Below are 144,179 nucleotides of genomic sequence, written 5' to 3' on the forward strand. Positions count from 1 at the left end.
AAGTATTGGGTCTTTCATTTTTTTTTAAATTTGGGTTCACTGCTGAATATGTCAAATCTTTGCTCTCAACTCAGATCGCTCAAGTCCCTGCACTGAACACGTTTGTGGCACATACAGAACCCAGAGACACCAAAATCAATCTTTTATGAGCCTTTTGCAAAATTGTTATTTATTGAATTCAACTCTGTTAATACTTACCTTTATAAACAAACCAGAACCCACAGATTTAATAAGACCTTGAAATCAGCATTGGATCACTGGAAGTGCAACACAGTAACAATGATCGTAAATTTGAGTATTCATTCATACATACTTTAATTGCTACTTTAATGATACAATAAATCTACTGAGCTTTTCAAGATTTTTTTTTATTATTGTTATGGTTTTATATATTTATATAAAACCAAAGCACTTTAAAGAATCATGCTTTCTTGTGTAATACATAAAACTAGTTTCATACTGTGCTTCTGAAAGTCTATCGTGCTCTTTTTCAAGTTATTTTACAGATGGCACATTTAAAAAAAAAACAAAAACCAATGGAAGCATGAATTTCTAGTGACTGCAATGCAACACGGCATCCAAAACAAGATGTTTCATTACAACTAAGTTAAAGTGTGAGTGCATCATGTAATAAACAAATAGCAGTTTGGTCATTTTAATCTTAATTCTGTTTACAACAAAGTAACATTTGTGCTTCACGACCTAAAATCCCATGATATAAACATAAGTTCTCTGCTGTAAAAATCCCAACAAATTACTGTCCAAAAAGAAAAACATACCTAAAACAGGAGACCAAGTTTAAATCTACTCACTTTCCTCAAGAATCGCTATATTTAAGACTAATATGACATACATGACACAATAAGGCACAATGGGTGGTACAAATGAATGAATACAGTTGTCCATGAAACTTGTTCTCTTCCACAAATACTAAAATATGTACCGCTCAAGATAAATTTTCTCTTAAAAATGAAATACATCATTTTGTTATGAAAGTCCTATACAAAAATTTAAAATTTACACCATCTGAGCTGCCAAAAAAATAAAAAAGTGTATCAATTTTCCACAAAACTATATTTCTCACCAGCACATCCAGCCACTGGGAAAAAGATATCCCAGCACTCTGGAAAAGAAAAGCATTATTTCCCCTGTGTTTAAGACAAAAATATTGTATTCTGCATACAGTAGTGTAATATACTTAAAAAAGCCTAGAACTATTAAAATTACAATATTGATTTGGAAATTATTGGTTCACTGCCTGGATGAAATAAGGCACTTTCTTCCAGTGGGCAGCACTTTTCACATACATGGAGATGATGAATCAGGTTCTGGTTAAAAACAAAAAGGGGCTCAGTGAGGTCCCAGAAGACGACAGGAACATTTCAACAGCAGGGGAAGACACAGGAGGTAAAACCTGGAGATGAAACTCTACACAGAAGTGGTCACTCTGTCAATGGCATTATTGACCTCGTTTTTGTTTGAATCCAGTCCTTTAGCAGCATTCATATCATTCCGTAAATTCTCCACTGTCTTTTTCATGTTCTTTAATTCCCCAGGGTGTGGAGTGGCTCGCCTTAGAAGTGTTCTCTAAAAATAAACAGTGCAATAAGAGGTTTTGCCTTTGTCTTGTTGAAAAACAACATACACTTTCAAGGCTTTAGCATTCACGTACCAAATACTAGGTATCGATTTTTTTCTTTTTTTTTCCCCCCCTTTCCTTTTCAAACTACGATGCTCTATGTTGAACATTATTTTCATAGCTGCTTGTTTATGACGACAGTGAAAGAGGTTTTAAGAACTGTCTAGGAGCAAACTTTTTCCTCCCTTGACTTACTAATCTGAAAGGCACTCAAGTGAAGTACAATTGTAAGTTATGAAGTGAAGATTCTTTCATAAACATAGTTGGGATTTTATTTTTTTCCCCAAAAACCATCCAAGTGATTTCAGATCACATTTCAAACAAAAAACATTCAGCTGGTTTTGAAAGAATCCCACAAGATCTCTTTACAGTGTCAAATACGTGTTTGTGTGGAGCTCTGTATGCCTTCCAGCCCCACCACACAGTTTGGTTCTCTTGTCAATTGAGAACAAGCATCTTGAAAGAAGAGGGAGCATTTCTCTCCCATCTTTGACACAAGAACGTCTAACACCATTGTGCTGAAACCTTTACAAGGAAAAGAAAATTTATGAAAACCCCAGTTACCATCTAGATTAGAGACCAACAGAACACCAAGAATTACTGCACAAATATGTATCAGTATAATACATATACACATGCAATTACTTTTCAGTGGTACACATGTAAACTGTGCAGATTACAGCAGAACTGATGACCCATAACTGGGTGCATTGGTCACGACTGCTTTGGAAATCCAGTCTTCCTCCTCCCCAGTAGGATTCTAAACTTCTTTTTCCCCTAAAAACATTCTTGCCTCAAGTCAGGCTGTAATACTATGACTGAAAGCAGGTATCATTAACACCTGAGCCCTCATTATTGTATGCACATTCTTGGCTTGGCACAGTTTTTATGAAGCATCATTCTGAACTCCCTTATCTATCAGTCTACAAACCACGCTTGTCAGAGACATTCAATTTCTGCTTCTTTGGATTAAGCAACCACCTTACTTGAAAAGTTAAATGTTCATTTCCCTACTAACTAAGAATCTTTATAGTCACTTTTTAAAGAAAGACCATGTTTCTAGCATGCCACAATCTAGACAGTGCCCTGAAGTATCTCAAGCTGAGCTCTAGTGAGGATCACCAGCAAGTTTTTGGAGCACCAGAGAAGCACGCTGAAAATCTGACTGAAGCAGTCTTAATCTTTACAAAGAGTTTTAATTGTTAATAAAAGTCAGTAAAGCTAAAGATCACATCACATTTGGATCTTCAGGACATGCAGAGCCCAATTTAATGGAGAGGTCTTATAAGTACAGTGACAGACAGTCCCACATCCTTTGTTTAAGTGGGAAACTAACAAGCAATATTCTTGCTGTTTATGGACACTATGGTTGTTTCAATGCAAATGGTGGAGGGGAAAAAAAAAGGGGGCAGGGGGGTGGGGGGGAGAGAAATTGGAAACAGAAATTAGAGACACAAACAATGGCAAACTTAATGGAGACACATGCCAGAGTGCTGGAATCCTAAATTAGACCCTATACACTTTCAGGCAGTAAAGCTTCACAGATGCAGAGAAAGATCCTATCTTGTTTCTGGAAAGAAAACATTCTAAGCAGACACAGGAAAACAAAGCAAAACAAAGACTGTCCTGCATCATAACATAAAAGTTATATTCAATGCAGAAAAAATAAATAAAAGACATTTTAAATCAACATGAAAAGTTTCAGCAGTCAACATGAAGCTTCTGCTACAAACATGCGCAAAAAGCATGCAGTCGCAGCTGAAATATTTACAGCAAAAGAGCTCAAGATACTTTTTCACACTTTTGCGTTAGAAGTCAGTGTCTGCAGGTATCCAAAGGCTTGGGAAACATACCATTTCATTCTCCTCTTCATCTTTTTCATCTTCTAAGAAGCGAATTGCACTGACTCTATTCACTGCCCGCTCATTCCATGTTTCATCTGACATTTCATTTACCAAACTCTCCAGTGCACCACATCGTGGTAGGTTATCTGTTAGAATAGCAAAACATAACTGAAGATTCATAGCAAGCCTAAAACATCAACATGCTATATTGCTAATAACGGCAATATCCAACCAATCGCTCATTCAAGATTTACAACTGGCTATTTCTACTTTTCTGATAGAAAACAGAAGTTGCATTCATCTTCTGTTATCAAGTATACACAATAGTTTCTATAAAAATGAGAAATTTCTGTACTTGGACTGTTTCAGGTTTGTGGCAGTACCGATTATATATATAAATTTCATATACTTGCCACTATACATGCCTTTCTTCTGGATCATGGCTGTCATCTGACATTAGCCAGTTCCCTAAATGGCATTCCATAACAGAGTATCATTGCTTTTACTGACCTCATCCTTTTGGTATTGTCAGGCCAATAATCTTAAAACCAAGGCTTCTACCCTTTTAGCCATAAGATTCATCTGGAGATGAGGAAATCTAATTTCTATTACTGAGGCCTTAAGTTACATTTCTTTAACTAGCTTAATCTTCTCTAAACTTAAAGGGGTTAATTCATTTAATTATTTTAATTCTTAGTGCAATTTTTAGTCTTGAAATCCAGAAGATGACACAAAACAGAGCCATTTCTACCCTTCTACTGCTTTAACAGTTTCTATTTGCTCCAGCTGCATAGTATTGAAAGAGTGGAATTCATCTAGGTAAGATTGTGTACCTACAATACAGATACCTACACAGCTGAGCTTTTCTCCTCAGGCCCCCTTTGGACTCAGCGGAGAAGAATGCACATGATTTCTTGGATGGGATAAATTACTCTCCAGTGATTACAGCAAAAGTTTAAATATTAGCTCAGATGAATCCCCTTGAATGTTCACACACAGCCATAAAAGCTCGAGGACAAAAACCATCCAGAAACCATTACTGGAGCAGAAACTCAGCCAACAGTGAAAAAGAATTGATGGTTCCACCTGACACAGAGGCAAGTTTCAGCACAAAAGGTAACAGCAACTTATACTGCAATTCTACATTTGTCAAAGAAAATAATAAAGTTACTGTACAGCATCTTTGCTTGAAAGAAAATTACCTTGCTAAAAAGTAAAATGTGTACTGACTATTACTAGCTATACAATTATTTTTCTGGTAAAGAGACTGTAGTTGGAAAGCCACTGATCTGCACTACATATATATGTATTTAAAATGTATAATCAGTGTACACAAATATGGACACCATTAGACCCACTCGCAAGCCTCAGAATAATGATACAATTGAGTCTTCTTTCAGGTGTGTATTTTATTTGTTGTAACTAGTGTCATTGTATTTTCAATAACACTCACAGCCATGTTTTTCAAGCCTTCTGAAAACTAGTATAATTACCAAAAACAAAAAAAAAGGTTTATAAGTGAAAATTCAACCAGATCTTCGCTACTTTGCTCATCAAAGCTGATGCATGTTTTACAAACCTTTATGGAACAGACAACACAGTAAACAAAGAAGTATTCTATACGTAATGAAGAACTGCCTGTAGGCACTTACCTTGGCAACCAGGCTCAGAAGGCATTTGAGGAAGTAACACACAAGTTAAAATCTTTTCTCCTGTTTCAGGGTCTGTGTCAGTCTGAAACGTCAGCAAAGGCTGGGACTGGTTATCAGACAACCACAAAGCCTTCAGCTTTAAGGTAGTCAGCGAGAGGGGAAGATACGTCAGCCTAGTTCAAAAAAGAAAAGTACAAAAGTCAGGGCAATCTCTAGGGGATTTAATAGATGGTCATGAAGTCGACTATTAAGTGTATATCCCCGAGTTGGAATAAACAGGATTGAGATTAATGCCTCTAATAGAAGGCGTTGCAGTAGTCATCAACTCCAGCTACTCCATTCTTTTAAAAAGAATCTTCAGCTTAACTTTATACCATAATTCTCTGTAGCTGTGAGCAACAGGTAAAACAATGCTGAGCTTTTTCTACTGAGGTAAAATGCCCTGCAATGTCAGCTGCTTCTGCTCTGGAGTTATACACAATTACCAGAATAGAAATATGTACGTGTCTATGAGACAACTATATTGCATAGATGAGATGCCATTTGCTTCTCCTCTTTTTTCTTTTTTTCTATTTAACTTCCTACTAAGCAACTGAACTAATTTGCTGGTTTATGCTTCATCCCACTCCTTTTTGCATTTTGATGTCTGAAGCATATGAACTAAGATTCATGAGAAGCCGCAAGATCAAAGAGGCGTTATTTGTTACTTGCACTGTATCTTTAAAGATACTCGATATTACCTGTTACTTGACACTGACACTGGTAGTTTCAGCTGAAGCTCTAGCAAATTGCCTAGATTCTCCGTTTTAATTCAGAAATATACAAATCCAGAAGGTTTGGGTCTTTTCAAATCATATCTTTTCCTCAGGGTCAAAACAATCCAGAAAACGTACTCATGACAACACACAATTTATGCTAGTTTGGGCCAAGGGGTAAGACCACTTTGACAATTTCAACATTAACACTAACACAAAAGCCGTAACTGGTTTTTCGGTACTTCATTCTTAAGACATAATTATCTTTTGCTGGTAAAAAGAATTAAGCAAATCCAGCAAAAGAATGTGACAATACAAAAATCTCTTACCTGTTGCCAGCAACATCCAGGACATGAAGTTCAGTGGCTTGTGAAATTTCAGAGGGAATTCGAGATAATCTGTTGTCACGTACAGAAAAGACGTTAAGACTGCAGCACCCCCCAATCTATATTAGAGATGAGGAGAAAAAAAAAAAAAAAAAAAAAAAAAAAAAGAGTCTGGTTTCGTTGCAGTACGATAGTATAAACAAAGGCATGCAGTATGGGTCACTTAGTATGTCACAGCACATTCCAGTTACGATGCCTGCCAGACACATCACCCAGAGGTACAGACTGCAAACAAGTGTTAGCTTAAAATAAGCCTGACCTGAAGCGAGTCTGTTGGAGCAGTTTCTTGAACATCTGTATCTGCAAATAATGTATATCTTTACAAATAGGTACCTTTTAGAGCCTTCCATGCCAGAAAGAGATCAGTAACCACGCAGATGCCACTTTGTAGATAACCCTCAGAAAAATATTAGCTTTAACTTTCAATTTTTTCCTAGCTCTACGTTTTACATATTAATTCTTTCTTTCCTCATGGTAACTTTAGAGATGCAAGCAAGTGCAGTGGGGCTTTAGGCAAGGCAAAAGCTAAATACACCAATCAACTCCCAATGTTTACTGAGTCCGCAAAGAGTAATGAAGAGTTCACAAAAAGTTAAGACTTCATGAGTAACATCTTTGATGCCCTGTTTTATTTGAAGCATTTAATTTCAAAATGATTCCTACATGAACTGGTCAAATTAATATAATATCCTCTGTCTCTACCAATTTATCCAAATGTAAGCATCTGCATCCCCAAGCTAGTTTTTGGGTGCAAAAGTTTTACGCTTAAAATACCTACATTTTGCACCAAAGGTACATGTTTTCAGAAAAATAAACCCTCTACATTTGATTAAAAAAACCTACATTCCACCTTTTTATTCCAGATGGCAATTACTACTCCTATAAACACCAAGATCATTAGTTTTAACAACTTGAAAGCTGCTTGAAGTAACTCTTTGTTCCTAGTCACAAAGGAAACTTACCTTTGTTTGCTTATCATATGGAGCTTCAAAAAGCACTGTTGTTTGTTTGCCAGTTTCAAAAGTCACCATGAGAAGGGATAAAAAAAATATATGTTTCTGCTCTTACTCCAAGTATTAGAGGCAAATATCCCAATGCTTTTTGAAGCTTTCAAGTTAAGCAGATTTAGAACCTAACTATAGACAGCAAACCTACTGAAAGATATTGGTTCAAAAATTAAAGGACTTCTGTAGTCACACACACGTAAGAAGGTTCTTCTCTCACAATATAGCCAACATGCCACTACACCTTGGTCAGGAGTCCCCAGATCTGAGCTGAAATTATTTATGTGTTCCAGTTAACTGTCAGTTCTGTCTTTGCAAAATCCATAATTCAGTCCAAACCCAAGTTTGAGATTATTGACAAATACCGACAAAAGCTTTTCCATTAGTCAAAGTAAAAATCGTGTTGATTTAACCTACACTATTTACCAAGGAAAAAGCCATTTTTAAAAGGATGCAACTGTGAATTAGAAAGAAAAACAAACAAATGGAGCATTTATACCCCACTCACCTTCCTTTGTAACATAAATACATTTTAATGAAAGAAAGCAGCAATCACCTGCTCAAAGCTTCTGATTCACAAGCTATTTACTGCACAAAGTTACAGCACAACATTCTCTTGACGAAACAAATCTGGGATGGTTTCCCTTCAATTACTGCACTCTAAGATGCAGCTATTTCACAAGAGTATCAGCTTTCCCGGCCCTGCATTTACACTAGGAGCAGCAACTTTGTTAGCTGATTTTTTGAATCAAAGCACTTAGAAACCAGCGCTCAAGTCACGAGCAAACATTTCTTAGTACAATAATTCTGCTATTCCCTTCAAAGCATGTATATATTCTTAAATAATGTGCCTTGACACACTCACAGAATATACTGCCATATAGAAAAAAATAAAATACATATATATATATACACACACACACTAAGTGTCTAATTGGTGTATCTAACATGAGGAGCTGTGAAAAGCAAGAGATTAGTGAATGTTGATGAGCTGGCACGTGATGCCCTAACTGTACACAAAGCGTTCGCTTTTCCACAAATGAAGTTTGCATTATTCAGTCTTGGAGCATGGAGATCCAAACAGTTTAGCCAAAGAAACAAAGTAAAGCCATGCACCCCTGATGAAACCAAAACTTCTATACTTTTGACAATGGAAAAATGCAGCAGTGGAACCAGCCGGCCTGAGTCATCATGCATTTAAAGCAGTTTAATGAAAAGTAACAGTAGAATTGTGGACTGAATAATACTTACAGGGTTATCAATTTACCTGACCCATAATTTTCCAAGCGGCTAACAATTAAGAAAATACAAGAGATGTTCAATTTATTTTTCTTTACCCATACTGGACAAGAGCATGCCAACAAATGGAGACAGAACATACATTCTTCTACTGCCAAAGAGGGTTAGAACTCCTAAGTTATTTTAACTGCAGTAACTTTGCTCTATCTGTCAATAGGCAACTGTTCAAAGGTTTTGTTACATTCAGAGATGGTGAAGACCTTTTTTTAATAGGGTAGCAGGGGGAGATAACAGACAGGTATTGAATTTCTTTATGAAACTGTTTTTAGAAAATGCAGGCAGCATCAGTTGAGATATCACAGAGAAAAAAAGACAAGCTGACAGTTAAAAAAATAAAATATTTTGTCATTTCAAAAAAAGATGGCACCCACTCAGCAGTACAGAAAGACATCAGGTCCAATGCTTGAAAACCTAAACACGAAGTGGTACCACTGAGGCAAAGTGCACACACTAAATGGCATGCTGAAAGGAAAACATCATCGTGATCATCATGAAGTGATACGGTATCAGAACATCGCTGGTTTGGCTGAGGGTCATTAACTGACTAAGAGCCATGCTTTCCAAGGTTTGATCACATGCTTACAACAGACTGCCAAACCACCGCAGAGGCACCAAGTACACAGTTGAGACCACAAGCCCATTTAACAGTTAAGCACACAGTTCATTTTGAGCACAGACTTCAATTAATGGGGACAAGCATGTGCTTAGTTCTAGGCACATGAGTAACTGTTCCAAAGACTGGAGTGGAGGCTTAAAGAAGTCCTCATGTTCTTCTGTAGTGAGCTAGACATCAGGAAAAGGTCTCAAATGAGTTGTGCACGTCTAAGTCATACTCCTGAGATTTCTTTCATTCTAGCAACTTTAAATTAAGGGTTATTCACTTGTCTCATCACACCATCTCCAAAGAACAGTCAGCCTAGATAAAAAGCAAAAACAAAACCACAAAACAAAACCCACACATCAGGCAGGCAGAACACGATCAGTACTATGAAGTGCTAATTTTGAGGTCACTGATTTTACAGTACTGTAAAGTCTGAACAAAACTGTTTATTTGCATTCAGAGGATAAGCATCACTAGGACCCCTCTGGGTTCCACACAAAGCTCTAACCCTATGGAGGATTTTCTTTTTTCCCCTGCTGTTTTCTTCAATCTCAGTCTGAGCCTCATCTTCCCAGCAGCTTTCTTATTCTGGAGAAGCAGTAAGACTTGGGCATACATAGAGAGGATGTCAGCTTGGCTGCTAAAACTCCCCTCTACATTCTCATCATGACCAGCATTCACCACTTTGATCTCCTTCTTTTTTGACATCCACATACCCACTGCCAGTCCATCATAAATAGTCCTCCAGAACTCTAAGTCTTATCACCACTTCTCTGCTGATGTTTTTGATGACACCTCTTCTCTACTCCAGACAAACTGTTGGTTTAGACACCTGCATCAGTTCTACATTTTTCATCACCCGACTTTTACTGCGCTTCTCTGTTACAATAACTTGATGATTGCCATTTGATTTTTTTTACTGATGACATCTCTGCAGCTTTCTGGAGGTAAACCCAAAAAGAGTGTGCAAATTTACCCCTCCCTTACCATTTAGATCCCTCCCAAACCTGCCCACTTGCCCCCTCTCTTGAGCCCAGCTGTCAGTTACAGTCATTCATCACAAAAGACCAAATTTCACTGGTTATGATGGCACATCCTCATCTTGTTGGTGCTCTAGAGCCAAAATACAAATTGAAGGTGGAAAAATTTAGATCTTCAAGTTACACTTGAAGAGTAACATCTTCTGATCTCATCATCTGTTAACTGCTCACAAGCTATGAATCAATTCTGCTGTCCTTTACCAGTTAGCATCTTTCACATAGGTATAATAGTACAATGATTATTTTTAGCATGTGACTAGTTTAAGTCCAGTGACACATCTCTTTTACTCAACTCTCAGTACAGCTGTCAGCATCAAGAACTCTCATTAGGTTTACACGACTCTGATAAATATATTGGGAATTTAAACACCGTTCCTATTGTGTTGTAAAAACCTTTTCCAGGGTGTCATAACCAAAATTTTGTTTGGATTCAAAGTACATAAAGTCAGATTTTCCTTGGCCCCAGATAAAACAGATTAGTTCTTTAATTGCAAGTATCAAATACATTTAGATGTGGAAGAAACTGCCCAATTCACTACTATTAGCTATTATTCCGTTCTTATTAACTCCAAATCATCTAGGAAAAATCTTCAGCAAACTCACTGCAACACCCCCTGCACCATGGGTGAATAATATGGGAGGAGCACAGCAAGAGAGCTTCTTTGCCCTCTGACTCAAGACAAGTTTTCCTATATTTTTCCTTAGTGCCTTTCTTCCCTTTGAGACACCAAAACACATACTTTTACACAAATAAGGGAAGGGGCAGGACATTGGAAGTTAAAATCAGAAATAATAAAATGGCCCCAACTTGTTTAAAAAAAAAAAAAAAAGTAAAAAGAAGTTATTGCCCAAAAAACATCTGCAGTTTTACCTACTGCAGTAATAATTCTCACAATATACCTCAGAGCCAGCAAGGACACATTACCAGATCTTTGCAGGTTGTAGAGACTCATTTACAAAAGCACATGAACTGGAAAACATTCCAAGGAGGTTATTTATGCAAGTGCCAAAATCAACACACCAGTTTCAGCAGCGTTCCAGTGCCAGGGTGGGATTTCAATACCAGAGTCACCAGTCAGGTCTTTCAAGTTTAAGGGGAAAAACATTTGTAACTACGAACAGGTTTAGACATTCTCCGTTCTCGCCGAAGTTTGTTTCGCCACTCAATTCAGTGAGAGAGAGATTAAGCTGCAAGATGAGATACTGTAGATGAAATCTGTCAGTGACTCAAGTCTTGGTCAGACATTGAGCTGTTCCATGTTTTACCTTCTATACCAGCACCAGATATAGAAGAACCTTTGAACCAGGAAACTTTGAAGGAGTATTTGCATACAAGCTCCTCAATAATACCGTCAAGAAATCTTACAGCAAAAGGTAGAGACTGGTTTTACAAGTGTACATCGAAACAATCTAGCAATGTAATGGTTTGACAGGCTGACCCAAAATCCAACCTTAATAAATTGCTATCAAAAAAACCCCAAACCCAACAATCCCAAACAAACCCCAAAACCCACCAAAAAAAACCCCCACACCACCACAAAGAGGCTAGGACTCAGAGATTATCTCACCAGGTTGTATTATAGCAGCACATAATTTCTGCCATCATATCTATAAAAGCTCTCTTTGCCACAGGAAGATTCTGTGGGAAATTCTGGAGGGAAGGACAGCGACACCAGCAAGTAGATTTGATATTGGTTACATGTACTCTTTTCCCTAGTACAGTCCCATTTTTTCTGTACGCATGTTACCAGACCGCATGTCTTTGTCTCTCTCCAGCAGAAACCAGTAAAGGCCTGTCCCGCACCTATTTCTTAGAGGATGAAGACCACAAATGCACACCTGTTCTAGCACTGTGTAAGGCAACGAAAGAATGAGAGAAAGCAGGAAGGAAAAGAGGGGAAGATACCGAGCAAGAATATCTGCAGTGCATACTCTTAACTCTGCACCTGACTTTGCTTCTGTGAAGGAGGAACCAGTGCACAAGTACCAATACTAATTGATGTGCAAAGGTCTGAGACCCCAAACTTCACCATACTATCTCAGGACACATCTTAACACACAGCAGCCAGGGGTGTTGAAACTGACTGCTGTCAGAAGCTCATGCCTGGCTTTAAGTATTAATTAGTCAGTTTAAGATGAGAGCAGATGGAAAAGACAGTATACTTTCTCACTGTCGAGCAGAACCTTCCAACAGACAAAAAAAGGGCGACACATTTTTCATTTTTTCCTTAAGTGCTTTACCAATGCATTTTGTAATTTTTTTTTCCAAGTCAGTAATGATGAGAAGGAAAATGGAAATTGAACAAACTCAGAACTGGGATCTTTGCCATTATCAGCAACCCTGAAGCTGCTCCTGTGGATGCTTTATGTAACAGTAAGCAGCACTTGTTATACCTGTGTACTCTATTGGCGCAGAACATTTTTCTTTTAGAGCTATGAAATGTGACTCTTCACTGAATTCCTCTGAATTTTAACCAGAAAACTTGTACTACAGAAATGTTCATATTTAGTTTAAAGCAAAAAACTACCGGTTAAGTAAAATACTAGAAAAGAAGATGCAGCTCCAGGAACAGATGAAACACGAGCAGAGAGCAATAGACTTCTTTCTGGTTTCGAAATTAGTATTTCAGCATTGTTAGAAGGCAATCTAAAGACTTTGAGGGAAGTGTTTTATTGCACAGCCTAAGCACAAAGAATTGAAACTGAAACTTGAAACACTGAAACTGAAAAGTCTTGTTATCTAGATGGTAGGTTCTGCAATACATGCATATTAACTGTATTTTTGAGACAAACCATTGCATCAGTTGTTTATGCTTTCTATTTGTTACCACTACCAGCTTGGAATTGAAATCCACCGATCTAGAGGGTGCATGTGACCCGTCAGTTGGAGGAGGACTGACTTCCTTTAAAAATAAAAAATAAAATCATTTTAAAAATCCACAGAGCAAATCATACTTTAATGAAACATTCTGGAAATCTTACATTAAACATAATTTCAAAGTGTTTGATCTAATAAGATACATAGGTGTGGAGACCTTTACAGGAAAAAAAAAACCAAAAAACACCTATTTCAAAGAAATGGATGGCAAGGAGCTCTGTTTCCTCTGTTTCTCTGCCAAGCTCCCTGGGAACCACCGTCTCTAATCTTTATGTCCTGCACTTTCTACAACTCCACAGCTCACCTCATTCCAGGTTCCACCTTCCATTTCCTCATCACCTGCCTTCTCCAAAAACATACGCATCCCTGACTTTATCTCACCCCTTGTGCAGATGTCCCCTCCCTCTCTCTCATGTGCACTAAAGTTCTCCACACATGTTCTTGTTCTTCACTTCAGCCCTGGATATTCCCAATGCCTTCACTGACTGGGCAATGGTTTTCACCTCTAAAACCTGTTTCTTGTTCCAAGTCTCCAGTTTCTTGTTCAGCATTAATCCCTTTATTGTTCTGCACTGAGCCCTTGGCTCTGCTCTTCCCCCCAAACAGACACACTCTGCATTCACCCTGCTTTACCTGCTCCTGAAGCCGACCCTTCTCTCACCTGCTCCTGTCCCTGCTCCTTCCAAGCCACACCACTCACTCTCATGCACCATCTCCAATACCATGAACTTCAATAACTAAGAAAGGTGCTTATACACTACATAAGCTATTAATGGCCAATCTGGAAATAAAATGTATCAGTAAAACCTTATACGCTATAACAAACTCAGAGAAATTCTGCCTAAAGGCAGACTAGACACAAAATTTTATGAGCCTAAAGTACAGATAGCTTAGGACACCTGTGCAACGCATTAAGTTCTTTGTAAAGACATGGAAAGTTTTCTGCTGAAAGATCAAAATTGCCATCACATCCCAACCCAGAAACACAGTTTTCTCAAGGTCCTGACTCTTGCTAGCATTTATGCAACCCATCTGGGTAAGCCCTCTGCAATCTTCTGTTCAGAACCAGCAGCACCTCTGCAGAGGAGACATTGCCCTGCTAGAAGATCTGCAGTACTCACATCTTCTCTTCCCTCCCTCGCCTTGTCCCCCGCCGTGAAACATACAAGCCAATTGACAAAGAAGCAATTAAGGGCTATGGCAGATCCCCAGTTAGGTGACCAACCTGTGGCAGCTCAGAGCTGGGCCACTGGAATTACTGCTGCCAGTACCACAGCAGCATCCTCTGCCCCTGCTCAAACCTCCTCTTCAGACTATCGGGTCTCCCCCATCTCTGGTTCCCAGCCACTTTGCTTCCTCCTCACACCTCCTCCTCGAGCTGTCCAAGCTCCCTAAGTAAGCAGGCCTGAGCACAAGTGTGTGCTCACTAGCCAGAGCTAACAATCCTCTCAATTCCCATCCATCGGCTGCCCTGCTGCTCCTGATGTGACCGAAAGTGGTGAACAAAAGCTATGACCTCTGAGCCACATGTTAGAAACAGACAGGAAAATTAACGGGGAGAACCACTTGGACAGAAATTAGAGAAACAGTAGTGCAAACAGAACCAGCTCGCAGTCCTGTGCTCCAATCACATGATGCCACTTCCCCTGATCTCTTTCCACAATTTACTGCTGAACTGAACTTGTAATGCCTTCGTTATCTTTAGTTTCACAACAGAAATTCTAGCTTCATTTCATTCCATATACTGTTAAAATAGACAAGAAGTCCTAGTGATCATAGGTGTAAGACTTGAGGTATCAGTCATCTTGGTCATGTCTGGTCCTCATATTTAAAGGTAAAAGTAGTCCCGAGATCTCCACCTAAAAGACTGTCAAAAGTGTCTCTGAATCATTTTTTCAGAATATAAAACTTTCTCTTTGCTATTGCTCACAAGAGTAAGGTGAGGAAGACTCCGGCAGTACTTTTATCCTACACACGGAAGAGTTACATTGATGTTTAAATGCATTCACTCTACCACAATTCTCAGTCTTCAAATGGTGCTGGACCTGATACCCACACTGGGAATTACTAATTACAAGCTAATTAGATCCAAGCCTTCATGTTCTACTGCAAAGACATTCTGCACTTCCAAGCCACCAAATCACCACAGCTGCTGTTCAGATCTAACGGATGAGTTTCTGGTTGTGATCAGTTTGGGAAGAACACCCAGTGGATCAAAGCTGCCTGCTACTCCTTGCAGGCCTTCAAAGTCAGGAGTTTTCTGTTTGTATAATCACATCTATGAGAGTTAATTGCACAAAACTCACCTCTCTGGGCAAAGATGTTAATTTGTTTCTATCAGCATTCAAATTGTTCAGCTTCTTTAGTTTTCCGATGCTCTTCGGCAATGACTGTGCCAACAAAAATAAAACATGCAAACAGAATTTGTAAATTCAGAGTCAGAACAAAACTTATCTCACTTTAAAAATTAATTAATAGATCTGATCCATTTTCAAAACTGGAGTGTAGTTAACTGGCCTTGTTACTACCAGGCCTTCCGAAGGAGATTCAGGGTTTTACCTTGCAGAATATATGTCCAGGAATGTCAGTTTCTAATACAAATTCACTCATGAGTTACCTCTGCACTAAGATGATAGATGCCAACAGCTGTGTACAGAAGCACGTATGCAGAATGTCCGTATTATCTAACTTTAGGTTCCCGAAATAGCTAATTGAGAAGCAAGCTTCTAAGGTGCTATAAACTGACCTCTGGAGAGGCATCTTCCCAACAGACTCAAGCTCCTAACTCAACCAAGCACCAGCCTAACTTAAGAAATGCTCAAACCTAGATTTTTATAAACACTTCCACTCTCCAAGTGCCAGTGTCCTGTGAAGGCAATTTCAAAATAATGGAAATAAACACCCAATGGAAGGAAGCCTGAGATTTTATTTTAATTGACCATACATCATATTTAATACCTGGCTGGATTACATCAGCAGAGCAAGGAACAGTACAACAGCAGCTCTACAGCGCTGAGAGCTTCTATTCAGTTCCAGTTAAGTCTGATCCAACTAATGCACAGCAAAAACCAGCAACAACACAATGCGGCACAAACTCCACAATAAAAGCACAACAAAGTAAATGATACCTGTGTTCCAGGTGCTCCGATTCCCTTACTGATCATGAAAGATTCAAGAGTGAATGTGTAATTGCTTAAGCCTTTGGAAGGGAGCATTGTTACTACAGGCAACTTGATCTTCAGTATTCATTTAACAGGTTAGAAGTAAGTTGAATTTAAAGGAAACTCGCTACTTAACACTAGTAACGGTAAGTAACCTTATGAGCAAAGTGATTCAGCACTTAGCAGTAGGTCTCATTACCACCAGCCATTTCAGCAGTCATGACTGTGCCTACCTGCAGCTGGTTTTCTGTTAGAACTAGTTCAGTAAGGCTTTCGCAGTCTCCAATTGAATCCGTTAGTTGAATAAGTTTGTTCTGATCAGCCTTCAAAATGGAGAGCCTTCTCAATTTTCCTGGACAGAGAGAACACCACATTTGTTTAGCTTAGTATCCTCTGATACCTGCTTTAACTACAGAAAATCATTCAGCTGCAAAACTTTTAGAAATCCTCTAACACAATGACTCTTTTTTTCAGATAAAACAAGAATTCAAGCACTCCTTCACTTGGCACTTGCACTATTTTTGCAAGTTTATAACATCACTGAATTCATATTCAATATAAATATTCATATTCAATATTTAAGCATATTAAATTGTATGAAAGTTGAGGTCTGAATGGTATACCACGTAAATGTCAAGGACATGCCTACCCAAAAGTCTTTATAAACAGGAGAAAATTATCTATTTTTTCTTCAATTAAACAATGTTTATTCATAAAGGAGTGTTTAGAAGATCACCTATGCCTACTCAGCCATAGTAAGAAATGCTTACACTGAAGTGACAGCCCAAACTCAACCAGGATCAAGGTCTCTTTGTCTTAATATAAAACCCAGTCAGACAAGAAACCCAAGTTCATTTTTATGAATAGAAATTAAACTTTTTTGAAGGTCTTCTACCCAAGAAGGACAAAATACTATTTCAAAGCAGAAAGCTCACCATGTTCTTCCTTGCATAAGGAACGAAATTTTTATGATGAGGGTGGTAGATCACTGGAACAGGCTGCCCAGAAAAGTGGTAGAAGCTCCATCCCTGGAAACATTCAAGGTCAGGCTGGAAGGGGCTCTGAGCAACCTGATCTAGCTAAAGGTGCCCCTGCTCATTGAAGGGGGCAGGGACGGACACATACACACATGGCAGGGAGTTGGACTAGATGATCTTTAAAGGTCCCTTCCAACTCAAACTATTTTATGATTCTGCTCCTTTGTATCAGAATGATCTCTGGTGCAAAGCAGAGCTGAACCAGGCAAAGCTCAATTCAAGAGTCATCACTAGCTGCTGACACCTCCCTGCCCACACTGTCCAAAATAGTTCTAATGGGCTGGCACATCAAATTCACTGATGATGCTAAATCATGAAGAGGCAACTGATAAGATAGCAACCTAAACAGAAACCTGAGCTTCAGCAAGGAGAGGTGCAGAGCTCTGCACCTGGGCAGAATAACCCCATGCATACATACAGGCTGGCAAGTGACAGGCTGTACAAGAGCCCTGCTGGAAAGGACCTGGCGATGAACTAGCAATGCGCTCTCACCAGAAGTAAACACACACTGGCTGGACTACATTAGGAGAATTACAGCCAGCAGATCAATGGCATCTACTATATTCCATCTACTTCGCACCAGTGAGGCCACATATATAAAATCATGCTCAGTTTCATGTCCTGTCCTGTCTTCCCCTCTTGACGTCCCAACTCAAAAGCAATGCTGATGGGGGTCCTGCAAAAAGCTATGAAGATGACCAGGGCACATGCGAGCTGAGGCTGAGAGAGCTGGCTTTGCTGACTCCAGAAAAAAAGCACCCAATGAGGTATCTAGGAACAGCCCACAACTACTTAAAGGGCAGTTACAGAGATGACAGAGCCAAACTCTTCTCTGCAGTGGCAGGTGAGACAGAAACGGCAGCAAATCAAAGTGGGGGACCTCCCAGCTGGACATCAGAAGCTTCCTCACTGGGAGGTGGTGAGCACTGACAAAGGCTGCCCACAGGGTGCTAGAGCCACCTCCGTTAGGGGCTTTGGAGACTTGGTGAGATATGGCCACAGCTGACCTCACCCACTGGTGTTGGCAAGAGTCTTGCTTTGAGGGCTCTACAGATCCACCAATCCAACCAAGAATTCAGTGATCAGCTGAGCTCCTCCCATTAGCTTCAACAGAAATCAGTAGGTTCACTTCAACCACAATATCAGATTTTCTCCACTTCAAATAATAAGTTCCAATATTACACAAGAATAATAAGTACTGTAGTCCTACCCAATTTTCCAAACACAAGTAAGCTATTATATTCACATAAGTAGCAAATTTTATTTTTTATTTTTTTCCTTTTTAACAAAATTACCTCCAGAAAATGTTACAAAATGCACATGCAATCAAGGCCTGGCCTGAAATGGCCTGGCCATTCACAATCCTCTTCCCCAGCAAAGGATCTTCATTTAACAAGATTCTCAAGAAGCAGCAGCTCTTCTCATTCACCAGCTGGTGTTACAGACAAGCTCCCCTCTTGCAGGCTGCGTGGGCTGCAGCCTTTCAGAAAAGACAGCTCCATTTCTGATGTACAACAACTGGACTGGCTGGCTCACATCGTCAGAGAGGGTTGCTACAACTCTACCAAACACACACTAGCCAACTGCAGGACCCACAGTAGTCATCCCAAGCCCCCAAGTTTAACTTCTAGAAAAACATTAATCCTTTCTTAGGCTTATATAGCACTTGGGGGGAGGGGAAAGGTCTGTCCAGTCTTTTCCACATTCCCAGTTGAAACAACATTCACAAGTCCTGCTGCCCCTACACCTTTATTTTTTGGGGGAAAAAAAAAAATCCTGGCAAGCAGAAGGCATGCTTTTGCAACATGAAACCAGGGGAAAAAACAGCTGATGAGCAGCTGAGAAACAATGTCTCACTGACTCCTCATCACAGCTACTGCACAGGTAAAAATATTTACCTTAAAAAAGGCACCGCTAACGCTTCAGAAAACATTCCTCAATTATTAAACCTGTTGTAAGGGGTCAGACAGAGAAATGTTGTCGTTTGGATCCTCAAGGGTGAAGAGTAATGGGCTGAAGCTGGAACAGCCTTCCACTGTGTTCAGTATAGGATTAATCACATTGTCCAATTGAAGATAATTACACAACCTCACTAAAAAGTATTTCTTTTTTTGTAGTGATACTGTCAGTCAGCATTATTAAGTAACCTACAGCATGTTACAAGCTAGAATTTTACGATGTTAAAGACTTATGACAATGACGTGGTCATAGTAAGAACAGAGAGGATATATTAACTTTTTTTTTTTTTCAAGTAGGTATCAAGTGAAGGCCAAAAAAGGATTACAAGGTAGTCATTATGCAGACAATTAAAATGTGAAATTAATAGAGCTATGCATTTCATACTAAGCAAAAAGAAAAAAGCTGAGACAAGCTCATCTCTTGCACAAAAGGACTTCAAAAGACTTGAAAACAAACGACTTCCAATTTATTGTGGATTAAATGGTTCTGTGTGATAGCATTCACCTTGTACTTACCAATGCCATCAGGTAAGACCTGAAGCAAATTCTGAGAAACAAGCAAGTCTGTTAAAGAAGTCAGACCACTAATTTCTTCAGGAAGGCATTCCAATTTATTTTCAGAAACATCCAGACAAAGCAGGTTTTTCAGGTTTCCTACTTCCTGCAATACAATACAAAAAATTTAAGCCATGCCTAAACACGTAACAAAGCAATTTGAAAAATGTACCATCACAATGAAATTCCAGAAAGAGAAACAATTCTCTGTATGACTCCTAAATTGGCCATTCTTTGTATAACCTCTAAATGCAGAAAAAAAATATAAATAATTACATTTTACATATGATAAACCAACCAAGCTATTCAGTCACAGTTTCTTATTCCGGCTATTAAGACTGGCTTCAGTAGTCAGACAAGGTATGCTGAGCACACCCAGGCAAGTACCAGCCAAAACTGGAGTCTTCCTCAAGCAGAGACTGCAAAGTTGTTTTTTTCAGAACTACAGATTATCAGACTCCACATAATTAAAGCCTGCCCCTCCCAATTAACCCTAGGCAAATTAGGATTAGTTTATCCTGGCTGATACAGCAACATGCATGATATCTAGGGATTTCATATCTTCACATCTCCCAAATGCAACAAATGTAGAAATAGGAATTTGGAGTGTTGATCTAGCAAGCATATTTGAACTGCCAAGTTATACTGCCATCATCTACAATTATTAAAGATTACTTCACTTTTTACAATAGTAATCTGCCAATTATCTTAAAAGTCTGACAGAGAAATGTCTTTGATCCTAGTAGCCATCAGAGCATCCTCCCACTCCCCATGTACACAGACACCCCTACATATGCTCTACGATAGTTCTCATTTTAGTCATCCAAATAATCCTTCAGAGAACAGAATGGCTAGGGCAGAAATGTCCTTTACTTTTACAGACATGAAATTTTCATATAGTGAAAGCCTTGATCCTACCTTCCAAGATCAGTTCTTTTATTTTGGAAATGTTTGCCTCTCAAGAGGATCTTTCACTAAAAGTACACACACACTTTATCCTACAAGTTCATTTTTGGACATTAGACAAGATATACAATAACGGTCAGCTTCAATAAAAACAGCTGCTGAAGTCACACTTGACCTTTTATGAATGATTATCAGTGTTTAACTACATCTACTTAAAAAATTACTAGGCCAAGCTAACAACAATAAAGCCAACAAAGCCCACTAAACTGTAACAGATTTCCAAGTTACACTGTCAACAATGAGACCAATACAGCAAATACCAGCAAACCGCACAAGGAACAGGGGAAAACAGGTTTTGACTTGACTTTAAGGAAAAAAGAGGGAAAAGAAAGCATCCCACATGTTACCACAGTTCTTAAAGAGGAGGAATTTAGAGTGCTGTAAGCTTTAAATGGTAAGGCCCCTCATCCCATGATTGATGTCAGACGGGGGATTTGCCTGCATAAATCAAAATTTCTATTTATGGCAACAGTTCTACTATTGTACTTCTCCCAAACACTGTATTTAAATAGAAGTCAACAACTGCAAAAATTCATCCTCAAAACTGCAATTTAGATACATACAAAAGGTGAGGGTTAGCTCAGCCAACTAATGGCTCCCTGATCATTGGGCCATGACTGTAAACAGAGGATGCGTCATCCTATAAATTGAACAACGTGCCTATTAGGAAACAATTCCTTTGTCAAAATGTTTAAAAGAAAATGTCTGACAATATGTATCATGTACAAATACTTGCAGAGGAGCTTATGAAGAGAAAACCCTTACACATCCAAAACCAAAGCCAGGCAAAGTGAACTGAGAAAACTATTCAATTTTAGATCACCTCCCTTTAGGTATGAATGAAAAGGTTTTCTTTTATAAGCATCTTCAAAACGGTATCAGCAGAGCGCATCTTTACCTGAGGTATTTCGGCTAATTGGTTTCCATCCAACCAGAGGTCTTTAAGATTGAAAAGTGCACCAATTGTTTCTGGCTATAACATAAAAAGTAATAATGTTAAGTAACATAGGAGCTTCAAGTAAAAACCAAACGGCCACCCCATAATTACGGTCTGAGTAAACCAATCCTTACTCCAAGCACTGCTTAGAGGTACCACGGTTAAATGAAGTAAGGGTGACTGTAAGCATTTGGGAACTCCATCATACAAATTAATTGCTATAGCTTAACAAGCTACCATACTTTACCTGACATGCACTAACAAATTGCAGGCACATTCCTAATCTACTGCAAATCCAACATTTAATCGAGTCACCTTAAGGAAGATGACAGATATCTTTTGGTAGATCTATCTGCCACACTGTCAGACACTGCAACCCTCAACAGTTTCCCTCAGCCCTTTCCCAAAGATTCCTCCTCCCACCCTGGAAACAGCTGAGCCTGTGCTCAGCCCCTCCAGAAGCCCATGCGCTCATTGCAACCGCAAGTGCAGACGGAGTTTGTGCCCTTCCACTCCTTTTTCTTTCTGCAGAAAAAGTCTGTGCAGTGCTCTCATTTTCTAGAGATCAGCCACAATTCTTTGGCTAAAGTAATACTGTACTGAACAAGACTAAGCAGATATGCGAAGCACCGACTCACTGCCAAAATTCATCCGTATGTATAAAAAGAGTCTCCCCTCCACACATCTGTCTGTCTTCAATTTTGGTCATCCTACGATCTATCTAATCTAAATGATGCATAAAACAAGACCAACATGCACTTTCAGTGGCATGTTCTCTTACCAAGTGATAAAGTTCATTGTTTCCTAAATCAAGTTCTTCTAGTCGCTGCAGCTGGGCAAGTGATCTGTGAGATAAGTCAAAACAAAACCACATCAGACTAAACCAACAGAAACCCATGTATTTGAATGAGCTCATTTTACTGAAACTCATATTTCAAATTACAATGTATGGTAGACAGAGTTATGTTACTGGATATGGGCTATTTGCAGTAATATTTTACTGAAAAATTTTCAGTTTGTCAGTATAACTGTATACCCTTAAAATTTAGTACAGGCAATCAAATCATTACTCCTTATTTTAATCATCAGTCCTTCGGGGTGGACAATGCCACATAGATTAGTATAGTAAGTTAGATTTATTTTTAAGGGGAATTTACAGTTATGGAACCAGATAAAAATTCCCCATAGTGAGCACATGTAGCAATGTGACTCAAGAAATCCATCATTTATCTTCCCAACCTGATCTATCCATTTCTGAAGGATTTCAGGTTGGATTTGAGGATGCAGATGGAAGCCCAAAAGGACATAAAAGAAGTTCTCTGAACATGAACAGATATAGGGGGACATCCTTCTACTTCAGAAGCAGTCTGTTCTAGAGCTCTGGCTTACTTTCACCAAAGACGCTGCAACATGAAAGCCAGCGAGACCCATCAACTACATCACTGACAGTCAGAATTCTCCAGGAGCAATAAAATTGTCAACTTCATTCTGACACCACATGGCAAAACGTAGCTAGCAATTCGTATCTTCTGATCGCTGACATTTTAAAGCGCCTTGTGGCTCACAGCTACTAACAGCTGCAAACAAGATACTGGTAGATTGACAGGAAAAGAGGACCCCAAAGTGACTGGGGAAGAGATTCTAACTAAAATATGTTAAATCTTTTGCAGTAAATCTAATAGATTATCTAAACAAGCAGAATAGGAGTCACCAAAACTCTTGCAAGAAGCAGCCATGTAGTAAAGGAAGGAAACTCCTTCACTAGATAGAGGAGGCTTCTTCCAGGCAGCCAAAAAGTATCCCCAAAATGTAAGATACCAAATTAATCTTACAAAAGACCACCAATTCCTCTGGTGGAGGTACCCATCGAGGTACCTTTTTCCCCCCAAAATCACAGTGGGTGGAATCAGACTTCAGACATCAGTAGGCCTGGTTTGTCACCAAGGCTCTGATCTCCAGGTTTTGGAAGCTTTTGGTTACTTAGCCCTGAACATGAACACTTATTTAAATGCTATGAAGTTCTATAGTGGAAATCTCCAAGATCTTATTACCCTACTTTCACAGTTACGAAATTTCAGCATGAGAACAACCCAACCACCACTCCCACTGCTGATGCGCTCGTTCAATGCGTGCAGGAAGAAATGTTTGGTGCTGCGGAATTATATACAGAATATTTTTATAGAGCAAAACCAATCCTCACAGACTGCAGGCTCCTGCTACTAACCAAGTAAAACTAGAAGTAATGGATCTAATTAGGTGTTGCTAAAACAAAGCTGTATCCCATACATGTTGTCAATCAGTTTCATATGCTAGCAGATTTTAATAATACAAACATTTTACGTTAAAATAATCAAACACATGAAATGTCACTTACTCAGGTAAATATGTCAGCAAATTTTCTCTAAGTTCCAGTGAAGCCAGGTTATAAAGACTAAAAAAAAAAAAAAAAAAACCCACCATATTTTAGTTTTAATGCAGTCTTACTTTTTGTATACCACACTTTCAGAAAAGTGTGTTCACACAGTTTAAAACAAAATTGCTGTGAACTGATTTTTTTGTTGTTTTAATTCAACCAGACCATCACATAAAAGGCAGCATACAAAGACTGGAAGTTTTTGCTTGTTTCTCTGCGATACTTCAACACATTAAAGCTAGAAAGTAAACAGACAAAACAAATTTCCATAAACGTCAGTAGTTCCAAGTTACTGAACAGGGCATATTCACAGGAATTCCATTTACTTACTCACTTTCAGAATCTAGTGTGGGCTACGAATGTTACAGAGCATCAAGTAAACCCATCACTGTTCTAACAACAGCGTGCTCATTACTGTAAGTGACATTATACTTCTAAGCGGCTCACTTACTCCATATCCCAGGCTTTTACTAACATCACCATAGCAACATTCAGATTTTTCAGGGGTTTATTTATGACTAAATGGAACACAAGGAGTCAGACATTATCCCAACACTATAATCTGCTCTAATCCTCCAGTGTCCCAGGGAAAAATAAAAATCAGATACGGTGACTGCAAGTAAGTAGTTTCCTACAACAGAGCATGTTCTGTCCTGCCGTGCAGGGAAGGGGGACAGTGTGCTAGGCCTTAACTAAAATCTTAAAAGATTAAAAAAGGAATTCCACTAAATTTGAAACACATGTTAAACCTAAACCCAAAATGTTTTTCTTTGTACAGCTTTGGAAGAAAAAAACAAAAGCTCAGGTACTCAAACCGCATAAAAATGAAACACTTGTTTTCACTGCAAACAATGCCAACATACTGAATTACAGGATCATTAGTTAGCCCCAACAAAAAAGCACCTTATAACCTGAATAAAACTACAGAAAACCTTCATATTGCAACTCCAATACAGCTATCTAAGCAGGGAATGCAACATAACTGATGTAATGATTAGTAAAGAGGAAAGATCATCTTTCATGGATTGACTGTGGATGGTGACTGGAAAATACATCCTTATTTCAAGCACCTATTTCGTACGGCATTCAGAAAACAGTGAACAAAATCTCTTGGGAGCTTTGAGTATGGCCTCAGCAGTCCTCTCCAGATTTTAAAATAAGCACACTTTACCCAATGGGTTCTGTATTCCTCCAGAAGAAATACAGTTAAAACATACAGGCTGAGATGACAGGCTGAGAGTTAGGGTTGTTCAGCCTGGAGAAGAGAAGGCTCCAGAGAGACCTTAACAGTGACCTTCCAGTACCTGAAGGGGGCCCACAAGACAGCTGGGGAGGGACTTCTTACAAGGGCATGTAGTGATACGACGAGGGGTAATGGTTGGAAGCTGGGAGAGGGCAGGTTTAGACTAGATATAAGGAAAAAGTTCTTCACCTTGAGGGTGGTGAGACACTGGAACAGGCTGCCTAAGGAAGTTGTAGATGCTCCATCCCTGGAAGTGTTCAAGACCAGGTTGAATGGAGCCTTGAGCAATCTGGTCTAGTGGAAGTTGTCCGTGACACGGCAGGGGGGTTGGAACTAGATGGTCTTTGAGGTGCCTTCCAACCCAAACCATTCTATGATGCTATGATATACCATATAAGTGAAGTTATTTTAGTAGAAGCCTATTACAAATTCAATTAAAAGATAAGTGAGAATAACTCAGCTACTGCCACTCAAAATCATTTGACAGAAACAAGGTAATAAGGAAGCCATCATGCCAATCACACAAGAGAAAACTCTCATATAAAAATTTTAACACTGTAAAACACAAGTCAAGATGGGACACAGTATTCAACAATCCTCACAGAAACCGAACAAGTATAGGGGAAGAGGGAAGGAGTCATAGAGAACTGTTTCTCTCCGAGAGGAATATGGGTCTGCTCTTACTCACGTTGCCACCCACGGACTACCATTACATTTCTGTTTACAGGTTTTCTAGAAACCTATTCCAATCTTCCTTTGAATTTCGCACTTTCTCTTCAAGCTCACATTAGGTGAGGCCCATGATTCACTTTTATCACAAGAATATAAAATGGATGTGCACACCGCCAAGCTGCCTTGTAATCTTGTGTTTACAGATCACCCCGCATCTACTTATCTCCCTCCCCATCACGCTGAAGTGTCGATGAGTAAAATGGTGCAATCTCTTAATTTCTCTTCTTACATCAGACACCTCTTTGGCTGCGGTTAAGCAGAAATCTTTGTCAGCAAAACCGCGTTCAACAGCAAGAACTTGGGAACCACCATCTTAAACAGCTTCATCGTATCATTAAACTAGGGCAGGCCAGAGAATCAGCTCAGGAAACTGATCCTGCTTAAAAATAACCCAGCAAAAAGAGTAACACAGATCCCTAATCCAACATAGAATAAATCCCTTTAAACACCTGGACCAGTACAACTGCCAAGGAGGTGCAGGGGAGGCATCTGTCCTGCCCAAGCCAGCAGCGCTATGAGGGAGGACTCAGTGAGTAGCCGTGTCCTTGTGGATACCCACAACAGCTGTCTTTGCATCCAACCACCTACCACACATTTCGGAGACTGACTGTGGCCGATCACAGTCCCAGGCTAGGTTCTCTTCTTATGGGAGTCAGCTATCTATGGGATCACGCTTTCATCTCTAATGGCGCAGCTTTCTGGAGGAGAAAAGTTTTATTCTACAGCTATTCTCACTCACAGCACGCTCACAACTGTAACTACCCTGGAACAAAACAAAGACACTTCCCTCCACCCTTTTAATCTATCCTTTCTACCTCTTCCAAAGTCTTGAGTCTGAAGCCCATGTACGCAGATCCCAATAGCCAAAATGAAGCTTCCCACCAAGTAATGTAAAATAGAGACTAAGTCTATGAAGTTTATACCAGTAAAGCTGTCCCATTAGGCTGAAGCATTATGTTTAAAGTGGATCCATCTGAAAGAGGCCAAAAAATGAAAGGAAATTTTTGACTCACTACTCTTAAATTTCAACTAGTTACAGAAGCAGCTCCCAGTAAACCTATGTGCTGCAATTTAAAATGGGAAAATGTGACAGTTATCTCATAAAATAGAATCATCTAAAAGGCATGCTGATGTATTGAAGCACCAACCTCTGAGACATCACAGAGCAGAGGTATAGCTCTTTCTTAAATTTACCAACAGATCCTCCACACATTGTATGTTCACTAACATTTTTCTGGGTTTAGGGTATGTCAAGAAACAGGTTTTTTAGTCATTTGCAAGAAAAACTTTACATTTCTTGCTATTTTTCAAGTATCTTTTCTGATTTAATAACACATTCTCTCCAGAAAGTGTAATTCTTCCTCTTCTCAACTACAAATAGAGCTTTTTCGTAATATACTAAATGAAATAACGTCTTCTGTTCTCTCTGCCCTTAATGTTACGGTTGCATTGTTAGTCAAGTCTTTCTGAAGTCTCTGGAAGGAACTAAAGGAAGCCATACTTTTGACGATTTCACAGTCTCTCCCTAATTCTAATCTTCATCTAGGAGAGAAAACCAGTCATGGGGGGTTACCTGTTTCAATCTGTAAAACACAGGCAACAGCAACCTACTCTACCCAAACCGGAGACGGTTTCATCATCAGCTGTTCACCAACTGCATTTAGAAACACAAACGCACCATAGAGCATTGCAGGCTGCTCTCCAACACTGACAAACAGTCCTCGCTCCCTCAAAATAATCCAAGAGAAAATGTACAAGCAAAATGTCATCTCTATTCTAAAGCAGAAAGAAAAAAAAAAAAAAAAAACCACTAAGTACTTTTCCAAGACTACTATCATAAGAAGCTATTTCACAGAAGCTCGTAAAAAGCATTAATACTGTAATAGTTCTTACCACAAAAGCTATCGCACACACCTTGAACACTGAGCATGCGTGTGAAATTACTGAGCACAAGGCAACAGCCCAATCAGGCAGAGGATGCTGTAACCGAAATAATTACAAAGTCTTCCATCTCAGCATTCTAAATGATTTCTGTTGTAAAGATGGACGCAAGCCAAATTTAAAGGTATGACATGGCTAAAAATATAATTTTCAGTACAAACCAGATACACTTATTCAGTGCTGTAGATATCGGTATTTCATCACGTGAGCTAAAGAATGGAAAGAAGAATGTGAAAACAATAATTGAGAACAAAGCTAATAGCAACAAAGTAGTCCATAAATGCTGGGAGTGTCTTTCCTGAGCATGCCTGTCAGGATTCAGGAGAAAAACTCAAATCCAATATGGTCTACAGATCGGAAACACTGCAAATACTCTTTCATGCCAACTGCAGTAGTCTCCTCCAAAATAAAGGTAATAGAACCAGGCACTAAGATCGGAACCAAAGCATGTTCTTTTTCCAAAGCAAGTCAGTTTTTCTTTGGATTAATTACAAAGAGATTATCAGCAGCAACATGCCCTACAACACAACCATTTCAAAAGCAGATGACTCTCTGGCCAACAGCAATTCACTGCAATACGTAAAATGACATCAATTGCCGTTAAAAACAAAAACAAAGAAAAAAGAAAAGGAGGAAAAAAAAAAAAAAAGACAGACAGAGAGACATGTTCCCCAGTTACCTTGGATGAAATTACATTTTCAGTGTACCACATACATTAAACATACTCTGTCTTGTAAAGTTACAAAATACAAAACTGAGATGAGTTATCCTAGCGCTGTTACTTTATCAGGGACAGCTGCATGATTCCCTTATTCAAGGGGACAGAAACAAAGGAAGGTCCTACACAGTACGGATGGCTAAGGTGAGAACACAGTACAGAGTCTGAATTTGGCCTGATATTACATTTTTTATGCAGCAGTAGCGATGGCTACAGAACACAGTCCAAAGATGCAGCATACAGAAATAAGATATGAAGTCCACATTCTGGCTATTTCCACCAGTTCCAAAGGACTTCAGTTTGCTGGGCCAACATCTGAAGATTACTGTTATTTTGATAACACCTGCCCTTGCATCTCTACACAGCACATACCCTTTGAAACGTTCATGGTGACGCTAGACTGGGAAACAAAGGAGTTTAAACTAGACACCTCGTTTTATTTTTTGTGCACAAAAGGAACATGACAGTTTTTCTGTCTATCAAGGGTCTTCCAAGAGATGAGAAGGTAACTGTGGTACTCTGACAACAGCATACAAAACGCATGAGACTAGCCATAATTAAAATATATTACACCCTAACCCCACTGCCCAAACAAAATCAGTAACATGTATGACCCTGCCCGAGGACACACCAGCTAGGTGACTAGTCACTCATCTGATGGGATGCTATTAAGCTACTCCCATCCCACAGGGCTTCTAGCTGCAGACCGACAATTCATTGAGAACCTGACGTTCAGCAGCTTTTTTCCCCCCAAGGAAATGACAGAGTTAATCAGTCACTAGCTAGCTCTCAAAATGCCACTTACTCAGACCACAAATATTTGAAGGTACAGCATATACCTTTGGGATAGGCTCCTGTTCCAAGTCACTCTCAAAAGAAGCCTCTTTCTCTCACCCTCCCTTCACTGACTGTATTACTGACTGCAGAAAGAGTCTGAAAAGACCAGTCTCCAAGCTCCAACTCCCATGCCAATCACATCCTGGGCTGCATCAAAAGTAGCATGGCCAGCAGGTCAAGAGAGGTGATTCTGACTCTCTACTCTGCTCTGGTGAGACCCCACCAGGAGTACTGTGTCCAGCTCTGGGTTTCCCAGCACGAGTAAGGCATGGACATGCTTGAACAGGTCCAGAGGAAAATCACGAAAATGGTGAGAGGGCTGGAACACCTCTCCTATGATGAAAGGCTGAAAAGAGTTGGGGTTGTTAAGCCTGGAGAAAAGAATGCTCTGGGGAAGACCTTAGCGCGGCCTTTCAATATATAAAAGGGGCTTATAAGAAAAATGGAGACAGACTTTTTACCAGAGCCTGTAGAGACAGAACAAGGGACAATGGTTTCAAACTGAACGAGGGTAGGTTTAGGTTGGATATAAGCAAGGAATTTTTTTTACAATGAGGGTGGTGAGACACTGGAACAGGTTGCCCACATAGTTGGTAGATGCCCCATCCCTAGAAGTGTTCAAAGTCAGGTTGGATGGGGCTTTGAGCAACCGGATCTAATGAAAGATGTCTCTGCCCACAACAGTAGGGTTGGATTAGGCGATATTTGAAGGTCCCTTCCAACCCAAACCATTCTATGATTCTATGAAATTAGGTGCTTAAACTTGGGTGGTTTCAAGAGGTTCTGTAGCACACACCCCTTTCCAGAGTTAAGCACCACTTCAGCTCTTCCCTGAGTCTGTCTTATTTCACACACACACAGTTACTATACCTGCCAGCACCATATTCTTCCTTGGTGTCTGAACAACCAGCTCCATGTAGATTTTCTGTGTAATGACATTTCCAATGCAACAAAAGCAATATTAGCCCTATAGGGAAGGATCATGCTTCCTGAATTTCCCAAGGTTCTGTTAACATATAACCATGTACATGTAGTTTGTGGTCTATAAGCTCCCGGTATGCATTTTGACCTCTTTTTTAAAAGGTTCAACACTACATGCTTATTTTGCTTCCAACTACTGCTTAATGCTGGCATATAATAAGATAAAGTTATCATGAAAGAACCTTAAAATTCATATCCATTATATGGTAACCTACAAATAGTACAGAACTGCAGCTAGTTTCCTTTTCTCAAGAAGATTATTTCTCCAAAAAGTCTAGCTTAGGCTTAAAGCATGTTTTTTTTTCCAAATGTCGGCTTTAACTAGTATCCTGCATCTTTGTTTGGTTACCCTTTTGTTATGGAAACCTGTGTTACAGTGTGAATTATAAAAAAGAGCACTAATGAATTTTTGTACAATTAATCCAATAGCATTTAAAGAGAGAGACCTTACGCCCACACCATGTAATAGGGGAGAGCAATTTTTGCAAATTCTTAGCTACTGAATCCCAGAAATTCTTATATGCGTCAGAAATTAAAGGAAGTATTAATTTCCTAAATGAGGGTGCTTACCCATTTCAGCAAACTCTCTTCACACACTTGAGCTCCTACAGTTCTACTTCAGAATATAAGGGATGCTGTAAAAGTAATTCCAAAGCAAGGCAACTAGATTTTGTTTCGATTAAACTGTTATGCCTCATCAGTAAAAGACCATTCTTCCAGATGTCATCTTTGAAAGCATTCCCCCTCCTCCTTTTTGGATGCAAAGCAACTTGAAGTAACTTTCATCTAAGTTAAACACTATTTTGTCCTCTCAAGTTTAGGTGTATAATGTGGAAGGGAAAGGCACATGAGGCTTTCCTTAGCAGTCCACTTCGGGAGTTTGACAAGCAGGACAGTATTCTAGTAAGATCAATTCTAGTAAGAAAATCTGAAAGTAAGGATTATGTTCCTAACACTTGCCATTTTCTACACAGCTGGGAGAAGTGAACACAAATTATGGGAGAAAATACACCTTCCTTGGAAGACTGAATTTAAATAGGCACAACAAAAAGTAAAGTTGATAATTATGTCATCCTAGACTTAAAACAGCAAAGACTCTGAAAGCCAGAGGAAGAGCACTTGCATAGCGCTACTTGAATTGAATTGCCGATTCCAGTAACTGGCTTGTAAGAGGCTACAGATCTTCCACAAGTGAAATCAGAAGGATAAAAACATTAGTATCTTATCAGCCACTAACTAGGGGAAAGACTAACAGACAGCCAGTAGTACAAGTCACATCCAAATCTTAAAAACAGAGAAAAGTTCTACAGTTTACAGCCAAGGAGTTCCATAAATATACAGAGGTATATTCTGTAAATAGACTACAGAGGTAGTCTAAGCTGCTAATTAAGACCAGTTTTCTACATAAGCTTGGTTTTCAAGTTGCTGGGATCAGTTCTTCTCTCTCTGCCACTCACACACAGCAACAAGCATGGTTCAAAAAAAGGGACAGGAACACTGAACTCCCTACGACCTTCAAAAGGCATATAAAGAAGAAGAGAGAGATTCGTAATTACTGCTTCAGCCTGTTCACTTTTGAATGCTTTAACCGAACATTCTCCAATTTGCTTACCAAGTTTACTGATATGGGCCGGGGAGGCTAAGCCACTTCACTATTACAACAAGATCTCATTTTCAAAATATCTTCCACTCCACTCATGCAACGTCAATCTTCAACGACTTCAAAAAATGTAATTACTTTATTTCAAAAAAATATTGCTAAATATATGTTAAATATTTCTTCCTTGTGTAACATACAAAATGCCATCTCTCTCATTTAAAGGCCAGACAGCACTACATTCACTGTTACATTGTTAAACGGTGTTCCTGAAATAAGCTTTTGAGTTCCTTAACATTCCCATTTGCCATTTAACAAACAGCTGTGTTTAACACTGAATGCTCTACCTACTCAAACTCTCTAAATATTACTTGTCATGCTAAATTCAGATAAGCCAGAGTAAGAGCCTTTAATACTATTTATATCAGCCTAGCCAGACCACCTACAAACAGTCCTCCTTCTATGTATTTGCAAGATAAGCCTCTCCGTCACTTTTGTCATATCATCTAAGACCGTGTTTTAGTAAGACATTATTATGCTAAACCTTAAAACAGAATTACATTGTCTTGTTCCACACAATTATAAGAGCATTTTCCATTCTGTGGGATGCTACCAGACGTGTAATAAACACTTGAGGCATCCCAGCACACACTAAGGAAAACATAGTCAAGGACTGGCCCAGGAATCCATTATCAGAACAAGCATGCCATTCTGATCCGCTTCTGGATCATCTGCATTGAACGCATCATCCTTGCCTTTGAACACCTTTTATTCTCCAGCTACTCCTATACAGATCAACATTAAAGATTTTGAGTTCAGAAGTTAACTGAAAACTTCAAAATCTCTAGAATTAAACACACTTACATATATATAAAACCCCACCTCAATCAGTGACTTGTTTCTCTAACATGAAATCTCTGGAAATTCGTGGTTCCACAGCTCTTGAAAAGCAGCATGCCTATAACAAATCTTTCTGCAAACAATGGTCCTAAGTCCAGTAACATTTTCTCTATTCTTTTCATTATGTTCACTACCATAATGAAATGCCTATTTCAGCTTTCTACCTGCTAGCTGCAGATGTTAAGAGGGAAATTTCTCTGCTTACCTGGTAACTTCCTTTCAGTAGTGTCCACAGATCCATTCAGCCTGCTTGCAGCTTGAGGGTAAACCAGACTCATCAGTCATCGGCATCAGAAGAATATCCTTCCCATCTAAAGAAATTCACCTCTCCTCACCTCTAAAGTTTCTAAAGCTAAAATAATGCTATTCTACTTTCTTACACTATAGACCCTGCAGTCCTCTGAAAAAAAAGGGGGGTGAGGGAGGCTCTGAATGATGGGGATGATATGCATAATGATACTACTATGATCTTTTCTTGAATCCTCACGATCTGGAGATCATGTTCAAGTAGGAGACCATCTGTACATTTTAAGGGGGGGGGGGGGGGGGGGGGGCGGGGGGGAAGATTGTGTATGGCAGAGGAAAGCTTTTTCATTTGCCATGCTAGAGTTCCAAGCAGCAAACTTCCAAAACACTCTATCTGTCAGTTAGTAATAATCTCATACTTTAAACCTTAGCATCCAAAAAACCAAAAAAATAGGTAAACTTTATCTTTTCCAGGCACAGACAAGACGGCTGAAAAAATGGTAAAAGCTAAAAACTGGGTATGAGTTAGATGTTTGGTGTACTGATTGGCAACAGGCCTTAAATCATAATTTAAAGCGCAATAGCGAAGTTCTGCACTTTGCTTCAGTTGTTAAAAGAAACTTGTTGATTTTGTTGTCCCCACAGAGCCTGACAGGTAAGTGCCCTTTTCAAACACACATTTCATGCTGAAAGGACTGGGTTTTTTGGCTAGGGTTGATTCCTTGTAAAGCACCCATCTGAGAGTCCGATGCCAGATTAACCATCAGAGACGCACATAAAAGGCTTTCCAAAGAAGGTACCTAGACTTCCTTCAAGCCTAAAAACCACAAATAAATAAATAAACGTACAAAGCTGACACAATCTCTCTTTTCTTTCTAGATATTAAGCCATGAGAGCACTATATGGATCTCTAAGTTCCTAGATCTTTGCTGGCAAAAAGTCAAAATCAGAGTGAGCTGGTGGTGGTGGCCAACTAACTCTGAAGCCAATGTTACAGAATACACACATGTGGACAGAGAAGGTGCTGGGGACAGACAGACATTAGATTATCCAAACTACTGTAAGGTATGCCCTAGGAAGCCTTACAGACAAACACCCTGCTTTACTCAAATACCCTTACCTAAAAATACTCTTGATTTTTGAATTTCAGAAAAAAGTAACGCTCTGTGTTTTGGGTGTCATACATATAAGGAAGTATTGAAGAAAAATCGTGGAAGCAAGTGGAAATTCCCAATTGCTACCCACGCTGGGAGGAACAGGTTATGCTTGCTCGTTGGGCAGCTCTACAGACACACACAGTTCTGCAGAACAGACAAGGAAATTAGATTTGCTCTCATCAGACTGAGAAACACTGTAAAAGACACTCCCATTCACAGCTTAAATTGTGTAACTTGTTTCTCCAAATGGTTCAACTAGCCAACAGGACAATTCCTGCTCCAAGCTGCACCCACCTAATTATTAGCTAAAACATCTCACATGCATTAGCATTCACTCTTTTACTGCAGATAGCAACCACACCACAAGTTAAGAGGACACAAATCACAGACAAACACAAAAAATAGCACTGGTAATATTAAGACATCTAGTCTGTTATCAAGTCCTAAAGCAGTTGTGTCACACATCTTTCTAGTATGCCCTGAAACAACACATGAGCTTAAAAAAAAAAAAAAAAAAAAGAGGAATGCTTCATCTAACAAGCGAAATCTTTCAGCACATACACCAGCACTGGAGAAGCAGCTTGAAATGGAAAAGTTGATGTACACTGACCACTGGTATACACAAGCAAGAGGAAAGACAAAAGGTTCAATGAGGCCTTGCCTATGTTCTTCAAACATCCAGTTGGGACCCTTAAAAATACTCCTTTTGGCAACACAAAGGAGAAGAAAAATATTAAAGGTCGATGCAGAAGAATTCTTCATGGCACAGTAAAAAAATTACAGCAACTCTACATATCAATGCCTTGAACAAGTTCAGACAGTGGCCTGGGTCAATGAAGCTGAACATTGGCATTCATCTTTTACATCAGACCACGTGAAAAAAGACTGGACATCTCAATTCATGAGGAAGCCAGACTTTCAGTAATAGTTCACCGCAAGGCAATTCAAATTATTATCTGCCATTAGGAAGAACTTCCTAACTAACGTTCAAAGTATTTTTGTTTGGAAAAATATTTGCCATTACTTTTGTTGCTTTCCCCATTTAAGAGAGTAGGGCAAATTTGCAGTGTCACAAGATTCTAAGTAGGTAGGTTGGTAGTACATACTGATCACTGTACTAGATGAAGACAAATTTGAGACTTCACAGGCTGTATTAGGCAGTTTCCCAGACAGGACTGTAAGATTGTAAGAATTTAGGATGCATTTCCCTAAGTTTCCACATACTCTAGTGGCCAGAAGACCGGCAGCAAGCACATGGACAACGAGGATTTTCCCAAAACAAGCCCAACTGTAGTAGAATAAATCACCGGTATATACTTGTTTGCTCACTATTTGACAGATCTCATACACAGCACATAGGTCCAGCATATTCCATCAAATAACACCATGGATTATTATCCAAAGCACAGAAAAACTCCAGTAATGCATTTGCAAACATAACCGAACACCTCTAAGAGCCTTGATCTGCTCAGTCAGAAAGACACAATTAACATTACCTTCTTTCTAATTTCTGGCATTTTTTGGTTCCCAGCAAGTGCAGAGGGAAATGAAGAGAGAACAGTGAGGACAAGGAGGCAACCTTTGGAGAAGCCACAGAGCATTTCACTGCTTTTACCAAACACAAGGTGTTCAGCTGCACCATCAAATTCACTTGTAATAAATGATGAAAACGTTGCAAACTAAAAAAGGAAAGCTGCACTTGTTTGTAGCCAGACTTAAAAAAAAAAAAAAAACACAAAACAAACCAAAAAACTAGTTATTACTTATAGATCTAATGCTAAAAATTTGATGAAATTCACTCTCAGAGGTACGTCACCCATAAAGACTTCAGGTTGCAGTTCTAATTGGCTACAAACAAGACCTCCCAATAATTTCCAACTGGAAAATTATTCTCAAAAAATAGACAAGACCCTCTTCTTTCTGTCACCAAGACACCCCCCAACAGACTTCAAAAACTGTTATATTTTGGGTGAAGAACCCATGACTTTCCCTCGTGTTACATTAATATTCTTACGAGTTGGAAAGCACTCATATTTAGCCCAAGCCTACCGTCGACTTCCCAACTGTCATGTTCCCACCTACCACAAATACCTGACGAGCCAAAGACAACAACTCCACACATTTGTCTCTCCTTCTTTAAGCATAAATCTGATAGCAGAAATTTCTACTAGTGAGACTAAAGTGTTTTTATAAAAATACAACATTCATATTCTAGATAGCTAACCTGGGAGCACTTCCCAGATCCTGTCAGACTTGAATAAAAGTCTAGTCCTCCAGGAGAACTCACGAAGACCACCAGGACAAGCATACAGCTCTTCCTGGAAGAAGTGTGGACCCCTGGTTTTTAGCTTCAATATCAGCAATTGGACACAGACATTGAGGGAGGATGGGTTACACTGCTCTGTTCTGCAACAGCTCACATCGGGTTGAAATAGTATCACAGAATTTCCCTGGACTGCTTAGGAACAACAATAGGCAAGTTTTTACCCTTATTCTTGCACAGCTCCACTACTGACATCTCTACAAATGTCTGGTATAGCCATTTTAACTAAAGATGTTTCTAGTCATGTGCTCCAAAACAGAGGCTAACACCACTCACACTACCAAATGACAAGCAGGACAAGCAAAAACCAGAGCCACTGCAGCTAGTGACCCTCTCAGGGAAGCCAGCAACCTTCCTCTGGCTATTGTCTGCAAAGCAGTAGTCTGCCTCATGCTTTGGGAATCATTTCAGCTTGTCATGTTTCTTGTATTCATTTTCAGAATCAGGCAGGATCCCAAATTTTTGCCCTTGGTTTTCAGTAACCACAAAGTCTGAACAGGTCTGTTCTTTGCTGCCAGTGCTGCAAAAAGTGGCATGAAAAGTTTTGTGAACTGTTACAGAAAAGAAAGAATGTCACAAAAGCCTTGGCCCATGCAATTTTTAGGTAAGACTTTGCCATAGTCACTGGGTGCACATTAGCTGTACCTGTTACTGCTTGTGGAAGGTTTCAAAAGACATTTTCCACTTCTGTTGCTGCTGGAGTGGTGCCAGCTGACAGCTTTCATACCCATGGGAAGTGGCTAAAGCAATGCCAGTCTGAACTTGACTATATTGCAGGAGCTCTTAATAATAAGATACCTTCTGGAGAACTCCTGTGTTTAGAAACAGTTGGGTTTTACTGTTAGGGACTCTGCTGACTCCCCAAATAATCCCTGTTACAAATACTTCACTTTATGAAAGGACATTGAAGATTAATAGGCCTCTACTGATACTCATGACTCAACGTCTGAGTTATTGTAGCCTTCTGAAGAAAGACAGAAGTAGTTCTATACACAGCAACTTAGAACAATACAGGCAAGGTAATCATAAAGGCAGGTGCAGATTCAATAAGGGCTGGGGGGACGGGGACAGGGGGGGATGGGGACAGAGAACAATCAGGTGCTGCAAGAAATGTCAATTCCTCTAAAACGGCATGTTTCCCAGCAAAAGTAACAAACTGTAACTTTTCTGAGTTAAAGCACAGATATCTTAAGTTCTGTGAAGACTATTCCTGAAGCTGGAATAGCAAGTTAGACTCTTCAGCCTGGAAAAAAGCACCTGAGGATATAACAGAAAACTACAAAGGCAACAATGGATTGACAGCAGATCAAGTGCATAGCGATCAGCTGCTCACTTCCTCTTCCAATACTAGGGATCAAAGCCAAGGTAGGTACAGCCAGGTTAAAAAAAAAAAACAACAACAACAAATCAATGCAATGGGTAATAGACCTGTGCAGCTATTTGCCAGGGGAGAATACTAAAGACGTCTACACAAGGTCAAGGAGAAATCAGACAAGTATGCGGAAGAGATTCATTACAGGCTACCAACTAGACAAACCAAAATCCAAAGCTCAGGAAATCCAATGAAACAGAAACAGTCAGGGGATGGAAAGAGGAATAAACAAACACACATTTTTCTTCTTAAACCTCACTAAGCACCTACTTAATACAATTGTAGAAGGCAGATGGGCTAGATGAGCCTTTGAGCTGAACCAGCACAGCCATTCTCACATATTCAAGTGAGGAGACATGGAATCACCTCTTCTCTTTCAAATTGGAAGAGAGGCCCTTCTGTTCACTAAGAGGAGAGCAATTTCCCTTTTGCAAGTGTGGATGTCCATTTCAGTCAAAACGAGACAGATAAACAATGTTCACTTTACTTTCCACATCTCCACCCTGGAAGTCTGTTCTTGCAACACTGCTCTACTTTCCGGAGTTAAACTTATCTTAAAAGCCTATCAAATTTCATCTTAAGAGCTGTTCCATGAGTTTTCATCTCCACAGCTCCCACTGGAGTTGTTTTTTTTTTCCAGAACCAGGCTGTTCCTATAGTCAGGAACCTTCTAATTTCCATCCTGATCACAGCCAGCTTTTACCCATCTGTTCTTGTGCCAACAATTGTCTGGTTTTCAGCTAAGCTGCAAGCCATCTGACATGTTCACAATAATTGATCAATGGTCTACTACAATGAAGGAAAGCAAAAGGTCAGATCTACATCGCAAAATACCTATTTAATTTTGCACCTAAAATTCCAAGTTACTCCAAATCCCAAGGAACAGAGTTGAAACACACACACACATGCTACAGATTCTGCATTAGCCTGCTAATGTCACGTGAAAATGCAAACAGATTTTTCTTAAACAGATCCCTCAGACCGGAAAGAATATAAAAAATAAGCACAAACCTGTAAATAACTTTATAGGTGTATTACATACAATTATGCAAGTCATTTATACAATAAGCATAATAATAAAGAGAAAATATATTAAGACAGTAATAAAGTATAAAAAACTTACTTCCCAATGTTTTCAGGCAGTGCTTGCAGAGAGATGTCATTTACTGAAAGACACGTTAGATTCTGTAATTCAGGAAAGCTTTCAGGCAACCTACGGAGATATCAATTCAAATCAAGGACTTCCAGCAGAAGTATTCACATTTATGCAATACATAGCAGAAAAGAGAACATGTAGTGGAAAGCAAGAGTCTATTTAGCAAATACACAGAGGGAGGCATGCCCAGACTCCAGCATGCCCATACTCAGAAAATTCTAAGGATCATAGTAAGAAAAAAAAACCCATGACTTCGTCTAAAGTTTCTTCTTTGTCAAAAAACAGGTAACAGCCCTGTCTCCTAGGCCCTCTCTTCCCTGCCCCCAATTTGCAACTTTAAACAGCTGTAGGGCTTGAGAACATTTTAAGCATTTTAACAAATTTTAAAAATCAAACATATTAAAAAACCACAATTTTTTTTTACTACTATTTTCCTATACCATCTACATGGTAAAATAATTAAACAAATTATTTTTATTCAGGTTTCAGTTGCACACAGGCTTACGGCATAGCCATTTTGTATTAACTACTAGTCTGCTCTTCAATTGCTGCTTTTTGAAGAAACAGTCTGCTCACTATGAAGGCAACATTTCACTGTTAGAGCATTTCACATTTACTGGTTCACAACACAACAGCATGTAATCCCTCCCTTCTCACATTATTAAATGCAGCCATATGCAAAACACCCCCAAAGCTCCCAAAGCCTTTAGGTCCATCACCCGGCCAGTCTTCTGCAAGGCTTGCCTTTCCCTCTCCTCATATGCACGGGATTCCTATACCGCTCACTGGCAGCCAAGTTTCACCAAGCAGTTCGGTTTGCAGTTGCACAGAAGACAGGATGTGGTAAACGGGGCAACAGGGTAGAGGAGGAGACAGCCCTGGCCCAGCCATCCAACTTCTGCTTGGCACTCAGAGCAAGCAACCTAAGCTTAAACTGTAGCATTTGGTTTGGTTCCTGCTCTCCGCATCACCCAGCTCAAGGCACATGGTATGACCCACAGGCAACCAGCCAAAAGGAGACACATCCCTACAGGCAAATACAGTTGTGCATGATGGGGAAAAGGAAAAAGACAAATTACAGTCTGGGGCAAGGGGGCTTTTCATGTGCTCAACTCCATACTGCACTGTTTGTCATTTTCTGGGCCTTATTAACAGACCATACTCAGTATCTCCAAAATGTGAGCTCCACTGTAACTATTCATTACTACTTAGGCTCTAACAGGTCTAAGACTGGAATTAAATGGTGTGATTATCTTTTGATCAGCCCTGGAGACATAGTTGGACTAGATGATCATTGTAGGCCCCCTCCAACTAGAACTATTCTATCTATAGCATATAGTGGACTTCCAGTCTAATCTACAATAACAGTGCCAACTTTTTATCAACATAAACCTGAAATCACCTGAAAACAGCTGGAAAAATGGTCTGCCAGCCACTTCTAATGCCACAGGTTCATCAATGATTAAATGTGACAATGAGGCAACATACTGTATTAGTAGTAGGACATTGATTGGGAAGATCTCCAACTGGCTTTTAAGCTTAGAGAAAATAAGGACAAGAATCAATGGCTAAAAAACATTCCAGAATACCACACAGAAATGGGAATCACTACCAGACTTTGCTGCTCTGCCTGGGCAAATTAGTGCCAAAACTTACATGCCGGGTTATACAGGTAAAACGGAAATTCTGGTCCTCATCACAGAAAACACCTGGCAACCGTGTGTAAACAGCTTCTGGTATCTGTGTTTTCTAACTTAGTAAACTGCTTGGAGTGTCATTTTCCAGGATACGCACACACTTTAGAGCCACTTTATCAAGAATTTTTAAAATTCCCTTAAACCACCAACAAAGAGTTATGAGAACTATTTCAAGCCCATTAAAAAGCCTTTCAACTCTTGTTAATTCCACTGAGCTGTAGGTGTGCATTACACCTACTGTTTAAGGAAATACATTACTTGGGTCCCAGGTCTTACTCAGTACACAAAATGGAGAAGGGTAACTAGCACACTACTACAGACAATTTTGATTTCAATACCACATGATGCAGCTCTGAGCTCTATGTACGGCACACTGACACCTGGGAAAAAGCTGTTCAGTGACCCTCACCACTTGCATATCTGAACATCAGTTCAGCCTCAGTTTGCTTTGCTGGATTTTTGTGGTATTATTATCCTCACTATATAAATGGGCTACAGAGGCACAGGGATTAAGATCACAAGTGTCCCTTTAATGCTCAGAGATGTGTCTTTCCAGAGAACTTAGGATGCACTATGCGCGATATTCAAAGCGCACTTCTGAAGAATCTCAGCTGCACACATGGAAGAAGACGTCTTGCAAAACCACTGGAGCAGTTTAAGGTGTTACAGACACTCTCCTGTTTGTCAGCAGTCCTACACCCCAGCCAGCCAGCTAATCATGCAAGTATTCCTAGCCCATCTCAGTGCAAAGCAAAGCAGGTCGGCAAGCGCCCAGTGTGAATACTCTGGCTTATGTGACTTGCTAGACATCACAAAGGAGCTCTGTGGCACAGGCTGGTTTAGGAAACAGCTCTCCAAATAGTGTTTAAAGGCCTTAACTAGCAGATCACCTCTTCCTTGCTATCTCTAGCCTCATTTCACTAGATAAATTCCAAATTCTTCAGCAAATGGAAGAGAGAAATGTAAACAAAACTACTCCTCTATACTAAAAGCATGCGTAATCCCCAAACCCCAGCTCATCAGAACACAGACCAGCAGCAGCCATAGCAGTTACCATCAAATGCAGTGCGTTTTTGCCACATGTTACTGCATGTCACTGTGTTCCAATTGATGGGAGCGTGATGAAATGCCAGTCCAAGTTTTAATCATTAGTAAAAGCCACTATCTGCAGCAGCTCATCTAAAGTCTATCCCAAATCATCAGGCACCTGGCTTTGTGCCAATGCATTCGTGCTAATCATTGCCTTATCTCTCCCAAGTATGAGCATGGTTTTCCTACGCATTTAAGAAGGGGAATGATAATTACTTAAGAGACAATCAGATTTACATTTTTCCTGGTTGGCTAACAAATTTCATCCCCTCCCAGGAAAGATGCTCACCACTTTTTAAACCTGAACTTTTGCTGCAGCCTCTGCCAGAGACAGACACTGTTGGCAAGATCACAATTTTTAAGGACTTATTTAAAATTGTAATTGTTATGGCAAGATTGTAATTCTGGTATAGCAAGTACTAGGAAGAAGGTGGAAGTTACCTAGTCAGTGGATTCCCACTGAAATCTGCTACCTGTAGTGCTCTGCAGAATGAGATGCTTTCTGGTATTTCAGGAATATCTGCAGAAGACAAAAAAAGGAAAAAAAATTGTCAACAACTGTACTGCATCTACACTGAAATCACTGCCTCATTACATTCAGTAACTTGCTACCGCAAAGAGTTACCTTGGTATCTTTCAAGACATTTCAGCATGCATGACTGCTTCACGTCCAAGTACACAGCTACCATGACAGAGCCATTTTGTGGTTTTTCACATCTCGTTTCCCCCTCCTGCTCCAATGCTTGTCTTCCTGATCCTAGACTACTCACCTGTCCTTGGACTTATCTTTATCAGCCTCTGCCCATCAAAAAAAAAACAGACTCTCTCTGTGTTAGGATTGTCGCAAAGAACCAATCAAAACCTGAACCTCTTGTAATTTGACCAATACATGCCTACAACCCGCGCTGCCAGAAAGTAGGTGGGGAGGAAAAACAAGGGAATGAAGAAAAGAACGTCCAAGTCTCTCTCTGGAGCAGAACCAGTCTCCCGTCACACTGAAGCCACATAATTTGAAAATATTATTCAAATTGATTGGTCCCAAATAAGGTCTAGTACACTATTTCAGATTGCCAGAAAACAATCAGAGATATTTGTATATGAAAACAGGTTGCTTTTTTTTTCAAGTATCTTCAACACAACACATTTACCTGCTGAAGTTAGGCATGCTACCTTAAAAATAAAATTGTCTTCTGGGCCTCTTACATCAAGCTGTATTTCCTTGAATAGGTTGTGGGTCCTCTGTGTAAGTCCTTGTTTACTGTCATTGAGATCCAACAAAAATGAAACAAATATGTTTGGTTTCCTTGTTTAACAACTTAGATTTTTATGATTTATTTTGAAAAGAACTCAAAAAGAAAAAAAAAAAAGGGCAATCTTACAAGTAAAAATCAGATTGTTTCCACGTTTTTTCCTATTTCCATTTTTTCTACAGAGCATTACATCTACTCCATCTCTCCTTCCTGATGTTCTCATCACAAAGAGTACTTCAGCGAAAGTCCATAGATTTTTCTCATGCAAGTGGCACCACTGACCTCAGCAGCCATCAGTGATCTAAATATGTTAAGAAACATTTGGAAATTTGGTCTCTTGCTACCTAGCTGAGTAACTCAGAATCGACTACCTATGTATTTCATTCAGCTCTTCTCTGCAAAAGCAGTGTGATGGACAGAGGAGGGAGGAGGGGAGAAGGAAGGAGAGTACCTGCTCATCAGGTTCATCTCTTGCCAGGTAACCTGAGCAAATGCAGCTATTTTGAATGATTCCCAGCTCAGAACTGAACCCAGAGCCAGCAAGAACATCTTCCTAATCCACAGGTGACCAGTTGTGAACAATGAACAAAGAGGCGCATCCCCTGGGAACCTTCTTCTGTTTCCCACATGAGTGGGAAGGGCTGGAGGAAAGGAGGGAGATGGGCACCCCCAAATGTCTTTCACGCCATCCCAAGAGGTGCTTCCTCGTGGAATGGAAGCAAATCACTCTTGCCTCACAAACCCCAGTGCTCCCAGTACACTCACCAGGCACAGCGCTGAAAACAGACAGGGCAGATGGATAAATGGTGTGGTCTAATCATTAACCCCAGAAATACACTGCATAGTCAGAAAATACATTCACTGTTTCTAAATAACAAAACAATGAGTAAGAGAAGTGAACAACCCCAGCGCGACATATCAAATAACCAAGCTGCGCTTCCACAATGCCAAACAAAGCCACCCAGGGTGAGGTTTGCATGGAGCAGTGTGCACAGCACAAATAGTACACTCGCTGAAGGACAATAAACTACTTGTAAATCTACACAAACCTTAAGGCTCGTCAACAGCAGCAGTTGTTCCATAAAATGGAATAGGTGACTTTAAAGACTAAGTTCTATCAGAGATGTTCTGTATGTTCTTACCCACCCACTCTTTCGTAACAGCTTTGGTATTTGAGGGGAAACAGTTGATCCTTCCTAGAAGCTCAACAGCAATGAGAGAAATTCAGAGTGGAACATGAGGTGAGGCCTTCGAGGTTAGAAGGGACAGGTCACACCAAGTCCCCAAATCAGGATTAAGAGTGCTCACTCCCTTGTAGCGGCTTGCTTCACAGAACAACCAGACCACCAGGCAGGACTGCAGCCTGGTACAAAGGCCAGAGAGGTGCGGGGGCTGCAATTTAGGACCCTGCGCAGGGGGCGTCAGGCCAGAGAGCAACCAAGACTTGTGGTGAGGCTCTTCAAACCTCTTCGTGGGTTTCATCTCAAGCCTGAGTCCAGCACAGTCAACCAGAAGATCCTCCAGGAAGAACCTCGAAGTAGCCATGAAACAACTACAGGAGCCACAGGGCTCCCAAACTTAAATGGAAGACACTTGAACAATCAGCCTGTTTCAAAGTGTCACATTCACAAACGTCTCCGCTGAGCTTACTTCAGGAGTCAAAACCTCACACTTTCATTCCTTTCCCATGGTAGGGACAAACCAGTCTAAATAGTGCATTTAGGGAACTAAAATGAAAAATAGAAGTTTCATTAAGATTTCCTGATTAAACTATGACCTTAAAGTGACAAATTTTTGTGACACCTGAAGTACTCAAAAGCATTTGCCTGTCACTACCACTCCAGAAAGTAAAAGCACCGATGTCATTGCAGGGACACTGCTCTGTCTTGCAAAACAGATGGCAAATAAACTAATACTTTTTCTTTTTTCTTTTTTTCTTTTTTTTTAAAAAAAAAAACCATTCATGTAGAAGCATTCACTTTTGAGAGGGTGTTCAAGAAATGCAAACAATACACAGAAATTGAAACCTTCCCTTCCCCTACAAAGAAATACACATAAAATCAAAACAATATCAAAATTGCTTTTACAGACAGCAAAGCTGACGGTTTTACCCGTTCCATGACTGAGTGCCACCTGTAGAACCCTGAATCTGTACTACAGGATTATTGACAGATGTCCTGCATGCACTCAAACATACACTGTTTCTTCTATCTTGCATTATAGCCACAACAAACACCGATACTGAGTGCCACAAACCAGCAGCAAGTAAAGAACATGTCATCCACCATCTAGTCCTCATACCACCCTTCCCTGGATAACTACCTGGAAAAGTCCTGAAAGGGACATCGCTATTTCAAAGCTTCTGAGGACTCAAAATAACTCATTTCTTTGCAACACAAGCCAGTGTCCACAACTTTCATACATGCATATATCTATATATATATGCACACAACCCTTTCATATACAGATACACACTTTTCTGTGTGAATCATTCTCCCAGATTAAAAAAACAAAAAACAAAAAAACAGAGCAAAAAAACCCCACAAAAATCATAGCTCAAGTAGAAGTAACTATCCTAACTTGTTTGGGAAAAAGAATATATATATGCATAAAAATGCAACACATAAAGCAGAAGATAAACTTAAAGCCTCAATGGCAAAGTTTCTGAAACTATTCTTGCTACTGATTTCCTCCACCAACATCTAGTGTCGTTGCCATGCTGCAAGTAATTTCTCTTCCACTTCTGTACCACAGACTATGAAAACCAGAAAATACTCCTTCTCAGCAAAACTATTTTGATAAGCTTTTTCTGTGACAAGTCACGGGTATTATCCGTAACAGCCAACAAGTATCTGAGCTAAGTAAAAACTACTCCAAGATAAGATACTACTTGAAACAAGACAGTACAGGCACTGCTTACAGTTTGGATGCATTCGCAAATTACTAAATCTGTTTTGAAAATGAAATGTGCTTTCCCAGTCTAGATATTCCAGACTATGAAGTCACTATATGAGTAAAAATCTTCAATAAGAAACAGTAACAGACACAGGGAAAAGAAGGGAAATTCCATTTCTATGGGGTTTTGCACGTAAAGTGCTACCCATTTTTCTCCTTCACCTAATCGGACAAAGGACAGACAAAAATTCAGTGCAACTCTCTGAACTGAGGCTCATTATCTATTTAGTAAGTTCAACAAGGTTGAAAAATAACTTGTTTTAATTTCCAGGCACCTTAAAAAGATTTCTCAGGCAAAACACAACCAAGTTATGAGTAGACACTTTATCACTATATATAAAGACTGCTGCAACATTGTGTTGAATAAATGAACTCAGAAGAGTAAAGGCAAGGAGCATTTCAGTATATGACAAAAAAACCTGGAATGATAATTACAGCAGAGAAGATGATGGTCCATAACAGAAGCATTGACATAATCAACTGAAATGCAACAGAGGATATTAAAATATATAAAGAAGTCTTTCTGTCTCTTGATGGGTTAAGCAGCTTTCACCACTACCATTGACTACTCAGTTTTGTTACAGACATTAATACGTACACTTCTGCCAATATCAGCAGCAGTAAGGTTGAATGCTTTTCTTGCCACTGCTGGATAACCAGTTCAAATCCTACTTAAATATCTAGGATTCTTCTAATGCTACACAGTGACGAATGCTCTACATTTACACAATGTCCCAGATGTTCTGGCGTACAGATTGTGCAGCATTGCTAATAATAAAGCCATAAACCAAGCATAAGCCCTGTGACGTGTGACAATACAAATACACTGGCAGTAAAAAGAAGTTGTGCCAGCAGAAGTGGATGAAAATCAAGCTTGGCAGTCATGTACATAAGAGGGCATATGCTGCCCCCCCGCCCCGCTTTCAAAATACCTCTTCAGATGTTTATTGTTCTAGCTTGCATAAGAATTTGCTAACAATCTACCAAGTCCCGTACAAGTGACTTAAAAGAACTTTGACACTGGGGAATTCTGTACTGTCTGAATGAGAAAATTACTTTTAAAAATCCTTTTGTTAAAAAAAAAAAAAAAAAAAAGGCACCAAACAACAGCTACATCTCTCAATCCCCCATTTACTTTCTTCTGATGGCTGGGAGGACACGGGGAGAAGACAATCTTACTTTTAAACCGACAAAACCTTTTGTATGGTACATTTTTACAGTGTTTTATATTGAATTTCAAGTATTTTTTTTGTCTACCCAAAGGCTACACAGACAGCATCCTTTATGCATTCTGCAATAGTGAACATAATTTCCAATACATAATCAATATCGAGACAGCAATAGCCAGGAAGGTCCTAGGCTGCAACAGGGCTACTAGACCAGAGCTACACAAACAGTGGACTCTAGCTTAAAGTAAGAAGTATTTTTACAAGAACTTTGCTAGTCTCAGACATGAGAGGTGCACCACATTCCTGATGGAGAGTTTACAATGTTCACCGAGCAACTACTGGATGCTGCTATATTTTCCAGCTATGAAGGCAACACGGAGCACTGTGCTTTAGGAGGGCTGGAGCTGGCACACTGCATACACCCTAGCAAGAGCTGACTGAATAGTCTTCATCCAGATGATCACAGGTGAAGGCCCACCCCAGGTATATACAACACAGGCAAAACACCTTAACTGCTTAGTGATTAGTAATTTATAAATGTATTAAGCAGTTGATCAGTTTACACCAAATGTACACTCAGGAAGCCCATTCCAGACTCAAAGACTGTGAATCCATGCAGCATTATCCCTCTGGAGAACAATAACCAGCAGTGAACCAGATCTTATCCATCCAATTCAATACACAGAAGATTTTTCTCCCTGTCTCTTCTCACATATATACAATATCTACTATAGCATACCACACACGGTCCATTGAAGCATTAAGCACTGCAGTGCTCAAGTGATTTCGGAGCCTAAAGGTTCTCTTTTCACTTCCATAGAGGTTCCTCTGTGCCACCCACCTTCTCAGAGGGGTCTCTGAGAAGGCTGCCCTTGGGAAATTTCTCCAGCCCTGCTTTCCACTTCCTCCACCTTTCAAACATGGGAGGCCACTTAGTCAAATACCTTGCAAAAAGAAATTTGTGCTGCAAATATTTGTTTGTCTTTGCAAAGGGCTCTTCAGATGGAAAGCCCAGCCGAGTAGTCTGTTGTCTCGCAGACGCCACCACCACATCTCTCTACCCTCCCCAAAGCAGCCAAGTGCAGCTCCCAGAGGTTCTGTCTCTGCAGGGGGAAGAGATGGAGGAAGGTTACTCATCCTCTCGCTCCATTTCCACATTAAGATCATAACACACACAACGATCTGACAGGCTTCTTTTTTTCTAAAAACCAGAAGGTTTTGCTACTAGCCCTGAAGGCTGAAGTAATCAGTCTCTTTAGGTAAAAGTACTACAATTTCTGGGGCACAATGTGACAGGAGTCATGCGGTCCTTGCAAAGCCTATTGACATTAAGTGGCCCTTGTACAGGTTGTTACATTCTCCTCTTCACTCTCTGAGGCTGAGGATATACAAAATACAAGAGATACAGCTCTTTTAAGACCCGTCTTTACAGCTTTAAGGAAAATTCACAAACAGGTTCAGGTTGGGTTTTCTCAACTAAATCCCTTACTGTATAATTAACAAGAAATTGAAGCAAGGTATGCATCTCATTCCTCCTCCTCATTGCTTCTGGATAAGTCTCTTTTCCAGGGGAAGAAAGAAGCAGGTAAAAAAGTCCTCACAAAACTCCATTTCATAGATAATTAGATATTAGGCAATTTACTTGAAAGAAAACTGTGCAGGGACATAAAAACAAGCCCGGTTATGAACAGATTGCATGTGGTAAATCAACAGACTGTCCTCAGCTGCAGGAAGAAGCAGTAACAGAGGACCAGGAGCTGCAAATTGGAAACAGGAAGAAAAAGGGTGGAGGGGAGCTCAGAGATCAGATCACAAGGAAACAGTAGTTCCAGGTGAATTAAGTGGAAGAGCCCAAGTTCAGCAAGGAATTTAAGTCTTCTGCATTTTTACTGATACATGGTAATGCAGACTTCACAGGCCAGGAGACATATTTATAAGGATTTCCATCTTGGCCCTCGAGGCTAGCAGGAATTAAATACTTTTAGTCTGAGAAGCAAGGAAAAGAAAAAGTAAAAACTAGTATTCTACCTATGAATCTAGGGATGACAGAAAGTGTATTAAGTGTTTTAACGTGTAAAAGTTATAGATTTATTGGATTAATTCAGTAACTTCATAGTCACAGCATCTGATCTTAACAAAAAAGAAACCAAAACCCAAGCAACTCTGTGGATACAAGAGCTAACAACGCCTCTTAGCAGATTGCCATTTTATGATCTCTAGTCTAGATTACCTAGAAAATGAAATATTTATTTTCTGTCACTCCTATATGGTCTGATGTTTAACGCTTTAGCCAATACTTCAGCAGGCCAAAGGTTTCTGTCTCCAACTTGTCCTGCTGCTTTAAAAAAAAAACCAACCCTCACTAAAAAAAAAACAAAACAAAACCAAAAAAAAAAAAAACCCACAAAAAAAACCCACACCCAAACAAAACCACCTCCTCTCCAAAAAAAAAAACCAAACAAAAAAAGCCCTTTCAAAATCCATAGCCTTCCCTTGAATTTGGATGAAGCCAGACACTGTTGCTAGATGTGCATGCAAGTATATTAGTAAAGTTTCTTTAGAAAAAACAGTTGAATCTGGCAGAATACACCACGATGGAAAAATCCACTTTTCTGTAATCCATTTAAAAATAACACCTTCTAAACTTCTCTAATTAGATTATTCCACCAGAGGATTTCACTTATCTTCTCTTTATCAATCACAGTCGGCACTTGCTGCGTCTTCCTCTCCCTGATGAGCTTTGCTCAGTGACGAAGTCCAGTCTTTTCTCTCTCACCTTACTTCTGCTGCATATAAAGTTCACCTCCTCCTCCAACTTACCACTGTTAAATTAATTTTAGGGACACAGATTCACAAATTCTCACTTTTACATCACTTCTTCAAAGCGAGCAAGAATTTCTACATGTCTGTGGCATTCTCCAGCGCTCCAGAACCTCAAAGCAATTTGCAGTACATGTTTCTTTCTTCCCCAGTACCTCTGCTTTGCATATCAATACCTAAACTTCATGTTTAAGACATGAAGATGATAAAGTTTCTTAAGCAAGGGTTTTAAACTAACTTCAAGTGAAGGACAGGAGATAATACAAAGAAAATAGAAAACAAACATGAAAAACAACCACCCAACACAACTGCTAGCAAGCAATCATCTAAAAGAGCAAAATATTCTGTTATCTCCAATTCTACGACAAGAGAGTTTTGCTTTCATTAGCACAAAAAAAAAAAAAAACCACACCAAAAAACCCACACCACAAAACCAAAAAACACTCACTGGCCTGATCCAGGTTAAAGCTTAAGACAGTTGCAGTAGTGCTCTACCACCATACAAACCACAATAGACTCTGGTGGGATGTCCCATGGCTTTCAGGTGTTCACAACTGCAGTGAGTGCATTCACAAGATGCTTTCTTGTACTAGGTAAGAGATGTCCACTGAAGAGTAGGACAGCAATTCTTCTTTGTCCATAAGTGCTCACCTGGACACAAATCAGTTCAGAAGGCAAACAAGCAACATCCAGCAGTTGCACATGCTAACAAAAAAGATGCATTAGCCAACTACACTGCCTCACAGCACAGCTTGCTCGGGGTTCTTTTTTTGGGTTTTTTTTTTGTTGGTTTTTTTTTTCCCCTTGTCCACCAAGCAAGAAAGTATCAATTCACATTTCTCAGCATTCTGGGTTTTGCTATTTACCACCCGACTTGTACCACCACATTCAGGTCAGGGCAGCTGGTGGCAGGCAGAGAAGAGGATTTCACGGAGGAGGTCTCTGCTCAGGCGCTGTGGAAGTGTAGCAGAGGTGGACAGCCAGATGCGAGGTGAGAGCACAGGGCAAAAGGCAGCAGCTGCTAGATGAGAGAGCGGAGCCCATGTGGGGCTGCAGGACAGGATCAGAAGACTTAGACTGCTTCTGCCTAATTAGCTTATGTCCTCACTGTAAAATAGCTGGGCCATGAGCTGAGGTAGCCCTGAAACAAGTGTCCAAGCCTTTCCTCTGTTCAGTATTTCTAGCTTGAAAAAACTGGTTATCCTGCTTTCGGTGGGCAAGAGGAAAAGGGAGACACTTACCCACTTTGTGGGCAGAAGGGAGGTAATCCTACAGTACGGATGACAGGTATGCCTTTGAGAGCAGACAGCTGAATTACAAAGGGAAAGCATTGGTGGGCATGCACTGATACAAACAAGTGAGCTAAAGCCTTAGAGAGCAAAGCAAAGATTACACACTGCTCTTCAGTAGCATGGACTGATGCTCTGCAGGTCAGCTGTCACGTGCTCACCCAGACTTCTAAGGAAGCTTTAAACGACTTGTTGAACAAAATGTACCTATCGTACAATGCACAACAAATGTGGTGTCCTGAAGATGACTAAGATTTCTAAAGAGACTTTTAATTAGATTATAAAGCAGCTACAAAGAATAAACACTTCAAATAAAAAGCAGTAATACCAAACTGCCTACAACTGAAAGCAGAACAGTTAAATACCCCTGCTGCTGATTTCTGAAAGTACCCTGATAACTAATGACAAGACAAAATAAAGGTTTCTAAATCTGCGACTATAATCCATTTTGGAAGCAAGGAAAAGGTAAAAATAAGGCTCATGGAGCATTTGGGATACTGGCCTACATCTGCCAAAGACTGACCTCCAAAATCTTGGACACTGCTCAGACCGTCAGCCTTGCATAGCAGCAGCTCTCTCCTTATACTACAGTGTTGTGACTATTGAAAAGCTTCTGAGGAACCATCTCTACCACTAGGGTAATCCTGAAGTAGCATTTTTATCTTTCATGAAATCTGTAATTATTTGCACATAAATGATAGCATATTTGCTATAACATGGCAACTGTATTGAGGGAGGATTTTGGAATGAGAATATCATGATGTCATGGGACTTGTGTCCAGAACAACTGCACTATCAATACAGTCATAAGCTCAGTTTAACCAGAAACTACAGAAATGGGTAGCCACTAATGTATCATATAGCCAGAATCCATCTCTATGAAACTGTACCCATTAAACAAACAGTATTATTCTTATTTGATAACAAAGTAAAGAACCACACTGAAATTGTGGTATCAAGCATCATGCACAGTCAAATATGGCCTAACAGGATCTGCCCACACATAGATTTCCTCAGTAGATGTCACGGCAAACCCATTGCTCCTCAGTTCACAAAGTAGCAGATCTCAGCAGTGCTGAGAGCAGAGTCAGCAACAGAACCAGCATTCGCCATCTACAAAGATTATCAAAATGCATTTAATTCCCCCATTGCACACACACTTGCATCTTTGCCACTGTTCTGAGAGCTGGGGCTTGGATGCAAGACCAAACCACAAGGTTACAGAGCACTTCCATGGAGAAACAGCTACCTTGAATCCCCTTACTTGCTGCCAGCTAGAGAGCCACTACAGACAGTGCAAATCTGCTGGTACCCAGCAACTACATTGATGTTACAGGCTTCCATGACCAAGTCCTTGGTAGGCGTGTTCAACAGAAGCATGAGTAGCAGCAGAAAAGCCTGCCAAGCTTTTATCACGGAGACAGCAAAATGCAGGCACACACAGAAGTGCAAGAGGCTCATCTCCTGCACAAGCAAGGCCGTTAGTCTTCACCTGAGAAGGGGACGGTTCGAACGGCACTCCTGTAGCTGGGAAGGGCAGGAATGCCACCCCAGTGCCTAATACCCAGCAGCCACTGTCCAGTGTGAAAGCTCACAGTGATTTTCTTCTTATCCTAAAAGAGCTGAATGAAACGAGCTGCTGACTATCTGTCAAAGGCTGGAAAAGGTATAGGACATAAAAAAAAAAAAAATATTCAGACTTCCACACCACATCTGTCAAGAGAAAGGGGGGGTGGAGGGTGGGGGGTGTAGCAATTTCTTTCAAGTAAAAATACTACAATAAATTTAACACCTTCAGGGCATTTTAAGGAGCACGTAATATCATGGCAAAAGCATATCAGTGGAATTTGTAGGATTTAATTCTTGTCAACGGCAAACAAAAAACCCTTTTACTGCAGAAGAAGGATACTAAAAAAGGATGAACCACATCTGCAAGAACATAGCACACATGCATAACATACATAATCCCAAATATCAGCATGCATTAAATTAACTGCAGAAACTTTATGCGTTACCCCTCCTGTCTAGAAGAAGCTACAGAACAAGAAAAGCCATTAACATTTTAATGAATCTGGGATGGCAGGGCCCTAAGCTCTTAAGAATTCAGCCTCCAGGGGTTGCACAGAAGAAAAAGAGGGAGGGAGTCACAGGAGGAAACCTCTGCGGGATGAGCAGCATGGGTAGCGGCCTGGTACAATTCCCAGGGATCTCAAACAAACCACATGCACTTCGGGAGAGAGGGAAGCTTAATGAAGTGCGAGCCAAGGCACAAGGAATAAAAACTGCAGAAATTCACAGTTCTTTCTTCCTTTGGAGATTGCACTTCTTTTCGGAATCATGGGGTCTTTCGAGACTTGTTCCAGAGAGTGCCCAAGTGCTGTGGGAAAACAATAGCACACGGGTGCTTCTGGTTGTGCCTAGAGCGGAATCTCTCCTCTACCATCTAAAGCAAAGACTTGCACTGAAACTCAGTGCAAAGCACAGGAGCCCTACCCAAACTTCAAGGACATCAAGTAAGGACGCTTCAGCAACGCTGTGTCTTTGCAGAATTCACCAGTGATGCGAGAATCCAGGAAAAGATTTACCCAAGCGTGGGGAGTCTGAGAGAACCAGCGCTAGTTTCAGACACACAGCAGTTGAGCTTCTATCTCAGAAGATGATACAGGGAATACTCCAAGTCTCAGACATGCTTTGTCAGCAACTCAAAAGCTCAGGCATCCATGAGTCTGTTTGTTTAGCCTCAGAACTAGTACATCATCTTTTTGAACAAGACCAAGGCACAGAGGTAAACTGCATTGCCAAATAACCTTCAAAGTATTCACCATCACTATGCTGTTTTCTTAGCACGGTTTCCCTGCTCTCTGATATTCCCATCCTTGATTTATCCATTTAAATATGCTCAAGTAACAGCCTCAGCCAGACTAGAAAAGCACGATGGGGATGCTTCCTAAGAAATCTGCATGAACACATGGCCTTGCAGAGGAATAAGAAATAGCATCAACATGCAAATAATCCAAGAAAAATTTTAAATTATATGGCTCCTAGCCTTCCCCAAATCCCTCTCCTTCTTGCACCACTAAGACTCTCACCTTACCCTCCCCTAGACTTCTGTCACGTACACCTAAGATCACAGGACCATCAAGTTTACATCTGCTAAAGATTTTTGAGTTTTACTTAGAAGGGGTTTTGTAGTTCTAGATTCACTTATTAATTAATACTTTAAGCAGTTTTTGATTAAGTAGCACATTGTTACCATATACTAGCATGTCTCAGACATTGTAAAATACTTGGGAATTTACAAAAGCCACACTTAAAGAGTTTCCCGGTTCACCTTTTCCCGAGTGTCTATGAACTGGGGCTACCTACACCGCATTGCACAGGCATCGTGAGCTACCTCCGAAGAGTTGGGAGGGATCCTGCCTGGGAGGATCAATCCCACTTCCAGATCCAACACCTCACTGCTGCACAAAACGCAGCTGGCCACTGCAGCCTGGAAGTGCACGCAAGTCCAGCCATACTGTACACCCACCACCTCATGGAGCTTCAAAGATCACATGCTGACCAAAGGATTAGAAAGTATGAGAAAGAAAGACATGTTACCATTTTATTATGAGGGAAATGAAAGTACTTCGTTTATTCAAAACCCTTTCCTCCTCCTCCTCCTGCTACGAGAGGTTAAAATATAAAGGGCTGCTCCTGTACACAGAACATTAAATGATTTTGTATTCGTGTTTTTAAGCTCTTGAGGAAACAGAATGGCCAGAACTGAAAGCAATTAGTGCACTGAACCAGACAGCTAAAACAACAAAAACCACAGAACAATGATCTCTTATTTCCCAAGTTCAGACGTCACCATCACACTTTCCTATTTATGCAGCATACTGCGTTTTGAAAAGCTGGGCTGTTTTTCTCTGCCTGAAAGGAATACAAAGAGTTCCTATTTTTTTCTAAGTACTTTGGTTGTAGAAAAACAAAACCTGATGGAGTGCAAACCACCAAACAGGAGAAACCTTTGGCAGGTTGAGAATCTGACATATTGGAAGATGGGTTCTAAATACAAAGCTAAGAAATGAAAATACTGTGAATCTCCAAAATCTTATGTGAGAATTCCCCCTGTAGCATCCCAGATGGTGTGTGTTTTGGCTTTTAATTTGAAGAGCTGTGTGACAACCATAACATGACCAAACACTGGAAAGTAACATCAGTCATCTTCTGCCGTGGCCCTCCTGCATCACCTCGCACAGCGCATTTTTCATTTGAAGAGTCAAGTTGTGCAACAACTGTGACATGATTAAGCAGAGGGAAGCAGTATCAGTCACCTTCTGCAATGAACCACAGAGAAGAGAAAGTATTGCAATAAAATGGGCCATTAACATTGAACCTTGGATACAGAAAAGGGACTGCTCCCTGCCACCTGCATTTGTCCAGCCCATCACTTCAGAAAACACTTCCCTGTGCAGTAACTTCTAACGACGTACACACGCATCTACCCAACCATAAATGTTCACACCATCTGTTCTCGTTACAGTTGAGCTCTCAAGCCAACTTTCAAGTCAGGCTGATGAGAGTTCACATGGCTCCGATCCACCAGCTCTTTTGCAGCTAGTTATTCATTTGCAAAGAGAATTACTAAGCCAACAGAGTGCTTCCTTTTGTATAAGGTCTGTCACAGACAGTACCCAACTCAGCCAAACTCAGCAGACAAAATACTGTGTCAATTAACGCTCATGTATTTCTAAAATGTTTTAACTAATGTGTTTCTTCTGTCTCTCAGATTATTTTTTCCAGTTTTCTTCTCTCACAAGGTTTTGCAAATGTGCATAAAATTATATGGTTCACAGGAATTTTTCAGCAACTGCCTGGAGACTCATTACGCTTCATCAATTATATTATCAGATAAAGATGGCATTAAAAGCACCAAACAAATAAATGAAAAATGCAAATTTCAGATAGTTACAGGAAGGTGAAGTGGCCACTGAATATTCTTCAGTGGCAAAAGGTCAATGTGAAGTTAAACCATAGAGAAAAGAAGGCTCCCTTTTATGCGATTTCTTCTCTTGAATATTCAGATACATCCCTCACTTATTTACAATGTTAAGCAACCTTGCTTTCTCCCACCCCGTCCACCACACCTCAGAGAGCATTTTGTGCATATCCACTGCATATAAGGAAGCAAAAATAGCTGACAGTTGCTCTAATTTGATAACACAGATTCGCTGTTTCTAGATCACTGGGTCATAAGGCTGCTTAAAGGTGACCCACCAGCCCCTGAACTTCTTGCAGAACCGGTAAGTTCACTAGGCCACCAAAAAAAAAAAAAAAAAAAAAAGTTTTCACTCCATCACAGCTCTGGACAATATAAGCAGCAAACATTACAACCATATGATAAACCCAAGCAGTTTCCAACCATACATTTTAAAAGACAGTTTCTCCCACCATCCTTTTCTGAATTTATCTCTGCAGGTGACAGACAGACTGATTCTTCTTCCAGAAGTACAACTAGAAATACCAGCACTCTGCCTCTGCTAATCACAGGTAGAGAGAAGAGCAGAGATAAAGAATTGGGCCTCTAACCCATAGGCAGCCTTTTTTTGGACAGAAAGGAGCTTTTTTCGTTCAACCACTTTTTTTTTTTCTTCTTCTTCTTCTCTTAAATTCTAGGCATTTCAGAGAGCTTGGGGAAAGAAATCAACATTGTGAAAGCCACACATATAAAACCAGGATGTAAAGCATTCTTTAAACGGGAAAATAAAGCAGGCTCTCAGAAAGGCAGAACTGCAGTCAAGCATTACTTTATTACTGTATTTCAACCACTGGCCCTCTTTGCTCTTTCCATCCTCCCCATCTAGAACTAGAGGCAAATCCACAAATTACACGGAAAAGCATTCTGCAGGACACAGATAGCAACTTCAGAGACAGAAAACCCTACTAACCCAGTTTTATAGACCATGTTACAGGATGGTATAGAATCAAACAAATTAACATTGGAGCTTACCATTTCGAGACAGATCAAGTTCCACCAGCTGCATGAAATTCGCTATTTCTGGAGGAAGCCGCTGGATCTCATTATCACTAAGTCCAAGTTTCCGTAACTTCACAAGTTGGAAGAAAGGCTGAAAGAAAGAAAAAATTTCATGTCAGAAAATATTCACATAATTCATGATAAATGATAAGGAATAACTGGAAGCCGCTTTCAAAATTCGAGCTAATTATAGTTATTGCTTAAAATCAGTTACGCAGATATCTTTCAGACCTGCATCAGAATGAACTTTTTTTTTCATTTTTACATGCAGATTATAATCTGTATTTCATGTAAAATGAAAATTTATTTTAAAAAAACACCTAAAAATCTGTAAAGCTTGCTATTAAAGATCACAGCAGACAGACACTAATGAAATCCAGAGTGCCTGCTTCAAAATCATTAATGGGGTGAGGTTACCCAGTAGGGTAATTAAAGGCATCCTAATTACACACTGGGGCTCATTAGGAAGTTAATGCAGAGGGACACTTCTAAAGGACGATACAGAAAACCCACAGAGAGGGGCTGCCAAGGTCTTCTTCACCGGCAAGCACCATAACCAACTAGGTTACAGAGCCAGCCTCCCTCAGGAACACTTTCTTTCTAGCCTCACACAGCCTCCGCTCCACGGCCCAGTTTCAGAAGGACTAATGAAAGTTGGGCAGGATACGCACAATTCCAGATCTTCCCAGACTGAGGAGGAACCCAGACCAGCCCTGTCTCCATAGTGAGGATATGGGCACGCAATGCAGACAGGATGCTAACCTTCCCTGACCCCCAGCTATGGGCTTAGAGGGTCTGGCAACCCCCAAGACAAAACAACCATCAAAGAAGACAGGCCAAGCTGCAAGTCAGGCCAGTCTCAAGTGCTGGGAGCAGCTGGTAATCGAAAGCCAAAATGGTCATTAAAAATCTACTCAGATGTAGGCATCCCTAGGAAAGTTGGAGAGCCCTTGTCTCATCACAGCTTTCCTCTCTTCCAGGCAGGCCTTTGAATCAGAGTGACTGCGGATTCGTGTAGAATTAAATGACTTTATATGCAAGACATCTTAACTATAACTGACCGGATTCCTCAGATTTCAAGAGTGTTTTGTGACTCCAGAATGTACAGGCATTTTTGCCCAGCAGTCGAAACCTGTGCCCGCTTGTGGCATGTGTGCATGCCTGTACCCTCATGTGTTTTGCCCCTCTGGGTAACTGGAAAACACTAGGAAGTTTGGGCTATCTGCTTACATTTAATCACCTGCCATCCCTTCCTGGTGCTGGAGTGTGTACTTCGAATGTCACTCAACTCTATCTTACACTGACACGAAAAGGGGCAGTAAGACAGGCATCTTACTAGGACACATGGTAAAAGCACGGTCTTACGAATCTGTATTATGATACAGGTTTTCAACCTTAGCCTGAGTGTCTTATACCCAAGATCATAAATCAGGTCTTAAGTGCAAGGTTTTGCAACCTCAGCACCAAGCTTTCAATGTACGTTGTTGTTCCTTGTCACAGTAAAAATAAAACACCACTGAAATTAATGTGTTTTCCCTCAAAAACATGGGTTCCTTTGGGGGAATAAAAAGGATAGAGCTTTAGAAAGTTTATAAACACTCAGCAGTCAATAGATGCACCAGATCTGAATGTGAAAATTCAAAGGCATTTTTTGAGTCAGAAGTGCACTCCCTCCCACCCAAGTATTAAAGGCCTTTGACAACAGAGTTGAAATTGTAGGAGGAAGATAAAACCCCTTTACAATTCCACATTTCTAGCTCCCTAAAAACATATATTCCAATTAAAATAGCCAGAAATGTTTTTTTTAATCCTTCTTTGTCCTCACAAGATCCATAACTGCATTTTCGTATCATCAACATTTTTTTATCTTCTAAGACAAATGCATCCCTTTTGCTAAATATTTATTAATATGACTAAACCAAGAATCCATCAAAAGCTTAGAAAAGCACTTAAAGATACTTCTGTGAAAACACAGCAGGAGTACACTCCACAGAAAAGATCCCAATCTGTCCTGACACTGTCCAAAATAAATACTTGCCAAAAAGTGTTCCTCAGCCACTGTGTAGCCGCTGAACTACAGGACAGTTATAAACACTGATGTTCTACTACAAATCTTCTCATAAGCAACAGCTGTCCTTGCCAGAGATGCTCTACAACGGCAAGTGAGAAAAGACAGAAGGAACATGGTTAAAAGACAGAAGGAACCTCAAAAAGCTATTAAGGGCTGGGCATCCCTAGGAGGGTTTGAAGGCCCTCAACATAGCAGTGTTCTATATATTTATTAAATGTGCAGAGCACATGTGCAACAAACAAAATTATACAATATTTAAAAGGTGCTCCTGTTTCTTTAACTGAATACACTCAAAAATTAACTGGGAGCTTTATTTCTAGTTTGCATAACAATTTTTAATGAATGACACTATTTCCTAGATAAAATCAGAAACTGCAGTTATGTGAATGGCATTTCTTTGAACCTCTTGTTTGTTTTTTTCCTTTAAACTACAGAACTCAATCACTCTTGCATGTTTACTACATCCTAATCTCAGGTCAGTAACTATTCTTCCTTTATCCAAGGCACACCATCAGTGCTCTAAAGCACTACTGGAGAGGCAAGCACGGCCTTTTTGCCATATTTGTTCTACCTGTCAAAAAGACCACAGTAAAGAAAGAGAAATAAGGGCTTATTGGATAGAGTTCAACAAATGTTGAATTTGTTTTATATATATATATTTTATATAATATTACATATATTACAAATATATATAAATATCTGTAATTTCCTAAATATACGCCAACCATAAACATGTTCCTAATTCAATATATCAGACACAGTCCAGTCTATACTTGAAAAGCTCTAACATGAACCAAAGTGCAACGGGGTTGTTGGCCAGAGCAGTACATCCACCCAGCAAGCTGTAATAGCAGGTTTTGATTGCAGACCCGACATCTCTATGAGTATCTTGGCAACACTTTTAATGCTGCTTAGTTTAGCCAGCCTAATTAATAGTGCTTCAATGAGACAAATAATTCCATGAGCATCAGCACTAAAGCCTACAACTTTCTATGTAGTGGCAATTCCCAACCTTCAATTGAAGCTTTTCCTGCTATCAAAGAATTTATAGAGGTTTCTGTTATACGGATTTTCTAACAACATACATCTTGAATAGAGCTCTTATACTGGAAAACTAACCAAGTCTCTCTCCTACACCCAGACATGTATTTTTTAAAAAAACTTCTTTCTGACAAAATTGGGTCAATGTCAGACAACTGAAGAGAAAGAAAGAAAGAAAGAAAGAAAAAAAAAAAAAAGGTGTGTGACTCACTGAAAAGTATAAACAGACAGTGTGATCCATGGTCCTCATTTTTTATACTTTTTTTTAAAAAAAAAAAAAAGAATACCACTACAACTGGCGCTCTTGAATCCAGAAATAAAAGTTAACAGAATTAAGCCAAACTAGTAGGATCAATAAAATTCAAGATTTTCTCCTGTGAAAGCGGCCAAAACAACATGGCCCTGGCTTGCTTTCAATGGTTCAACTCCTGCAACAAATAACATTAGTGCTCAAGAATCTCGCCTGAATGCTTCAGCATCTTTCCTGATGGAAAAAAAAAATAAATGGAAATAGATTAAAACAACAGGCAATTGAAATAAAAGACACAGGAGGGCATGAAGATCTGCTTGCAGTGTTAACACTGCTTAAGGGGAGGAGCAACGTCTCACTGCTAGAGCCTTTCCAGTGCTAGACATGTCAAACTTCAAACCCATTTGGCACATGTAGCATAACGAAATGCTTACTGTGTTAAGCAAAATGTTTCCATAAAAAGGCCACTACTAGCAGCAAACAGAATTAGAGATTTTAATGAAATCCACCGTCTAATTTTCGAGACGGGCCAGCATGAGCAGCAGAAATTAGAACAAGAGGGAGAGGAGAAAGAAAACTGCAAATTAACTCCAGTTTCAGGGTTATATTTACACAGGACAGAAAGAGGGGTTGGGGTTTTTTTTGGTGCAGGCATTTGAGCTGTTGCTGACAAGCTTAAAAATCTGTGAGCACTTGCTCTTATGTCAAGTTTCCCTTAGATACCAAGACAGATTTTCAACATATGCATGCTGCCTCAGCTTTTAAGGCTTCTTTAGGAATTTACAGCATTATATTCGAGCAGGAATTAAGTAAACTACGAAGACACAGCACATTACTAACCCTGTTTCTTAAACATCATCTATATTTATTTCACCCATTTTCCAAACCTATAACTGACCAGCTAAAGGATAGCTGCGCTTTAGAGTTAAAAAGCAACACACAGTAATTTAAACATAGTTTGACCCCTAATTGCAGTCCTGCTTGAAATCGTACTTCAGGTTGGTTCCATTTTCGTCTCTTATGTTGTAAGAAGCCTTCACTTCACTTGTTCACTTCCATTCACCAGCTACATGTCCTCCTTCAGTCACCAGATAAGGGAAATTGCAATCAATCCTTCCCCCATCCTTTTCATATTGCCTCAGAAATACCTCAAAAAAAGGTCTTTCTTCAGGCAAACACAAGCAGAAGCTGCAATTTGATTTGGAAAGGAAAGCAGTGAACAAGAAAAGGCAACAAACCCCCGAAATAACCTCGCAGCATGGCTGACACGATGCTCTCCAGCTCCCCAAAAAGGTCCCAAATCACTTGCTTTTTGCCCCTAGAAGTTATTATTTTTCCTGCACCATTGCACAGCTTCAGCAAGAGAGCAGGGCAAGCCCAACCTTTCTTTAGGTGAACACAATGCTGGGTGGTCAGGATGCTACAAGGAGAACAAGGATTAAATCACGTAAGACAGAAGCAGCATGGCATTCAAGTGTTCTGCCTCCTGGGGAAGTGTTCAACAACCAGGCTCTGGTACAGGTACACACACAAACCCACTCCCTCTATCTGTCAGAAGTGCAAAGAGGGAAGGGTGAGATTTTCCTCATTCCTCCTCCACATCACTTTTGTAGAAATCATGGATAGTCAACTCTTTGAAAAAACATCCATAGGGGACACTCAGCGCCAAGGGTTCCAAGAGCACAAGACACTCAATGACCTGTGCTAACTAGCTGGTGGGATTTCAGACATTGCTCCTACTGCAAAGTCAGCCTGTAGACATACCAGCCTGGAGCTGATGAAAACCAGGGCCACGCTTACACTCACAGCAAGATGTAATGCACCCTGCCCTCACTCAAGCTGTGAGGCACCCCCAGTCAAAAGCCACAACCACCTTGTAAGCAAAAAAAAAAAAAAAAACCAAAAAAAATCTCAGATGCAATCCTGTACATTGCTGTATTAAAATCCATCGCAGAGACTTCTGACAGTAGTGGGAGCACTGAGGAAAACCAGCAAGAGCTTCACCTAGAAGCACATCCTAACTAGGACTGCACAATGAAACGCTGAGGAAGCTGGATCCTACTCCAGTTTGTGAAGTGTGTAACAAGCTCCCGGCAAACTCCAGTGAAGTCTAGCACGGTCATTATCAGCTTGGCATCTCCCACAAAGCCTGCTATTAACACCAAGATCCCTCAAGCCACTCCACTTGCTTTCACCCACAAGCAGGGACAGCTGACAAGGACAACAGGGTTTCACAAATACGTAACCCATGTGATCCTTTGGGCCAAACACACTTTAATTTTCAAATAAAGTACCAAGTGAGATACAGAAATGATTTCTGAGGGCAGGGACTAATTCACAGTGTAGCACCACAGAGTCATCATGCAGGTGATGACTCTGTATCAAAGTGTTACTGGAAACAGCTAATGAATTTCCTCTCAAGCCATGAGGAGATGCAGCAGCAGCAGCTGGTGACGGACCTCAGTATGCAGACCTCTGCCCACTTGCTAGGTGAAAAGCTGGCAAATGGACAACTGCTCCACACAGCTGAGATCTCTAACTATGTCTTCACATGTTTCATGGCAAAACCAGAACTGTTACAGATTTTTGGCATAGTGAATTATTGTTTCACATGCCCAAACCATGTTTGTGGACTACACTGAAGCTGTACTTTGGTCTTGAGGTACACTAGCACCAACTTTGTCATCACAAATATTAATGGAAGACAGCATAGGAACAGACGGTCAAGCACGGAATTCAAACAAAACATGAATAAAATTACTAGATATCATGACAAGATAAAGTATTAATGAAAGATCACAGTTCATGCTCATGTACCCTAAACAAAAACAGATGTTGCAACTGCTATCTCCCTCTCCAACCGATGCCTTAAAGCCCGATATGAACAATCAGCCAGGCAGAAGGGTTGTGGCAGAAGGGTCTACAGGAGACAGCAAAAATGATAATCAATGCCTCGCTGAAGCTGGCATTCAACATCTACACACTACATTTCTGGCCCATATTTCCAAAGCACCTGCCGTTTTCTGAACTACAGTCAAAGATGGGCCAACTGAAGCTCCTAGTTGTTACCATCCATTTTAAAAAACGAACAACGGACTACCTACTCTCAAAAACCAATACTCTAGAGCACTGAATCAAAATGCTGCTCTACTGAGCGATGCACTGAATAGGTTGCCTCATACTGTTTCCTGGCAGGCAAGGATTTACTTTCTCTTTTATGTCAATTAAGCAGAGGCAACAAAGGTTAAAGAGCACTTGATGCCACAGCCATTAGAGTACAGCAGTGGAAGAGACTACCTCTGCCGTTAAGAGAGCCCAGGAAACATCTGCTACAACAAAAATATGGATTCAATGCAGTTAACTGCATTTGCCATTTGGAGAAACAAACAAACAAAAAAACCCCACATTCAATCTCACTAATGAATTTGTACCATGTATTTTTCCAGCGTACAAGATTGTTGGCAGGAGGTAATATCTTTTTTTAGACCAACTGATATAATTAGAAAAATAACTCTATGTATAATCATAAAATGTATTTTAGAGCTACAGATGTATAATCTCTGCCCACAAGCCTTGTCTTATCCTCTTATCCGTGTACATCACACAAAGAAGGGAATGCTACAAATATACTACAACAATACACCCCTTACGGGGGGGGGGGGGGGGGGGGGGGGGGGGGAAGAATGAAAAACATAACCACCTAATTACTTTCTTCCAACTTAGGTCAAAAATCAGAACTCAGCTGTTACTACAAAAAACCTGCTGCTACAAAATATTTCAAACCAAGCAGACTTCAAAATCTTCTGAATAATCTCAGACACATTAACAGGTAAGTCAGACTTTGTAGAGGACACCAGACTAAGTTCTCTCTCTGCTCCTATCAGACTGTGGTCTTTCAAATTTTATGTCAAAAGGCATAGTATTTTCTTCAAGTCTTAAGCAGTACAACAGAAGCATTTGAAAGCTAGGAAAAAAGACTAGAGGTATTTATCTTGTAATAAACTTATTTGGAGCCTTTAGCACAGTGTTCTATGTTTAGAGGGATGTTAATACAAGGATCCAATATTGCTTCTCTACGAACCATTATTTATTTTAATAATTTAAGCATGCATTGCACACTAGTACTAATTGCCTAGTCTCACAATAGGTTTACAAAAGGTGAGTATTCTTAAGACACTGAAGTTGTGAAGGTGCATGTGTTCTTAGAAAGTATTTTACATCGCATTTGTCATACTGAAAAAAAAAATTCTTAAACTTTCAGTAAAACCACCTTTACTGTGTGCATACAGTCTACTTCAGCTTCACACAGTGGCATAGTTCTCTCATATTTACTGGAAGTACATGCTTGTTCAAATCATATAGTGGTATTTCTTCAAGGGATTTACAGCAAGATGTGCAAAACCACCATGACACTATCAATGTTAAAAGTAAAACTCAAGTGAACATTTGAAGGTGAATAAACAGTTAAAAAGAGGACTCCATTTGCATCATTAAAAACATCAGCATTAAAGACAGGTAAAATCCTTGATCTGCCCTCTACAGAATCATAGAACAGTTGAAGTTGGAAGGGACCTCTTGAGATCATCTAGTCCATCCAAACCCCCTGCTCAAAGCATGGGCCACCCAGAGCAGGTCACCCAGGGTCACATCCAGTAAGGGTTTGAGCATCTCCAAAGACGGAGACTCCACAAGCTCTCTGGGCAACCTGTGCCTGTTCGACCACCCTCACAGTAAAAGAGTGTTTTCTTATTTCAGATAAGATTTCCTCTGTTTCAGTCTGTACCTATCATCTCTTCTAATGTCACAGGGCACCCCTGAAAAGAGTTTTGCTCTGTCTTCTTTACACCTTCTCCTCAGGTATTTATATACACCAATAAGACTCCATGAGTCTTTTTCTTCTCATGGCTAAACTATCCCAGATCTTTCTGTCTCCTCTCATGACAGATGCTCCAAGCCCTTCATAGTTTTTGTGGCCCTTTGCAGGTCCTGGTCCAGTACACCCATGACTTCTTTTGGGAAGCCCAGCACTGGACAAAGCACTTCGGGTGTGTTCTCCCCAATGCTGGCCAGAGGAGAAGGATCATGGGCTGACAATGCTTTTTGTAACACAGTCCAGGACACCGTTGACCTTCTTTGCCATCAGGGAGCATTGCTGGCTCACGGTCAACTAGTCTGCCCGGTCACCCAGGGCCTTTTTCTGAAAAGCTGTTTTCCAGATGGTTGTTCCCCGGCCTGTACTGAAGAATGGGGTTATTCCTCCCCAAGTGCATGCAGGGCTTTGTATTTGTCTTTACTAAACTTCATGAGATTCCCCTCTACCCATTTCTCCAGCTTGTCAATGTCCTTGTAAATGGCAGCATAAACATCTTATCAACCACCTCCAAGCAGATCCCTGAACATGCCAAAGTTTGTTTTCTGAAGTCCAGGGTTGTGATGCTGCTTTTTGCCCTGTTCCTGCCTCTCAGGATACCGAACTCCCCACCTCACGGTCACTGCAGCCAAGATGACCAGGGTCACTACAGCCACTGCAACCCTGACCTTTACATCTCAAGCTATCTTTCCTTCTTGATAAGTATGAGATTCAACAGAGCACCTCTGTCCATTGACTCCTTGATCACTTGTGTTAGGAATTCATCAATGCACTCCAGAGAACTCCTGGATTGATCATGTCCTGCTGTGTTGTCCTTACAGCAGATGTCAGAGTGGTTCAAGACCTACATAAGGACCTGGGCCTGCAAACATGAGGCTTCTTCCAGCTATCTGAAGAAGGCAGACAGCCAAAACAATGTCACCACTAATCCCAACCTGCTCTCAGCTGGCCCGTCATCCATCCCAAGACAAAGCTTCACATATCCCTGCTGCTCTCTCACATGAAGGGCAACTCCTCATCCTTGCCTTCCTGGCCTGTCCTCCTCAGAGAGATTGTATTCATTCACTGCAGCACTCCAGTCATGTGAGATATCCCACCATGTCTCTGTGATCCAAATGAAATCTATACATTTGAAAAAAGGAAATAGAGCTTCTAGATGTTTACATCTTAAGAAGGTATGGTTACAACATGTAAGCACAAATTTAAAGAGAGGTATAGCATGATACCATCTCTTTCCACTGCAGATTACTGGCCATTGACCAAGCAAGCATCTTTCAGGCTTATGGTTGCATAATGGGAGAAGCTACAGTAGAACAGTGAAATTTAGTTTAAAAGGCTTTTCCCCTGAGAAAGAGGTGTGGTATGGAAAGAACAGAGGGACGTTTTCTTAAGGAGCTTTCACAAGATTTTGGTATGATAACAGCACCCTGGATTTCAACACCATACATAATAAAAAGATACAGACACTGCCTAAGCCAAATGCCAAGCAGCAGCACACCATCAGCTTCTCTAACACAGAAACTGGGGCACAGGAGGAGGCCAGGGTTTAACCAGGTCTCTCAGGGAAGGGGTCTCACATCAATCAGATAACTCTACAGAGAAGCTTTAGCATATAACACCAAGAAGAAAAGTTAGAGATGACAGATACAATCTGTAAGGTCAAACAGAGAAGTGAAACGATTCAGAGTTGCATCAGATTAGGTTTACAAACACTACATAAAAGTCATTCCCAAAAGAAGAGCTCGGCAGACTCTTAAGCTAAACTAAGAGCATACATAAAATTCTGAATTAATTTTTTTGCCATTGTAGTCTTCACATAAACAACATCTGCAAAAAGTCTCATGGGAAAGTGGTCTTTATCCTTGGAGTAAAACAATCGAGCAGCAGCAAGACAAAACAGCAGCAAAACAAGTCATAAGCTATTTCCACCACCCACCAATACAAAGAATGCTAGTGATTTAATATAAAAGCCAAAATATAATACTGCATTCAAAGGTTCATAAGGTATTTCTATTTTTTTTTACCACTAGAAAAAAAAAACTATGCAGAGATCCAGTTTTGCACTGCAAATTCCATGCACAGAGAAATTAAGTTGACAGGATGTATTGGCTCTTAAACTCTCGTGTACTGGAGTAGGAAACAACATTTCATCAACTACAGACTGATCTATAGAATTGAAAGCATTTTATTTTTATCTGATGCTTTTCATTACAGAAGCTATTGAAATGCATCATGCAGAATGTATTATTTTCTTCTATCAAAGCAATTTGCCAGAAAGCCTACTCTTAAGTGAAGTATAGTTTTTGACGTTTAGCAAATGATATACTACATGTTACAGCTTGAGTTGAAAAGTTTTCACTCCTAAGGGAAAAAAAAATATGGTCCAGGTTCAGAAAAAACCCCACAAACTACATTTTTAAGTCATTCTATGCACACTGGTGACCACATACTATGTTTTTTTTCCAATCAAATCAGATACATTAAATGTTCAACAGAAGGCACCTAGGATCCAACACAGGAGAAGGAATTATTTAAGCAAGTTAAGAGCCACACTCCACCAGAGGCCCTATACAAAACCTTTCCTTTTGAGATGGAAGGGTGCAGCTCTTTAATTTGTCTTGTAAAGCAGAAGTGGTGAGAATCATGCTGACAGCTAGAAATCGCTGTTCTGTGGGAAAACAGCCACATCTGCCAAGAAAGGCTAGAGAGACCTCAATATTGTGGAAAACCACCAGCAGCTTAATAGTACACAGCCTGCTCCTCCAGCACATCCCACCAGGCTGGCTCATCCTGCAGGAAGGGCAGGAGCAGAAGAGGGAGCCTGGGAGGCAGCAGAAATGAAGGGGAAAGAGCAGAGTGCAAAGAAAAAAAAAAAATGTTTCCAAGGGCAGCCGAGAATCTGGCACAGAAGGTGCAGGAGAGGAAGCAAAGAATCAGAAACACAAGGCAGACAGAGCCGTTCAGGTCGGAGGAAGTAAGTAAGATTCTGGGACATCAAGGACGGGGGAGGATGGGAAAATATGAACATGTGGGGCGAGGAGCCAGAGACACCAGTGGTAAGAGCAGAGAAAGGTCGCTGTCAACACGAGCACAAGTTCTCCATCACCTAAGTGGGGAAGGGAGGGAAGAAGGGATCCAGGGATCCAGCAGAGCAGTTGAGGAGGCCTAGGGAAAGAATCAGTATACTGGCATGGGAAACCAAAAGGATCCCTGTGGAGTAGCAAAATGATATTAAAAAAATTGTAAATTACTGTACAAATATAAGTCATTTACTTGTATTCCTGAGAGGCTGACAGGTACAGCTTAGGAAAAAAAGGTATTTCTAGGGAAAAGAGGGTCAGAGTAACTGAGTTCTTTTCCTGGTCCACGTATCCATTAATGCACAAAGGAGCAAACAAGGGGAGAGTGAAAATAATGGGGGCAAAGACCTCTTCCTCTGCTTCTTGGACATTTATTTTCAGATGTTTTCCAGATGAACCCTTTGTACCCCTCTTCCCTGAGAAAGAGGTGAAGAATTCCACCATACATTTTAGTCAGCCAACACAACAAAAATAAAACGAACAAAGTAATTCTTTCAAAATAATTCAAGTGTATTTCTTGTTCCTCCTCTCCTCGGGATACTTCAGATGACTCTCATAACGTACAACAGAGCAGTATTTCTCAGTCTTTCTGCTAGTCCTCTCTCACGGAGAATCTACAGCAATTCTTTAAGTTGTCTTCTGTCTTTTGAGAGGGTTTGTGTGTGTGTGTGTGTGTGTGTATTCTGCTTGGGCTTTTTTGGCAACACCCTAACATAGACCATGCTCTATTGTCCTCTAGAATAACAGAGGTTTTAAGTATGCTAGTAAAGACTGCAGATTAAACAAAGCCTAAGACTGCTTCTGTACCTCAAAATTGAGGGTTTGGGGCATATTAGAGTGTATTCTTTTACTGGTGTATTGGAGCAAACCAACCAAAGAACACCTTTGATTGCTACTTCATAGAAACAGTAGCAGAGTGAAAGGGGAGAAGGGAAGAAGCATTTGCATTCAACACTAGCTGCCCCATCAACTTGAGAGAAACACAGCAAGTCCATGTATTCCAGCATGTCACTTGCTGGTATTTAGCTGCCTCAAAAAGCTTTACTTTTGAAAGGACAAAAAACATTGTGCAAGTGGAAGGAAATATGTCTAGAGATAAAGCCATCATCACCATCTCAGACTTGCCACACGGCAAAGTGGGGAAAAGAACTCACCACTATCTCCTTGGTTGCAGAGGAGTATTACAAGAGCTCCTGTTTGCTGTAATAGCGGATTCAGATCATACCTGCCCGCACTGGGAAGATGAGGTCTGAACTACCAGTGTGTAGAATGAAGAGCTGGGCATCTGGTTCCACATTAACATAACATAACTTTTCCACTGTGAGGGTGACAGAGCCTGGAACAGGCTGCCCAGAGATGTTGTGGAGTCTCCTTCTCTGGAGACATTCAAAACCCGCCTGGATGCGTTCCTGTGTGATCTACTCTAGGTGGTCCTGCTCTGGCAAGGAGCTTGGACTAGACGATCTTTCGAGGTCCCTTCCAATCCCTAACATTCTGTGATCTGAGTTGGGGTTTTCCTCATCCATACAACTATGGCAACTTCCACTGCACATCACAGAGTCTACAAGGCAATTCTTCTTCACTATTTCAAGGTGAGCCTTTACAGCAGTTATTTCCTAAGAAGGATCACAACTATCTCAGTGACACGAATGCCTTATCAGTGTCACAGGATATATTATGGCACCAGCTAACCCACAGATGATTCACCGGGAATGGGCACAGATCACTCTGAACTTAAGGACTTCATCAAGTACAGGAAGACATCTAACTAACTAGCCACTGAGACTTAAACAAGTCTCCTGACTTGCTTAGGCCTGAACTGAGCCCAAAAACAGTTCGATTTTGTGTTACTGCCTTTATGCACATAGAGAAGAAACTCAATGGAGGTAAGATTAATATAATGCATTACAGTAGATTAAGGGCATAACAACCACCAAGACATATGCGGACCTAACAGTTTGTTAATTATACGCCCTAATGACTTCCCTTGTGTTTTCTCTGCAAGAGGTATGGTGTACCCCAGCTCTTCGTACCTATTTCCAACTCTGTATCTGTACTTCACATTGACACTACCCAATTAATATAAAGGGGAATGAACACTGTACCCTGTAGCTACCTTCCACAGGGAGATCTACCGCTACTCTCCTAGACAGATTCCTATAGTAGAACTTTTAAAACTATTTGCTGGTAGAAATGTTAAACAGAGGTCTTCCCATCTGTTTCCACCTTCAATAGATTAGTTTCACATCCAGGATTGCAGTTATATTTTCGTACCTGAAAATCCTACAAAGTCAACACTTATCTGAGATGATGGCACTGTATTCCATTTATGAGAAAACATTAATAAGGAACTGACAAGGAAAGTTCATAGGTCTGTGCAGGAAGCTCTAATAAAAATGCCTTTCTGCATTGCTGACAAGGCACAAAGTACTCAGAACAGATACTACAAGTATGTTTCTGAGGTTGCATTTCATCAGATTGCTCCTAGTCCAGCTAAAAACCAGCAAACATATTCCTACAGTATATTTAGGCACTCCTGTAATCTGATCCATGTACATTAAAAAAATGTTCTAACTTCAACTTTTGCTTGATTCCGCAATGCCAAGGAGTCTAGGTTGCTTTATTTTTTTTTTTACCCCCTCAGCTATTTTTTACGCATGGGACTTCATATGTACTCACATGTAAGTAATGGGAAGAAGCGGTCTTTTTAGCCATGACAGGACAAAAAAAGCTATTTCATGTACTACAATTCAAGGAAGATAAGAAACAATGAATAGTTGCACTCTATTTACAGAAATAAATATCACCTAATACCATGAACAACAGTTGCACTCTATTTACAGAAATAAATACCATATAATACCATGAACAACACACATCACTGTTTACATTTGTACACAGTAACCAGTTTGTGGCAGACTTATTATTTAAAAAAAAAAAAAAAAAGAGAGAGACGTAGGTCTCAATGGGATTTCCAGTCACAAGCACATTCCATACCCCCCACAATAAGAAGTGTACAAGCCTGAAAGCCAACTCTAAGAAGAAAAGTCTAGTACAAAAAGAAAAGAGACTCCCGAGTCTAGTTTGTGCACAGAGCCAGTCGAAACTGCTGGAAGTAAAAACAGCACCCACACGGAGGCTATGTAAACCAGTTTTGCTCTACTTCAGAAGGATAAAGAGCTCAGTCACAACAAGATGCAAACTTGCACCTAGGTTTTACAAAAGAAAAAGCCAAATTCAGTACGTCTGTTCAACTGAACATCTTTACTACTGTCTACAGGAAAATTTCTCCACCATGATTACTCTTACTACCCAGAGTGAAAAGATAGTTTATGAGAGTGAACCAAGTTTAAAAAAAAGAAAAGTAAGACTGTTTAAGTTTCTGTATAAACAGACCAACCTTGATTCAGGTAGAAACAAAGGTGCTTTTGAAAATTTTTCTGGCTAGCGAGTTCAGTTTTTTGGATTCCCAAGTTAGTAAGAGTTCACATACTTTTAAGGTGCAGCTTGCAGGTAACGCTTCCCCTCCAGTGTCAAACACTACCAACCACAACTCACAAGGGCTTCTGAGGAGTCCAAAGTTTAAAGAGTAAATACTGAAGAATGCCCTTGGTTCATCAAGTCAGAAGCCGAGCATGCCTCCCACTCGCTCCGTATCCCTGGAACCGAGCAGTGCCTCGCTGGAATCACTCTGATGGAGTTCCTCCAGCAAAACCAGCAAGTGGCAGCCGGTGAGTCACACTGGCAGGTACCACCTCGACGTCTCAAAACCATGTTGAATTGAACGTGATTTCACCTTTGGCAATACTACCAAAAAAGCACTATACACAAAAACCTGGCTACGCATTTTCGTGGAAGAAGCAAAAATTGACAACTGTGCAGGACTTACACCGAAAAAAAAAGAAAAAGCTCGTCCGTCTCTCGTGTTTTGAATGACCAAGTTTCCAGGAGTGGAAGGCAGAAACAGGAACACTGTTTTCTGCTAGAGGGTTTTGTTTTTTCCCACGTACAGAGCAGATCCTACCTATCGAAAGGGGAAAAAAAAGGGGAGGGTTTCATACCCTCCAAGGTCTCGTAATTCCGATGACGTGAATGTTAATCACAACATATATTCGTTCACACATCCTGTGACTCCGGCCCCAACCCCTCTGCCCTCCGAACAGCACTCCTCCTCCCGCAACACGCGGATCTCCAGGTTTTGCCCGTGAGAGCGCATTTACTATCAAACTCCGGTGAAACGCTAAACGTTAACCCTCCTTTAACTCCCGCGGTCACTACCGCAGGCTGACGGCCCCGGCCGCCCCGCGCCGCGCGTCCAGGAGCCCCTCACCGCCGCCCCGGGGCGGGCGCGGTGGCGCCTCATCCCGCCGGCGCCGGGCCGGGGAGCTCGGCGGGCACCTGCCGGGGCGGCTCACCTGCGCCCCCCTCCCCGTCCCGTCCCGTCCCGTCCCGTCCCGTCCCGTCCCGTGGCGGCGGCGGCGGGGCTGGGACCGGCCTGGCCGCGGTGCCGTGGGGCCGCCCCCGCTCCCCGCTCACCTTGGGCAGCTCGCGGAGCTGGTTGGCGTCCAGCAGGAGCTCCTCCAGGCTGCGGCTGTAGCGGTAGATCTCCTCGGGCACGGCGGCCAGCGAGCAGTGCCGCTTGTCGATGGACTCCACATGGCGGTTGCACCGCCACAGGGGGATGCAGTGGAACATCGCCCAGCCGCGGGGGGGGGGCGGGGGGCCGGGCCGCGGGGCGGGCAGCGCCGCCGCTCACCGCCACCCCCTCCTCCCCGCCGGCCGCGGGAGCCGCTGCCCCCCTCCGCCGCCACGCAGCGCGGGTCCCGGCGAGCCGGCGGCGACAACCCGCATCCAGCGCCGCGCCGCCGCCGGCGGGAAGCGGCCCCGGGCGAGCGCGGCGGCCCCGGGAGAACAATGGGCGGTAGCCGGAGCCGGAACCGGAGCGGGGGGCGCCCCCCTAGTGCTCCGCGGCGGGCCGCTGCCCTCCCCGCAGGGGCATCGCGGGGCGCCGGGCGCAGCGTTGCTGCTGGTGGCGACCGCCGCGCATTCCCGCGCCTGACCCGGAACACGGGCGGCCTCTCCCCCCGCTCCCCTCCCCTCCCCTCCTCCCCCGTCCCGGCTGACATCAGCGGGGCCGGGCCCTGCCGCCCCGCCCCGGCCCCGGCCCGCCGCCCTGCCCGGGGAGGCGCCCAGCCACCCGCGCCCCCCCCGGCGCCGCCTCGCCGCGGGGCAGCCGGGGGCGGGCGCTGGCCCAACTTTCTGCCCGGGAGAAAGCCGAGCCGGCGCGGAGCTTCCCCCGGCTGGAAGTGCAAAGCCCTGCGCGGGGGGCAGGGGGCTGCTGCGGCCGGGGGGCTCAGGGGTCCCGGGCACAGCATCCGCCGCCCGCCGCGCCGGGCGCCCCCACGGCTGCCGGGTCGGTGTGGCTGCGCTGCGGGCGACGGTGCGGGATCTGCCGGCGGCCCGGCGGGGCAACGCGGCTTGAAATGACTTGGAGTGCCGGGAACCGGTTGAGGCCACTCGTTTTACCCACGTTTGGACGTGCTGTTCTTTACCCGAGGTGCCGGCGAACATCTCCGAGCGGGAGCGTGCGCAGACTGGCATTTTCTTTTCAACTGTTGGAACACGACGCTATTCGAAAAGTAACGTAATAAAATGTATGGAACGCTTTCTAGGTACCATGGCCGTGGATGATGTTTTTCCTCTCAAACTACATTGCTGTGGAAAAACACAAACAAACAAACAAACAAACAAACCAATATACTATCCCCAAGGCTTTCTGAAACAAGGTTTTTTAAATCCACTTTCAAAGGAGCTGATTGTAAGGTCAGAAGGGTCAGTAAAGGTAAATACACGGGCAGCCCCCTGCCTGTGTCTGCTGGCTCCGGGCTCCAGCAGCCCCACTCCCCGTAGCTCTGTGAATGGGGCGGTGTGCTGAGGTCCAACGACAACACACAGAGGCTCTCGCCTCTCTGGTTGCATAATAGCAATTTTGTAATCTACACGGTGACATAAAATACTTCTGAAAACAGACAATTAACACCAGAGCTGCTCTTGATTTCTTGCGTGGTTGTAACTGGGTGCAGATAAAAGAATAAGGGAGAGGGGGAACTTTATCGTAGTCGCCTCTGTTCTTCAATCCCTGCACAGTACTGACAATACTTAATGCTACAAAGTTGCAATGTGATTATTGTTTTTTCTTAAATCAGCTGATAAATCTTGCAAGCTACACCTGTTTAATTTCTGTGGGAATTGCAGTGATCTGCCTATTTTCTGGGTTTAAAAAGGACATTTTAGGAGCTTGTGTACTGCTACTCTTTGCTGACCTACAAAACAATAAATTTTAAGAATGTTACCATTTTCTTATAAGTACCCTAAAAAATTGGTCAGAACCAACAGTTTCTTTCTTCAACCGATATATCCAGTAACTACCAAAAAATACATGGAACCTCCCAACGTGTCTAAATAAAGTATGTAAAGAAATCTGCTAGACCCCAGGGAAAGAACTGAAAATATTGCTGACCTGATAACAAATTACGTGGTTTTTTAGAAAGCTGCAGGAAACGATCTGACTTCTGACCATGCCATGATTAAAAAATGTGTGTTGGAGCCAAAGTGTCAGCATTTCACCTCAGAGGACCATAACTGGGTTTCCAACATCATTTTCATCCACTACAAGTGTACGAACTGTTTATAGCACACACAAAAAGAAAGCTGCAATTGATCTTTTTCATCCTGTACTTGAAAGGAAGATCATTACCTAATGGTATTCTGAGCAGGGCTTGGAGATTAATTTTTTTCAATATATCTACAATATTCTGAGGCAAAGACTTCCTCAGATCCTGCAGTAGCCATGGAGGGAGCATTCCTAAATATGTTCACGTGTGCTTGGAAACGGGGCAGGCACACACCAGCGCTCTCCAGCCTTCCCAGCCCCAGCGCAGGAGATTAGATAACTACAAGACAGGAGAAAATGAAACAAACATGTTGTGCATTGTCACAGGGCTTTGCAAAGGCAGGGATGCAGGAGGCTGGCCAGCAGATCTTAGTGGTGGAGATGAGAAGAACCATCTCCACCATGCTTAGTGGGTCCCAGTCAGCAGCCAGCTGGGTGCTTCTGGTGCACTTCTGCCAGCTGCTGGTGAATCTGGTCCGCCCTGAGGGCAATCAGAGGGGCTGGGTTCAGAAAATCAAGCTTCTCATGGCAGGTCTGACCCAAGCTCTGACACGGGAGGTCTTGAACCAGATGCAGGGAACATGGTGCTCTCAGCAGAGATCATCTGAGACCTGCTACCAAGATTGCCTTGCCTAAATTCAGCGACCATTACAGCTCCTCGGTGCCTTTGTTCCTAGGGAACACTCTGGAGAAGCAGGACTGCAGGGGAGCCATGCAGCTGAATGAGGGAGGGCTGTGGCTGACTGCCCCCAGTATGCATAGGACATGGGATGGGCTGGCAGGAAAGAATTTGAAACTGAAGAACAATATGACTTGCTTAATTGCCAAACAGGAGGGTGAACAGGTTGACTCCTGAGCTCCAGCTTTTAACAACAGGCTTGTGAGCGGCACTTCAGGACCTTCTGTGCACCTTCTACTCGGCTGAAAGCATCCACATTGTCCCACAGCTGAGCCTGATACCATGGAAGAGCTCCAGTGGTGGCCTCTGTGGGAAGGATTTCACAGAATCACAGAACCACAGAATGTTAGGGGTTGGAAGGGACCCCAAAAGATCATTTAGTCCAACCCCCCTGCCAGAGCAGGACCATCTAGAGTAGATCACACAGGAACAGTCCAGGCGGGTTTTGGATATCTCCAGAGAAGGAGACTCCACAACCTCTCTGGGCAGCCTGTTCCAGTGCTCTGTCACACTCACAGCGAAAAAGTTCTTCATTATGTTAATGTGGAACCTCCTACGCTCCAGCTTGCACCCGTTGCCCCTTGTCCTATCACTGGATATCATTGAGAAGAGCCCAGCTCCATCCTCCTGACACTCGCCCTTTATGTATTTATAAACATTGATGAGGTCACCCCTCAGTCTCCTCTCCTCCAAGCTAAGGAGACCCAGCTCCCTCAGCCTTTCATCATACGGGAGATGTTCCACCCCCTTAATCATCTCTGTGGCTCTGTGCTGGACTTTTTCAAGCAGCTCCCTGTCCTTCTTGAACTGAGGGGCCCAGAACTGGACACCATATCCCAGATGCGGTCTCACCAGGGCAGAGTAGAAGGGGAGGAGAGCCACACCACTGACCACACTCCTTCTAATACACCCCCTGGATGCCATTGGCCTTCTTGACCACAAGGGCACATTGCTGGCTCATGGTCACCCCACTGTCCACCAGGATCCCCAGGTCCCTTTCCTCTACGCTACTCTCTAACAGCTCAGTCCCCAAACTATACTGGGACATGGGGCTGTTCTTCCCAGATGCAAGACTCTACACTTGCCCTTGTTGTATTTCACTAAATTTCTCCCTGACCAGCTCTCCAGCCTGTCCAGGTCTCACCGAATGGCAGCACAGCCTTCTGCTGTGTCAGCCACTCCTTCCAGTTTTGTGTCATCTTGCTGACAGTGCACTCTGTTCCCTCATCCAGGTTGTTGATGAATATATTGAAAAGTACTGGTCCCAGTACCGACCCCTGAGGGACTCCACTAGATACAGGCCTCCAACTAGACTGTCCCATCAACCACAACTCTCTGACTTCTTTCCTTGAACCAGTTCACAATCCACCTCACTATCTGATCATCCAGACCACGCTTCCTCAGTTTAGCTGCGAGGATGCTGTGTGAGACAGTGTCAAATGCTTTACTGAAATCAAGATAAACCACATTCACTGCACTACCGTCATCTATCCACCTGGTTATGTCTTCATAAAAGGCTATCAGGTTGGTCAAACATGACTTCCCCTTGGTGAAGCCATGTCAACTGCTCCTAATGACCCTCTTGTCCTTGATATGCCTAGAGACAGCACCGAGGATAAGTTGTTTCATCACTTCTCCAGGGATGGAGGTGAGGCTGACCGGTCTGGCGTCACCCAGGTCCTCCTTCTTGCCCTTTTTGAAGACTAGAGTGACATTTGCTTTCCTCCAGTCCTCAGGCACCTCTCCTGTTCCCCACAACTTACCAAAGATGATTACATGACAGATTGTGGTGCTCTCTGCCCCACCATCTTCTGTGCCACTGGGGAGAAATACCCAGCACACCCTCCGGACAGAGAGGGCATTAGATCCCAGCACACTGATCTGTCTCGGAGGCCTGTAAATAGTTTGAGCCTTTCTTGCATGACATGGACACGAAGTTTCGCATGAGGTGTCACTTCTGCAGATGCTGTCATGTGTCTCATGACTAGATCTCACTGTGACAAGTCTAGACAGTAACAGGAGGGTGACAGTGACTATCGGGTGAGTCTGTGTACTTTAATGAAGGATGAGGAAAACTATTTGCATGCTTCTCATGAGTGTCAGGGAGCCCAGGGGGACAGACTGATGGCAGGAGAGCTTAATACTTATTTATGAGATCAGCCTTCACCAGCTGACACTCACTATAAGGATGAAGAGCCTTTTCCCCTTCTCTGAGATGGATAGGTACTATCAGAGGGTCTTTGATAAAATCCTCGGGAGCTTAGGACATCAAAGCAGTGCTAGTGGCCCTGGTCCACTGCACAGCTGAAGATACAGCCTGAGGCTATGGTATGAAAATAAGCACCAAGGAGGCCAAAAAGCAAACCTACGCCCTTCTTGAGGAGACAGTATTCTCACAGCAAAAAGCAAGTACACTTATTCAGCTTTGGTCAGTGTAATGAGTTACTAGTCTCTACTGTTCTATTGCACTAAGAAACCGCAGCAATAAAAACCCTTTCCTTAAACCAAGAAGAGACCAATTCTGTATCCTGTGTGGCCAGAAGAGTGACCTCATGTCAGGACAAGTTTTGGTGGGAGACTTTTTGAAAACGGGTGAGAAAAGAGAATTGTGATACAATAGAGAACTAGAAGCTATAACCAGGGATGCAGGAGGAGTGAGCAGAGGAGGACAGCAAATTGCCAGGGTATGTAGTAACACATACAAGACAACCTTCTTACTTGGAGCAATTGTGTCCCTCGGGGACACTGCTGCATTACACATTTCCATGGCAAGCCAAGGTGTGGCTCACATGCGGAAGGAAATAAGGTCCGTTGCTCTCCCAGTTCTGCAGGGGATTACCTGGCTCCAAACTGCCATTTGATAACCATTTGGTCTATTTTACCTACCTTTTTTTTTTGAGCTTCATTATTTATATTTTTTTATTTCTAGGGTTTTTTTTCTTTTTTTTGATGAAGTCTGCTTTTGCTGTGATACCACAGTTCACATTTCTCACTGCCATTCGCACTGTGATCGGGCAACCTGCATCAGGTTTTGTGCAGTCGCTGTTGACCCGTTAAACAGTGTTAAGGTGCATATAAACAAAGGTTGCACCCCCAGTTCTTCGCAACACATACAGAGTGGGAGAAAAGCAAGCTCCCCTGCATGGTACTGCCAGCAAGGATATGTTGCATGTAAGGGATTGCCCTGCTGAACAGTCAGTGCTTCCAGGGCTCTGTTGGGAATGACAGCAGAGGTACCAGTTATACATGCAGTCACATGATAGCTGGAATTTGGGAGACAGATTGTGATGAAAACATTAACATCTTATAGTCTATCAAACAAACAGCCATCCTTCAATCACTACCAGTCTGATCTGGGTATGTAGCCAAGAACTTCAGTGCTGAAAAATCTAAATTTCTTTCTAGATACCATCATCCTGTGTCCTCCTGAACAAAAAATTATGTTTATGTGAATTTTAAGGAATTCAGACAATGAAATGTAAAATATAGATAAGGCTGGGCTGATCTCAGAAGTATTCCTGGAAGTTATTGTTTGAAAGAAGCAAGAGCAAGGTCATGCTATAGCTCTCCCTCCTCAGCACAGCTCAGACACCATTGCTTTCTGGCTTGTCAAAAGGCAACTCAAGCAAACACCACCAATTTTTAATTTGAGATTCTTATAAAAAGCCCTAAAGCAAGGATATCCATGGGTTTGGGTGAGTGTCGAGGAGGTTGGTGCTGCTATGAAGAAAGCAGTAATATTCAGAATAATTGGAACTTAACAGTAAAGTACATTGTGGGGTAGAGAGAAAAAAAAGAAAATGGATGGAAATAGATTTTGCATCAGCATAAAGTAGTTCATAAAACTCATAGTTCAAAATGCATTTAAATTAACACTAAGAAAAATACAATAAATAATAACAAAAACAAAGCAGGCTGAGTTCCTGAAGCCCCTTCTACATTCAGGACTTCTTCCCTCCCCCAGTCAGATTTCCTGAGCCTCTTTAGAGAGAGAGATGCAGCTACAGAGCACAGAGAAGCCAGGGCAAAACAAGATGACCATAGAGACAGAAAGATCCAAATACTACAGGCCACAGGACCAGTTTTGGGGATAATAATCTAACAAGCACTCAATTGCTGCTGAAAGTAGTTACCCACCCCCTCTGAACAAATTAAATGGGAATACTACTGAGCTCGCAGTAACCGTCCTACAGCCTGCAGAGCTGCTGAGAGCCAGGCCTGGCAGGGTGCTGGAGTTAATTAGCACTGACAGACTTCTCTTTTCTCAGTTTTGCCGGCTGAGGACTCCGGTCACATTTACTCTTTAGTTTCTATTTAAATTGCTTAGAAAGAGGTTGTAAAAGCAGCAGGTAGATGTGACTATAAAGTGTTCCCATATTGATTACAGAGCCACAAATACAGTTACAAATTATGGTTACATCATCACAAGTGCCACACCTACAAAGTTTCTGTAAGTCTGAAATACAGAATAATATCAATGTATTATTAGTATAAAGGCACATTTAAGAGTTGCAATTACAGCTATAATTCCAAGCTTAAGCAGCACGTGTTCGTGGCAGTGCATTTAACACGTTTGCTGTGGTTTTACAGCATTATAAATAGAAATCACTGTGAGCAAAAGCTGTAGCATCTCTTCTCTCCACCCCCACCCTCAAACAAATCACTCAAGATAACGTCAGCTTTTATTTGAACACAATGAGCTGTAATCACATGAGGTATTACTCTGACTTAATCCTATTTGCTTCAGTTTGGTTTGTAAGGAGTGGCCAGTAATATGTGGTTGCATTGTGGCCGATGGTTTCTTATTTCACACCAACTTTCAAGGGCTGACACCCCTCATCTTCTTTAGCCAGAAGAACAAAGAGATGGGTTCTGGCAGGTAAGGAGAAGAGATATTCTGGTGGCTGGGAATGATGGTTTTCCCTTCTTTCTTTTTCTTTTTACCCTTCCCAATTGCTGGGCTGGCTGTCACGGTTGATGGATAGATTCTGAGCCCCAACCATTTTTTCAGGTTTTTGCTAATTTCAGCTGGTCCAATACAATCAGATACAACCTCTCACAGCAAATTTTGATTCCCCAACCACCATGAAGAGAACAAGTACAGACACGAATTCAGGTCTGGGTTTATTTTTTTGAATCAACATCATGATTTAGCTAAATACCACTTGACGATGTGTACTTTATTTCCCATGGCCAACAGAGTCAACCACACTGCTGGATTTGGCATGAAATGAAAAGGCAGATACTGGCACGAGGTAGGTCACCCTACCTATCAACCCAGCCTGGGGATTTTGGTAGGCATTAAGGCACAACTTAATTTCATGCCATTTCATGATCATTATCCTCTGAATGATGAGAGATCCCCAGCTTCCCTGGGCTCCAAGCCAGGCTGCATTCAGCATCACGAGGGTCAGGAGGAGACATCGTCTCTGTTGGGGAAGTTGGGCTGGTATGAGGTTGCGCCAGCACAAGGACAGCAATGAGGAGCATCACTCTGCGTGTCAAGAACTTGTATGATGAGCATCCTTTTGGCCCATCATGTCATATACTGAGCGATGGATGTGGAGAATGTTTTACTGATGGGAGGTAGAAGCAGCTAGCACTGGGGCTAATGTAAATTTGACAGCAATGAAAAATATTTTGACTGGCTCATAATTTTTTCAAAACTTTTTTTTTCTTTTGGCATGCAGTTCCAAATTTCCTTCTTCCTCTCATCTTAGCTGTAAGGGAAGTTTAATGCCCTTAGAGTAGTCAAATGGTGTCTTATCTACAATTACACACATATTCAATTCCACATTTGGTATTCATAAATGCAAGTTTAATGTTGAGTCTACTCTTCACTAATTTCCTGTAATAGTCATTTAGCTCATATGATGTATGTTAATTAGACAGTTGTACTTTAATGACTTTTGCCATAGAAGATTTTTTTCTTCAAATTATAAAATACCGTGTTAGAAAAGCATTATTGATCTTCAGGAAGAAGAACGAGGAAATTTCTGACATTTCTTCTTAGAGCAAAAGGAACTGTTAGACTGTGAAAGTTGTTTATTTAAGGAACCAGACCCAGGATAAAGGAAATATAACTGGAATTTATTTGGAATGCCAAATGGAAAAATTGTAGTAACCAGTTGCACCAAGTACAATAATTTTTTTTCTGCCTTTTATTGTGTCACAGTAACAATTGGCCTTAAAAGCAGACATCTGAATCCAGTGAGTTACCAGGTATCACATAGCCATTCAGTGAGAAGCACAATCGTGTTCAGAATTAAATACCTTTCTGAAGAGGTGTTATGCCAAGACTGAAAAGTAAACTGGGAATTTAGGACATATATGCAACAGCTCAATCTTCTAGTTAGAAAAAAATATAGTTTAAGAAAACAGCTAACATATTAAAAAATAAACAAAATAGAAACATAACTGCCTATACTGTTGATAAAATGGCAGAGTTCGTGTGTCCAGGTCACAGCATTTATTAACAAGCCACCAAGTTCTGTAAAGCTTGAGCTAGAGTTATCACAAATGATGGTTTTCAAAAGAATTTTAGATCATGTAAACGCTCGGCAAACAGACTTACCATGGCAAACTGGGAAGTTCATGCAGGTATGTCGGAAGCTCTGCAGACCAACAGAAGTAAATGGGACATGTTCCTGTGTGATCTACTCTAGGTGGTCCTGCTCTGGCAGGGGGTTTGGACTAGATGATCTTTCGAGGTCTCTTCCAACCCCTAACATTCTGTGATAGCAAATTGGGCTGGAGCATGACCCTGGCATGCCTTTAGCGAACTCCCAACTGTAAGGAACTTCTATCAGCCCAGCATTTGGACTAGATGGTTGATGTAGGTCCCTTCCAACTGAACTGAACTATCCTATGCTATGCTGTGCTATGCTATGCTATCCTATCCTATCCTAGGTCTTTTTATGAGAGAAGAGGTTTCACCAGGTACCAATGTGATCAGTTAAGACTGTTTTGTGTTTGAAGAAAGTATTGAAACTAATTTGATTACATGAAGATCTGAGATGGCTGCAAACACTTGAAAATACGTGTACCAGAAAAGAATCTGGTGATTCTGTTGGCCACAAGCTCAAAAAATAGGGTTCTTCCAGCTGACACCAGTGGTGCAATATACATCTGGTCATGCCAATTGGTGGGAATCCTTGTATGGAAGTACCATCACCCACCATGGATACTGCTTAACTTTTATTACGAAATGCCCACTATTTCTTCAGCCAGCATATGAACACAGATCTTGAGCCTGGACATTCTATTCAAGGTTTTCATTCTGTATATCTATCTCCAGCTTTTAGTGCTTCATCCAGACACCCCACAGAGCTGTAGGCTAACAGAAGGCCAGATGAGGGTGAAAGGGAAACCCAATCTGCTCCAGGGTGCTGGTTACAGCCAGATAGTTGGCAAGAAGCAGCTTGTAGTTTTGCAGCTTACACATCCGTACTGCCTTGCTGCACATGGCACCGGGCTCTCTCAGCTCATGGCACAGGTTGTCCTTCTCGTCCATCGGAAATACCACTCCTTGTCATGGGCTTGCTTGGTTTAGCTGTTCAGATACGTCAGTGATTTCAGGTTTAGGAGCCGTACAGACGGGGTTGTCCCTACGTGGAAATGCTGCTGGGAACCCGGGCTCCCCCCAAAAACCAGAGCCCATCCGGGCCCCCCTTTCCTATATATCACTTTTCCCAAGCTTTCCCAACACAGCCACACTCATCCTGTGGCAAACAGTCTCTTTCCAGCAGGAAGGACAAGCTGCCCTCGAGCGAAATCTCAGCAGAAATCTGATCCCAGGATACAGATGTTGGGCCTAATGCAGATCTATCTGCATGATGCAGTTTTTCCTTGATTCTTTTGTCTCCCTCTTCCTCCCTGTCCAGCTCTTGCAGGACTCACATGAGATCACAACGTTTATTCCCTGGATAGTGAGAAGCTTAGTTCTATAGTCTGAATTAATCTCGGGGCCGCAAGCTGAAAAGAGGGAATGGTGAGAAGACACAACAGCTACAAATAAAGCCTAAAATAAAAGCATCTTGCTCCTTCTAACTCCTGCAGACACACTGTAAACACCAAACAGGCAGCTTCTCCTCTCGCACACAATGCCCAGCTGCTGCATGTTTCCTATCTTTGTCCGCTTCCCTACTAACCTTCCTCAGCCAAAATCCCATCCTTGCCTTAAAACAAAGCCCCTTTCTTTACCTTTGGAAACCTCCCTAGGAAGCAGAAGGTCACCTTTTCTCCTTCTGTCATCAGGAGCGATGGGAAGATCTGATAATCTCCATCATTAGCTGGCCCAGTACTTCCTTTTGTAAGATCTAGTTTCTACTTGCTTGCAACTTCCCCAGACCCCACCTGTCAGGATAATGTTTTCTACCTTACGTGGCTGACTCAGACTCCGGTATTTTTAAGAAAGTCTCAGCTAAAGCCATAAGCTGGTTCTAAGAACACACTTACCAGAAAATAGGCTATGCCATACCTTGAAAAGACGCACAGTAATTTTGCTGCTGCGATCATTTCCTTGGGGGGGGGGTGGGGGGGTGGGGGGTGGGGAAGAGTCCTTTTAGCTGAAAGGGCCGCTGAGCAGAGAGCTCAGCCTCCTGTCACCAGTGTGCCTTGTGCTGCCACAGCTGTGAAACTTGTCCAAGATTCCCATGAAAAAAAATAAAAATCAGCTCACATAGGCTCAGCAGCATGTGCACCTAACGAGCCTAGTATTCAGCAGCTAAAAATCCCCCCCAAAATCGATCAGCTCTGCACCATGGTGCCCAGCCTGCCCCTGGGAGGGCTGGTGAGGGGGCTGGGGGACTGAGGGGGCCACAGCCACCGAGGGCTGGGCACGACTGGGGGGATGCAAGGGACAGGAGCTGCGGGGGCTGGAGCCCAAGGTGACACCAGCAGCTCCTTCCTGGGGAAGGGGATGACCTGGGCCTGCTGGTGGCTGTGGGGGTTCCCAGTCCCCCTCAGAACCAGGTTTCCAGCAGCAGGTGATGGCCTGGGGCCTGTCCCTGCAGGGGGGTCCCGGCAGAACCCTGCAGCCAGGCTGTGCTCCCCGCTGCAGAGCCACCGCATGGGCCCAGCGCTGGAGTGGAGGAGCCCTTGCAATGTCCTCCTGCAAGCACTGGCCAGAGCAAGAGGCCGGTTCATTAACTGGCTGAAGCAAAAATGAAATTCCTCACAGATCTGTTGTTAACACAGGAGGAATTTTTCTCTATATAGGCAACAAAGGTGTGTGACCTGGCATAGCTGCACAGTTAGTGATCTGGGGCATGGAGCACAGAACAGGGGCAAGTCACAGTATGTTTGCTCAGCCTCATCCCATATTGTAGCATCTCATCCAAAAAAACCCCAACAAAACCAGGTTTATTTTGAGTTCAGCCTTACAGGCTGCACCTGTGCTGCTTATTTTGAGGCAGATCTGTTGCCCATGCAAGCTATGTACATTGGGGACTGCTGCCATTTCTCAAGAGGTAAATCCAGGCTGCATCCTGAGCTTTAAAGGGCTCTGTGCTTCTCTAACGAGCCTTGTAACAGTTCAGCAGCTTCCATCTGTCTTGTCAGTCCTCCTCTTGGCACCCAGCAGAAAAAAAACGGCCCCAGCTCATTCCTAGAAAGGACCGAGCATCCACTTGATGAGCAGATATATTTGCAGGCAGCCTGAGTACAAGCTGCTTAAAAGGAAAATGTGTGCACAGGGGTAAGGCTTCCCAGCCTACATGAATGTAGATGTATCTGTAAATGGACACAGATCAGTTATTGATTTTAATTTGAGCTGCATCTGGGCTTTTGTACTGTGGAAGCAAAATCCTCTGTGTTTGCTGTAAATCTAGGGTTTGCTGCTTGCAAAACTTTCAATCTCTTCTCATCAAGTCAAATCTCCAGTTTTGCAATAAATAAAAGCAGCATCCCACATTTTCCAAAGAGTTCTTCAAAAGCCGCCAGAAGAAAGAGTAGGTAGATCCCCCCAAAATCACAGTGGGCTTCAGCTCTCAAGGGACAACCGTGAGCGCCAGAGGGAAAAATGGCAGTGTCCGACCTCAGAACATAGGTGTTGGACTCCAACTCCATTTCTTCTTCATCCATATTCACCACCACTGTTAGCATGGCCCACAATGCCCTTCAGAACAACAGAAAAGGATCAGTAAGTCTTCTCATCCAAGAGGGCGAAGGCTGAGAAGACTGCAGGCTGTCACCCATGCCTCAGCAGTTTAGATGCTAAATTTTCTGAGCCGATAATTTAAGATGCACCATCAGTGTCATTAGCCTAAGGCGAGCAAATTTCAGAGCAGTATCACAGTTTCTAGGGCAGAGACATGATATTTAATTTGCTCCCCCAGCCCAGTTAGTCTCATACCAGGAGTGGAGAGACCTCATTTCCAGTCAACCATGGCCGGCTGCTCAGTTGCCAGCACCTCCGGGATGGGAGACTCCTGCAACACATGTCCTCTTCTGAAGCTGCTCTTAGCTCCTCACTGTGTCTGCAAAGCAGTCTGCTCCTACCACATTCTGCTGCTTTCCCTGTTACAGAAACATCGGCATGTACTTGAGGTTGACAATGTTATGACAAGCATTGTGTCATCCAGATCTGCCGTGGTGGTTTTCTCTCTGTCCTCCATCTTCTGAATCTTTCTCCTGGCTCACCTGAATGTTAGGTGTGTTTCAGAGTCCGGAAACCAGCACAGTTACTAAGCTGGGAGAAAACTCCAGGACTCAGAGTCCTATCAGGAGCACCTCAGGCTTCTGCTCACCTGGGCAGCTCTGGGCATGCCTCCCCTTCCACAGCAGGCACGAAGGGATGCACAGGGGGTCAGCGAGTTTCCATGAAGATATACCGGTCCCACAGAGCTGTGTGTGGAAAAATAACATGTTCATCTCTTTTTCTGAAGCACTCATCCAATGCTGAACCAGTGAGAAGAGCTGCGTTAGCAAGTAGATAAGTAAATGCATACCTGGACCCAGACACCTTAGGAGACTTCAGCAGCTATGAAGGCTGATTCCTGCTGGAGATATGCCTCATGTACCAGCATGGTAGGAACAAAACTACCATGCTGGTGCATGAAGTGTACACACCTCGTGTTAGTATGCCCATTCATACCAGAAGGTGAGTTTCCTTTAAGAGGGAAAGAAGTCTAGCCTTAATTTTTCATTGAGTTTGTCCTCTGGCAAAACCTGCTTTCATGATTTCAAACAAGTGTTTACAGAGCACAAGCTGCCCCCTTTTTGCAAAGACAACGTGGTATAACAGCAGCTTAAATTAGAGAAATTAAAAGGCAGAAAGCTAAGAGAAGTAGACCTATTTTTTCCTTGAAACTTCAGACAAAAAATTAAAAAAAAAATGGAGATTTTCATGAACATGTTTTCCACATTTCATGAACAAACATGAAATCCACGTGCGGCTACAGACAACCCTTTGCCAATCTTTCTGCCAGCTCAGAATTTTATAAGTTGTTGGAGAGTGTCTGAGAAGCAATGTCAAATCATAATCAGAAGACAGGAATGTTTGGCAACGAGAATGATGCCATTAGAGCTGCAAGAATGAGGAGGCTGGATGAGAGCTTTAGCTGCAGGGGAAGCTTGGGCTGAGAAATACCTTTTGTGATGGTACAGGCAGGTGAGTGCAGCAAAGGAAAAGTGGGTGGTGACGGCCCATGAGCTGCAGGAGAAAGCAGATGTTCTGAGAAAAAGCAAAATGAAGCTTTCTGGGCAGGTGTAGTTAAGCGCACAGTGTGATTACCTATCACTGACAAAGTCTTCGTGGGATCAGATCAGGCCTCCAGTGAGCAGAGGGATGTGCTCTTGGGAATTCATAGGAACTTGGAAAAACCAAGCTACAGTCAGAATCCACAGTAAAAACCAGTGAAGGTAGCAGTGGAAAAAGAAAGAAATGTAGTGAACTTCTCGGTGTTTAGGAAAGCAGGAGTCCTGCAAAGCAAGCTGTTACATAAATTACAGTTAAGTCATCAAAAAAAAGAGAAAGATGGAGAAAGGAGCAGATTAAACACATGTTCTGCATCCAGCAGGAATTTAATTACCTTGAGAAGTGAAACCTATTCCATTGCTTTATGGGTGGTAAGCTTGAGTTTGGCAACACCCAATAAACACACAATATTTTTATGCAATGCTCTGCAAACTGTCAACATGTGCCTTTCCAGCTGCTCAACCTTTGCAGACCTTTGAAAACGAGGACATCCAGTGGCTGAACGTTATAACTGGGATTTTCATCAAGGGTTTGTCTCTGGGGCAGAACCTCACCAGTTATGCCAAATTTCTGCCCTTCACAGAGACCTAAAGTAGGTCGTGTGTGGAGTAAAGGCTTTTACAGAAGCTCCCTGCACTGGGGTAAATTCCACTTAATTAAGGGGCTCATGGTTGTAGCAAACTGTTTGAGGCAGGCTCCATGAGAATTACCCCATAATACCTAGAAGTATTGCTTCACCTTTCTTTCTCTGCTTCCCTGTGATCATAGACTCATACTTTAATTTATATTTAAAAAAAAAAAAAAAAAAAGTTTCAAGTCTTACCTTTTCTAGTTTGGCCTCTAACTCTCTGATTTAGTAAACATGGCTGGGAGTTTTAGAAAACATTAGCACCTAACCAGTCCCTCTGGAACCAATCAGTACGGCAAGTGTCGCACACCACGCTTTTAGTAATTTAGCTTTAGATGCACCACTTTGAATATTTACACCTAACTCCTATATTACTACAATATTTAAAGACCAATTGCAACAATTAATCACGTTTCCAAATACATATTGTAGGAGAGGAAATAAAATATTAATAGTTCAATGGTTTTCCTCCCATGAAATTGCAGCAACCGATAACATTCTAGGACAAAAATATAGTGCCTCGTACAAACAATAGCAGAAACAATGAAAATATATAAAAATCATAGTTACATCTAGAGGAAATGGGCCACTGGAGCTGATTTCCCCTGGAGAATGGCCATACAATATCACTGTCTGCAATAAGTAACGTCTCACTCAACCTTAAGCACTGAATTTGGCAGCTGAGAACTGCAGAATTGTGCTGAGCTTCCAAGATGAGCTGGGTAAGGCTGGTGAGTAGAAAAACTCTTACCTTCCTTGAAAGTTGATTTGAAATAACATTGCTTAGGACTGTATCTACCCCCCCTCCTCGAGTAATCCCTTGAAGATTTGTCAGGTAGCCCTTCATACAATTCATACCTTTGAGCCAGCAAAGCCAGAGGGAATAAGAGCATCCCAGACTTTCTCTCACTTCCCATCAGTCATTTTCAGTGTGGAGCGCATGGTGCAGGTCTGAGGGCAGAGGCTTGTGTGGCCTCTGCCTTCTGCCTCCACTGCTCTGCCCTGTCTAGGCTGACTGTAGTTGCACTGATTAAGGCTCCCCACCTGGACAGATGTAACCTGCTTCTCAGCTCACTCTGGATATGAAATGTCATTGCAATCTAGGCTGCTGCAGTCTTGTCCTCCTCTCACCTGCTCTCTCTCTTGTGTCAGCCAGCACTAACGCTCATGCAGGCACATTATAACCAGTTCAGACAAGTCAATTCAACTGGAAACCAATCCAGCCATCATTAGTAGTTGTACCTGCTCTCTGAACCGCTTCAGTTCCCAATTCCACAGGACAGGTACCAATTCCATACAATGTTCATCAGTTGCATGTTTTTAGACTCTGAGCCTACATTTTCAGGTTAAGCTTAAACCACTAGACAGTCAATTAAGTTAGGCTTATACCACTGTGTCAGAAACTGAACCCAATGCCCTTGCGATCAGCGAAGAAGAGGGTGTGGTCCTGAATCTCCCCAGCAAGACAACTCACTCTTGCTTTGCTAGTGCTCTTGCAGCACAGCACAGGCTGGACCACCTCTCAGAGGGCTTCAGGTCACTTTTGGCCATCCTAAGCCACTCCAGCCTAAACCTCTGTAATTGCAGGCTTCTGCCAAAAAAAAAAATGCTCTTCTCCTTCACCTGCCCTTTACCAAGCTCTCCTACGCATTGGTTGCACCAGCGGGGTAAGGTCAAGCTTGCTGATCCTGTGGGAAACCAAACCAGTATGAAAAATACAAAAAGACGCATAAGTTTTTTATTTCATTGGCTTTGACTATTGAATCAACATAGCATACACTACATGAGCATTAGATCTGATTCAAGAAATGAGGTGGAAATGTTTGGTCAGCAGTTTGGGAGTCTATTTTTACCCATTTGGCTTACTGCTAAGTCAGAAAAACACTCAGCTTGGTGCAAAGAAGGGGCCGGGACCATATGGCAAGAGAGGAGAGAGAGACTGTGCCAGTGCCAGCTTTGATCAGCTCACATTGCTATATCTTAGACTTAAAGAATTTACAGCTTTATCATTTGGGAACTATATTTAATGCTCATTAAAAAAAATAAATCATTGAGCAAAGAGCATGCTGGGCAGTCCCAGGAACTTCATCTCTTTGAAGAAGAGTTGTAGTTTTCAAGGACTGACACTTCCAGGATTACAACACATTTTCATCTCTGGCTTGGGGCTTATGAAGAGCAGAATGACAATCGCATCACGGACTTCTGCACCCTTATATTAAAAGTTCCTGTATGATAGGCGGTATTTGGGGCGGCCATGCCTGCTGGCTAACAGCATATAAACTCCTGACATCTTTCAGATGTTGCAATATGGAAGCAAAGAGCGTGAAAGAGAAATTCAGTGGGTTTTTTCCCATTACTTTTGGTGTTCTCTGCCTCTTTAATATCTTACATCTTTTCTGGACCATTAGTGTTATACCTAGCTACTCATTTGACTTTCTTTATTGGTAAGTTACATTGTTTTGGGAACAGATGCTTAAACCATTCCAGTTAAGCAAAGTCAAGTCAAGGTTCCCAGTCAAACTGAATTACCTGACTTCCCTCTTTGTTCCTCCGCAAAGGTAATCTCAATTACATAAACTTCATAGAACAGCTCATGAGGAGCAGCTAAATTACAGACAGCAGGCAGGGACAGGTGGGGAAAAGTGGCTTGGAGCTCTGAGAGGTGTTGCAACCTGTGCTGTAATGCAAGAGAATTGGCAAAGCAACTGATTATCATCAATACCAGAAGATTCAGGGCTCTTTTCTTTTCTACAACAGCACTGTGATATGTTTATGTGCCCCTACCAGCTCACAAGAACTTCATTCTGAAATTAGAGAGATCTTTTCAATTAGCTCAGTCTTATGGCTAGATCATCTTGGCTTTATACGAAGTATCTGCATTTCATTTAATTCATTATGAACGCAACCACAAAGCACGTACTTATTTCTCCAGAGGCTGCCTCAGATTATATGTTGACAAATTATATATTGACAGATTACATGGTGACAAGCAATTAATCTTTCCATTCCTTTCACCAGTCCAAAGACAGAAACTCCACTGTAGGCAGGCTGAAAATGACAAAACAACCACATTAGTTCCTTCTCATGCGTCTAATTTGCCTTTAAATGCCTGTTTTCAGCTGTGAGGCATATGGGCAAAAATATTCTCGTCTTTTCTACTTCAAGTGTAAGGGGGAAAAAATTGTGTGCGTAAGTACTCTAAGTAAAAAAACAACAGCAAATACGTATTTTGATTTTTCCAATAATACAAAATTTACATAGACGTTACTGACAGTAGAATCAACCTCAGATGTCTGTGGAGGTGACTAATTACTCCACCTCCCTCTGCTCTGTATATCATAAAAACTGTTCTTTTCAGTTAAAAACATTCAAAAAGTTATGTAGTACCCATGCCTCATCCTCCGCATAGTTCAATATAAATGAAAAAAAAAAAAAATCCATATTCTCCTTTTTCAGCAAACTAGATGCTACAACATCATCATTTTCTCTGCATCAGCCTGAGCCAGTGATCCAGATCAAACGCAGCTGTCTGTAATAAGACAGAAAATATAAGGCAGAGAATTGCTGGCTGTTTCCTGCTGAGGTTTGAAAATAGTGAGGGAATGTATACCGTGTTTTGTCATCTATACTTGTACCAAACTGGCTTGCAATTTTGAAGTCCTACTGAATACAGCTATGTTTACTGTATTGAAAAATAACATACGTATATCGCAGAGCTTTGTTTTTCCAGTTTGGTGACAGTGGATTTTTTTATTGGACTTAATGGACTGTGAATATTGCAAACGGAGCAATTCGTCTGATGGTCTGAGCAGATATTGCCATTCCTATATTTCTCGAGTTCCAGCACAAATTTTCTAGAACAAATCCCAAGCACTGAATATTAGCACAGATCTAAATGGTTCAGCTTCACAGCTATCGACCGCTGACTGGGTACAGATAGAGCCTTTACATTCGCCATGGCTACTCGTCCGCTGATACCCACTCTGCTCGAACACAGGCGCTACACAAGCATTAAAGAGACAGGATCTTGCCCTGATGCTCAGAAAACAGATTTTGAAGGGATTAGCCAACCAATGGAAAATTAGTTTTTCTGAGTTCAATCCAGCATGCCCTCCCCCACCCATCCACTGCAACGTTAAGAGTCAACATCTCCACTCAGATTTATTTTCCAGTCAAAGTCCAGAGGATTTCAGTGGATAACTCCTGTTAACATTCCCATAATGTAAGCATTACCACCTCTGCATCCTGGCAGCATCGGGTTTCTCTAGCTTTCTGAAACATCTATTTTGCCATAAGCATTGTCTCATGCAAGCAAGAGATTTTTAGATGATGTTTGCTATTTAGAGCAGGTAAAAAGGGGATGAGCATAAAGAGCTGATGGGGCTCCCCACGAAGGGAAGCAGCAAGCCTCATAGTCTGCACACAAATGCACTGCGGCATATCTTGAAAGCAATGTCACTCTCCTTCAACCTTTTGTGCTTAATTTTCCCTAGTGGGAAGTGGCAGGCCATTAGCAGCACGCTCATGCAAATTGCTAACTCACCCCGAATAAAATCTGAAGGTTTGCTGCCTGCTGCGGCTGCGCTGCCAGCCACCGGGCTGCACCGCAGGGGCTGATGTGACAAGGGGACGTATTTTACGTGGCCCAGATGTAAAACGATGGAGCTCTTGGAAGGCACTCGATGTCTCCCCTCTAGCAAATCTTCCTCTCATTTAACAGGGACATGAAGTGACATGCGATTAAAGATGCAAGCTCAGATGTTGATCTCGGGTCTTTGTAGGCTGCTACACTGAGGCCACCAGACCTCCAAACAACTGAGCCAACTGACCAATGCGTGTGGTCCTGTATAGAGATCAGCATAGCTACTGCTGCTCCAAAGCATCTTGTCTCCCCTAGATAAAATAGCACAGTTTCTCCTCTGGGAAAAGAAAAAAAAAACAACCCACAATAGTCTTTTTAAAAAACTGCCAAAAGGCATCGGAGCCGAAGTTAGGTGAGCAGAGGACAGCGTGTTTATCTATTCGCTTCAAAACAGGCACAGCCCACTCGTCATGCGAGGCTGTAAGCGAAGCTGCGGATGAGCAATAGCTGAGAGCCAGTCAGGTTTCAGGTTGGGAGAAAGCTTCATTTTTTTTTGAGAAGTCACATTTTCAAACACAGGCATCAAAACTGGACTTTCTAAACCTGAATTTGAAGCATGTTCCTTCAGGAACACAAGCACCTATTTCACACTTAGCAACAAATCAGCAAGTCAAAGTGTGAAGAAAACAAATTTAGCAGACAGAAAAGTATGAACAAACAGTTGAAGATAGCAAACACATCCTCATTTTTGAGCACGTCGACAGCATCCTGATTATTTTGGGATACATTAGCAGGGAACAGCTGCGTGTCTGAAACTAGGAAGCTTTATCTTCCTGCAGGAGTGCTCCAAAGAAGATAAAGGCTACTAGAAATACATTTATTAAATTATTCATGATGCGGAATAGGGAATGGTTTCAATGTGGGAACTAAGGTGACATCCCTGAAAATGAGAGAGAAAACAAAAGCACCCGGGCGCAACACAAAAGAAGGCAAAATATATGCTAGGGCATCTGGCAGAGACCTTCCTTCATGTGGCGTTGCATTGCTGTATTACATTAGGTGCTGGAGGAAGGAGGGTTGAGATAGAAAGGACAGACAGACTGCAAGAGCTGGGCAGACAGAGGAGGTGCCAGGGTGGGGGTAAGGACACAGCATGGGTTAATGAGCCTTTTGTTTCTGAGGAGAGGCTGGAAGTACCAGTGGCCTTTGGGCAGAAAAGAGGTATAACCAAAATCCCTTACTCAAGGTTACAGGGAGCGCTGGCAAGGCAAACAGCTACATTAGCTTTATGGATGACAGACCGAAAAAACAGTGTATTACTTTTAATCTCACAGTTGGGGATTAGCCTGATGTTTCTCTGATTTTTAAGGTGGCCCATGCTTGTGGCTTGGCATCTATCTTGAGAAAAAAAAAAAAAAAAACAAGCTGCACGCCAGCGTGCTCAGAAAGAGGTTGTTAAGAGGAAATAACCTGGACCGTAATTTTCATAATTGCCTGAGGGAGTTACAGAGTCAAACCGTACAAAGCTTCAGGAGGAAACTGAGACCTAGTTCTCACAGCCACTTCTTGCAGCACTTGAACCCCTCTGTAACAACCCCTCCTGGGCCATGGAGCAGCCCCCAAGAAGCACGGATGAGCAGCAACAGTAGCCATGCTTCAACAAGGGCAGGAGGTGGGACACATAGCACCCACATGACTCCTTACTACCCTCAGGACTGCACTCTCACGGTGACACTGTTACCTTTCTGCTGTCGAAATTTTTGCCAAGTTCTATTGCCTGGAAACCACAGTATAACCACCTTAAAAGAGCTGAATAACCTTTACACTCAGGTAAGCAGGCCATACCTCAGAGCCTGGGAAGGCACAGGCAGCCCAGTGCCGTCCCCCCATAGGTAAGAGCCTCCCTTTCCCCAGCAGCAGCTTGAAGGTAGCCACAGTGAGGTGGGAGCCAGGCACTGCTGGGAGGAGGCAGGGAATAAGGGATGAGCATCCAGGAGGACGACCAGCACCCAAGCAAAAGTGTCTTTTCTCCTATGGAAACAGTAGTGCCATGGAAAACTGTCACTCTGAGAGTTACAGCAATTCATCCCCAGAAGAAAGGCATTCCTTTCAATATAATTCACCAGATTATTATAAATAATGGATGAGAGATGAAGCTTCCTGTTCCAGAGCAAGGAGAAAAATATTGGTTGTCTTGTCCCCTACAAGGTCGGGATCTCAGTGGGTTTTAACTACTGAGAACTAAGAAGAATGTAAGCCACTATGCTAGTCAGAGTAGCACCAAAAACATGGTCTGTCACATCCTTGGCTTTTCTCTAAATCCGCAGAAAAATCCTTTCTGTGTTACAAGTGCCATAATTTTGAGAAAATTATACTGTGTTTTCAATGTTTAACACTGACTTATGTGCAAAATATAGCTCAGTTTTACTCAAACAACCGAAACAAATGCTTCATACATTATGCATGATTTCTTCCACAAAACTCTCAATACAGATTATAGAGAATCGAGATATGCTGTCATCTTAGTGTTGAAAGTTTTGATAACACTGAATGATTAAATAACTTCATAGTAGACCCACTCCAAGGTTTTCGAGGAAACTCTTCCCTAAGCCTCTCTTGTTAGTCAGGCCAAAGAGATTCGAACCTCAGTAATGAAAAATGTGTTGCTTGTACCAAATAGCAGAGGAAATACAGATACAGCTTAGTACAGCTCTCCAGATCAGGAAAACTCTGGAAAAGGCATTCAGTAGAGACTGGAGACATTTCCTTTTTTAGGGATCAGTACCTTTCCGAGAATGTTAAATTTTAACCTCTTCTAAGGACCATTAAAAACCTATTAGGACTTTTAGAATAAAGCAATGGCTTGACATTTCCAGTTTCTGCCTGTTCTAAAAGTATTTGTTCTTCAAATAGTCCCTGGGAAAACAGGTTTCAGAAAGTATAAATTTCCATGGTTCATTACGCCCAAAGAGAAGAGTTGATGGAGAAGTCCAAGAGGCAACATAAGCCTTATTTCCTCACGTGTTTCTTCCCTTCTTAAAGCACTGAATCATTTTTTGCTGTGGTAATTAATGTCAGGGAGGCCATCAGCTTCCTTATGACGGCCATGAGGACATGATTCCCAATTACCAAAGAAAGGAATTTGAAACTATGCCAGTTGATTAGTCAGACAGTGATCAACATCCAGATCACAACAAAACCTTGGGGCACAGGGCAGAGAGATACTTGTTATAACGAGGTCCCCAATATATTGATTTTGCATTTTCAGAGCCACATAGAGTATTTTTCTCCTTCCCTATAAAGATAGAGAGATCGTTACCTCTGCACAGGGTCTGCAGTGTTCATCCCTCAGATGAAGAAGCAAACTCCAGTCTCAGGCTTTTTGGAAACCTGGAGAAGCTGCTTTGTGCATAAGCCCTTGGGGCTTCTCTACAACATTTCATTCTCTCTGTGCTTTTCTAAATGCCTAAGCTCAGAACCCAGCTGTCAGCAGTGCTCCAGCATGATACTAATGCTCTGAAAAGTCACACTTCAATGCGCCACTTTAGTGTTTATCTAAATTTCAGACAGACTAATTATTTAACTTTCAGGCTGAAAGGCCTGAAAGCATTGAAAAGCACATCCACACAGGTAACTCTGGGAAAATGTGCTTTGCAGAGTGCTGGCTACAGCACATCTGTGGGAGAGAAAAGCCAAGAACTCCCTAAGTGTTGTAAAGAGCTGTAAGTAGGGAAAGTGCCTTATCTGGTGAAAGAATCTTATTAAATATACAGAGCAAGGTGGCGGGAGGACAAGGGCTTCAATTTTTTTTTTCCTCAGAGAGGTCAGCATCTTGAAAAGAGAGAATATTGCTTCCCAGTCAGGCCTCAGCAGCTCTCTCCCCTCTTGCAGAGCAGACTCCTTCCTTCTTCCAGATGCAAGCAGCAGCTCGTTCCTCTTCATTTCTGCCTGGGCAGCTTATTTTCCTGCTTCTGCACGCTTCAGCAAGCAGCATCCAGTCTTCTGCAGCCCCAACAATTCCACAAACATTAAGGGATAGGGCCTGGAGAAGTGTAAAGAGCTTTGTCTACTGCTTGGATACGCACTTGCAGTTCTGTAGGAGGGCAGCTACGTAAGATTTTCCAGAGCTGTTCAGCCCTCTTCCTAAGCAAGTGCCATTTTTAGGTCTGTCACCAGGGATAAGAAAAGGCAACTTCTCTGTAAACAGAGTTCACAAAACATACGCTGCTGAAGGCTTCCACTGGCACTTCCCACGGTAAGCACATCGTTTAAGGCTTAAGCTACAAAGATGACATTTGTGACTTTTTAGTTTCACATTTAAAGCAGGGATTTCAAAGTCTTGCAATTTGAGGGGGGGAAACAAAAGACAACCCAACCTTTTGCACTATCTTGATCTGAATAGTTTCTTCTTCTGAATTTGAGACACTTGGATTCTGAAACTAGATTTCTGTACCTTAGAGTGTTTGGTAATTTCCTGAATATTTGATGCCTCATTTCTGGAAAACTCTGACAGCCTCATCATATATTTAATTCTACAATCCTGGCAATTTCAAGCTTTATTTTTAGTATCATTTTTTCCAAGGCCACACAGGTGAGGAAGTTGAGGAGGGTTAAATGCACAGGACGATTAGACCTCAAATTCCAGGATTCTCCATCTTCAAAAACACAGCTTCTCCTTATCTTTATGGTTCTAGGCCATGAGAGACTTGGATGTTGTATGTCCATTTGCAGAAACAGTCTTCTCAAGTCTTCTGGGACTAGTACATTCCCTTGCACATTTGGAAATGCTTGTTTTTCATCTGGTTTTCTGTCGTTTTGGACCAAAATTCTTCACAAATTGTATTTCTTTTCTGAAAAGCCTGCAATTCTGTCTCTAAAATGTGTGGTCACAGATGTCCCTTTTTGCTAAAGATTAAGGTTAAAGTTTTTAAACCAACCCAAGATGTGTAACCAAAGGAAATGATTGTACCACAGAACAGAATGTAGTTCACCTCTACGAAGAAGTTGAGAGAGGGAGAAGATCTGATAGTTGTAGAAGGATGCAATTCACAAGTGTGCAAAACAGAATTTTAAAAAGCACGTTAGAAAACATTTACTAGGAACTTTAAGAGAGAGGAGGGTAATACACCTCTGTACATTGCACATCACTTCCATTAAGCAGGAGGAAGAATGGTTTATTCCCATTCTCATGCCAAGCAGCACAACTGCAGAGAGTGATCCCACCACCTTCCTGAAGAGTTTCAGTGCTAAACAGTGGCACCCAAAGCAGAAATCCATTGAAAATCAAAGGCAAATGATCAAGAAATGCTGAACCCAGCCCCTACAGTGATCAAATCTGATTGATTGTGAGGACACATCACCATTCTTTTTCCCCAATTGATTCTGCAGATCAGAAGGGAAATGCTTTGAAGGCTACAGGGAAGAAATGCTTACATGGAAATTACTGGCAAGAAAAAAAAAAAATCCATGGTATGTTCAGCTTGTAAAGAAACAAGAAAAAGACCATTTCTCCCATAGATGGTAAATGAGGAGAGCGAGCTACTCCTTCAAGGTACTCCTCCTTCCTCCCTTGCCTGGTAGGATTAAATTCACCACAAGCAGACATTACAAATCTGGAGAGAACTAGACTTGTTCTGGTGCCAATAACTAGTTACAACTGCAGGAAAAAGATGTTGATAATTCTGCTGTGGACACTGCCTCTGGCAGCTCTGTGAGAGGAGGGAAACCTCTGCTCAGTGGTGGGGGTGGCTGCAAGGGGAGACAGCGGGCTATCTAACCATGGCCTTCAGTCACCCACTCAAAAGACCCCTTCTACCTTTACAGGAAGGGCAGAGAAGGAAAATACTACAAATAAAAGAATCAGGCAACCCTCAGTGGTTGTTTTGTTGTTTTTTTTTTTTTCCAGTGGTGGTTTTTGGGGTTTTTTTCCCCGCAAAAGCAGCGTATCTAGGAACGTCATCTTATTCATCAGTCCAACATTTTTTACCACACTAAATCCTGGCACAGATATTTTCCTGAGCTTTCAGATGGCAAGCCTGAGATTTGCACTGTGAGGGGATTTCTTTTTCCTCTGCTGAGTGTATCCTATGACTACCAGAAATCCGCAGAAATCCCCAGGTACCAGACAGCCAACAGCGCCACGCTCAGACCTGTAACACCCTCCCTGCTGACAGGGATCCCAGTTGTGCCTTACTTCAGCAGCAGCTCAAATACTGATCCTTGGAACAGCAACAACTGACAACAGTATGCACAGAACAGTTCACTGAGGTCTCCAAATTCTTTCAGAAGGATCATGCCAAACCCTAAACCCCTTCCTGGCTTTGGCCCAGGACTTAACCTAGCATTCGAATGCCTACACGGTCTCCAAGAAGAGCTTAGCTCCTGGAACTTCACATGCCTTCCGAGCAGGGTCTCATAAGAAAGAACACTTCACCTCAAAACTCTTTTCTCCTCCTGCCACAGGGACTGTTTAAATGGCAAGACCGTACATTCTTTAAGTGGAATAGCAGTCAGGCCAAGCTTTCTTCTTGGGCTCAACCACTAACAGGATGGAAAACGTTCCTGAATGCTACGAAACAAACATTGGCAGGAAGCGGAAAGTGGTTTCTATGCATGAAATGGACAGTTCAAGAAGAACAGAAATATTCTTCATTTGTGGTCTTTTCTACAACAGCAGGGGTTTCCTTTTGCGACCATACTTTTTCTCCCATAACTTATTTAATTTACCAGAAATTAACACGGAACTTGCCCATCACCTGGAAAGAAAAGCAGTTGTGTTGCTGGCATGAAAGGCCCCAGCGATACTGCAGGGAGGAGCTGCAATGTGTTCCTAAGGAAGAGAAGGCCATCACACACTCATGATTTCTAGTCGTTCTGTGAAAACAGCCGCTTACCTGAGAAGGATCACAGGTCTCCTACTCCAAGTTGCCCTGAGTCAGGCTCAGCGCTCTCCACCAGGGAGCTCAGAGCCAGTTGGAATCAAACACAGAACACCTCAAACACACAACAGGAAGATACAGGACATATTAGGAAGAGGAATGGGACATCCAGGCTGGGGAAGCATGTAACAAAATCAACAAAGAATCTTCCCAGGCATACACCAGAAGGGAAGTGATCTGCCACAGCTTGATATACTCCAATACCATGGTATGTCAGATGCCAAGAACACACAGACCTAGCAAGAACTCCTCTTTATGGGAGTAACTGCATACAGGGATGGAAGGCAGGAGACTGCAAAAGCATCTAGATTAGTGTTCTAGTTCAGATTAACAGGATGTGCTTTTGAAGTAACCTTTGAATTTACCTCCACATATGCTTTGAATCCTACCATGAAGCAGCATCAAACCACAAAAACAGGATTCTTCACAAATTAACTGGCAGATGTATTCCCAGAGCACCCCTGACACACTGCAGCCTCAGGTGGGCCTTCAGGCCACAGGAACAGACCACAGGACAACTGAAGTGAAAGAAAAACCCTAGCCTGAAGTGTGTGCAGCACCAACTACTTTATCGTAAACGGATTTGCCTGTCTACAGTATTTCCTAATGTAGAAATTGTCAGGAAAACAATCTGATCCCATGGGTACCCTCTGCATATCTCTTACCAGAGATACATCTATAGCCTTTGACGTGAGAGAAAGCAAGAGGAAATGAAAGCCACTTAATCTTGAAGTCCAATTTGCCCTCCATACAGCTCTGCCATCAGTGTCAAGGACAGAAAAAAAAAAGTTATCTCCTACTTCAATTAACAATGCAAGTCTACTAGCTAAAATATTTATCTTTCAGTCTCCCAAAGGGACAATCCTGTCATCTATAGCTGCTCTGAATGGTTATGGCTGTGTTCTCTAATGCCAGCGTCCAACAGAAGGTTATGGATTTGTCTTTTCTTACACAAAAGGATACCATCAACAACTACAGCAAGTAAAAGTGATTTTGAAAAAAAAACCCAGAATTCTTGAATAATTCACTTGATACAAATCTCCAGCCGAGTTAAACTTCCAACACCAACTGATGAGCAACTATATGATGACTAGAGCTGTTTGATGGACAAAGGGTGGTACATGGTACACTAAACCTGGGGGGAACGTTGATCTGCTCAAGGGTGGGAAGGCTCTTCAGGGGGATCTGGACAGGCTGGATCAATGGGCCCAGGCAAGTCGTATGAGGTTTAACAAGGCCAAGTGCCGGGTCCTGCACTTGGGTCACAACAACCCCACGCAGCGCTACAGGCTTGGGGACGAGTGGCTGGAAAGCTGCCCGTCAGAAAAGGACCTGGGGGTGCTGGTTGACAAGTGGCTGAACATGAGCCAGCGGAGGCATGCCCAGGTGGCCAAGGCAGCCAACAGCATCCTGGCCTGTATCAGAAATAGTGTGGCTAGCAGGGGTAGGGAGGTGATTGTGCTCCTGTACTCAGCACTGGTGAGGCCACATCTGGAGGGCTGTGTACAGTTTTGGGCCCTTCACTACAAAAGAGTCATTGAGGGTACTGGAGCGAGTCCAGAGAAGGGCAACGAAGCTGCTGAAGTGTCTGGAGAACAGGTCTTATGAGGAGCAGGCAAAGGAACTGGGGTTGTTTATCCTGGAGAAAGAGAGGCTGAGGGTAGACCTTATTGCTCTCTACAACTCCCTGAAAGGAGGTTGTAGTGAGGTGGGGGTCATTCTCTTCTCCCAAGTAACTAACAGCAGGACCAGAGGAAACGGCCACAGGTTGTGTGAGGGGAGGTTTAGATGGGATATTAAAGAAAAATTTCTTTACCAAAAGAGTAGTTAAACCTTGGAACAGGCTGCCCAGGGAAATGGGGGAGTCACCATCCTTGTAGGTGTTCAAAAAAATGTGTTGATGGAGCACTTGTAGACATGGTTTAGTGGGCATGGTGATATTAAGTCAATAGTTGGACTTTATGATCTTAGAGGTCTTTTCCAACCTTAATGATTCTGTGATTGGTCATTCAGCCAGGTCTAAGTCCTGAATAGCTCCTCCCAGAAGTATTCTTTACATATGTGTATGACAGACACTGCACTACCTCTCCTACTAGTTGATGCTTGTTTTGATCCCAGAGACAGAGAAAGCACCCCAGTTTCCAGGTCACATCTGTTTTCATCTTTCATTCTTTTTAGTGCAACTGTAACACATGGAGTAAAACCACAACACAGTAGCACACCTGCTGACTTAAAATCCCTCTATAAATAGTGTTTGTGCAAGTTGTTATGTATGGGTGACTACATTACTTGACTGTAAAAGCCATTTTTAGTAGCACTATTTTTGTGCTCTACCTCAAAATTATAGTATGGTGAGGAAATTCACACATAAGGCATCTTGAGTAAGAGACAGCAACTTACCCTCACCCTGTGCTTCAGGAGGAGTTCTAAGATGCCAAATCCTATAGAAGCACAAAAGGAAGAAACAAGACCTACTTGTAGCTACTGAGTGCAGTCTATAGAAAGTCCCTCCATTTAAGCCATGCCTTCAAGGCAAAGTCAGACTTACAATTCATGCAAGTAAACTGGTTTAGATGAAGCAACTACAAAGAAGTACCTCATTTCTAAAAGCAAACCCATTCATAGACTAACACCAAACTGCAGCAGTCCCCAGCTCCGAAAGGACAGCCATTCGAGACGAGATAGCTTTTTCACTTTGAACACAAAAGGCTCATATTCAAGGTTGCAAGCTAGGCCTCTTCAGAACAGGCTGAGAGCAGCAGATCAGAGCATAGCACAAGTTTTCTCTCATCTCCAGACTTAAATGATTCTGCATGAGTTCTACAAGATGACTGCAGCATCAAACCAATGACATTTTTGGTTTCCCTCCCTTCTGCTTGTTCCCAAAAATACTATCTCCCACACACGGACTTCATGCCTTTAGATAGTATCACAAAACAACAGGTCTGTTTTTAATTATTGTACCAAAAATGTCCCAACTAGACAGAGCTGCTGAATAATAACACATGATTTTTTGTTAACTCAGTCATGGCCTGCCCTATTTACCCTGGCAGTATATAAACCTTGCTTTATAAAAGCAATTTAAATTTAAGACACTGTCTTCTCCTACCTCCTTTAAGGTTCATTGCCTAAGTCAAGTAAAAGGGCTGAAAAGCACATGGTGTCCTGAGTAAGGATGTTTCACAGCCCACTTCCAGCAGGTCAGAAGTTAAGCTCCAGGACTGTCTTGTTTCCAGAAGAGAAAAAACTAAAATACAACCAAATCATGTTTTCATAAAAAGAAAAATATAAAGAACTCCCTAGGAAGACTTTTAATGAAATAAATACACTAAGTTTCCAAAACACTTTTGTGGAAGAGACACCAAGACCTCTTTGCAATCATACCTAAGTACACATTGTGGCCATTTCTACGAGATAGCTTTAACCTTGGCAAAATATACTCACAGGTTAAGAGCTTCCATGAAAAGCTTATGCAAACGTGTACCTAAACTGATAAAGGCAACACCTACAAAAGTACATATTAACTGACTTGTCATTAGTGTGTAATGACCTTACTTCAATACATCTTCCTCATTCATGAATATGAAAGCAACAGCATGAAAGGACTTGGGTGTTTCAATTTTTATTGCAAATCATTTGTCCCTGCAATGTTTCAAAACTACTTTAACTAAGCCAAACTGAAAAATGTTTGCATTAAGATTATTTTCATTAGCTGTAGCACGATACACAAATAGTCACATAGGCTTCATGTACACAGCCTCATTTTATCGTCGTCCAGTTCTACTCTTCAATGCTTTCAAAGTTTTCCTCATGATGGGTGCAATTTCTTCAATAATAACAAAAAAAAGACACCAGTTAGGATTACAGCTATGAGCAACTTGCAATGGTATTAACATAACGTTACACATATATTAATAGACAGCAAGTTAAAACAATTATCTTCATAATCTCAGGAAATTCCATTTACTTTTGATAGGCTTCTTTCCATCTTGTGTCATTACGCTTGAGCTAGAACTTCCACTGTTGCTAGCTGGGACTGGATTTGATGACGCATTATTTCTGTGTCTGCTTTCTCGAATCCTTGTTCTTTTAAAACAAAGCAATAAGGAAAAAGTTAGCATTTGATATCAAACTACTACTTGCTCTGGCTCATTTTGAAAAACAAACAAACATTTAAGACTTTATACATCTAAAAATCATAGGGTAAATCAGGTTAGAAGGGATCTCAGGTGGTCATCTAGTCCATTTCCATTCTTGCACAAATTTGCCATTTATTAAGTTCAATGCATCTTATTTGATTTTAAAATTAAATTACCAGAATTTGTAAAAAAAAAATCAAAGCATTTAGCAATACCATTGTGATTCATAATGCCTTGTGCTCTAGTTTGCTCTTTGTGTTTATCTTCCTCTTTGAACACAGCTGAACTGTTAACTAGCTCTCTGACAGAAAATAAGGGCAAATTTACATATGCTTTTTTTGAAGCAGGAATGTCTAGCAAGAGGCACAATAACTAATGCTAAATATTAGGTTGGAATCCTCAATCAACAGGACAAGGACTGAGGCAGATTCAGGTACAGAGATGATTCCTACTGCTAAAGACAGTTTAATCAACACAGCATTAAAGTATCAGTATGACATCACCAATCTGGGCAGCCCTGTATGCCTCACCCGGTCACTGACATCAGATGCCAGTTATCATCTACTGCTGCACACTGAATTGCAAAGAGCAGCCTGGCAGGGATCTGCACATCTGCCATAAGACCTTTTTAGCTCCTGCAAGACCAGCTTCTTACATGAAGATTTCAACTGCACAACTTGTACAATTTGCAAAACCAACAGGTTTTCAGAGGACATGGTCAAAGCAATGAAGTTAAACTCATCATGCCTAAACAAACTTGTTTCCCAAGAAGGCAAACCAACGGCCTTCTTATGGCCTCTTTCATCCAACAGCAGCTCCTCCTAACCTATCATGCTCGAGAAAAAAAACAGGCAGGGCTTTGAGTACATCATTCAGCTACTGGTCCAGAGATAACGGGAGCAAAAAGGACATTTACACTACCTACTTGAAGCACCTAAACTGGAAGGCTGGTCTGTCACAACACAAATACAACCTCTCACGGGGCAACTGAAAGCAAAAGCCTAACTCAAAGTGCCTTAAGCTACTGCCTTGGTGGGGGACAATCTATTCACTGAAAACAGCAACAGGATGGAAAGGAGCTTCCTAATTTCATCAGCTAAAGGTGCAGTTATCAAAACTTCTTAGCTGGTGTAAAAGCTGATTTTAAGATGCTTCTACATCCAGGCTGTCATTCCTGCCCCATACCACCACCATCTTGAGCAGTAAATCAAGACTAGTCAACTAAGTCAAGCTCCTGAAATTCACAGAAAACAGTCTCCCAAGGTTTTGTAGCTGTTTGGGTTCCATCCCTCCCCCCCACCCCCAGTAAACCCAGGTCAGTTCAGTTATCTAATTCATGTGCCTAAGACCAATCAATTATTCAGCACAACTGCAGGCACTGCAGCATCATAACAGAAACAACTTAAAAATTACTCTCCTGATACGTTCAGCTATACTAAGTCAAGCTTGCATCACATTTGTAACTGCTTAAGTTTTATCCTCCCTGTTCCCAGCTATCTGTCACTATCCACTCACATATTTGCCAACCTGCATAACTGTTCCCCAATTCAGATTAATGAAAAATGTTCCACCTGCCGCTCCCTCAAAGGGATGATTTTGAGAGTGCTAGTTGAAGAGCAGCTATGACAACATAGGAACAACCACAGGCAACAGGGACAAGGGAAGGCACCATGCTCACCAGCAGCCACAGCAGAGTGAGTGACCACAGCTTAAGATACCCACATTCAGGCAGTATTCATCTCTCCACAGCTTTTACGGTCCAACTGCTGGCACATGACTCCTTAACCCATGGTGTGCTTGTGAATCAAACTGCTGATTTCTTTCAGACAAGAACAGATATTCAACAGCAAAGAACAGCAGTCTGTATCCACATAGTTCAGAAGGGAAGAAGAGGTAGAGCTGGTGCTACAGCTGGTTCATCTCCCTGTTGCAGCCATCTTGGATGCAAGAGAGTTCATTAGGCTAGCAGGAACAGCAGGACAAACATCACATGTCAGCTTTGGTTCTCATGGCTGTTGAACTACTCTGAACTAAGATGTCAGAAAGCAAATATGGCTTTGTGCTGTACAAAGGAAACATTTGTGGAATCCCGGTTTTCTGTTCCTCCAGTGATTAGTGTTGGCCACTGCTACAGACTGACTGTTCCAGACACTCCTTTAAGCTGCCAAAGCAGAAACCCACCATCAAGAGTATTAAAAGTTGCTGAGATTCACTGTGGTCAGCACGTGTGAAGCTACTAGGCAGGTTTATAAACACAAACCATCAACATGGGAATCTCCCCAGGATGTCAAGCAGCATCAGTGTCATCTGGAGAAAAACAGCGTCCACTCACTCTCCAACTGGAAGGGTGAATTCATCACTGGCACTTTAGAGAAATGTGCGATGACAACGCATACGCAGCAGAGGAGCACACAAGACTTAAAAGGCAAGTTAGTTTCTAGCCACTAGCTGCTTAAAAAAGGAAAGCAAATAGAGCGCTATTTATAACTTCAAAAATATTTTGCCAACAAGCTTTTGCACTGACAAAGACATCTAAAATCAAATTAAAAACACAGTACAGAACACTTACTTGCACTTCTCTATGGGATGAAGTTGGGTGACAGGTCCTGTCCCGTGGATTTCTTGCTGTCGGCGAACGTTCCTGGGTGGTTTTGCTGCACTGGTCATGTAAGCCATTTTTACTTGTCTGCCTAATACAGAAGCAAGAAGAGAGAATGTGACTTTTTTGCCCTTTTATGTTCAAAGATTAGTTTATAATATGGTTGTGTGACAATTTCTAGGTTTAAATTGTGAAAAAATTAATTCAGAAAAGCAGAATGTGTTACCAAACTAGTAACTGAACCATAGCAAATCATGTACAGACTGCATGCGGTATTTCTTCATATTAATTTTCTTACTTGTAATTACATTTGTACTCTTTGCACTGTTGCTTAGAATCCTCAGTCTAACCAGTAAGGTAAGCTTTGCCTACTGTATGCTGCAAATATTATGCATTAACGTATCGTGTGTATTATGCATTTTTTGAGCAACTTGTAAATTAAAAGGAACAGTGTTCTTTCTTGACGACTTCTCCTAGAAGCACTCAGTGCAAACAAATCACTAAATCCTATATATTAAGTGTAAAGAATAGCAGAAGAGACCAGGTTTTATAAGAGGAAAAGCTAACCATAGATTTTACCTTTTGGTTTCTCAGACTGAGCTGAAAGAATATTTTTTGTAAGCACCTTCAGTTTTTCTTCTCTCTGTTTAAACAGTCTCAAGTACATTTCACGCCAAGACTCATATTCCAGGAGGGTCTCATTTTTAAAATCTCTCTGGCAGTGTTTCTTCCACAAGTGGTCAGACTCTTCTACAAAAGTCTAATTTGAACACAAGATATCTTAAATCGATGATTTAAAAATAACATTTTCAAGAGTACCCATTAGCTGAGCCCATAGACAAAGCCCGATTCCCTGGTAGAGAAAGGTGAAGAACAAATCCCACCACACATGCTGTCACAGGTACCCCCAACACAGAGCATGGCAATACCATGCAGAGATACTGACTTTGCTCTAGAAATCACACAGCTTCAAAGAGCAGATCTCTGTATTTGAGTTAATGAGCCATGCTTACAGGCTAGGCTTGTGTTTCCAGTACAGGCTCAGGCCCCACCAGCTCTCAACTTTAGGCATGCAGAGAAACGGCCAACTTGCACTACGAAGTGCTACACGCTCAGAACCTCAATGTCCAAGTGCATCATGGAGTTGAAGTCCTAACAGCGTAGGCAAGAAACCTACCACGCACATGAAATCTCACCCCAGATACTTCCTAGTTGGTGTGCTTCGCAGCCTTAACTGTTTGTAACTTGAAAACAGTTTGTTCTACTATGACTTTCCCAGCTATTTCAGTGGTAAATACTGTAGAGTTCTGGGGGGCTTTGTTTCCTTATTTTTAGAAACAGAAATACTTTTCTACCCACACTGGCTTTCACTTAGTGATCAGTAATAATTCTCCCAAATGCTTTAAATCCTGACACTTGAGAAAAGAAGGCTTGATAATGACAGCTGAATTCAGAGAAATAAGTATGCAAGACAGAAAACCAGTGTAACCCGTGAAGAATCTTTATCAAAAAGTGTGCAAGGAAGGAAGATGCCTCATGTCCTCCGTGGTTCCCTGAATTTAGCAAGTCAGAATTTACCGGATTACATTCCTCTATTCGAAACAACTGCTCTGGTGTGCAACGTGTTAGCACAGGCTCAAGAATTTCAAAGGGCACACCTCCTACTTCATGTAGTGCTACAAAAAAGGACAGTACTTTCAGTATCTCATTTATTTTACTCAGTGGGTAACACCACTCATTAAACTGTCTAAAAAATACAAGTTAATTTTAGCAAGCACTAACAGAACACATGTTTTGAAGTCAGGCTATGAAAATATTTATAAATCAGCAGTTCCATACTGACTGGCAGTTATAGCTGAGGATGAAGAAAGTATCTTTGAATAGCTATTGCCCCATCTTTACTGATGTGCATCACTCCCCTCTCTGCCTACATAAGGGAAAAAAACAATTTATTGATCATTCATTCTAATTTATGTAAGCAAACATCTTGTAGGGTGAAAAAACCCACAGCAGGCTTTCTGTCTTATAAATTATAGGACATTATATTTTAACTAAATTTAGAACTTTAAAAAGAGGTAAGCTTTCAAAACAAAACTACGTTGTAGCATGGCCACAAATCCATTTTTTAAGTGCCTTTCAACCTGCTCCGAGTCACCATTTGCAGGGAGGGGCAATATCTTTTAGTAGGCCAGTTGTTGGTATGGAGAAAAAAAAAAGAAATCTGATACACTTTGAGGCACAGCCTGCTACAAATCCCTTAAGATACTCACAATCAGTATTATTTTGAAGCACACGGATGCACTGTTCATACAGCGTAAGCATCTTCGAAAGACAGACTGTTTTAGAGCCAGAGTAAACTTGCATTTTAGAGTTCAGTCTCCGTCCTGTGAATTCAGCCACCTCACTGACTTGCTGAGGTGTTTCTACAGCAGGTGCTAGGGAAGCTGCAAACAAAACATCAGGCAGGTTTCCTTTACCTCCTGATGTTTTACAACGCTTTAAACATACATCTTTGAGAGAAACACAGCTAGTACGACATATGTATATTAATTTTCCTTAAAATACAAAGTTACTGCATTACAGTTTGGGGCCCTTACATGCATCGTATGTTACAAAAGTCCATTCATCATCCAACACCAAGACAGCATAGATATTGCAAGTGAGCTGCAGTAACTCAAACGAGCCTTACCTTATTTAGCTTGGGTCTACATGAGCTATATTCACATCTAGATGACTCTGCTACCAGTTTACAGTGCATTACTGATCTTCCCAAGCTCTCCTAGCAAAGCCAGAAGCTGCAATAGCAGTGATGTTTCAAGATCAGAGTGATACGAAACTGAAACCTCACAAGAGCCGATAGGGGAACCACTGGCACTTTGCGTCACCTACCTATAAAGGTACTAGCAAGTCCCTATGCTGGAGCTAGACCTAGTGCTTCCTATATTTGTTTTACCTAAGATAATTTCCATTAAGGCTTTGACTGCTATAAGGTATAGACAGGTGTCTATGGAGCCTGTAAAACTACCACCTGATCTATGCCTTCTCTACAGCTGTGGTAACCTTCCACAGTATTTCTTTATTCAGCAAGCCATAAGAGGGAAGCCTTTGTAACTCTCTTCAGCTTCAACATCATTTCTACAGATGATAAAGTGAAGGCGAGGCACTTCTCTGCCATGGAAAGATGAGCTAATATAGTTTATTAGGAAAGGGGATAAAGATGTCTCTGCATAAATCTGTAAAAACCTGCACTATTTCACATTTATCAGCCTTGCATACTACTTACCTTTGAAGTCTGCAGCATATGGGGGAGATGAGATCGAGATGCCTGTCAGAAATTTAGGCAGTGGAGTATTAAGAAGATCTTGGAGGGATGCCACCTTGGCCTGTGCACAGTCAAGGAAACATTGCTTCAATACTACAAATTTGGGTTTACTGAGGCTTAAAATAAGCTTATAAAAACCCAACCTTAAACAAACCCCAAAGTTAACTAGGATAACTAGAATTATTGCTTTTCTGCACTAAAATTTACTCAGTGGATTACTTTTCCACATACCCTTTCATACTCCACTTAGGAAGACTACATCACAAAAGGAACTTAGTGGAACATCTGCAATCAGTGCACAAAAAGAGATTAAAGAACAGCGTAGATGTGCTCTGCTAACAGGCTTTCAGGTAAATCACTGTTGAGGTTAGAGGCATACAGTGAATGAGACAAAACTGCAAGAATACAAAACCATAATTAAATGTTTAAAGGCAAACTAAATGCCATCCTGAAAGGCAAGAAATACCTTCACACCTGGTCCTACTAAGTCTCCTATATTGTGCTGGATAAGCCATTTGGCCTAAAATTTTCACAGATAGCCCCTTAAAAGGCGACTTAAGGATGCAGCAGTCTGGTAAGCACAGGTCCTTACAAATGCTCAGCATTATGTGCAACATCTAAGTTGGGTCTTGGGTGTCCTCCAATTGTACGCCAGGCACTTACAGCCCAAAACTTGCATCTCCCTGAACTTCATTTCAGTATCTCTAATAGCTTTTCACAACTGCTCAAACATCCAAGATTTTTCCTCAAACACTTTATACTATAGTATCATACACAAGCCTTTACATTAGTATTTCTCCATTTGGGACAGAAGATACCACATTCAGATTGCAGATCTTCCACAATCAGTAAAGCCTGGAGTTTTCACATCACAGTAAAGATAAAAGACTGAAGAGACCTCTAATTCCCAGTGCACAAAAGGGCTTCATTTCAAAGGTATAATTAATACACGTTTAGATCTACCTTGGCTCAGAGGAGCTACTTAAGCTTCTTTCACTTCAAGGGACTAGGTAGTTCACATTAAAAACATGTATAAGCTATTTTTATATGCAATACTGTGGTTTACTTCAATGCATTAAAAGAAGAAAGTTCGGTTCCACTGCAGACCTTAACATTCACTGTTAAAGAACCACAACATCTGAGAAAACAAGTGTGCTACACACAAACAGCTCCTACAGTTACAAACTAGGCTGGTCAAGAATGGAAGAAGGGGACTTCTCTGCAAAGGTAAGTACCTTTACTTTGCAGCTAATAAGCAGATCAGCTGATATGGATCAAAGACTAGTGCCGTATTGGAAATCATCCTGAAAATATAAGTCAAGTTGATTGTAAACTGCCAGTATTTAATAAACAATAATTTTTTTGCCCCAGTTATTGCAATTATTGGCAATTGCAATGCAGCTGGTATATCAGAGCCATGCCTTCTGTTGCTTAAAATAAATACAGCTGAATTTCAATGAAAGTAAAAGTCCAAAGCACTTATTCACCTGCAGTTTATTTGCTATTACTCCAACAACACGGTGGTTTACCTTTTTATTGGGAGTTTCTGATTGATCACCCTCACATTTTTTTACATCTTCCACTCCCTCTTTTGCATGAGAAAATGTTGAAGTCTTTTGTGGTAATGAGCTGTTTTTCTGTTCACTGCACTTCTTTGGCTGTTCACCTGTAGGACAAGCCTTCCTCTTTCTTTTTTTGGTAACTTGATCATAATTAAGATAAGATTCAAAAGACATAGTAGGGGGCTCAAATTCCTCATCGCTAGATAATTCAGCTTTGCTTTTTATCACAAGTTTTTGTTTTGGTTTCTTCACATGCTTAGGATTTCTCTGTTTGGAAGAATCCTTACTAGGCTTTTCCTTCAGGGGTGATAGATCTTTATTGGCTGCAGCAGAATGCTGCTTTTCTGAAGCTTTCTTGCTGCCTGTGGAGGTTCCCTCTTTGAAGTCACTTTCTTTAGCTTGAGGATTGGTACCCTGGGAAGCATGCTTAGAACCACTGCTGCTACATTCTTTATTGTCACACTCTTTTTGAGACTCAGAACCTCTACTTTGGTGGGTCTTTTCACTACAAGTACGCTGCTTATGCAACTTTTTAGAAGTGAGAGCGCTATTTGAACTTCTGGAGGCCAGTACTGATGCTTTGGACTTCTCTGAAGGCTTAATCTCCTTGGAAATGGAAGATTTTGTCTCATCTTTTTCCTTTTCAGTATTTTGTTTTCTTCCTCTACGACCACTGCAACATTAAAAAAAAAAATAATCACAGCCCATGCTACATCTGATGCTAAATTCTTGAACAATCAATCTTTTTACCTATATTAGTATAACCAAAAAGCATTAAATCACACCATCAATCATAATTTTACAAGACACGGAACTGTGCTCTGCTGTGCTCTTATTCTTCTGTTACCAGTACAGAATCCCAGAGGAGCAGCTCTTGGGTCCAGCACAGCTAAACACTGCAACAAGAATTGACAGCAAGACAAGTGGAGAGTAGGGACATAACCACCAGTAGGAAAACATGCCTGACAGTACTATTTGCTCATAACATGCTGGATACCACTTTTTATGCAGCTTTCCCTGCACACTTTATAACACAGACATGCTACTTGAAATAACTAGCAGACAGAATTTATGACACAGATTACAACAGGTCAGCCTTTATGCTTTGCTTATCACTGGTTCTGGTATTTCAGTTTCCTGTTTCAACAACTTCATATTTAAAATGCACTATTCAGTCAATCTGGCTTTCTCAGCTCAACTGCCTCAAACTGTCGGAGGTCTGCAAAGCATCCATGGCAGTGGTGGCTGCTTCATTCAGAGAAGAAATCTCATCTCTTCAGGATGACTCCTCCAATATGGGAAGCCCCTCTCAGTCCACAAGAACATATAGGGAAGCCCCTCTCAGTCCACAAGAACATATAGGGAAGTCTTCTATGCACTCAAATCATTGGAGAGCTGCCTCATTTAACCACCACCTCTGGGAAGAAAGAGCAAGCTTCCCACTTCCCTGAAGAAGTGCAGAGCAGTGCCCATCATTGGCTTAGTCCTGCTTGCATCAGCTGGGACCTAAGAACTTGTGCCAGATAAAAAAAAGCAGCAGTGGAAGTCTGAGAGCTGGCTGGCTAATTGACCAACATTGGTTGCTCTGACTTGTTTTCTGATAGTCTATAACTGAAAGACTCATTTCTTCCATTCAATTTATGGATTTGTCCTAATGCATATTTGTCATTCCAAACACTTTCCTAAGCTTTCCAAGCTGCATTTTATAAAGTTATACGACAGTATAATTAACTTTTAGAAAAAACTTAGTTCACACCTACCTTTTATTTTCTGGAGGAATAAGTTTTTTCCACTGTTTTACCAGGGTTTTCGCTACATTCCCAGCAGTGGCATGTTTCCTAAAACTGTTAACTGTTTTGCCTATGCCAGTTTCCTGTTGAAGATGGTGCAAGAAAGATGGGCAGAATAAATCACAACTAACATCCCAAATAAAATCTTCTCTAAATCTGCTACAAACAACATTTAGCCTAGTAGTCAGAGCAGTCTTATGGCAGCTTAAGAAATAAACATACTCTTTACACCACAAACAGAACCGAAGGAAAGGTAGATATTTATAACCAAATACAGGAAACAAAATGCAGTCTTAATTCATAAAACTAAGATAAGTAATTTTCCTCTATTAAATGTATGTATTTCAGGAATTTCACTTGTCCCGAATGCTTATGCCCACAAAACACATACTGCTCCATCAAACCAGATTAATCAATCCAAATTCCCTTTAGGCTTATGCAGATACATTTTAGCAGAGAACACATAGAATGGAAATATGGTAACCTAAAATGCATCTCACTGAGTAGCAGCATGGGGTAGAGGGGTCAGAGAAGCACGAGTTCATATAACTAAACTCAGTCTCAGTTTCAGCCACAGAAAAAAACCCAAACCCTTGCCATTTAAAACCTTCTGGTTCTTGTTTCCCCAGTACAATTATTTTCACATTACCATTGTGCCTTCAGGTTTTGCTCTAGTGAGTTTTACGTTCTTTAAGCACACCTATCTTTCAGACTTTGAGTGTATATAGAATTACAGGTGATTTTTTTTTTTTAATCCTGTATTATCATTAATTACCCCTCACTTTAAGATGCACATAAAACTTGGAATTCACTAGGTTAGCAGCAACCTGTTAATGATTTTGCTAACAAGCAAAATGATACTCCTGTGAAGCCTGGGCAAGAGTTATACACATGCTATTCCCTCAAAATTAGCTCAGACCTTAGAAAGAAGTTCCTTAAATTCACTTTAAGGATATTTAGCTTCTATATAATTTGAGCAATACTGGTTTGGTAGGTCAGTGTACTGCAAATAGAGGCAAGAAATATGGTGGGATTATTTCCTAAAGCTATTTATGTTCTTCAAATGCATTAGAAATATGTGGAGTCCTCAGCTGTAAGATCTCTTTCCTCTATTTGACTTGAAGGCTTCCATCAAAGTCTGTCAAATGTAAAACATGCAAGTTTGCTGGGAACAAGCTGTCTGCAGAAGACCTTTGTCATTTTGAAAAATAATTGCAGTATGAGATTATTTTGTTTCCCAATAAGAATATATAAATATTGCCGTATTCCAACAGAAATCTACCTGTGTTTAGGCAGGCAAATGCCTGTGCCTGAATAGGCCAGCCAAATATCTTAATTATCATATTTTTCTCTTACTTTTCAAAGAATTCTCTCACAGAAAGAGTTCTTTGTGAGAAGGATTTTTCTTCTTCCCAAAATACAGACACATTGCTCATAATAACTAGAAGCTTCATAGACCAGTGTGAGAATTTCTACTTGGGATGCCAGCTGCTTAAATGTGAGAAACTAACCTTGAGCTGCTAATAAAAGTCACATGATTTAAACAACTGACCTAAAGAAAGGTTCACCCATATTTTGCTTTCTCTTAAGCACTGACTTGGAAGCAGTGAGAAGAAATCAACCCTGAGTAGCAAAGTGTTCTCTATAGGCTCAGACTCCTGCTCAGTACTATTGCTGTTGGCATAATACTGCGTTTGTCAAGTTGTATGCCCAGCTTCCAGCTGGCTTTCAGAAAAGGCACCATGGTTCCTTGTACAGAGCTCTAAACAAATCAGGATTAAGAGTCAAAACTACAAAACACAACAATGTTCACTGCTTCTATGACTGCAGACCCCTGACATTTACACAGGAATTCACTATGGAAGAGTTTAATGTATTACTGGTCACTTACCACTAGAATATCCAGTGATATATCCAAATCCTGTAGTACCTTAAGTGCTTTTATAATCTGGAAGGAAACATTAGATTATTTTTTTAAACAAATATTCATAAATTCTATTCTGTTTTTCTCATCCACATGTTTAATCAAAAAATACTCAATAGTGTTAAGAGGAATATCCAGTAACTCCAGGAAAATATAAGTTCTCCTTTGCTGCACATCAGGGCTGTGCCTGAAGTCTCTGCTGTGAACCAGTACAGTTCTGCCAACCCCCCAATTTCAGTAATACCAGAAAATCCAGTAGGTATGAATTTACCACTACAGAGATTACATTGAAGATCAATAATACAGTAGTACAGGCTACATATGTATGCCCACACTCCTTGTGTAGCAGTGACTCTCATTTGTCACAGAACTGACAGAAAAGCTGCATTATGCAGAACCACCATGCAAAAATAAGCAGATCTCCCAGTCGGCAGCACCACTCTATCAGCCTAGGCCAAGAAAGGACAACAGAGCTGGTGGAAGCACAGTTTGCAAAAAAAATTAGGTTTGAAAACTTAACTGCAATTTGTACATCAACAAAATGAGCTCAAGCTAGAACAGCTGTTTTGTTTCATGCTAACAAAATGTACGCTTGGTACAAAACTCAACATCTCCATCAAAGCACAAAAGATGGCTCACCTTCCTATAAAAGGTGCTTTAATAACACAAAAGTCTCATTGATAAGCAGAGCACAAGTTTCTTTGGCAATATAACACAATTTCTTTGGCAATGGGTATACAGCACCCCAGAGCCTTGCAGCTGACCACAATGCAAGCAGTTTTGCCTTATTTTTCACAAACTCCCATGAAGCTATGTTGCACATTAATTCTGTTATCTGCATAACTGAAGTAACAGCATTTCATAGGGCTTTCAAAGCCTGGAATACTAGTCAGGTTTTTCAGATCACTGCCACTTCTAAATGCAATGGCAGGAACCTGCAGGAATGCAAAACAGACTATCCAGAAACTTTTTTAACTTTAATAACAGCTATGCTAACTTAAATAACTGATGAACTGTCATTTATTGTATCAGATATTGCTTCTCAGATGGTGTTGCAGGAGGTGGAAAAGGTATTAAAATAAGTGAGTAGCAAACTTGAAGAAACTATTTACAAATTACACTGGGGGGACATTTTCCCCTACTGTTGTTCTAAGTTTCATTGTTCCTATAGTGCATTAGTAGTGGAATCTCACACTTGACACTGAATTTCATTGTGTACAGTGGGCTCTATCTACAAGTCTGGCATGCAGTTCCTCCTGTAAATCATCCACCCTGTAATAGTGTTCAAGACCCAGAGAAGCACAGGACAAATACTTCACAGCCTGGGAAAACATGAGAAAAGCTGTAACAGCAAGACAGACACCTAGGACCAGAGGTAGCAATCAAGTCTCTCCCAAAAAGTTCAGCTAACTGCAAAACGGCAGGATATCTACAGAAAAGCTTCCTGACCAAAATTTCACAACCAGTACAGGAGTCATATGAAGTTCTGCGTATCTGCCATCTAAGAGTAAGACACTCCCTGAACCAGCAAGTTGCGTTAAGAATATATGTGATAAAGTTAAAAACAATTTTGCATCTCAAGAGAACTACTCTTGCTTCCGAGAACAATACAAGCTTAACTTTTAACTTTTTTTCAGACACTCCATAAGTATTTGCTACACATATGAGCTGAAGACTTTCTCTAAATAATCCCATCATGGAAAAGTCCATTGCAAAGATGCTCAGTAGAAAAAAAAAAAATTCTCGTAATGTTAATCACAAGCGTTAGAAACTATGCTTCCAGGATCAAGTTAGTTCATTTGGGTTTTAATTTTTTAAAAAAAATATATATCCCCATTCATTTTAATTTATTTTGCAACGAAAAAGGAAGCAACCCACTACTGACATGCTATATTGTGCTATATAGAATGATTAGGTATTCAAGCAGTGCAAACCACTGGGAATAAAGCCTATACACAAAACTGTATGTGGAAGAATACAAAGAGATGTTTTCATCAAGCTACAAAGAGAATGGAGGGTTTGAGTGTTTCCTCTTGATGGGTTTTGGGCTAAGTTAACTCATAAAGCCCAGTTCATTTCAGAAGAACGGATTCAGGAAGCAGGCAATTACTATTCATACCACTTCAAACCAACAGGCTAAATTACAAAAGTACCCAGGTGACAAGCATGTCCAAAAGCAGTCAGCACATTTTAATGAAAGACAAAACTTTCAAAGTTTTCTAAACCAACAATCACACTGCTCATTTTCTTTTCTTGAAATGTGCATCATACTTGGCAAATTAAGGCAAACAAGAGGGTTTAATCAAAAAGAAAACAGAAAGCACTGATCAAACACTTTGACAAGCCTTTTAGGAGAAGCGACCCAAATCCCTCAAAAGCAGGGTACAGCTCAGGCTGTGGTGAGATCAGCAGCTATGTATCCACTATCAGCTATACCCTCATGGGAAAACGCTAGTGACTTTAAAAGCGATGGTAAACTTTATAGAAAAATTATGAAGAACATAAAATTACCTCTATATACAATTCCTGGACGATTTTACATAATTTGTAAATACTGATTTCTAAAGAACGATCCAAAGCCTTTAGGATTGTTGTTTTTCCAATAAATGACATTCCAAGCAAGTCCAAGACATAGGTCTTCATGCAACGTAAACAGACAACAGCAGCAGAGCCTTATAGACAAGCTGAGAGCTGGCACACACGTGGCACGCCCATACTGGCACAGGACAAAAGCAAAGGTGACAGCAGGAGCAAGAGCAAGCTAAGATGAAGCGGAGGAGAGAAAGCAGCTGGGCATTGTTGCACAGTCTCCTAATTATTTCTAGCTGAGCCTGGACCCTCCGGAAGGATGGGACCCATTAACAGGTCCCCAGGCCAGTTGCGGTCAAGGGACTGACTCAACATTTCACCACAGTAACTCTCCTGCTTTCTCTCCTTCCCTCCTCACTCACTAGTTGCATCTCTCTCTCAAAGGGATCCCTATGATTATTTAGCTCATTCTCCTCTATAACGCAGCCCATGAAATGTTACCAAGTCCATACCTCCTGGCTGAGCTAGATATCATTTCAAAGAGCACCAAGACTTTGAAGACAACACATTAGAAAAACACAACACATTCCCAAGCAAGTCATTTTTATGCCCTCAGTTTAAACAAAACACCCCAAGAAAACAAACAAACAAAAAACCACAGCTGTTTGCCTAAAAAAAAAAATTGTCTAGTTTTGTTTTCAGCTACTGAATCTAATGATGTCTTTCTGCTAATTAAAGGAGTCTTCTTTCAAACATCTTGTACAACACAGAAATGCAAACACTAATGACACACTTTACCTCAGTTCTTTAGTTTCAGTAAGTTATGCTACCCAGAGCTATAGCCATTCTCTGGTTGTCTTATTATCTTTCCGTCTCAGCAGCGTTATTTTTAAGAATAGTCCCCAAAACAGGACATAATATTCCTCTAATTGTCCCTCTAATGCTATATAGCAGTAATAACACAACCCCACTAAGCTACCCAAAGACAGCATTTATCCCATAAGCCACTATATTGTACTGCAATTTCACGCTCAACTGGTAATACATCAGAGCTCCAAATCATTTTCGGAGTCAATGCTTTCCAAAATACAGTCTCCTATCCTGAGCGACCTATATTCATAGCTCCTAGCTGTGACTTTTCACTGAGCCATGTTAAAACGCATGTTGCTCAAATGAATGCAGCCTAGCACATGATCAAAGTTGGTTTCTAGAAGAGTTTCTCTTCATTTGACAGAAATTACTTCAGTATTTGTACTATTTCCTTACAATGCTTGCTGTCTTCTAAATTAAGAAATATTTGAGTAGCATCATGTCAAGAACAGATGCACGCCAAAAAAAAACAGCACAAACCCACAACCAAAACCACCACTCAACATTGTTTTCTGAAGAGGTCTGGAATTTATTTTTGGCCCGTGCAACTGAAATCCATTTTATATATTGCATCAGGTCCATAACATTGCTACTGCAATCAGCATCGCACAGAAGCAACTCAAATGCCTTAAAAGACTTGCATATATTTATGACAGTTAGTGTCGGCTGAATATAGTTTGACATAAATTTGGCAGTACATCTCTAGCTAAAGTTTCACTGAGTGGCATGGATCATGGCACCATCCTTTAATTCTACATCAGTTACATCTTATATGCAATATCATGTGGCTGCTCAACATATTACTTCATGATCAATGTCAATGAAGACCATATCATTTACCTGCATAAACAATAGCACAGTACTTTTCCTGTCCTGCTGAACTTCCTTAGTTGAGCATCATTCAATATCTAAATCATTAGTTCTGTTCATTCTTTCGTCATTGGGGTAGCTATTAAACCTCACACCAAGAAGCTTTTCACATGAATGATCCATGTTCTGTACCCTCCCTGGCTACTATTACATCTAACAGTATTTAGCAATTAAAGTGCCAAGACAAGTATTAGTCTCAAGTATGGAACAGAAATATTGACACCACCAACGCTTACTTACATAAACATCTATAACATTCCACAAATACCTAAAACTTTCCATTCTGCCTTTAAACATGATAACCATATATTTTCTATTACTAGATTTACCTTTTATTAGCAGTGCATTTAATGACTGACAATTTATGGCGATCAATTTCTCACTTCCCCTAGCACTGTTATCTGTAAATATTTCTATTTCACTAGACAGTTTTACCAGGGACAGCAGAAGTGCTGCAGCACCACCATTGGTCCCATTTTATGCAGCACTTGCTTGCAGCCATGCCACATAAAAACTGCATCTCCTCCCTTAATGGAAGCAAATCTGCCAGGGCTAGTCACATTTTTCACTCAAGTTGAATGTGTTTTGAAAGTTATTGTTTTGGGATCACTGAAAAACTAATTACCTCTGGAATTGTTTCTTTCTTTTCCCTTCCAATCTCTTGTTCAGAATAGCATATCAACACTAAGCCCAAGTATTAAAAATTAAAAGACTGTAATATCTGATCACTTCTGTAGCACAAGAAGAAATTTTAGGTTCATTGAACTGCAAATTAAAACATCTGAAGAAGCAGCTGCACAGATATTTGCATTTTAGACAGATATAGCCTATGGCACTGGCATTCAGGAAGACAAACCATTATTGGCTAAGAAAATCAGTTATTTCCTATATACACACACACACTTTGAAAACACACAGTAGATATGACTGATAACTAAGCTTTTCAAGTTCATTAACTACCAAATACAATTACATTTTACTGCTGCCCTCTGCCTCCAAATACTTCCACAAACTCATATCTACTGTCTTGGAAATCTATCACAGCAAATTTTCTCTGTACTTTCAAACTGAATTCAACACTCAAAAAAAGCCCCAACCTTTTGAATACATCTTCAGTCAAATGTGATTTATTACTTTGTGATAACTTTGTGAGGCCAATTTGGCACATCCTGCTTTGCTTCCATTTCCTTCAGAGTCCAGGCTGCTGCTCAGAGAATGGAGGGTGTCTTCTTTCCCCCTCCACCCCGGAGCCTGTGCTTATCTCCCCGTCTGCCTCCCAGTACCTTGAGAGTGTCAAGCACAGCTTCCATCAGCTGCTCTGATCCATCTCCCCACTGATGTTTCTTGCTTCAAGTATTCCTTATCTAGTCCTTGCAGCTACTGAGCAGCCCCGCTATCCTACAGAGGTTGTTCAATTTTTCAGAGATAAGAGCAGCTTTGCTCTTCCTGCACCAGGAATAGCAACCACACAGACTGTGACAGCTCCCTCTCCTCTCGCTGCACGCCATCAGAACAAAGTGGAAACACCTATTTCACCTAGAAAAACTCTTACGGACGTAGAAATTGGCACTCAGGCTGCTGCATTCTGACCTTCTGGCCACACTGACAAGACCTCACAGAACCGGCGCTACCCGTTAGATTTAACCACGCGCCACTCAGCTTTGGTTGCCCTTCTCCTCCTCACCTGACTGCACGCAGGGCCTCTAGGCCACCCACAGAAAGTTTTAACCCTTACCCACTCGGGAAATAACCACGCGTGACCTGACCGCTACCCGGCCCTCTTTCTACCCCGCTGGGTCACAAGGGAGGGAAACAAAATGGGGAGCCAGGGCCGGAGTCTCCCACGCAGGTTGCCCCTCGGCGGCCCAGCGGGCTGCGCTCAGCTCACGCACCCCGCTCCCCGCTCGGCACGGCCGGCAGCCGGCGCCGAGGGGGCACGGCGGGAGGGGCCCGCGCGGGCCGCCGCTGCTGCGTTACACACACACACACATAAACACAGTTAGCGTTAAAACACCGGGCGGCCTCCCGAAGGCCTCGGGTGGCGGCCCCGCCTTCCTCCGCGGAGCCAGCCCCGCCGGTACCTCCGTCGGCTCCTGCGCGCAGCCCAGCCGCTCCTTCACCTCCAGCACCCTCCGCGCGGCGCTCCGCCCCTCCGCCATAGCACCGCACCCAGCTCCCCGGCCCCCCCGCGGCCCTCTTGTAGCAGCGCCCGCCGCGCCATAGGTGGCGCCGTGGCCAGGCCCGGCTCGGTCAGGCTCTGCCTCAGGGCGGCGACGCTGTCTATCCCCGTCTCCGCCCGTGCCCACTGTTTTCTCGGCTCCCCCACGGGCTTTCTGCTCCTCGCCGGGCCGGGCGAGCCGCCCCGCGCCTGCTTCTGAGCTTTCCCCGAGGGCTGCATGGACGGGGGTCGATGGCCAGGGCCTGGACCATGCCGGGGCCCTGCTGGCAGGCGGCGCAGGCAGCCGCGGCCCGGGCCCGGGCCTGAGCAGTGGGCTCCCGCCTCAGGAAGGCAGGCGCAGCCCACCGGGCCCTACCCAAGGTGGGTCTTCCCTGCCGAGCTCTTCGCTGGTAGCTGCGGCTGGCCTGGTTGTTCGCCACCAAACTGTCATCAAGTAATAAAGTCTACATGCTTTTCTTTGCTCTGCCTCTTTTGACTTTATTTAAAAGTACAGAGTGCGGTACTGAACAAGCACAGCTATAACTGAAGTAGGCCCATGGAGGTGAGTCGGGGGGAACGGCAGCCTGCCCCAAGAAACGCCGTGGCACATACCCGTAACTGCACGAGCAGCAAGGTGGGTTCATCAGTACAGCCATGCCAGCCCCAGGAGAAGCCATGAAGAAGCCCAGGAGAAGTATGGGGTGCACCAGGTGGTAGCTGGGACACCGATACCATCAGAGTCATTTGCACTTGCTCGTGCAAACTTGTTCGGTTACCTGCAGGTAACGTTAAGGTCTGTGGCATTTCTGTTATCTCTGCGTGGCTGTAAGGCTGCTTAGTGGCCACATGAAGCCATGACTGGTGCCCACAGGCACGGTCCTGCAGTCCTAACCTGCAGGTGAAGGTAGCTCTGAGGTTGAGGAGGGCACCCTTTTCTTTCTGTCCTGCCTTATTGACAGCCTGATAGCTAATGCAATTTTTTTCAAAGGGGACAGAGTGCTTTTGGGCCCTGCAACTTTCAGCCTGGCTCCTCTGCAGTTTACCTAAGGTCACAAAAACCTCGGGGCAGGGAATCAGTCTTTGGTGCTGTGTGAACTGCATAGCTGAAACAGGATCTCTGCCATGGAGCTTGCTGGGGCTGAGCATGTGCTTGAAAGGCTCCACGCTGAATGAGTTCCTCCTACAAAAATCTACGGGTTTGCAGTATTTCCTTGGAAGGCAATGTAGATATAATTAAAATAGATAGCTAGAACACCTTTCACTCTCTAAAGCAGTGATAGAGGGAAGTGTTAAAAAGAGTCTATCCAGTCTGAATTACAGGGGAATTTTAAGTAGGTGAAAGTCTGGTATTTGCACGTTATGATTACTACTCCTGCAAAATAGATCTTATTACAGCTTGGCACAGCGTGTAGCAAATTTATCAGTGCAGAAACCAAAATAGCTGGTAGGGCAATACAGTAGGTAGAGCGCTCAGGTTGGATATGGAAAAAACAAATCTAGGTTCCTGTTGCAGACTGGCTCTCCAGTTCCCATGCTCATCTTTTATTTTGCAAAACTCATCTTCACAGTATGTAGAGACTTCATCAACCCTGCCTTAGAATCAGCCATCTGCAACTGGTTACTCTTTCTTTGTTTTCTGGCCCTAATAATGTGAAATTGCTTACACAAAGTGGCATTTATGTAGAAGAAATCTTGGAAGAGATTCAGCCCACACCAACATTATGGTTAAAGCCATCTTTGAGCAGGGAAGTTGAGGCTCAGATTGTCATATGGATTATGCGGCTGAAGTTCGGTTTCCCATATATTGTTTGAAAACCTTAATTATCAAGTTACTGGGTTTTCTGGGATGAGGAAAGTGTCCTTGCTGCACTTCTGCCTAATTATTCTGAAAGATCATGATTTCATGCTAGTAAAGACGAAAACATTTAAAATCTCAAAAACTTTCCTAGAACAAGAAAAAATGTTTCTACCCCAGATCTAACTGCAGCATTTCTCATATTGCCTGTCATAACTTTGGCAGAGGAAAGAATTCCAAGTTTACTTGGTCCTTCGAAACTGACAGGCAATGCTGATCGTTAAGAGGGTTTGTTTGTTTGGCGTCAATGCAGGACTCCTGTTAGGAAAAAGTGGGGTAGCCACACACAAAAATATAGCTGCAATAATTGCTCTGTCACTGTATGCTTGGTAGTTGTGTTGTGCCATCAGCCCCGCTCCAAGCTTGCAAAGTCTCATCTCTTCCCTAGGGTCCTCTCCATGCCTCACTGCCGGTGCTCAGTGAGTTTCTAAGGAAAGAGTGAAACCAGAAAGAGTTGTATGAGCTAAGAATTGCTAGGTGAGAGTTTCAGGGGGTGGATCGATGTGAGAGGCTTGGCTGAGCAAAATTAGAAAATTAATTGGGAGTGATCGAGTACTGGGGGAGGTCTGCCTCTTGGGGGAAGTCTGAGTGACCCACCTGGGGTTGAGTGTCTTGCTGAACACAGTCTCAAAGCCACCTTCTGTGAAATCGAGGCCTGTGCATTTGATCCTAAACAGTAATAGTTTGTATGTTTATTCAGCAGCTTGAAAAGAAAACACATTTATTTTCCATCTCTTTCTTGAAAAGGCTGCAGTTCCCACTGGAATTCAAAACACTCTCACAGTTATCTCCAATCTGCATAAGGAACTTCAGCCTTCCTAAAGGCATTACTGGTGTGATTACTCAATACATCCAGATTAATGCATTTAAAGATATTTTTCATAACTGTTTGTCACAGTGAACTAGATATGGGCTTTGGGGATGCATAGTATTTGGCTGAGTATACACAAAGTATTTCCCCATTGTCATTTGTATGATTTTTTCAACAGTGAATCATATAAGGATGTTGAAAACACATTTGTAGAGACTGAATAAGACTTAATTTTACAGTGTGCTAGTAGATTTTAAAGATATGGTATGAAAATTAGAATAATCTTTTATTTTCTGCAGATCATGATAATGTATTCATTCTAGAGAAGTGTCCCCTTTATAATAAAAAAACCTAACTGAAAATAACAAAAGAAAAAAAAGTATTTTTTCTCTGAAAAATGTTGGCTTTTTAGGACATCTTAAAACCATAAAAATTGATAAAACTCTGGTCATGAGCTGTTAGGAAAGGGAACACTGAGTAACTCAGGTTCGCTAGTATGTATATGTTTGGGAGTGTTGTTTTAGAAATATGCTTGTTCTATCTACAAAAACTAATTTTTACAAGTTCTTAAAACTCATGAGGCAGGGAATATATTCTTTGTATAAAAATCATTACAGCTAATCCTGTTAACGCAGAGCTTCAAAAAATTAAGGATAATTGTCCATGTAAGGAATTTTACAATTAGATTGAACTGGTAAATTAATATATATTGAGGTGTGTTAAGATGATGATAGATGTCATCCTACATATTAAATTGATGTTATACTGAGTTGTACATTTGAAGCATTAGGAATATACATGTGAGAAAAAAAATACATAGTGTAGCAAGGAGAAGTTCCTAAATATGTCTTAAAATAAGGCTCTAGCCTTAATTTTTCACAGCTGTGTCCCTACTTTTCATAAGGAAATCTGGTTACCTTGTTGCTGTTGTGAGGGCTTGGCTTTATGTCCCTCTCCTTCACTCCCATTTCACACGTTTGTTCACCTGATTCCCTGTTCTGTTTTTTTAATTTTTATCTTGTTTTTGTAACTCCACTAGCACAGCGATGCCCTTTTGTTCAAAACAACAAGTGTTCTTTTGCAGCAGTTGTTGCAATAGCCCATTCGAGCCTGAAGGCAATCGAAAAAATCTACCAGATGAAGCTTTACACAAAGTACAGTCAAGAAAAAATCTTCCCTTTCTTTTACTTCCCCTTCTTCCAATATCCTTCCCTTCCCATGCAGTCACTTTCATCCCTTTTATCTTTCCCATGGGATGAAATTCTCCTGGGATATGGAGGTTTGGTTTTATATTCTTCCTGAGGTTGACTGGCAAGAGATGGAGGTAAACTATTCCAGTTTATGGTATCACCCACAAGTTAGGTTACCTTCTTGTGAGCCAGAAAATCAAAGTTCACATCTCTCTGCAAATACATCAGGGGATGTGAGCCAGTATCCTTGAAAGCAGAGGCGAGTCTTTATGGAAGCAGTGACCTAACTCCAAGAAACAGGACGTGGCTGTGAATCCCCATCAGCCCATCTCCTTCCCTTTGCCTGGAGTTAAGGACCAAAATCCTAAGAAGTGGAATTAAAGTGCCAGCTTTTCCTTGGCATTTCCTGATGGTTATTTTAGATCGTAGAATGATATAATCACAGAATAGTTTGGGTTGGAAGGGACCTTCAAAGACCATCCAGTTCCAACCCCCCTGCCATGGGCAGGGACACCTTCCACTAGACCGGGTTGCTCAAAGCCCCAACCAGCCTGGCCTTGAACACTGCCAGGGAGGGGGCAGCCACAGCTTCTCTGGGCAACCTGTTGCAGTGTCTCACCACTCTCATCATAAATAATATCTCCCTTATGTCCAATATAAAGCTGTCCCTCTCCCCAAGCGTACTGGCTTTTGCCCAGGCACCAAGCTTTGAGATGGGGAACCCAGCGTCCACCCTACACTTACCTGGGACCATTATTATCTGCTGTGGATCTACCATCTTCACTTTCCTCTCACTTTCTTCCTTTGTGCCTGTGCATTTGGAGGGTCCAGGCTTGTCACTCCGGTTTCCAGAGGCCAGGCAGTCTGGGGAAAATGAGCTCCCGTGGCTGGGCAGAGGCAGGGAGCGAGTCATGGAGAGGAGGGGTCACTTTAAAGAGCACCCGAGCGCAGGCTCCGTTCTCTTTTGCTCGCTGTGACAGCAAAGCGTCATGCTGGAAACCACACACTGAGAATTACCAAGTGGCCTCTGATCTTTCTCTCTCTTTTTTACTACATTTCCTCTCTTTTTGTCTTCTCATTTTCCAAGGAAAAGGCATTTTCACTGACAGCTTCTTGGACAGCTCTGGAACAACGTTTTTCTGAGGAGGGTAAGGGGTATTTAACTCCTCACTTTGACAGTGTTTAGAAGATAACATTTTACAGCGGGAGGGGGAGGTTGGTTGTTTGAATGCATTGGGTTTGGACCCCCAGTGTCCTTGGCATGAGTTGTTCTTAAGCTGAAATAAATTAGTTGAAAGCAAACGACTATAGAAAACCAAATCATCCAGGGTTTTCAAAGTTCAGTAACTTGGATTTATTGTAGGATTGTTTGGTTTGTTTCTTGGTTTTGCCTGTCCTGTCACTTACGTGCTTATACACTAAACTAGCTGGTGACATTTCTGCTGATGGAAAAGTGTTTTTCAGGAAAAAACTTTGGAGAGTGAACATTTTTGAACAGAGCGGTTAAAATGTCACATTGAATTAAGCTCTGCAGTGACACAGTGAGACATTAAGTGCTGCATGCATTAAAATTCTTAAGTTGCAGGTCTCAAAATATTTAGAACCACAAATACATCTGACAAAATAATATACCCTTGCCGGCTATAAAATTTGGCTATTAATATGCAAAGCTATAACTATGCGGATAACATACAAAGACATCCAAAAGTTTTGGTTTGCTTTTATTCTGTGCCAGCAAATATACACAACACTTGCAATATCATGTTTTTTTTTGCAAAAAAAGTTATGTTAAACAACAAAGTATACGAAAGCACCAGCTATACCTTCAATTGAACCTGTCTTAAAATGGCAAGCTGCTGGGAGGTTGCTATTCTGGGAGGTGACTCTGATAGGTCTCAACAGATGCAGCTCCTGGAATGCAGCCGGAGCGGGGGGAGCCAGGCAGCAGCTGACCCCTGTGCTGGCACACCGACGTTTTGGGGGTCACAGCTCACGTCAGCGCAGGCTGACACTGACACTTTTGGCACACATGGCCTTCTCCCTCGCCTGCTCTGCACATGGTTGTCACCCAGCAGCAGTAGCAAAAAAAATCCTGGTGCTCATAGGCAGCAATAATTCCTTTCTATAATTAAATTCCCATTTTGTTACATGCTGTGTGCTTAAGGAAAAATTGATATGCCGAGATTCTAGATTGAAATATTACTGATGTCTTTTTATTAAGTTATCTAAAATAATCCAGTCATTTGTTTCATCATTAAGTAGCATTTCTTCATGTTCTGGATTTTATGAGTGCAGGGATCACAAAGAAAATTAGCACATATAAATTGTTTTAAAATCAATGGATGTACTGGAGATAAATGCTATATTTGAATCTATTTGAATACTGATGTCAGCAATTCTGTTTCAACTGTATTATTGAAGATCAGTACTTTCCTTCAAGGTGTATTTGAATATGCATGTATTTGTTTGAAATACATGCATATTCCTTTGACAACTACTTAGGGCCATCTCACGTTGCATTTGACAAAAATTTGGCTCATCATTTCAGCAAGAGCTGAAACTTGCCTGGAGTTGATACATATAATTTGAATCTATCTAATAAGTTCTAACATAACTGTATGGGAGTAATTCATACCTTCACACATAAAGAACTTGTTTAAAATAACATGTCTTGCTAGAGTTTGCATGACATTGTTTCAGATAAAAGTTAGACATCTTCTCCCTAAATCTCTGCAAAATCCTAAAAGTAGGATTATAAATTTCAAGTTGCTGATATTGAAAAGCAAGCAAAGCGTGCTCTGAGTAGAAAGTATTTGCAAAAAAAAAGTTTCGAAAATGTGAAAGCAGTTTGCAGCAGATCCTAAATCTAAAATCAATAGGTCATCATACTAAAACTCACTTTCTCTTTATGTCTCATCTTGCTTTTTTTCTTTAAGAATTTTTCACACTCTTAATATTTCCTGGTCAAATTCTGAACTCACCTGTAAGTCTGTACTAGCCCTGGAGTAAGGACGAACGAAGTTGGGGGCCCATATCTTTCCTGTACTTCGGACTAATTAGTTCAGGTCTAGAACCCAGATGATTTACATATATATTTACAAAATTTAGCACTCTGGCAAACTCATTTAGAGAACTTAACTCTTTGAATGTGGTGATAATAGGTGAATGTTATTTTATGACCTTGTTATTTTTTTAAAAAAGGAGTTACTTGTAGGTGTATTCTACACAATTTGAGTATTGATTGTTATTAATAAGCAGTCACACTAAATCTAGGACAGTATAATCATTCTTAGGAAGATAGATTATTCTATGTGTTTTGGTTTTGTGGCATTTATCTGTACTGACAAAGGTTAGATTTGTTGCATAATCACATAGCTATTAAATTTCACAACCGCTGTGTGGCTCTAAACGTTTTAATTTTCTTTTTAGCAAGCTCTTGGCTGTAATATTTCATTGCAGTCATGGCCCCTAAGAAGAAGAATGTGAAAAAGAACAAAGCAGATATCAATGAAATGACTATAATTGTGGAAGACGGCCCCCTCAGTAAACTAAATGGCTTGAATGGACTCTTCGATGGAGGAAATGGTTTCAGCTGCATCTCATCTGAAGTTTCCGACCCATCATATAGCCCAAATCTCTTGGAAGGTCTAAGCAGAATGCGGCAAGAAAATTTTCTTTGTGACTTGACTATCAGTACCAAAACCAAGTCCTTCAGTGTTCACAAGGTGGTGATGGCTTCAAGCAGTGACTATTTTCACAACATCTTAAAGAAAGATCCATCCACTCAAAGAGTAGACCTCAATGATGTATCTCCATTGGGTCTAGCTACTGTTATCACCTATGCTTACACAGGAAAACTTACTCTCTCACTTTATACAATAGGTAGTATTATTTCCACAGCAATTTATCTACAGATTCACACCCTTGTAAAGATGTGCTGTGATTTTCTAATCCAAGAAATCAGTGTTGAGAATTGTATGTACGTTGCCAATATTGCAGAAACATACGGACTAAAAACAACCAAGGAAGCAGCACACAAATTTATTAGAGACAACTTCATTGAATTTTCAGAAACGGATCAGTTCTTAAAACTTACTTTTGATCAGATTAATGAACTTCTCGCAGATGATGACTTGCAGTTGCCTTCTGAAATTGTTGCATTCCAGATTGCAATAAAATGGCTGGAATTTGACCAAAAAAGAGTAAAGTTTGCTGCTGATCTCCTAGGTAACATCCGTTTCGGTACCATCTCAGCCCAAGACCTTGTCAATTATGTTCAAACTGTGCCAAGAATGATGCAAGATGCAGACTGCCATAAGCTCCTTGTGGATGCCATGAACTATCATCTGCTTCCCTACCACCAGAATACACTTCAGTCCAGAAGAACAAGGATCCGTGGAGGTTTCAGAGTCTTAGTTACTGTTGGGGGACGCCCTGCTCTAACAGAGAAGTCTCTTAGCAGAGACATCTTATACAGAGATCCTGAAAATGGATGGAAGAAGCTGAGTGAAATGCCTGCTAAAAGTTTTAATCAGTGTGTCACGGTGATGGATGGATTTCTCTATGTGGCCGGTGGGGAAGACCAGAATGATGCCAGGAATCAAGCCAAGCATGCAGTCAGCAATTTCTGCAGGTAACTGGTTATATATTTAAAAGGGATGGAGAGATCTGTTCCATACAATGCAGGTAGAGAAACCAAGCTGGTTTGTGACGTGCAGCATGAACCACTGAGATAAATGGGAAGGGGACAGGGTGGGGAGATATGGATGCTATTCTGTATTAAAGTTTGAATGAACAGAAATAAGCAACCGAAGTTATGCAAAAACTTCACCATGGTTACACATGCACAATGAGAAGTGAGGAAAACTGGGAAAATTTTCTTCGATTGGAGAAAATAAATACAAACATAAACAGGAAATTCTGGAATGTTCTAAGATACCATTAAAATGCACCAAATCAGACAAGGTGAGACTTTTTAATTTTCAAGAGCTTCTGATGCCTCACAGGAAGTTCTGATAAACACTTTTTAGGTATTATAATCTTGACTTTCTATGCACCATCCACCATATTTTCAACAGCTTTTATCTGCATTTCATATCCTTTAGGTTTTTTATTTATCAAGAGTTTAGAAACAATGTCACCGTCTCTTGAAGGCCATATTTCTCTTCTACAGTGTATTCCAAATAGTACTTCACTTCTGAAATATTACAGTTCCTATCTATAGACATCCAAGGACTGCACTGGTGATAGCAAGGTCAGAAAAGTGAATAGGCTAATGTGCAATAGTCAAAAGGGTGGTACTAGTTTTTTAAGTAGTTCAGCCTAAAAGCTGACAGCACACAACAGCTTGAAGCAAAGGCTGGAGGTAAGACAACTCAGCTTTTTATCTGCTAACAGACTATGGACATGCAATGGCAATACATAGCCACAGTCATAGAATCATAGAATAGTTTGGGCTGGAAGGGACCCCCAAAGGCCATCTAGTCCAACCCCCCTGCAGTAATCAGGGACATCTTTAGCTGGATCAGGTTGCCCAGAGTCCCATCAAGCCTGATCTTGAATGTCTGCAGGGATGGGGCCTCCACCACCTCTATGGGCAAATTGTTCCAGTGCTTTACCACCCTTATGGTAAAGAACTTCTTCCTAATATCCAATCTACGTCTACCTGTTTCTAGTTTAAAACCATTGCCCCTCATCCTATCGCTATGTGTCCTTGTAAACAGTCCCTCCCCAGCTTTCCTGTAGGACCCCCTCACGTACTGGAAGGCTGCTATAAGGTCTCCCTGGAGTCTTCTCCAGGCTGAACAACCCCAACTCTCCCAGCCTGTGTTCATAGGGGAGGAGTCCTACCAATGCTTCCTTTTCTGCTCCCAGAAGGAACATTCAGACAGCTTCTCCTGAGGACATCAACGAACATACAAATTTAATGAATGAGGAACCTTCTCTAGATCAATTTTATTGTGTAATCTACTTTGTCAGGAAAATATCTCATGTAAAGGAGATTATGCTGTTGGTCTTTCAACCTTCTACCTTTAAACTATGCCTCGTTCTCACAAGGAGCTGTGTGCTCTGTGCACACCTTGGTTGTGGGGAGGAGGTGGGGGGATCCTTGTGGTCCATGGCTGAATGGGTTCTGCTCCCTGTTCTGCCAGTAACCTCAAGCATGTCAAGTCACATCAGTGTATCTGTGGAGTTGCTTTCAGAGCTGCAGATGACCATGCTGAATGACAGCTAACAATTAGTTTTTACTTTCCCATAGTCTTTTTCTCATGTGATTCTCTGGTCCCCTTAGCATGCAACAGGAGAAATGTATGAGCCTACTAATGTACCTCACACAACTCCTCAAGGAGTCATAATTTGCTATTTCCTATTTCAAAGTTGCTCATTTAAATGTCAAGGATGGAGAAGGTTATTTCAGGTAGAAATGGTGTTAGAAAGCAAAGATGTTCTTTCCACATAAATCTTACGCCATATGAGTGGCAGAGAAAGAATACTTACCATTTAGAAAGTGCTAAAAAGATGCAAGTATAAATCACCACCTAGCATTTTTTAAAACTCTTTGAGTAAATGTTGACATCTCCTTTAGGTATAAATTGCAAAAACACTTTTAAAATTTCTATTGTATGTTGAAAGTATCTCTTCCCAATATTCCAATGAGGTTATTGTACAAAATCAAATTACAGAAGAGTTAGATCTACTTCATTGAAATAATACCGGGTTTGAATGATACAAACAGATTTTTCTCCCATTGAAAACTAAATTTATTTGGAAATTTAACCAGGAATACCAGTTTCATTCCACTGACTTCTAATGGGCTAAATAACTAACTAAAATTTTAACAACTTTGTGCCTGCAGCAGTAGTGGGACAGAGACAGGACTGTAGAATTTAGCAGAGCAGTACGTGAGACAGTTACCCTCTTTTTTAATGCTTTCAGGTATGATCCTCGTTTCAACACCTGGATTCACCTGGCAAACATGAATCAGCGGCGCACCCACTTTAGCCTGAATGTGTTCAATGGCCTCCTTTTTGCAGTGGGTGGTCGCAACTCTGAGGGGTGCCTCTCCTCTGTTGAATGCTATGTGCCTGCAACTAATCAGTGGCAGATGAAGGCACCCCTGGAGGTGCCCAGGTGCTGCCATGCCAGCGCGGTGGTGGACGGTCGGATCCTGGTCACAGGAGGTTACATTAATAATGCTTACTCTCGCTCTGTGTGCATGTATGACCCCAGCAAAGATAGCTGGCAGGATAAGTCCAGCCTCAGCACCCCAAGGGGGTGGCACTGCGCAGTGTCCCTTCTGGAGAGGGTCTATGTCATGGGTGGGTCTCAGCTGGGGGGGCGAGCCGAAAGGGTCGATGTTCTCCCTGTAGAGTGCTACAGTCCCTACACGGGGCAATGGAGTTACGTGGCGCCGCTTCAAACTGGAGTTAGCACGGCTGGCGCCTCCACCCTTAATGGGAAAATTTACTTAGTGGGTGGGTGGAATGAAATAGAGAAAAAATATAAGAAGTGCATTCAGTGCTATAACCCAGATCTCAATGAATGGACAGAGGAAGATGAGCTGCCTGAGGCCACTGTGGGCGTATCCTGTTGTACGATATCCATGCCCAACACCAAGACAAGGGAGTCCAGGGCCAGCTCAGTCTCTTCTGTCCCAGTCAGTATTTAAATACGGGTCTACCCAGCAATAAGTAAAAATGTTTACCAGCACAGCAGTATAATTAACCCTTTAAGTAGCATTTTTTGTGCTTATATGGATAAAAAATCATTGGCTTTGCAACAGTTTTAACAGTGCAAATTGACTGGGTTTCACTATCTTTAATACAGGTGGTGTGAAACAACATATTAGGGATAAGATTAATTTTCATAGCAGGAAGAGAGAGTTAACCCATAACTGCAGAATTTCATTCTCTTTCTGACTTTGCCACTGACTTACTGTACTATCTGTGGCAAATTATTTAATTTCTTTGTGCCTTGGTTTCCTTACCTGTAAGATAGAGATAAACTTGCTTCAGAAGATTGTTGTGAGGCTTTTTTTAATACTGAGCTTTAAGTGCTTTCAGAACGCAAAATGAAAGTCGAATATTGTTAGGAATAAATCTCAACAATCATCAGAAATGTGCCATTTCATCATAAAATTGATCAGTTTTGACCTTTTCTAAGCTTTTTCTACTTTGACAAACAGAAGAGAGGGGGAAAAAAGGCATATAGCATGTGCATACTTTCCTTTTGGGGCAGTTGTGTTCACAGAGAATTTCTCAAAACATTTTCTCCTTCGGAAGTTGAAAGAGATCCCTATCTTCTGCCATGAAACCCTCTAATTCCCATATCTAATGCTGTGACATGGCTTTCAAGACCCGAATCCACAAAATACCTTAGCTCCTGTAAGCACTATGGGCCAGCCCCAAGAGCTACCTTGGGCGCTAGATTGCTCTCCTGACATCCTTGTGTACACCAAGGAGTAGACACCGCCACACGCTCCTCCCCATGCCAGGGAGATTCCTGTCATTCCAGGTGGAAGGCATGGGGGACAGTCAGTATGTCTCCTCCTGTTCCTGCTCTTCCCATCTGTGTAGGAATGTACCTGTGGTTTATCTTCTCATCTGAGAAGGTCTTCACCAAAGCAAATAGCTAGGAGCTGCCACAGCAGGGGCAAAGCCTGGAAGCTGAGTTCATGCCAGGAGGCACCAATGGTGTCTGAGTGTGGAGAAGATGCACAGAGCGTCTCTCTTACTCAATATTATTCTGGCAAATAACCAGTAGAGTGAGGAATGAAGACTGCAGGGTCTGCCTTTAAGAACAGGATATACATGTGGAAAACAGTGAATCAAGGGAAAATCAGAGACTTTCCTTAATAGGAACAAAGAGATATCTTAACACCTTTCTTTACCAGGTGTAGGCACAACATCACCCAAAGCAACCCTCTTCTGCCCGTACCACTGTGTATCTCCTTTTTAGCCTCCACTACAGCCCTATTTATGGAGCTTTTATTCATGTTTGTCTGAAGGCTAGACTAATGCTGTGCTTGTTGAAGTCTGTGAAGTTTTCCCACTGAGTACAGTAAAGTCTTCGCTCAACTTGCATTACCTTCCAAGAACTTTTCTTCCCAATTTCAGCATGCAGTGGGGGAGTTAAGCATGAAACCTAATCCTATTCTCTTAGCCAAAGGGTTATGCAGCCTATAATGTGCCCCGAGAATTTGACACGAAAGGACTTCTGTCAGCACAGAATGGCTACATATCCTTCTGTTTGGGAAGGAAAGAAGCAATACAAGAACTAAAATGATTTTATGTAACCAAAAGGGCAGAAGTTCGCTCACCTTAACCAGTTCATAAGGGCTTCACATGCAGTTTCCTCAGATTATCATTGACACCTCCAGGCTCCAGTGCCAATGAGAAGGCATTCACTTAGCAATGTTTACAAGGCAGCCAAATTTTTATCTCATTTGCAAAAGGGGAACACTATAAAATTGTCTGTGAGTGCAGATGTTGTTGAGGCAAGCATTTTCAGGACTCATGCTCTGCTCTGTGTAGCTTTGTTGCAGCTACATACTGAGCATCAGCATGAGCATGACACAGTATTAGAGATGAAGTAATTCACTCTATTGGTTGGGATTAAACTCCATGGTATTCGGTCCTGTTTTCCAGTTCTAATTAGAGTTCATGTCTGCATCCTGACTACACAGTTTAAAATCCCAAACTCTATTTTTGAGTGCTGCATGTTATTAGAATATACTGCATTGCAATGACGTTTTGTCAGAGTAGCACTGTCATATAGTTTTGATTAATTTAATTAGCATACAGTTATACTTTATCCCATTTTAATTCAAATGAATAGTAATTCAAATCCACAATCGCAGAACAAAACATGAAATTGTGTAACAGAGTAAGGTTACTTTGTTTTAAATATGAAAATTCTGGTTTTGCCCGTTCCAGTCACCGAAAGCTTCTTGTGGATGAGAGCAAAATTTCTCTTTTCCCAAAGTCATGACCATGTGTTCCATGTGAAAGTATTTAGGAAGTTCTTTGAAAAATCCATCTGTTCCAATTTTTTTTTTTTTTTTAATTTTAATGCTATTAGATGAAGTTGCTTATCCATCCAGTCCAATGGAGACACACATACACATATCAAATTATAACTGTATACATACTCCAGTTATATAGTGTTTCTAAGGTACCTATAAAATGGTATTTAGGAATTGAAGAAACAATTATTTTGGCCTCAGATGGACATTAGATGAAATTGTCATATGCCTCTTTTTCCCTTTAGGAATTCAGTTCCAAACTGCTATGAGTAGTCAGATGTTGCTGCACACTTTCCTCTCTGTGAGCCAACACTTCCTATACATCAACAACCATCTTCTGTTTTCAAGTAGAAAGTTATTTGTGAATCACGGGCTAAGTGCAATGAAACTACTCTCTTACTACTTAAAGGGTTAAAAGCTTTGGGGGCCAAATCCTTTTCATCTTACTCACAAAGAAGTTCCATTGACTTCGGTGGGGCTACTGAATAAGATGTACAGGATTTCGAACTCTTGGCCAAATTCTGGCAGAACAGTATATATAGATGCCTGCCAAAACTGTCATATCCAGAAGGAAGACTGCTTCTTAGCCTCCACTGCCCTTGGCCACAACAAACTCATAAAGATGTGTCCTAGGACAGGAGCCAGGTACTGCTGGCCATGTGTTCCATCTGTAGCACAAGTTAGGTACATACTTCAGGCCAAAAATCTTAGGTAGATTAACAAACAGTGTTATTACCGGTATAGCACTTCAGGGTGGCTTTATATTATTTTCTCTGATCATCTGTTTAGGCTTCAACTGCGTATTGAGCCAGGATTTGGCCCTTTCATATGTGACAATATCAGCTGGACTTAATATTATTTTGATCATACCAATGTACTGAGCTATTTGTGACATTTTTATGTACGATTTTGTTTTGGTAGAACTGTGAAAAATGGTTTGTATGTTGTGTTTTATGGGATGGTGTTCTTTCATTGTCCGGTGTTGTATTTTCAATCTCCAGATGTTTAATAACAACATCTTAGTTGAACTTGAAATATTGTATACCCCAAAAAGTAATTTTAAAATGCAGTTTAGGAAGGACTGTATATGATAATACTAAGTAGAGCAGAGGGCTTCCAACTGCATGAGATGCAGATTGTTAAAACACCACAGGGATCTTTAATGCTATACTAATACTAAAAAAAAAAAAAAAAAAAGCTGTTATCTTCAAAATTTCTTATGCCCGTGCATTTTATAGTCAACAACATCTATGCTTCCAAGGAATTCAAATCTGAAAATAAGCTTTCTTTAGTCTGTGAGTGAAACAGTTTGATAATGTTTTGTTTTCTTGTTTATTCATGCTTGTGTAGGTGCATGGGAGAGTGTGTTACAAGGTTGTGAGGGAGGAACTTACTGTTGGAAAGTTATTCTGAAAGAAAGATGTTGTCCTTAGTTCTTAATCAAGATGAAATAGTGATCATTTAATCTCTTCCTGAAGTTAACCTGCAAGATCGATCTGTGGATCGATCAGGAGTCCAGTAAGCTTAAGTGCCATCTTCTAGCCAATCAAAGAGGGAAGCAGACAAAATTAGCATCAACCAAAGCTATGAGGGGTTGAAAAGTGCTTTGTATTAAGATTTTTGAATGGCACTTCTTGCAGGAAAAAGTACATGATGAATGAAATTATCATGAAAAGACCGTGCTTTATATGATCCTGAAACCCTAGTAGCAGCTGAATTTGGTAATTCTAGTTCCAAACCCAACAGTCACACAAATAGTTGTATAAGCATGTGTACCTTCTTGAATTCAGTGGGAATTCTCCTATATACAGTTATGCTTATGGGTTTATATTTGGAAATTAAAATACAAGAACTAAATCCATGGGTGAACAAACATCAATGTCTAATGAAAGCCAACATGAAGCTATTAGACTGATCCTCAATATCACCATTCAACTACCCACTTATCATGCAGGCACATGACATTTTTTTGAGACTAGATTTCCTCATAAGGATTATTTTCTTGGGGATGGCTGCTCACTGAAATCCTATGTATGCGCCAGAGGTTTTTGTGCAACACACAGGATGGGAGGTGCAAGAGGGTCCAGATAGTAGACAGGGAAGATGGAGCACCTTAGAACAGCCAGTAGACTAAGATTTCGTTCCCAGTTCTTAAGGATGTTTGAGAAATATGTGCTGGAAAGAAGCGTCTACTTCAACACATAGCTTTCCATAAGCAGCTTTGCTTATGTTCCATAACTGAGATGGGCCAGCCTTTCTTATGAAAAGCAAGGATCAATTTTCAATTGTTCGTAACTTGAATTCTCAGTTGAATTGAATTTTTGATCCATTTTAACCTGGGTTTACCAAGCTGGACGATCTTTTTCAAAGTCTGAATCCACCTGCTTGGAGAATGCAGTTGAAGCTAGTAGTCCTGCTATAGTCTCTTGACCTTTTTGCAATGAATCTTCTCATCCTTTTGTTAAAGGCCTACGTTGTGTAAGTAACCAAAAAGTTTGTAATGCACGGATACGTACTTTGAATCCTCCATGAAAGAGGAGGATCTCTTGTCCCTTTTATTTTTTGTTTTCTTATCCATAACTGAGTGACTCACAGGGCACCAAAGAAGATGCACAGATGTGAACAGTGCATAAAAACTCATCTGTGAATCTAATTCAAAAAACCTCGTCGCTGGTGGCCACGATAAAGAAAAGGACACATTCTGGAATGCCTGCTGGAAAAAGGGAGTGAAAAATGAGTTGCTGGTGCTCATTTGCAAGTGTGACACTGCGTAGAGCTCTGTTCCCAGAAGTTCCCTAAAGAATAAAGGAAAATACATGCAATTCTATATAGCTTGTGTGAGAGATTCAGTTAATACCAGAGGAGTTTTGCCATGCAAAAGACTAGTATGAGTTCATTGTTGTCTCAATGAAAATTAAATTTCCAATAAAAAATATGGGCAATTAGTAAACTTATGAGGAATATATAGTCGATTTCTGTTGGTAAGAATGGGAACACACACATTTAGATACACTGGATGTTACACTAGTTGCTGCCTTGGCAGTTTTTTTGTCAACAAGAAAAGTTAAAAATATTTGTGTAGAGCATTTCCCTGGCTTATAAGTGTAAGACATATTGCTTATACAGCTAGGTTTTCTAACTACACACTTTAAGCATGGACTGTGATAACACAAGGGAACATATTTCAACAGAAAAATATCTGTAAGTGTAATGTGCTAATGTTACTACTTAAAAATTAAAATTTGTAGTGCAGCAGTTGTCATTAAGAGGAATAACAGCATGTTGGTTTCTTTTCATTGTATGCTTTAAATAAAACTGTCAACACACAGCGCAAACAAATTATTCTTATTGTGAAATCAGTTGGAAACTGTGAGACTCTCTTTCTGACGAACACTGGGATGCAGTTGAAATATGCTTTGTTTTCTGAGCCCTGTGCTGATCATTGCTTTCATATCACCCAACTGGAATGTTTGTTACACCCAGGCTGTCAAACCACCTTCACAATAAGCTACACAGTGTGACACTGTAGCCACTTTTATCTTTTTCGTTTTATTAAAAGGACAATAACTTGGGTTTTAACAATAAATTTCACAGTCATTTGTTGTAATCAAAATGCTTAAGAACAAATGATGATAAATCAGATGTCTGATTAGCAGTTGGACATGTTTTCATTTGGATTGTACGAGTAACAATATCAGAAATAAAACCATCTAAATGTCAAGGAAAAAAAATAGTCTGAATTCTGAAGACCAATGAAGCTGTGCCACAGACAAGAGAGGCTGAGGTGCCAAAAAGAGTTCCCTGTGTTTTGACACCAAGGGCTTGGTTTGAAGTGTGATTTGGCATTTGACAGATGTCACAACCTGAAAGGTTACCCAGCCTGCGTCTGTGCAGAAATCATGAGCATGTGCAATACAGAAGAACACAGAGGCTTTATCCTCTGAAGTTCTCTACTTTATTACGGATTACCACAAATACCAAAAAAACACTGCTAGCAAGTATACAAACACAAAAATCACCACTAGCAAATAAACCTATGGTTAATAAAGCTAATATGAAGATTAATAAAGCAAAGATGAATTAATATATATCAAGCTATTACAAATTATTATCAGCAATCAGTAACACAATAGCAATTGATAGTGTGGTGTCAATCAATAATAGCATCAAGCAGTATGGTAGTACAACCAATGACAGCAGCAACCAAGTAGGCATATACTATTACAGATTACTACAACTTACCATTAGTGAAGCAAACTTATCAATAATAATATAACAGCAGACATACTTAATACATATAATATTTACATGAAACAAATTAGACAGATTTCAGAAAGAGCCAAACCGTCCCAAAAGGGAGGAACAAAGGAATCCCAGGGGGAGGACACCCAACCATCTCCAAAAGAGGGGAGGACAGACAAAAGCTGTAAGATAACAGGCGGAGTCTCCCTTCAAAGCAAATCCCTGACCCAGCATCTGGAGTCAGCCAGAGTCCGCAGTGAGAGTCCAAGAGGTCATGGAAAGTTCATATAGGATTCAACCTGGAAGTTCTGAGAGAGAGTGACTCCATTTTGGATAAAAATTAAGTCCTTCTTATAACAGAGAGACATAAAATCATGTAGGACATCCTACTTCAAGCAGCCAATAGATGCTGTTAATTTCTGGTTTTCATCTGTAACAGCCACAGGTGATTCTGTTTTATGTTCTTTCACAACAATTTTATTTTTCAATGCTGTTTTCCACCTTCTTAGGTGGTAAGTTGCCATTATGGTCCCTTGTTTTTGCGCTTATTAATGGTACCTTGGGATGTCTTTACTTTCCAGGTCCCTGGCTGCACTTTTAAAGGATGCTTGTGGTTCCCAGGCCTAGTCCTCAGGCTCACAGTCACAGTCTGGAAGACCTTTCTTTGTCAGTATTTTTCAGCAGACCATTTCTTCTGTTCAGCCATTTTCCGCTTCTACCCAGGCTGCCTTTATGGCTGCTCACAGCTAGGTGAGCCAAGGCAGCCAGGTGAGCCAGGACCCACGCACATCCAGAGCAGCAGTTGGGCTCCTTAGGGCACCTGAAAAGCCACTACACGCCTGTGGGTGTGCTCACCTATGTGTCAAGTCCAGAGGTCAAGACACAGTTGTGGCATTAGGTGTCAATCTGTGGGTCACTAAGTCAAGCCTGGAGGACTAGTCTCCCCTGGCAGTCCAGAAGTGCATGATTATCCTGTCAATATGCTAATACGTCCACTAGTCCTGGTTGCCTTGGGTACCTACAGTGTCAAAAATGTGCTGAAGCCGTTTTCCAAAAAGGTCTGCTAAATGTCAAATCACTGTGTGATTAAAACTTACCACAAATACCCTATATAGACCAATTATTATCAAAATTTACACTGTTGTTCTCATTTTCCTGTCTCAAATGCTGGTGGAAAGCTACTCAAATGCTAAGTATAAGTAGCATTTCCATCAGGGGAGAAATCTATTCAAAGTGATGATGTCTGAATCTGGTCCAGGACAATAGGATCACATGTTGTTATTACCTGATGAATACCATGTCCACTTCTGGGCTCCCCAGTACAAGAAAGATACGGAGCTACTGCAAAGGAGAGTCTATAGTGAAGGGCCATGAAGATGATGAAGGGACTGGAGCATCTCTCTTGTGAGGAAAGGCGAGAGAGCTGGTAGTGTTCATCCTGGAGAAGAGAAGGCCCAGGGGGATCTCATCAATGTATATAAATACCTGAAAGGAGGGTGTAAAGAGGACAGAGCCAGGCTCTTCTGTGGTGCCCAGTGACAGGACCAGTGGCAATGGTCAGAAGCTGAAACACCAAAGGCTCCCTCTAAACATCAGGAAACACCTTTTCACTGTGAGGGTGACTGAGCGCTGGCATGGGTTGCCCAGAGAGGCTGTGGAGTCTCCATCCTTCGAGATATTCAAAAGCCAGCTGGACACGGTCCTGGGCAACTGGCTTTAGGTGGCCCTGTTTGAGCAGAGGGTTTGGAGCAGATGACCTCCAGAGGCCCCTTCCATACTCAACCATTCTGTGATTCTGTCATAGCTGGTTTTTACCAGTGTAAAGGAAGTGGTGAAAACAGTTCTTGGGGAACAAATATATCTCTAGAGCTAGAAGCTTGTATTTCACCTACATAGAGGTATGACTCGGAAAGCAAAAGATTTAGGGAACATAGGTGCAGAACTTCTGCCCAGCAAGCATGAAGTGTTGAGGTGTATCAGTAAATCATTTCGCAACAACCCTCAGACTCTGGACTTTAATCTTTGATTGTCTCAGATGTGTCCTTTTGTGTGAATAATGCTATTGCCAGAAAAAAAGGACAGTGTTGCTTTCCTTGGCATAAAGATCTTTCTTTGTATGGAGGCATAAGCTGTAGAAAGAGACTTAGTATAAGCTATGTTATTCACTTACTCTAACCAAAGTTTTACCGTTTATCAGGAAACGTAGCCAAGACCACAGCAGTATGAGAGGGATAGCAACCTGCTTTTGTTGTGCAGAAAGGGAAGAGCAAGGCTCTCCCTTGGTCTCCCGTCAAGGCTAGCAGCACACAAGTCCTGACTTCATGAAGAGAGTAAAGCAAATGTGGCATTGCTATGTCCTCACCACAAAAAGGCTAAACAACGTGCTACTGGCATAAGTCATTGCTAGATGACTTCTTCCTGAAGCCAGAGAGAGGAACAGGGAAGAAATGTTAAATTTCCAACCAAATCTTCTACAGCAACACAACTATCCATGATCTCTTATCGAGAGCAGAAAGTAAAATGATCATCCAGGGCTTATCTGTAAAGTAAAAGACAGACACTTACAGAATATCACAACAATTTAGGAACTGTCTGAACTGGCAGGCTCTTCATCTTCTGGTTATAATCTTCAAAGTAGTCTAAGTAGCTGGGGTGGAAAGAACAATGGTAAGTAATGGTAAAGTAACAAATAAAAACCTAAAGAATATTGTATTTCATTGCTGGGAGCTAAAGTAGAGTAGATCAAAATTCAGGGATGATTTTGAGAAGTCGAGCCATGAATCTGTGTGGTAAAAACTGCTAAAAAAACGGAACTTACAATTACACTATGATATTTTAAAAAAAAAGTTTTAAGCAAGCCTTGACAAATGCAATATTTGCTAGAATCACTAAAGTGAAAAAAAACATGGATTAAAGTAAAAATTAGCTGGATTCTTTATTTCTTATAATATTTTCCTTGTTACTTAAGGATCTGAAAACTTATTTTTCTGTATTGTAGATATGTTTCAGAGCTTATTTTGTTATAATTTTCCTTCAAAAACAGTTAAATAACATGAGTGAAATATTCCCTTAGTGAAAGCTGTTTTTTCCCCTAAATTATCCGTAATTTAGCGCTAGGTCTTGCGTGGAATTATGGTGTCCCTTATACCAACTTAAACCCAGTATGTAGAGGCCTATCAATTGGTATGTTTCTTCTTTTTGTGAAATGCTTACAAGGTGTTACCCAAACCTATGGCAATGTATTCTTTTTTTCATTTGAAGGACACCATGTATGCCTTAAGTAGAATCCCTACGTAGTGACATGAGAATAGCAGGGTCAGAATTTTGCTGAAGGTAATTAGAGACAGCCAGATCAAACAGACTGCTTTTATTTTGTGTTATTTACATATGGGATTATTCTGAGGCAAATAGTGAATTTGTTGAAGTTACTTATCTAAACGAAGAGAAAAATTCAGAATAAAAGTCTTTCGGTCTGTAACTTGTGTTTTTATCCCTTAAACCAGCCACAGAACAAATCACGACTTCTCATTCTATGTTTAGTAATGCTGTCTTTTACCTATGGCGCAGACATTACACAGGGAACATCTTTGATAAGGCAGTGCTCCGAGTAGCTACTCAGATAACCATGAACGCCGTGTTGATTTCTTGAACGTAGCAAAGCTTGTCTTTCTCAGCCTAGGTTAATGTCAGCTGGGCGCTTAAATTGCCTGCTTATCCAGCAAATTAAATTCAGCCTTAAATTCGGCGCCTGATCCTCACGCGTTCCTCGTGGAGCATCACTCGGGCAGATCTTAAGGGCTCTGCTCTGCTGAGTTGTTTCAGGAAGGAGACGCTGGAGGGCAGCAGGAGGACGGAGCTGGCAGAGAGACGACTATAACTAGAGGATCCATCCAACAGGCAGTGCAATCATCTGAAAAATGCAGGGTGTAATTCAACAAGCTGAAAAATTCCAATGAGCTAAAATCAAAGTCCACGTAAGGTTTGACAACATTTTCATCAAGAAGAGGCTTCTCAGGTCCAGGATGAATTTCTAGTCACCACAAGAGACCGTCATCCCTGCAGTTGCAGTGAAAAGGACACAGCCTTGACTGGGGAGGACATATGTCTTTTGTCTTTTCCGCTCACACCAGGAACTTCGTTTGCATGTCCCAGATATGTGATCTCA

At 41.5% G+C, this 144,179-nt stretch overlaps 3 protein-coding genes across 4 annotated transcripts; 1 reads left to right on the plus strand and 2 right to left on the minus strand.

Moving 5' to 3' along the window:
- Positions 1-1,428: 1,428 nt before the first annotated feature.
- Positions 1,429-73,626, minus strand: LRRC1 (leucine rich repeat containing 1). The gene is made up of 14 exons (XM_086461524.1): positions 73,468-73,626; positions 57,593-57,710; positions 42,556-42,634; positions 39,296-39,385; positions 24,087-24,143; positions 22,494-22,557; positions 21,674-21,748; positions 19,771-19,915; positions 16,493-16,611; positions 15,405-15,488; positions 6,220-6,335; positions 5,136-5,308; positions 3,493-3,629; positions 1,429-1,587 (listed from the first exon to the last, which is right to left on the minus strand). Exons 1-14 carry the CDS (start codon positions 73,624-73,626, stop codon positions 1,429-1,431), a joined length of 1,575 nt encoding a protein of 524 aa, XP_086317650.1.
- Positions 73,627-103,735: 30,109 nt separating this feature from the next.
- Positions 103,736-121,893, minus strand: LOC104346270 (elongin-A-like). 2 transcript variants are annotated; one of them, XM_086482494.1, is made up of 11 exons: positions 121,816-121,893; positions 115,433-115,489; positions 113,512-113,624; positions 111,719-112,415; positions 110,151-110,250; positions 109,138-109,311; positions 108,446-108,543; positions 107,447-107,627; positions 106,838-106,958; positions 104,097-104,215; positions 103,736-103,955 (listed from the first exon to the last, which is right to left on the minus strand). In XM_086482494.1, the coding sequence occupies exons 1-11, from the start codon at positions 121,891-121,893 to the stop codon at positions 103,894-103,896; spliced, it is 1,800 nt and encodes a 599-aa protein (XP_086338620.1). In that variant the 3' UTR covers positions 103,736-103,893. The 2 variants fall into 2 exon arrangements, with proteins under 2 accessions (XP_086338620.1, XP_086338621.1); XM_086482495.1 differs by lacking the exons at positions 103,736-103,955; positions 104,097-104,215; positions 106,838-106,958; positions 107,447-107,627; positions 121,816-121,893 and adding an exon at positions 117,977-119,417 and having other exon boundaries at positions 107,654-108,543; positions 111,719-112,424.
- A 7,316-nt stretch (positions 121,894-129,209) lies between these two features.
- On the plus strand, positions 129,210-133,417 carry KLHL31 (kelch like family member 31). Its single transcript, XM_009952680.2, has 2 exons — positions 129,210-130,381; positions 132,685-133,417. Exons 1-2 carry the CDS (start codon positions 129,210-129,212, stop codon positions 133,415-133,417), a joined length of 1,905 nt encoding a protein of 634 aa, XP_009950982.2.
- The last annotated feature ends 10,762 nt before the right edge of the window (positions 133,418-144,179 follow it).

Source organism: Leptosomus discolor, chromosome 2 (genome assembly GCF_034619465.1).
Source record: "Leptosomus discolor isolate bLepDis1 chromosome 2, bLepDis1.hap2, whole genome shotgun sequence".
Lineage (NCBI taxonomy): Eukaryota > Metazoa > Chordata > Aves > Leptosomiformes > Leptosomidae > Leptosomus > Leptosomus discolor.

Excerpts from the sequence above, each read along its gene's own strand:
- LRRC1 (XM_086461524.1), bottom strand. The coding sequence starts at position 73,626 with ATGTTCCACTGCATCCCCCTGTGGCGGTGCAACCGCCATGTGGAGTCC. Across the intron at positions 22,558-24,086 it reads TTGCTGACATATTTACCTGA|ATCACTTGCCCAGCTGCAGC; the intron begins GTAAGTGACATT and ends CTTATCTCACAG. Across the intron at positions 5,309-6,219 it reads CTGGATGTTGCTGGCAACAG|GCTGACGTATCTTCCCCTCT; the intron begins GTAAGAGATTTT and ends TTTTTGAACTAG.
- LOC104346270 (XM_086482494.1), bottom strand. The coding sequence starts at position 121,893 with ATGGCGGAGGGGCGGAGCGCCGCGCGGAGGGTGCTGGAGGTGAAGGAG. Across the intron at positions 113,625-115,432 it reads TATCACTGGATATTCTAGTG|GAAACTGGCATAGGCAAAAC; the intron begins GTAAGTGACCAG and ends CATCTTCAACAG. Across the intron at positions 106,959-107,446 it reads TCAGTCTGAGAAACCAAAAG|GCAGACAAGTAAAAATGGCT; the intron begins GTAAAATCTATG and ends CTTCTGTATTAG.
- KLHL31 (XM_009952680.2), top strand. The coding sequence starts at position 129,210 with ATGGCCCCTAAGAAGAAGAATGTGAAAAAGAACAAAGCAGATATCAAT. Across the intron at positions 130,382-132,684 it reads GCAGTCAGCAATTTCTGCAG|GTATGATCCTCGTTTCAACA; the intron begins GTAACTGGTTAT and ends TAATGCTTTCAG.